We start from the raw sequence: 144,179 nt of genomic DNA, 5'->3' as shown, positions 1-144,179 counted from the left end.
GGACCCCGACACACGGGGTGGCATATCTGTATCGATGCCCCCATCTTGAACTTCTAGGGTCCTCTGAACCTTCCAAGGCCACAGAAGTGGACTGTTCCTGCCTATTGTGAGCTCCCACCGACCTCCCTGCTGGAAGGAAATGCAGAGGCCTCTTGCCTTGGAGACGCCTGTGTCCTCCACCGCCACCTTGTGCCCCACCTCCCCCACTGGCCACCAGCTATGTAACTAGATTTAAGTAGCATCATATCGCAGCCAAGCCCGTACTGGGACTTAGAAGCAAAGAAGAGGCTTAAAATTCCCCAAAGCTGAACAACCCAGCCGGCAATTACCAGCAGGTGCCAGGGGAGTAGGCATAGAAGTGGATTCTGAGGGTGCTTGATCAAGGGGGCCTGAAATAAATGTGGATAAGGGAGAGCTTACTGACTTGAGAACCCTGCTCTGAGATGCAGGATTTAACCCCCTGGGAAGGACCCCAGAAGATGGTATAACTTACGACTAGGATGGTGTAGTGGGTTAAATGGTGAACCCACCAAAACATATGTCCACACCTAATCCTCAGAACCTGTGAATATGACCTTATTTGAAAAAGAAGGGTTTTTGCAGAAGTAATTAAATTATACACCTCACAGATCATCCTGGATGACCCAGGTGGTCCATAAATCCAGTGACAAGTGTCCTTATAATTCATACATAGAGAATAACGGAAGGCCACATGAAGACCGAGGAAGACATTGAAGTGATGCGGCCACAAGCAGAGGGTCGCCTGGAGCCACGAGAAGCTAGAAGAGGCAAGGAACGGATTCTCCCCCAGAGCGCGTGGAGGGACGGTGGCCCCGCGGACACCTTGATTTCAGAACTCTGTCTCCAGCACTGTGAGAAAACGGTTTCTATTGTTTTAAAGCTGCCTGGTTTGTGACAGTTTGTTCCAGCAGGCTAAGAGCCTTCAACGGGGAGGGAAAACCAAGTGGAATTTTCTGAAACTGCCCCCGCATCCACCTAGCCAAGACAGTAAGTAATATATATACTACTGTATATATTTTACCCTGGGGGAGGCAGGGAATATGAAGACAGTGAGGAGAGGGGATTAAAGGATGCATAAAAGGAGATGGGGAAGGATGACTGAAGTCAGTGTTACCCTAAAGGATCCGAAAGGTGGCAGGTTCGGGCTCCCATTATATCTTCATTCAATTAACCGGTCTGGCTCCTGAAGAATCCAGGTGTGTCCTGGAGGGGAGCAGTAGACGACAGCAACTCAAGCAAGTAGCAGCCCAAATTGGGCCAGACGTACAGTACTTGCTAGAGCAGATTCACATAGCGTCAGGCACATGGGATGCAGACATTGGTTTGGCAAATGAGTCCTTTTCCAGTGACCCAGAACATCAATCGTCTTTCCTAAGGTTCACAAGAGTATCTGACTTACTGTCGTGAGATCCAGAGTAACAGTGTCCTGGATCAGGGGATCTACTCTATAAGGAATCAAGTGAGGACATAACCACAGGATCTGCTGGTCTATTTGCCATATCACCTGAAATCTGTTGACCTGATGGAAGGTTGGAACGGACTCCTGGGGTACTCTAGGACTCTAGCTTGGGGTGGCATCCTGTAGGGGCTTCAACACGTGAAATAGTCTTTGGCCTTTATACGGTTCCAAAGTGTTTCAGTTATATTAAAGCAGAAACAAGAGGCTAGGGCCTCCCTCTAATATTTCCAATTTATTACCTTTTGATGGTGATCTGAAAAGACCAGCAGAAGAATAAAAGTAGAGAACAATTTCCTTAAATTTAAAACAAATCAGTGTAATTCACAGGTTCACCTGCAGATGGTGCCATATCACTGCTTTCTTGCTTTCTCACTTTCCACTGTGCTTCTCTTCATTTTGTAACATTGCCCTGAGCACTATGGGTCAACGTCTATCTGGTCATTATAAACTCGATGAAGAAATGCCACAGTCACTGAGTTTCAGAAACTTTGGAATTGATTTTATACTAATACTGTCTGGTGTTCAACCTTCCTTTTTGTTTTTTGGTTTTTTTCCACGTACACTTTTTTTTTTTTTTTTTTTTAATTTTTGGCTACATTGGGTCTTCACGGCTGCGCACGGGCTTTCTCTAATGGCGGTGAGTGGGGTCTACTCTTCGTTGCAGTGCGTGGGCTTCTCACTGCGGTGGCTTCTCTTGTGGAGCACGGGCTCTAGGCACGCGGGCTTCAGTAGTTGCGGCACGCGGGCTCAGTAGTTGTGGCTCTTGGGCTCTAGAGCGCAGGATCAGTAGTTGTGGCCCACGGGCTTAGCTGCTCCGCGGCATGTGGGATCTTCCCAGACCAGGGCATGAACCTGTGTCCCCTGCATTGGCAGGGGGCTTCCTAACCAATGCGCCACCAGGGAAGTCCCCAACCTTCCTTAAAAAAACAAAAAAAGATGCTATCACTATTCTATCACCAATAAAATTAAAGCAGATCATAGAATGGTAGACTGTAATGGAATTCAGGGAGCCTAACTATCATTTGCAGATAAGAAAGTTATTTCCCCCCAAATAATATAAACAGTAATTGTCAGAGCCAAGACAGTGCTTCTAGCCTTCAGTCCCAAGCTAGTTAGTCCTATTACCCCATTATTGTCTTCTCATGAGATAGGATAAATATTATTTCAAGAACTTGAGAACATCCTTATTGGAAATACTTTTTAAACTCAGGCTGGCAGTAATTATTACTATTGGATGGGCAGTGGCTTGTATAAATGACACACGGAAATGTCACTGCTTGATTACAGCAAAGCTAAAAAGTCCCAAGTCTACAAATTCGGATTAAATATAGAATAATGAATTTAGGAAATTTAGAGAGTATTCAAGACTAAGAAGTAGGAAGGAGGATTCTGAGATGTGTAAGGGTAGTGGTGGTGGCATGATTAATGTATTTTTACTCCCTGCAGAATTGTATACTTTTCTGGGAAAACTACAGATACGATTAATCTCATCCATTGGCAGAGTAGACAGTGAAACATATAAAGTGGTACCAGGGGCACTGAGAAGTCTTCTGGAATCATTTAATCTTAAGTTGAATTTAAGTTTTTACACCCATCATGGTACCATTAAGGCTTACCAAGATGTAAGGTCCTGGGTACTAAGTGGGGACCAGTGAGTTGTGACTCTAAAGCAGAGATTCTCATACTTTTTGTTTATAATTTATAAGAACACTTTATGCTCTTAAAAATGACTAAGCACCAAAAAGAGCTTTTGTTTACATGGGCTATATCCACTGATATCTACCATGTGACATTAAAACTAAGAAGTCTTTGAAATACAAAAATATACTAGTATATATGACATTCGTCACTGAATCAATCACTGACTTTTGAAAAAGTCTACCACATACATGTGAGAGAATGAGAATATGAAAAATAAGAGTCTAAATGGCAAATAAAGTCATAGCATTATTATGAGAAAAGTTAGACCCCATGGATCTCCTTAAAGGATTTTGCAGACCCCCTTGGTGTCAGAAATCTATTTAATGTTGTTTCAGCTACATGGTTTGGGAACACACTATGACGGGCTAAAAGTGTTGGGTAGGGCTGAAAACTTTTCAATTTTAAGTGTTTAAAATGATCGTATTACGAATGGAAGAAAGCACATTTATAACGGATGGATCTGACAAGCACCGCCTTAACTTTGCCAAAAATGAAACAAACTGACTTTAGGTTTCTCACATTGAGATCCAATGGGAGATATGAAATATCACCTATGTAGCAGTCAGGTAAAAAATGTTTAAATTGTTTCTAACCATAAAGAAACAGTCAGACATGTCCTGCTGTTAGTATATTCTACAAGACAACTGGCCTGAACTCTTTTAAAGAGTCAATGTCACCTAAGACGAAGAAAAGGGGGCAGCGGATAAGATTGTTCTGGATTATAGGAGACTGAGAAAACTTGCAACCAAATGTACGTACGATCCTTGATTGGATCCTGGGACCCTGGATTGCAGTCTCCCCAACCTCCCCAAAGAGTCTATAAATGACATTTTGAGACAAGTGGAAAATTTTGAACATGTTCTGTATATTAGATAATATTATTTATCGACGTTCAGTTTCTTGTAGTAATAGTAGGACAATGTCTGCCCTCAGGAGATATATGCTGAAATATTTAGAGGTGATGTGTCATATCTGCAACTTACTTTCAAGTCATTTAGAGAAAAAAAAAACTGTAGATAGATATGGACATAGGGATACAGATACACATGTGTTATCTATAGCGAAGAGAGAGAGCAAACCGGTATGACAAACTGTGAACAAATGGTGAACTTTGCACCACTCTTTCAACTTTCCTCTCTAGTTTAAACTTTTTTCAAATCAAAGATTGAGGAAAAAGTATGCAAGTCAAATGTTAACCACAGATTGGGGAAAATACTCGCAATTCAGATTCCAGGGGAAACTGATGATTTTCCTAAAATATAAAGAGTTTCTAAAATTTATAAGAGAAAGATGAACTCAGTAGAAATATGGGAGAGGATGTGACCAGTTAGTTCAGATGAAAGGAATGTAAATGTCCCTTAAACATATGGAAAAGATTCTCAGTCTCTCTCATAATGAGAGAAATGCAAATTAAAGTACACTGAGATCTCATTTCTCATCTGCCAGATTGGCAAAAATCCAAGAGTCCGACAATTTCTGGAGACACTGTAATGTCTGTTGGGTGAATCTCTGGAGAAACAGGCAGTTTGAAACCTTGCTGGGGAAATATATGTTGACAGAACTCCCAAGGAGGGCCATAAGGCAGTATCTATCAAAATTACAAATATATGCACCCTCAAAATATGCCTGTACACATGTGAAATGATATGTGTGAAAGACTATTTCAGCATTATGTAAAATAGCTAAAGATTAGAAATAACCCAAATGTCCATCAATTGGACATAATTGATGTCCAATTACATCAATGGTAATTGTCCATTACCAATGTGTCCATAACACATTGGTAATACTTGTCTACTTCATCCAATGGTATATTCTTATGATGGAAAAGTGGATAAGGAGACTCTTTATACTGATATAAAATATTTCTAAGAGATACTGTTAGTGAAATGGGCAAGGTACAGACTTCTGCTGCGTGTAATATTCTACTTTTACGTAAAAGAGGGAATATAAAAACATACCCTAGGGGCTTCCCTGGTGGCGCAGTGGTTGAGAGTCCGCCTGCCGATGCAGGGGACGCGGGTTCGTGTCCCGGTCCGCGAAGATCCCACATGCCGCGGAGCGGCGGGGCCCGTGAGCCATGGCCGCTGAGCCTGCGCGTCCGGAGCCTGTGCTCCGCAACGGGAGAGGCCACAAAAGTGAGAGGCCCGCGTACCGGAAAAAAAAAAACAACAAAAAAACCCCCTAATATTTACTTATATCTAATTTAGGAAGGATAGCTGTGTTTATGGCGGGGGAAGTTGAATGATGAGAAGTAGTGCTGAAAGGAATTATTTTTCATTGTTTAACGTTTTTGTTTAGTTTTTTTTTTGAACATGTGACTATATTACCTACAAAAAGAATTAAAGTAGTTTTTAAAGTAATACATTCTTATCAAAAATCATTTAAAATATCAAAATATATAAAGTTATAAAGTAGAAACTACTATGAATAGTCTGGGCGGGAAGAATTCCAGATGAGCGATGTAGACACGGCATCTCCTCTTCCCCCCACCCCAGCCACAAACACATCCACACTCACCACAGCTGGAAAAAGAGAGTAAAAAGGTTTTCACACACACACAAACATACACGCGAAACACATGAAAACAGACATAGATATGTACATACAGATAATTTCTGGAAGTTGCTTTTCGTACTGGAAACGTACCTTGGAACCCCTTCTTTGTCAGTACGTAGAAATCTACCTCATTCTTTTTAGTTTGGCTGCTTGACATTCCACAGAATGGATATAACTTATCTAATCTTTGACCTATTAATGAACGTTTACTTTGGGGGAGTTTGATTTTTTACTTTTACAGATGATTGTCTGTGGCCGTGTTATAGTTAACCCTATGGTGTCTGGAGCCAGACTGCCTGGGTTTAAATCCCGACACCGTCATCCACTAGCTGTGTGACCTTGGCCAAATCACTCTCTGAGCCTCAGTCTCTTCATCTGTGTAGTGGGTAAAATAAAAAGGACCTTTGCTCATTGAGTTGTTGTGAAGATGTTGTGGGCAGTCAGCCCACCTCTATTCAAAATACTTTTGTATCTTCACCGATGTGCTGGTAAATGTTGTCCAATTATCTCTCCACAGGGGAAAATCCCTGATTTGTAGTGTACTCTGATTTCTGTGGCATAAATACTCCAACCAGGACTGATTTCAAGCTACCAATTGGAAGTCCCTGAATGCAGGATGGGAGAAGATGAACACAGTCAGTTAAGAGCTCCTGCGAGCATTTCAGGGTGTACTTGTAAAACTAGGAACTCTGAACTATTACCGTGACCCTCTCTCTTTTCAAATGTCTATCCAGGGACTTCCCTGGTAGCACAGTGGTTAAGAATCCGCCTGCCAAGGCAGGGGACACGGGTTCGATCCCTGGTCTGGGAAGATCCCACATGTTGCGGAGCAACTAAGCCCATGCGCCACAACTACTGAGCCTGGGTGCCACAACTACTGAAGCCTGCGTGCCTAGAGCCCGTGCTCCACAACAAGAGAAGACACTGCAATGAGAAGCCCGCACACGGCACAGAGTAGCCCCCGCTCGCTGCAACTAGAGAAAGCCCACTTGCAGCAACAAAGACCCAGCGCAGCCAAAAATAAATTAAAAACAAAATCTATCCAAATCTCCTTTCAGATCTGTATCTGACCATGTTTATCATTACTGCTCCCTCCCTTTACAAAATGTATTCTGTACATTTGTTTACTTATGAGTACAAGACCTCCTCTCTCTGTGGGTTCCAAAACAATTTCTGGAAGAGGGGGTGAGGGCCTAATCTTGGATTAATTCACATAAAAATAAGAGAATATAAAAAAAATGATGTGTTCAGAACTGAGATGTAGTGCTATGTACTTGCCTAATTTCTTCCTGTGGACAGACTTTTTAGTAAACAGCAAAAGCCAAATTTTTAAAAATTTCAAAGTCTGTGGTCTTATTTCCACAACAGGATTCAGAAAGTTAATAAATGTGCTACTCTTGGGAAAATGTTTTGATCAGAGTTAGGGCTTAATAAAATAAAGGTAGAATAAAAATTGTATCTTTGTGCTTTTGAAAATATTCTTATAGGAAAAATTCTTAGAAGTGGATTTACAGGACAAAAAATATAAGCATGTGATATTTTGATAGATATTGCCATACTGCTCCAAAAAGGTCATAATAATTTATATGCCCATCAACAGTATAGAAGTACACTTCCCTCCAATCTCAGCCAACCCAGGTATCACCAGACTTTCTAATCTTAATCTTATTTGCAAAATATTGACCTTACTATTATTTCATTTTGCATTTTCCGAGCTCTAGTGAACTTGAAGTTCTTTCCACATTTATACATGTATTAACATTTACATTTCTTCAATGAATCTTCTACTTATATGTATTTTTCTACTGAGTTGTCTTTTTCTTATAATTTTGTATGTGTTTTAACATTATGGAGATTAATCTTTTGTCTGCTTTACATGTGACAAATATTTTACCTTATCTGCCACTAGTCCCTTTAAAATGTTTATTGTGCATTTCATTGTACAGAATTTTATTTTATACGAATCAAGTCAATCTTAATCTCTTATGACTGTTGTGGGTCTTATGTTCCACTTAGGAAAATCTTATTCAAGCCTAGATTATAAAAGGATTCTTATACACATTTTCCACTATTTCAACAGTTTTTTTTATATATATAAATTTATTTTATTTATTTATTTTTGGCTGTGTTGGGTCTTTGTTGCTGTGCACGGGCTTCTTACTGTGGTGGCTTCTCTTGTTGCAGAGCACGGGCTCTAGGCACACGGATTTCAGTAGTTGCAGCACGTGGGCTCAGTAGTTGTGGCTCACGAGCTCTAGAGCGCAGGCTCAGTAGTTGTGGCACACGGGCTTAGTTGCTCCAAGGCGTGTGGGATCTTCCCAGACCAGGGCTCGAACCCATGTCCCCTGCGTGGGCAGGCGGATTCTCAACCACTGTGCCACCAGGGAAGCCCCACAGGTTTTTTAAAAAAGGTGTTTAGCTACCATAGGGGAGGAAAAGTTTTCCTCCACCCTCTTAAGGTCCTTAGCCAAGTCTGAAAATTAAACTGACAGAGACAGATTAACAGGAGAAAAGCAGACGAATGCATATAAGTTTATGTGACATGAGAGCCTTCATAAGGAAATGAAGATGCAAAAAAATGGTGAAACTTACTTGCTTTTATATTAAGTTGAACAAAGAGAAGCAATTGTGGCAAAGTGACTAAACTATGTGGGAAGGCAAAAGGAAACTAAGAATTATTTTAACAAGTTCTGTTAACAAGAACTCTCTTGGCCTCAACTTCTGGTCCTTGATTATAAGAATGTGACCTTCCTTCTAGCACAAGGAGGGCATATTTCATATAGGAATTTCATCTCCTTCTTTTAGAAAAAAAAGAAAAGTCAGAGTGTTTTTCTTGCATTTGCTGTTTTTCAAGTGCCTTTAACTCAAAATAGTCAATATGCATGCCAAAGCTGTGTATTTGGGGGTGAACTACCTGCTCACCCCCAAATGCTCTGAACTACCCAGAACTTTTTGTGGAAATTGAAGTATAGTTGATTTACAATGTTGTGTTAGTTTCTGGTGTACAGCAAAGTGATTCTGTTTTATATATATATATATATATATATATATATATATATATATATATATATTCTTTTTCAGATTCTTTTCCATTATAGTTTATTACAAGATATTGAATATAATTTCCTGTCCTATACAGTAGGACCTTGTTGTTTATCCATTCTATATATAATAGTTTGCATCTGCTAATGCCAAACTCCCAATCCATCCCTCCCCTATCTTCCTCACCCTTGGCAACCACAAGTCTGTTCTCTATGTCTGTGAGTCTGTTTCTGTTTTGTAGATATGTTCATTTGTGTCATATTTTTGATTCCACATATAAGTGATACCATATGATATTTGTCTTTCTCTTTCTGACTTAGTACTGACTTAGTACAATAATCTCTAGGTCCATCCACATTGCTGTAAATGGCATTATTTCATTCTTTTTTATGACTGAGTAGTACTCCACAAAACCACATCTTTTGAGTTGCTGTAGATTTATAGCATGTTTTGGCTTCTAGTAGGGAAAGTCTTTCCTCCTTATTCTTTTTTTAAAAAATATTATTTATTTATATTTGGTTGTGGCATGTGGGCTCCTTAGTTGTGGCATGTGAACTCTTAGTTGCAGCATGCATGTGGGATCTAGTTCCCTGACCAGGGATCAAACCCAGGTCCCCTGAATTGGAAATGTGGAGTCTTAACCACTGCACCACCTGGGAAATCCCCTTCCTTATTCTTTTTGCATTATTTCTTGTCCTTTTTATGTGTACTTACTTTGCAAGATATACTTCATAGTTAACTTACCATGTTCCTTAAAAATCTGGAGAGGGATTTTTTAAATTTGGGATTACATTGGACGCATAGTTTAATTCAGAAAGAGTGCTGAATCTTCTCACTACGGACCATGGTACGTGCCTTCGTGGAGTCAGACCTTTAAAAAAAAACACAGGCTTGAATAAATAGATTCTTGTTAAAGTGTGCACTGACTGAGGAGACAATATCTTAGGTTATTATCACTTATATGTGCCTAAATGTAGGTTTGTCAGATTTGGGCTGGGGTGGGGGGCTGTTGAGTAGACTGTCCGTAAAAGAATGACTAAAACCTGGGGTGATATAAAGAAATGAAAATTGGAGGGTAATGAGGAAAACTCATTCTGTACATTCCATACATTTCATAATTTCTCTAGTTCATAAGTGTGCAAAAAAATTGCCCTTCTTTAACTAATTTAACACTGGGTTGCTTGAATACAGTGGGATCCTCGCAGGAAGAATTTTTTGGATTTCTCTTGTCCTTCATATCCTTTCTCAAGGGCTTACTTAGTTAACTTTTCCAATTTGCATTTTGAAGTGTGACAGCAATACATTTCTTAACTTTTTGACAGGGGGTAGTTTTGCAACTTGGCATGAGGGACCTGCTGAAATAGGCTCCTACTTGGTCCTCCGCAGAAACAATAAAAAAAAAAGAAGAAGGGGGAGGAGGGGGAGGGGGGAGGAGGAGAAGAAGAAGGAGAAGAGGAAGAAGAAGAAGGAGGAGAAAGTGGGTCACGAGACCTATACCCCAGCACTTGTCTCAGCTTGGCTATGCCTCGCAGCTGAGTCAGCCACCACGTGACTACTGTCTTGGCGATCAGAGACCCCAGGCTCAAACTTTTCAATTAAGCCTCTGCTATTAATCTGAATTGAGGAAGAAGAACTGGGAAAAACGCATATAGGGCTGTGGTTCAACTCCCTAATCCTCTTAGTATCTTGACATTGAGAATATTCTCTTACTGAGCTCTGTGCAGAACTAGTGTATTAACCTGAGCCAGCTCTCAGGGTAACTGTCTTTCTCGTATCAGCAATCTATTTCTCCAAGAGCTTCCTTCTCTGTTTTGGCGGTCAGGAGCTTCTATGACACAGGCAGCTGTGTGTGTGTTGACGTGGAAGAGTGTTTTGGAGGAGGGTGTATCTTTTTGTGACCTAAGTACTGATAGAGGGTATCTGATGACACAGGGAAATTTTGGATGGGGATATCCTGTGACAGAGGCAGGCTGCAGACATGTCTGGCGGGGAGGGGAGGTTGTAAGGGAGCTGACAGTTGGATATTTTTCTAGAGTTCCAAATGAGATCGGGGCATGCCTGACTTTGACCCTAAGTATTACCCTTACTTACTGTATTAGTCATCTAATAGAGAGTTTAACCCTCCAGGCTCAAGGTCAGAGATGGGAAATCTGGGATACCTCCCTATGTGAGGCGAGCACCTCTTTTCTCTCTCTTCTATTTCCCATCATTTTGGAGCCAGAAGAGCAGGCTCCTGCCTGTGCAACAGCTTCCTTTTCTCTGACTTCAATGTCATAGCTACTTTCCCTACACGTTGAGAATTTGTTCTAGTAAGTGGGAACTAATAGGATTTGGAAAAATCACTCTCATATAAAACCTGGCTTTCAAATCTATTGCTTTGCTCCAAAATGCCAGGACGCGTGTCAGAAGCTGAAGAACACCTCATCATTTCTTTTTCCAATCCCTCAGTAACAAATGCTGGTCTGCTTCCAGGAAATGGGTACCTTGGATGGACAAGAGGAAAATCACCTACAAAGAAAGACACACACAAAAAAAAGCACATTTATATTTTTCTAAACATTATCCTTGTTACAAGGATACAATTGTTATTAAATCAACTGGGTTTTCAGTGAGTTGTTTTTAGAAGAATTAGCATGAAGCAAGTTGACCTAAGGCCCTTCTAATTTTCCTCCCCGCCTTTGATCTGGCATCTCTTTGCTCTGTGTGTTGTAACTTTTAGTGTCTCGCTTTTAAAATGATGAGTGGAGGAACTTCTCTGGTGGTCCAGCAGTTAGAACTCCGCATTCCCAATGCAGGAGGCCCAGGTTCTATCCCTGTTCGGGGAACTATATCCCACGTGTCGCAACTAAGAGCCTGCATGCCACAATGAAGATCCCGCATGCTGCAACTAAGACCTGGTACAGCCAAATAAATAAATATTTTAAAAACAAAAAGAGATGAGTGGTTAATCAAAAATCACCAGACATTTGAGAAACACCTCTAACATAAAGATTGGTATATAAAACAAACAAGCCAACATGGAAGAGGGAGAGGAAACAAAAAATATAGGGACCATAGTAATTAATATTCTCAGAGAATTGTGAAAAAATAAAGGACCTTTGAGACAAGAGTGAAAGGCTCTAAAATCAGAGCCTTCCGAGAACAGGAAAGAGCTCTTGGAAATTAAAACTAAGGAAGCAAAATGAAAAATTCAATAGACAGTGAGGAGGGTAAATTGAGAAAATAGCTCAGAAATTAGAAGAGCAAAAGAAGAATAACAATCAAAAAACCCACTAAAATGGAAAATAGGGAGAAAAGGAAAAAAATCTGAAGGTAAGTAAGAAATAATAAGTATTCCATAAAAGAAAATAATGAAAAGCAGAGGGAGAAAATTGTCGATGAAATGACAGAGAACATTTTCAGAACTAAATGGCATGAGTTTCTAGGACAAAACCTCTCCCCCACATCATATTCCAATATCCTGGAATAAAATAACCAATCCTGAGTTGCATCATTATGAAATTTCAGAATCTTATGGACGAAAAAGAATATATAGGGCTTCCCTGGTGACGCAGTGGTTGCGAGTCCACCTGCCGATGCAGGGGACACGGGTTCATGCCCCGGTCTGGGGAGATCCCACATGCCGCGGAGCAGCTGGGCCCGTGAGCCATGGCCGCTGAGCCTGCGCGTCCGGAGCCTGTGCTCCGCAACGGGAGAGGCCGCAGCAGTGAGAGGCCGGCGTACTGAAAAAAAAAAAAAAAATATATATATATATATATATATATGCCTTCTAAAGCCTTCTGAAGAGAACTATAGGTCACTTATAAATACAGCCTGACATGATCCATTCTCAGGCCCTAGGCTCATTAGATATTTCCTAATTTAACCCTCCTACACCTTCTAAGAGTGGAGCTCAAGTTCCCCTATTTGTAACCCTTCTGCATAGTCCCTGAATGCCCCCTACTGTGGACTGAATTGTGCCCTCACACACCATCCTGCCCCAAGTTCGTATATTGAAGTCCTAACTCCCTATGTGACTATTTGGATATAGGGCCTTTAGGAAGTTATTAAGATTAAATGAGGTCATAAACGTGGAGCCCTTATCAAATATAATCGGTGGCCTTAAAAGAAGAGAGCCCCAAGATGATTACAAATACCAAGAACTCCTTGTTTCAGCAGCTGAATTTGGGATGGCTCCTGGAGGACCCCCTCTTCCTACTTTTCCAAAGATTTGCAGGGCTACTGTTAATGCTTTTACTTGTTGGATGCACTCTCATTGGCACTATTTGTCATGACCGTGACTGAAATCTCACCAAGTCCCTTCTAGGAGGTGTGCTTTACCCACTTATTTAAACTACCTCTGCCTTCCCCAACTAGGGTTGCCAGATTTTTTTTAGTACAAGTGTGTCCCATGTAAACACTGCATGGGATGTACTCCTGCTAAATGTTTTAAGTGTTAAACACTAAAAATTAAAGACTAGTCTTTGTTAACCTAAAATTCAGATCTAACTTGGTGTCCTGTACCTTTACTTGCCACATCTGACAACCATACTTACTTTGCTTAACTGAGAAAAGTTGAGAGGGTGAGCTGACTATTCCTTCTAAAACTGGGAACAAGGGTTTTTACTAGAACAGCTCCAACCTAAACCTGATCAGTGTGAGTTTTGTGTACATTTCCATAATCAAATGTTTTTCCAGCCAAGGCTTTCTGCACCCATGTTTACAATTTCAGCACAGAAGCAAATTTCGTAGGTCCCAGTCTTCTTGTAAGTATTTAAGGAACCAACTAGCTTTGCCCTTGAGCTCTCTACTGGCCCAATAGCATGGGCTCTCTACCAAAAAACTAGCATGTCCAAGGACACTTAGAAGACTGCCCAGTCAAGGAAGTGTTGGAGCTTTGAGAGCGCTCAGACTTCAATGCCTTCCACGCAAGCAAGCAATAACTTGGCTGACCATGGGTCAAAAGCTACCTCACTGGGTGCTGGGTTTCTTGTACTGCATTTCTTGAGAGTAGTCTTAACTATTGACAAATTTCCCTCAGTAATAGGGAAAATCATTTCCTCAAAGAGTGCATCTTAGTGACAAGACTTAACTCTTCAAGATTTCTGACCCTGAGCATGGTTCCCAACTGGGTTGATCAGCTGTGATCAGGTCTTCTTCAAGAAGGAAAAAAGCCATGGCTTTTTCTTTTCTTTTTAATTTATTTTATTTTATTTATTTATTTTTTGCTGCATTGGGTCTTTGTTGCTGCCCACGGGCTTTTCTCTGATTGTGGTAAGAGAGGGCTACTCTTTGTTGCGGTGCGAGGGCTTCTCGTTGTGGTGGCTTCTCTTGTTGTGGAGCACAGTCTCTAGGCGCATGGGCTCAGTAGTTGTGACATGCGGGCTCAGTAGTTGTGGCTCATGGGCTCTAGAGTGCAGGCTCCGTAGTTGTGGCACACGGGCTTAGGTGCTCCGTGGCATGTGGGATCTTCCCAGACCAGGGCTTGAACCTGTGTCCCCTGCATTGGGAGGTGGATTTCCAACCACTGCGGCACCAGGGAAGCCCCAAGCCATGGCTTTTTAAAGTGCCTTTGCCACAGAGGAATATCTGTAGATCACCTTCCAGGATAAAACCTCTCCCTCTAGTTCTGTTATGCGGGAAATCACCTTCGAGGGAGTACTCTGCCAATATAAGCTATCCCAGAGGTTACGACAGAAAAACTCTCAGAGCAAATTAAATGCTCGAATCAGTAGTTCATTATTAAATGCCAAATGCATGTGGCATTCCCCCCTGATTCTGTATGCAACCATCTTGTCCTTCATGCCTTCATTCTCATACAAAGTGCTCAGGTCTTTCTCCCTCTGTTCAGGGGACCTATGGGGTCCCAACTGGCTGAATGTTGGCTTGTTCACCGGTGTGGAATCAGAGGACCAGCTGGTGCCGAGTCCACCCAACTCCACTTCTTGGTTCTGCCACAGAAAGTTTCTCCCCTTCCTCTACTTTAGGAACTTCCTGTTTCTCCCGTCCAGCTTTCTCCGTCAGGGTGAGGTGCTATATGGCTTACAAGCCTCCGTCCTTTCCTCTAAGCCCACTCAGTTCCTGGAAGAGGAAAAGACGGCTTTGCAACTACACATGTGAACATTTTTACCCAATACGTGGGCCTGTGTTTTCTTGGAATGTTGACTTCTGATTTGATAAGTCGTGGGAGAGAAGAACCTGCCGTCCCAGTGCCAATGAGAGGGAAGGGAGGGAGACTACACAGAAATAACCATCCTAATAGCTTGAGATATAACCCTCTCAGAGAGTTACATATTTGTCACAGATTTTGAGAAGGAAGCAGTGATAAGTATATAGAAACTTAAATAAAGGAAAGTTAAAAATGAAGCAATTATTAACTCCAGAGAAAAAAAATTGTACAAATGTAGGGCTTCCCTGGCGGTGCAGTGGTTGGGAATCCGCCTGCCAATGCAGGGGACACAGGTTTGACCCCTGGTCTGGGAAGATCCCACATGCCACAGAGCAACTAAGCCTGTGTGCCACAACTACTGAGCCTGCGCTCTAGAGCCTGTGCGCCACAACTACTGAGCTCACGTGCCACAACTACTGAAGCCCGCGCACCTAGAGCCTGTGCTCCGTAACAGGAGAAGCCACCGCAATGAGAAGCCTGTGCACCGAAACGAAGAGTAGCCCCCGCTCGCTGCAGCTAGAGAAAACCCACGCGCAGCTACCCAATACAGCCAACAATAAATTAAATAAATAAATAAATAAAAATAAGTTGTACAAATGTAATCATAGTATACACGTGGCTCAGCTATAAATTATATTTATATAATTATCCTGTCAATACTGCATAACCAATAAAACAAAAATTGTAATATAATTATAGTGAGAGGAAAGGAGGTGTGTGTGTGTGTGTGTGTGTGTCTATGAGTGAGAGTGGGATGGAAGAGACCTAAATTATCAACTTACATAACAGGCAGTCAATAGATAATACCTGTAACTGAAAAATCAAGAAGTTGTATAAGAATGTTACACAGAAACATTGATCTCGAGGAGACAGCAGTGCGTGGTGGCTTGAAGTGATATTTTAGTTCCCTGCCCAGGAATTAAACCTGGGTAGCCTGGATGAAAACCAGGAATCCTAGCCACTAGACCAACAAGGGTTATAGGGTAGAAGCAGTTTCCCTGGCTCTTGACCTTGTTTGAAAGCAAGAATGTTTCAAGGAGGCAAAAACTGTAAAAACAGGTACAAAATTTATTATTAGAGACACAGCACAACACATGGGAGAGCACACAGACAAACAGTTTAGTTAAGACAGAAGCAAGGCAGAGATACACACCCAGAGAGATGTGGGCATTGTGGGTGTCGTCTCTAACAAGGGGGAGCTCCTTAAAGAGGCGGTTAAATTATTTATATAGGGCAGTTCTTCTGAGCCTTTGTTTACCTTTGGCTAATTATCTTGTTATTGTTGTTTTTTCCCACACCTGGCCTGCCCTAGGACCCTCCCAACATGAATGGGCAACTTTTTTCCAAGATGGATTCCAGCCCAGAGGCCTATGGGAGGCTTGGCATCATCTATTATGGGGTGGCACCCTATACTTTTTGACCCCCAAGGAGGCTTTCTGCACATATGTAGTTGGGCAGGTCTCCTTGACCGCAAGAATGAGAAACGGTGCTCTCCTCAACTTTTATCTGGGCAGGACTCAGCTCAGATAAAGTGTCCACTGGAGACAAAGTCCAGCTGTTTACCCTGTTCCTGTTGTTGTTTCCATCTGAAAGTGTACACGGGAAGCTGGCTCTAAATGTCTAACCTGGAGCCCATCTATCTCCTCCCTCAACATGAGAATAAACGTTATAAGAAACAGCTAAAAGAACTGTCCTGGGAAGCAGGAATTTAAGGAAAAATAATACTGCTATTTTCACTATATAGCTTAAAGTATTTTCTAGTTTTAAAATTATGTGCCCATACTATAGTGATAAGATACATTTTAAAATAAAACAGCAAATGTTTGATTTGGGTTTTGGCTTTTTTCCAGAGGTTAGAGATTTTCAGGCGTAGTCTGATCTGGGGCCCATCTCCATTTTTCTTCTACTCAAAGTGACAACCATGTAAAGTATACAAGGCAAGAGCCTGAAAATATTTAGAACTGCCTATCCCACATGAACAAAAGCCTTGGGTGTGGCTTGCAGAGTTGTTTCAGAGAGCTCTGAAACAGGAAGTTATTTCATTTTGTCTCCAGCTACTGAAGTCTGATGTGAGTCTATTTCTTAGAAGTGAGCGAGTGCTGGAGCTGGGTGAGTACTGTGGTTGTCTTTGGTGTAAGGGGGTGTGGATTTAGAATGTGAAAAGAAATGCAGAAATAAGACTGCAGGAAGAAAGACTGGAGTAATTTTACTGCCTAAGGACCAAACTGGCTCCGGAGAAATCTGTTTACATTAAGGTGATATATACTGAATCAAGCCCTGATTTACACATTTGGTAAATTCTCTTTCCATAACCATTATATGATGCCTATCTCTGCCAGGGCTACACGCCCTCTAGACTCCTCTGGGCACTGGCTCTGTTCCTCTTTCTTCAAACAATCTTCTTTCATTTCCACATCTTCCTGGACATGCCTCCATGGACACCCGCCAGCTTCCTTCCACGTCAGAGCTGTTCCGTTTAAAGACTCACTACTAACTGGAAATGGCTTTCCTTGCTTGGTTGACATTTCCAAGAGAAATCTGACAGGACCCACTCATCTTTTTTTTTTTTTTTTTTCCTGATCTCCCTGTGCTATGCGGCTGCTTCCCACTAGCTATCTACCTTACGTTTGGTAGTGTATGTATGTCCATGCCTCTCTCTCGCTTTGTCACAGCTTATCCTTCCGCCTCCCCATATCCTCAAGTCCATTCTCTAGTAGGTCTGTGTCTTTATTCCTGTCTTACCCCTGGTTCTTCATGACATTTTTTTCCCTTAAATTCCATATATATGTGTTAGCATATGGTATTTGTCTCTCTCTTTCTGACATACTTCACTCTGTATGACAGACTCTAGGTCTATCCACCTCATTACAAATAGCCCAATTTCGTTTCTTTTTATGGCTGAGTAATATTCCATTGTACATATGTGCCACATCTTCTTTATCCATTCATCCGATGATGGGCACTTAGGTTGTTTCCATCTCCGGGCTATTGTAAATAGAGCTGCAATGAACATTTTGGTACATGACTCTTTTTGAATTATGGTGTTCTCAGGGTATATGCCCAGTAGTGGGATTGCTGGATCATATTGTAGTTCTATTTACAGTTTTTTAAGGAACCTCCATACTGTTCTCCACAGTGGCTGTATCAATTTACATTCCCACCAACAGTGCAAGAGGGTTCCCTTTTCTCCACACCCTCTCCAGCATTTATTGTTTCTAGATTTTTTTGATGATGGCCATTCTGACTGGTGTGAGATGATATCTCATTGTAGTTTTGATTTGCATTTCTCTAATGATTAATGATGTTGAGCATTCTTTCATGTGTTTGTTGGCAGTCTGTATATCTTCTTTGGATAAATGTCTATTTAGGTCTTCTGCCCATTTTTGGATTGGATTATTTGGTTTTTTGTTATTGAGCTGCATGAGCTACTTATAAATTTTGGAGATTAATCCTTTGTCAGTTGCTTCATTTGCAAATATTTTCTCCCATTCTGCGGGTTGTCTTTTGGTCTTGTTTATGGTTTCCTTTGCTGTGCAAAAGCTTTGAAGTTTCATTAGGTCCCATTTGTTTATTTTTGTTTTTATTTCAATTTCTCTAGGAGGTGGGTCAAAAAGGATCTTGCTGTGATTTATGTCATAGAGTGTCCTGCCTATGTTTTCCTCTAAGAGTTTGATAGTTTCTGGCCTTACATTTAGGTCTTCAATCCATTTTGAGCTTATTTTTGTGTATGGTGTTAGGGAGTGATCTAATCTCTTACTTTTACATGTACCTGTCCAGTTTTCCCAGCACCACTTATTGAAGAGGCTGTCCTTTCTCCACTGTACATTCCTGCCTCCTTTATCAAAGATAAGGTGACCATATGTGCGTGCGTTTACCTCTGGGCTTTCTATCCTGTTCCATTGATCTATATTTCTGTTTTTGTGCCAGTACCAGACTGTCTTGATTACTGTAGCTTTGTAGTATAGTCTGAAGTCAGGGAGCCTGATTCCTCCAGCTCCATTTTTCGTTCTCAAGATTGCTTTGGCTATTTGGGGTCTTTTGTGTTTCCATACAAACTGTGACATTTTTTGTTCTAGTTCTGTGAAAAATGCCAGTGGTAGTTTGATAGGAATTGCATTGAATCTGTAGATTGCTTTGGGTAGTAGAGTCATTTTCACAATGTTGATTCTTCCAATCCAAGAACATGGTATATCTCTCCATCTATTTGTATCATCTTTAATTTCTTTCATCAGTGTCTTATAATTTTCTGCATACAGGTCTTTTGTCTCCTTAGATAGGTTTATTCCTAGATATTTTATTCTTTTTGTTGCAATGGTAAATGGGAGTGTTTCCTTGATTTCACTTTCAGATTTTTCATCATTAGTGTATAGGAATGCCAGAGATTTCTGTGCATTAATTTTGTATCCTGCTACTTTACCAAATTCATTGATTAGCTCTAGTAGCTTTCTGGTAGCATCTTTAGGATTCTCTATGTAGAGTATCATATCATCTGCAAACAGTGACTGCTTTACTTCTTCTTTTCTGATTTGGATTCCTTTTATTTCCTTTTATTTTCTGATTGCTGTGGCTAAAACTTCCAAAACTATGTTGAATAAGAGTGGTGAGAGTGGGCAAACTTGTCTTGTTCCTGATCTTAGTGGAAATGCTTTCAGTTTTTCACCATTGAGGACGACGTTGGCTGTGGGTTTGTCATATATGGCCTTTATTATGTTGAGGAAAGTTCCCTCTGTGCCTACTTTCTGCAGGGTTTTTATCATAAATGGGTGTTGAATTTTTTCAAAAGCTTTCTCTGCATCTATTGAGATGATCATATGGTTTTTCTCCTTCAATTTGTTAATATGGTGTATCACGTTGATTGATTTGCGTATATTGAAGAATCCTTGCATTCCTGGAATAAACCCCACTTGATCATGGTGTATGATCCGTTTAATGTGCTGTTGGATTCTGTTTGCTAGTATTTTGTTGAGGATTTTTGCATCTATGTTCATCAGTGATATTGGCCTGTAGTTTTCTTTCTTTGTGACATCCTTGTCTGGTTTTGGTATCAGGGTGATGGTGGCCTCGTAGAATGAGTTGGGGAGTGTTCCTCCCTCTGCTATATTTTGGAAGAGTTTGAGAAGGATAGGTGTTAGCTCTTCTCGAAATGTTTAATAGAATTCGACTGTGAAGCCATCTGGTCCTGGGCTTTTGTTTGTTGGAAGATTTTTAATCACAGTTTCAATTTCAGTGCTTGTGATTGGTGTGTTCATATTTTCTATTTCTTCCTGATTCAGTCTTGTCAGGTTGTGCATTTCTAAGAATTTGTCCATTTCTTCCAGGTTGTCCATTTTATTGGCATAGAGTTGCTTGTAGTAATCTCTCATGATCTTTTGTATTTCTGCAGTGTCAGTTGTTACTTCTCCTTTTTCATTTCTAATTCTATTGATTTGAGTCTTCTCCCTTTTTTTCTTGATGAGTCTGGCTAATGGTTTATCAATTTTGTTTATCTTCTCAAAGAACCAGCTTTTAGTTTTATTGATCTTTGCTATCGTTTCCTTCATTTCTTTTTCATTTATTTCTGATCTAATTTTTATGATTTCTTTCCTTCTGCTAACTTTGGGGGGTTTTTTGTTCTTCTTTCTCTAATTGCTTTAGGTGCAAGGTTAGGTTGTTTATTCGAGATGTTTCCTGTTTCTTAAAGTAGGATTGTATTGCTATAAACTTCCCTCTTAGAACTGCTTTTGCTGCATCCCATAGATTTTGGGTCATTGTGTCTCCAGTGTCATTTGTTTCTAGGTATTTTTTATTTCCTCTTAGATTTCTTCAGTGATCACTTCGTTATTAAGTAGTGTATTGTTTAGCCTCCATGTGTTTGTATTTTTTACAGATCTTTTCCTGTAATTGACAACTAGTCTCATAGCATTGTGGTTGGAAAAGATAACTTGATACAATTTCAATTTTCTTAAATTTACCAAGGCTTGATTTGTGACCCAAGATATGATCTATCCTGGAGAACGTTCCATGAGCACTTGAGAAAAATGTGTATTCTGTTGGTTTTGGATGGAATGTCCTATAAATATCAATGAAGTCCATCTTGTTTAATGTATCATTTAAATCTTGTGTATTTCTCCTTGGATTTATCCTGTATGGGACTCTCTGTGCTTCCTGGACTTGATTAACTATTTCCTTTCCCATAATAGGGAAGGTTTCAACTCTAATCTCTTCAAATATTTTCTCAGTTCCTTCCTTTTTCTCTTCTTCATCTGCAACCCCTATAATTCGAATGTTGGTGCATTTAATGTTGTCCCAGAGGTCTCTGAGACTGTCCTTAGTTCTTTTCATTCTTTTTTATTCTGCTCTGCAGTAGTTATTTCCACTATTTTATCTTCCAGGTCACTTATCCGTTCTTCTGCCTCAGTTATTCTGCTATTGATCCCATCTAGAGTATTTTTCATTTCATTTATTGTGTTGTTCATCATTGTTTGTTTCATCTTTAATTCTTCTAGGTCCCTGTTAAATGTGTCTTGCATTTTGTCTACTCTATTTCCAAGATTTTGGATCATCTTTACTGTCATTATTCTGAATTCTTTTTCAGGTAGACTGCCTATTTCCTCTTCATTTGTTAGGTCTGGTGGGTTTTTATCTTGCTCCTTCATCTGCTGTGTGTTTTTCTGTCTTCTCATTTTGCTTATCTTACTGTTTTTGGGGTCTCCTTTTTGCAGGCTGCAGGTTTGTAGTTCCCGTTGTTTTTGGTGTCTGTCCCCAGTGGCTGAGGTTGGTTCAGTGGGTTGTGTAGGCTTCCTGGTGTAGGGGACTAGTGCCTGTGTTCTGGTGGATGAGGCTGGATCTTGTCTTTCTGGCGGGCAGGTCCACGTCTGGTGGTGTGTTTTGGGGTGTCTGTGGACTTATTATGATTTTAGGCAGCCTCTGTTAATGGGTGTGTATATTTTCCTGTCTTGCTAGTTGTTTGGCATAGGATGTCCAGCACTGTAGCTTGCTGGTCGTTGAGTGAAGCTGGGCGCTGGTGTTGAGATGGGGATCTCTGGGAGATTTTCGCCGTTTGATATTATGTGGAGCTGGGAGGTCTCTTGTGGACCAGTGTCCTGAAGTTGGCTCTCCCACCTCAGAGGCACAGCAGTGACTCCTGGGTGCAGCACCAAGAGCCTTTCATCCACACAGAAAAAGAGGAAATGGGGAAAAAATCATAAATCTTGCTCTCAAAGTCCACCTCCTTAATTTGGGATGATTCGTTCTCTATTCATGTATTCCACAGATGCAGGTACATCAAGTTGATTGTGGCGCTTTAATCCGCTGCTTCTGAGGCTGCTGGGAGAGGTTTCCCTTTCTCGTCTTTGTTCTCACAGCTCCCGGGTTTCAGCTTTGGATTTGGCCCCGCCTCTGCGCGTAGGTCGCCGGAGGGCGTCTGTTCTTCGCTCAGACAGGACGGGGTTAAAGGAGCCGCTGATTCGGTGGCTCTGGCTCACTCAGGCCGGGGGAGGGAGGGGCACTGCGTTCGGGGCGGGCCTGAGGCGGCAGAGGCCGGCGTGAAGTTGCACCAGGCGCGCCGTGCGTTCTCCCGGGGGAGTTGTCCCTGGATCCCGGGATCCTGGCAGTGGCGGGCTGCACAGACTCCCCGGAAGGGGGTGTGGAGAGTGACCTGTGCTCGCACACAGGCTTTCTGGTGGCGGCAGCAGCAGCCTTAGCGTCTCTTGTCCGTCTCTGGGGTCCGCGCTTTTAGCCGCGGCTCGCGCCCGTCTCTGGAGCTCCTTTAAGCGGTGCTCTGAAACCCCTCTCCTCGCCACCAGGAAACAAAGAGGTAAGAAAAAGTCTCTTGCCTCTTCAGCAGCTCCAGACTTTTCCCCGGACTCCCTCCCGGCTAGCCGTGGCGCACTAACCCCCTGCAGGCTGTGTTCACGCCGCCAACCCCAGTCCTCTCCCTGCCTCCGACCGAAGCCCGAGCCTCAGCTCGCAGCCCCGCCCGCCCCGGCGGGTGAGCCGACAAGCCTCTGGGGCTGGTGAGTGCCGGTCGGCCCTGATCCTCTGTGTGGGAATCTCCCCGCTTTGCCCTCCGCACCCCTGTGGCTACGCTCTCCTTCCTCCGCGGCCCCGAAGCTTTCCCCCTCCGCCACCCGCAGTCTCCGCCCGCGAAGGGGCTTCTAGTGTGTGGAAACATTTCCTCCTTCACAGCTCCCCCCCACTGGTGCAGGTCCCGTCCCTGTGCTTTTGTCTCTGTTTATTCTTTTTTCTTTTGCCCTACCCAGGTACGTGGGGAGTTTCTTGCCTTTTGGGAGGTCTGAGGTCTTCTGCCAGCGTTCAGTAGGTGTTCTGTAGGAGTTGTTCCACGTGTAGATGTATTTGTGGTGTATCTGTGGGGAGGAAGGTGATCTCCGCGTCTTACTCTTCCGCCATCTTCCCGGAAGCCCCACCCACTCATCTTTTTGAGGGAAGCCATAAAAGCCGTGGATCAGCTATGGGGTTTGGGGAGGGGATGCTGGCAAATGGTAGAATGTGGTGAAGACAAGGGCTGCGTGCTGGCCGAGCAGAGGCTGAACTTGCAGGGGACAGCACTCTGAAATCCTGCCAAGAATCACCCCTTGGTCTCTGTGGGCAATTTGCTTTTTCAAGGATCCTGTGGGCAGAGATTCTCTCTAGATATTTCCTCACAGGAGGAGATGAAGAGAAACTAGGTGGTGGAACTTGAAGCTTTTTTTTTTTTTTGCGGTACGCGGGCCTCTCACTGTTGTGGCCTCTCCCGTTGCGGAGCACAGGCTCCGGACGTGCAGGCTCAGCGGCCATGGCTCACGGGCCCAGCCACTCCACGGCATGTGGGGTCTTCCCGGACCAGGGCACGAACCCGTGTCCCCTGCATCGGCAGGCGGACTCGCAACCACTGCGCCACCAGGGAAGCCCAGAACTTGAAGCTTTTTAAGTAGAAAAAGAGGAAATTGTTTGCTTCTCTTTGGTAAAAATATATTTAATTTCTTTACGCATATATACTCAGATAATACATAGTGCTCCCTCAGTGTATCAAGTGAGCAGATATATGCCTCCCCCTGTTTTCACTTGGTTACTCCTTCTTTTCTTCCTCTTCCCACCGCCCGCATTAACTTTCCCTCCATCCTCAGCCCCCCAAGGTAGCTCATGTAACTGCCATGTTTTTCTTCTCATATGGTTAGTTTTCTTCTCAATGGTTAGTTTGATGTGTCGACCTGGGTAGGTTATAGTACCCAGTAATTTAATCAAACACTCGTCTAGGTGTTGCTGTGAAGGTGTTTTGTAGATAATGTTGACATCTACAATCAGTTGACTTTAGGTAAAGGAGATGACCCTCAATAATGTGGGTGTGCCTCATCCAATCTTGAAGGCCTTAAGAGCAAAAACTGAGGTCCCCTGAGGACAGAAACATCAAAATTCTGCCTGGGTTACCAGACTGGCACCCTGCCCTACAGGTTTCAAACTTGTCAGCCCCGCAGTTGCATGAGCCAATACCTTAAAATAAAAATCCGAAGAACCCTGGTTGATATAATACTTACTCATTTAATCATATAAATATTAACATATTGATAGAGACATACAGGTTTTTGCTGTCTTTCGATTTGCAAAAATGAGATGATATTGTAAATGTGTTTCTTCATCTTGCTTTTTCTCATCAACATTTAAAAGGCTGCCTAACACTCCTTGGTCCTTAGTGCACATGAGTGCATATGAAACATGAAATGGTTCATTAAGTCATTCTCCTACTAATTGAAAATCACTCTGTTCTCTTTTTTCCCCACTATGAGTGATGCTACAACAAATATCCTTGTATGTGCATATGTGTATAGACGGATGTATAAAGACTGACAGCCCCACCCCTAGCCAGGGACCCAAGGCCTGTGCCCATGTGTGGGTAAAATGAGGGGGAGGAGGTGAGAGGGGGAGATTTTCTGAGACTCCTTGACACAGGGGCCCAGTGCTCTGTGAATCTGAAACCTGTTGGTGAAGTCTTAATGTGAGCTAAGTTTAGATGGGGAGGATGGAGATGCAATGGCTGACAGGATTAAGGTGAAAGTCTGGGAACTTCCCTGACGGTCCACTGGTTAGGACTCCGCACTCTCACTGCTGAGGGCCTGGGTTCAATCCCTGGTTGGGGAACTAAGATCCTGCCAGCAGTGTGGCACTACCAAAAAAAAAAAAGAAAGTTTGAATGAAAATTGGGATTTTCAAACAGATTTTATGTGAAATGGTACTGGCTCCTATGCCTGAATGCATTATTGCGATGGATATTTTGTCCTACTAGGCATTGCTTCTCCTAATTAAGTTTGTAAAACACAAGGCATGTAAGTTTGCCCGCGGGCCGGTCTCGATTGGACATGATGGATGGGAACCTGAGGACTGCTGAGCGCACACAGTGGTTGATTTAAAACAATATAGAATACCTCGTTGGCGAAAGGAGATTACCACTTTAATTAATGACATGCTGGAAGCTGGCGGGCTGGTACCAATGAATGCTCTGCACAGTAGCCCTGAGTGGCACAGGGAAAAGGTGGATGGGGCCTGAAGATTCACGGCAGACCAGTGAGGCTTAACTAAGGTTGTGTTGCCCACGGCCCCAGCTTCACCCTCCAAAAATACAACAGGCTCAAGAAGACTGGGACTCTGATTAATCTCGAGAATGCTTCTCTGTTGCAAACTCAAGAAGAGCCAACTGTAGTCATGTGAGAAGAACTCCAATTGGTGATCACTGTCCTGTCGCAAGGTTACCTGAACTCACCAGTTTACCGTCATAATTTGATCAGAAGGGATTTGGCCTTGTTGCAGGTCCTGAGTGTAAGATTATAGCATACTGATGACATTACGAAAATATTGGAAACTGCAGAGCAAGCTAGGACTGACTTGAATGCCACGATGGATCACGTGACCAACTGAAGCTGGTTAATAAATCTAGCAAAGATCCGAGGGCCTGCCTAAAACGTGAAACTCTTAGGAATGTCATGGTCCAGAGCCATTCAAGATATTCCATAAGAGACTAAAAAATAAAGTGCTGTCACCACTCACCCTTAGAACCCAACCCAACCTCCAGCCTTTGGTTAGCTTATTTGGATTCTGGAGAATGCATATTCTACATCTGGAAATACACTAGGTCCTATCTGTAAGGATACCCAGAGGAAAGCCGTATCTAGTTGAGGATCTGAACAAAAGCAGGATGTGTCTGAATTACAAAACGCGATGGCTCTTTCACCACCTTTGGGCCGTTGGGATCCCCACTCAAATATGATTTGGGAAGTGTCTGCCTCTCCCACTCATGCAGACCAGAGCCAGTGGCATAAGCCCATGAGCACCTACCAGTGGCAACCATTGGGATTTTGGACCAGGAATTTTCCAAATTCTGCCCCCTGCCCCTTACACATTACTTGAGAAACAGTTACTAGTGAGCTATTGGGCATGGATTTGGACTGCCTCAATAACTGTAGGACATCCAAAATCATGAAATCTGAAGTATCCACAGTGTCCTGGTAATGTCAGAGAAACACTCTTACAAGGAAGGCAGTGCTCAGAGGAGTTCCATACAAAATGGAAATGGTTTACACAGGAGCATGCTACCAGGGGAACGCAGGGTGGTACTCACCATGCCCACAGCAGATAGCTGCTTTTCCCCATGACTGACTTTGGAACCACTTGAAGAACTGCTGGGACTTACTGCCTCATGGCCAGTGGCGCTATGAACATCTGTTAGTTGACCAGCAAAGAGCTGCCTGGTTTACAGATGACAGTTGCAAGATGAATAAACAGTATCCTGTCTGGAAAGACTGATTAAAGAAAGTAAGAATAAATTAGCTCAATGGGCTGAATTGCAGGCTATTTTCCTAGCAGCGATGGAAGAATTGAACGATGGGAAAAGCTCCTACATTTGGGTTTTCACTGACTCATGTGCAGTAGCTAATGGCCTGGTCATATGGTCAGGTGATTGGACAATGGAAAACTGGACTATTAAAAGGATGCTCATATGAGGTGTAGCCCTATGGGGAACATTCTGGGAATTTAAGAGATATGTTTGGGTTTTTTCTGGCTGTATTGAGATATAATTGACATATAACATTGTGTAAGTTTTCAGGGTGTATGGTTTTTTGACTTGATACATATTGCAAAATAATTATTATCATAGTATTAGCTAAAACCTCCATCACATAAGTACCTTTTTGTGTGTGTGTGTGGTGAGAACATTTAAGAGTTCCTCGTTTAGCAATTTTCAAGTATACAATACAGTATTATCAACTATAATCATCTATGTTAGACTGCCAGGACTGATTCAACTCAAAACTAGAAGTTGGTAACCCTTTGTCCAACATCACTCCACTTCCTCCACCCCATACCCCCAGCCCCTGGTAACCATCATTCTACCCTCTGTTTCTATGAGGTTGGTTTTTTTGGTTCCACATATAAGTGAGATCACACAGTATTTGTCTTTCTGAGTCTGGCTTATTTGAGCTGGAGTAATGCCCTGAAGATCCACCACACCCTCACCATCACTTATCATTGCTTTTTGTTGCTAACAGGTGTGAGATGATATCTCAGTGTGGTTTCAATTTACATTTCCCTGATGATTAGTGATATAGAGCACCTTTTCTTGTACCTATTGGCCATCTGTATGTCTTTTAAAAGGTTTGTAGTGACAGATAACTACATTGAATGACTTACGTCTTTTTCATTCCTTTTCCTTTTTGCTCCTCTGAATAATTTCAGTTGATCTGTCTTCAAGCTCACTTCTGATTGGTCATGTCTGCTGTTGGAGCTCTCTCTTGAATTCTTCATTTCAGTCATTGTATTCTACAGCTCCAGAATTTTTGTTTGGTTCTTTTTTATTTTCTAAACTATTTTATTTCTTCTTCCAAATTTTATTGAGATACAATTGATACACAGCACCGTGTAAGTTTAACATGGACAACATAATGATGTGATTTACATACATCTTGAAATGATTCTCACAGTAACTTTAGGGAACATCCACCATCTAATATAAAAACAAAATTAAAAGGGGGGCAGAGTCAGGATGGAGGACTAATCATTAGAGAAATGCAAATCAAAACTACAATGAGATATCATCTCACACCAGTCAGAATTACCATCATCAAAAAATCTACAAACAATAAATGCTGGAGAGGGTGTGGAGAAAAGGGAACCCTCTTGCACTGTTGGTGGGAATGTAAATTGATACAGCCACTATGGAGAACAGTATGGAGGTTCCTTAAAAAAGTAAAAATAGAATTACCATATGACCCAGCAATCCCACTACTGGTCATATACCCTGAGAAAACTGTGAATGAAAAAGAAACCTGTCCCACAATATTCACTGCAGCACTATTTACAATAGCTAGGACATGGAAGCAACCTAAGTGTCCATCAACAGATGAATGGATAAAGAAGATGTGGCACATATATACAATGGAATATTACTCAGCCATAAAAGGGAACGAAATTGAGTTTTTTGTAATGAGGTGGATGGACCTAGAATCTGTCATACAGAGTGAAGTAAGTCAGAAAGAGAAAAACAAACATAACAAACTGTATGTTAATGCATATATATGGAAACTAAAAAAGTGGTACTGGTGAACCTAGTGGCAGGGCAGGAATAAAGATGCAGACGTAGAGAAGAGACTTGAGGACACAGGATGAAGGGGAAGCTGGGACGAACTGAGAGAGTAGCATGGACATATATACACTACCAAATGTTAAATGGATGCCTAGTGGGAAGCAGCCGCATAGCACAGGGAGATCAGCTCAATGCTTTGTGACCACCTAGAGGGGTGGGATAGGGAGGGTGGGAGGGAGGCTCAAGAGGGAGGGGCTATGGGGATATATGTATACGTATGGCTGATTCAGTTTGTTGTACAGCAGAAACTAACACAACATTGTGAAGCAGTTATATTCCAATAAAGATGTGAAAAACAAACAAAAAAACCCCAACCAAAATTAAAGAAATGGAAAAAAATTTTTTCTTGTGATGAGAACTCTTAGGATTTACTCTCTTAACTTGCATATATAACACACAGCAGTGTTAATTATATTTGTAATGTTGTACATCATGTCCCTACTATTTATTTATATTTATTATAACTGCAAGTTTATACTTTTTTTTTTTTTTTTTTTTGCGGTACACGGGCCTCTCACTGCTGTGGCCTCTCCCATTGCAGAGCACAGGCTCCGGACACGCAGGCTCAGTGGCCATAGCTCACGGGCCCAGCCGCTCCGCGGCATGTGGGATCTTCCCAGACTGGGGAGTGAACCCGTGTCCCCTGCATCGGCAGGTGGACTCTCAACCACTGCGCCACCAGGGAAGCCCACAAGTTTGTACTTTTTGACAGCCTTCCTCCAGTTCTCCCTCCTGCCATCCTCCTGCACCCCCTCAGCAACCCCCCTCCCCGTAACCAGAAATTTGATATCTTTTTCTATGAGCTTTTGCTGCAAAATTTTTAATCTCTCCGTGAAATCTGAATGAAAGCCTTGCCAGGTAGAGTATTCTTGGTTGTAAGTTCACCTCCTGGTGGGTGTGGATGGTTGATAACATGGCCGGCTGTGGGTTCCATGGTCTCCCAAAGATGATGCTGGCCCACTGCTGAGCAGGGCTGGGTCCTCGTGCTACTGGCTGAGGGGTACAAGGGATCTCAGAGCTGGTCGGTCTGCTGGTGGGTGGAGCTGAGTCCCTGGGCATCCTGGGGCTGGTGTTGGCCTGTGAGTGGGCAGGACCAGGACCCAGAGTCTCTGGCTGCAGGGCCCTAGGGAACCCCAATACTGGTCTCAGCCACTGGTGGGTGGGGTAGATCCTGGGGCTGCTGGCTGAGGGGCCCAAGGTGTCCCAGAGCCGGTGCTGGCCTCCGGGTGTCTGGGCCATGTCCTGACATGGAAGGCTGTGGCGTTATGACAGTCCTGTGGCTGATGTCTGCCTGTATGTGGATGGGGCCAGACCCAGGGGCCCCGAGGGCTGACTCCCACCCACTGGCAGGCACAGCCAGATCCCAGGATCTCTGGCTGCGGTGCCCTGGAGGTCCATGAGTTTGTGTGTCAGCCACTGGTGGATGGGCCCAGGGCCTGGGGGTTCCTGGGGCTGCTGCCTGCTCCCTAGTGAGTGAGGCTGGGCCCAGGGCTAGTGCTGGCTCACTGGTGTCAGGGCGGGGTCCTGAGCCCTCTGGTGGACAGGGTCGCTGCCAGGGTGGCTTGGGGCTCAGGGGATCTTAAGATAGCAGGCCTGTTGGTGGGTAGAGCTGCGTCTCCACCTGGCTGCTTGCTTGGCCTGAGGCATCCTAGTACTAGTGGTGATAGGCCAACTGGCAGGGCCAGTCCTTGCGCTAAGAAGCTAGAGGGAGAATTCCAAAATGGTACTTCCTAGCCCCCGTGTCCTCGTGGTAGAATGAGCTCCCCCAAAAGGCTGCCTCAGTGTCTGTGACCCCAGTGTGACCTCAAACTGCCTCCTGCTTCTCCGGGAGGCCCTCCAGGATCAGCAGGTGGGTTGGACCGAGGTTCCTTTCAAATGATTGCTTCTGCCCTGGGTCCTGGAGTGTGTGAGATTCTAGGCGCACCCTGTTGAAACGAGTGGAGTTTCAATTTCCCACAGCCCTCTGAGACTCCTGAAGGTAAAGCCCATTGGCCTTAAAGCCAGTGTTCTGTAGGCTCATCTTCTCAGTGCAGACCCCTGAGCTGGGGTGCCTGACGTGGGGCTCAGACAGTTGCACTTGTGATTATCCTCCTATTTGCGGGTCATCCACCTGCACGTGTGGGTCTTGACTGTACCGTGTCTCTGCCCCTCCTACCCATCTCATTGTGGTTCCTTCTTTATACCTTTAGTGGTAGAAGATCTTTTTTTCTAGATTCCAGTCTCTCTCATCAGCAGTGGCTCTGTACACAGTTGTAATTTTGTTGTGCCCATGAGAGGAAGTGAGCTCAGCGTCTTCCTGCTCTGCCGTCTTGGCCACTCCAAATAAGGCAAATGTCCTATTGGGTTCTTTTTTATGTTTTCTCTTTGTTGAACTCCTCATTTTGTTCTTGGATGGTTTCCCTGATACTGTTGAATTGCTGTTGTTGTTGTTTTTTATTTAAGAAATGTTTATTTAGCATCTTCTATGTTCTATATTTAGCTACTGTATACTATATTTATTTGTAACAAAAATAACTGCATATGTTGAGAAGTCTCTATGTCCTATACTGTGTTTTTTTGACACCTTTATTAGAGTATAATTGCTTTACAGTGGTGTGTTAGTTTCTGCTTTATAACGAAGTGCATCAGCTATACTGTTAAGTTGTTCATCTGTGTTCTCTTGTAGTTCTCTGAGCATCTTTAGACAATTATTTTGAATTATTTGTAGGGCAATCTCCATTTCTTTGGGGCCAGTTACTGGAGGTTTACTTTGTCCCGTTGGTGGACTCTTGTTTCCCTGACTGCATGTAGCCTTGCACAGGTGTCTGCACATTTGAAGAATCAGTCACGTCTTTCAGACTTTATGGACTAACTTCAGTAAGGGAAGACTTTCACCTGCAGGTGGGGATGCCCTGGAGAGGGCTGTGACCCCAGGTCTTGTGGTGCAGAGATCCAAGCGTAGAAGCCAGGTGTCTGGGGGTTGAGGGTGTAACGTGTCTTCAGTTCAGGCTGCTGGGGTCCCCGGCGTTGACAACTGTGTGGTCCTTGGTCAGTGCTCTGGGGGAGTCAGCAGGAGCTGCAGTGGCTGCTGGGGTCTTCAGTGGTCCCTCCAGGCCCAGCGGCCAGGAATGAGGGCAGGCAGTGATGGTGACAAGAGCCAGCAGTGTGCATACACTCCGCCACTGAGGCCAGGTGCAGGTGTCTGAGAAGCGGCAGGGCCGGATGCAGACACACACGTGGTGCTGGAGGCCGGGGCAAGCAGCAAGGGCCAGGACCGGCTGGGGGTGACCGGCAGCGGTGGGGTCCCTGGCCGTCAGCCCACACTACTGTGGCTGCTGGTTCTTGCCGTGGATGCACAGCAGTGATGGGGGTAGGGCAGGGGCCATGCGGGTGCTTAGCTGTGGGGGCTAGTTCTTTTTGTTGGGTTTTGTTTTGTTTTGTTTAAATTTTTTTGGCTGTGCCTCGAGGCTTGCAGGATCTTAGTTCCCCGACCAGGGATTGAACCCGGGCCCCCTACAGTGGAAGTACCAGAGTCCTAACCACTGGACCACCAGGGAAGTCCCTGGAGGGGCTAGTTTTATATGAGTACAGGACAGAGGCAGAAGACGGGGCCTGATTTGGGTCCACAACCAGCTACAGGGGCCCTGGCTCTCAGGCATGCTCGCCCGTGGCTACACAGCCTCCCCTGAGGCAAACGCATGCTCTGGCCGCTGGCCGCGGGTGTCTGGCTGTCGGCATGTAAGCGCACAGCTGCAGGCGCTAGCCCCGAGTGCACCGTGATGATGGGGTCTAGGGTCAGCTGTGGGGTTCTAGGCTGGCATCCTCCACTCACAGGCTGCAGGGGGCGGGGCTTGCTGCTGGTGTGTTCCCTGGGCTCCAGTGGGGACGGGGGAGGCGGGGAGGGAGAGCCGAGGGGCTCAGGTGGCTGGCGTCAGCGAACTTGAATACGGAGGCAGTGGCCGGGAGCTGATACCATCGGCAGGGGGCCCACAGGCAGCTGTACTGGTCACTGGTTCCTTCTTCAGTGGCAAAAGCTGCTGGGTTTGCATGTGTGGCAGGTCACTGTGAACCACAATTGCTCCCACTGTCTTTGGTAGCCTTGCTTCTCTTCCTTATTCGTAGCCATCTGTGTCAGCTTTGCAACCTTAATGGAATGAGACTGAAGCAGGCCTTCGGATGGCACCCCGGAAGGCTGGGGCGGCCGGTGGCTCGCGCTGCTCTTCCTTTCCTGGCAAGGGGACCTCTTTCTACTGCTGGTGCTGAGCACTGCCAGCCCAGGGATGGGCTGATGAAAGCAAAATTAAGCTGTCTTCCTTCTCTCTGTGTGCACTTATTCTTGGGTTTGTTGTTCTGCTCTGTTGCTGAAGTTTCTTCAGTTGACTTAAGTGGGCTCCAGAGCCCTCTGTTTTTGTTCATGGATAGCCGTGTAATTGTGGCCCTTCGCAGGGGTGGGGCAGAGCCTGGGGTCTCCTATGCCGCCATCTTGGTGACATCATTCTAAGGGGCACATTAAGTAGGACATGTCAATGCCCATCAGAAAAACTCCCTTCTTGGGACTTCCCTGGTGGCACAGTGGTTAAGAATCTGCCTGACAATGCAGGGGACACGGGTTCGAGCCCTGGTCCGGGAAGATCCCACAGGCCGCAGAGCAACTAAGCCCATGCGCCACAACTACTGAGCCTGCGCTCTAGAGCCCGAGAGCCACAACTACTGAGCCCATGTGCCTCAACTACTGAGCCTGTGTTCTAGAGCCCACGAGCCACAACTACTGAGCCCGCGTGCCTCAACTACTGAGCCTGCGCTCTAGAGCCCGAGAGCCACAACTACTGAGCCCGCGCACCTACAGCCCGTGCTCCGCAGCAAGAGAAGCCACCACAATGAGAAGCCTGCGCATCGCAACGAAGAGTAGCCCCGGCTCGCCGCAACTAGAGAAAGCCCGCGCAGCAACAAAGACCCAACGCAGCCAGAAATAAGTAATAAGTAAACTTTAAAAAAAGAAAATGAGAAAAGAAAAACTCCCTTTTTGAGAAATCCCTGGCGGTCCAGTGGTGAGGACTCTGTGCTTCCACGGCAGCACTGCAGGGGGCACGGGTTCAATCCCTGGTCGGGGAACTAAGATCCTGCATGCCTCACGGCATGGCCAAAAGAAAAAGAAAAATTCCCTTCTAGGTTTGGAAGGTGATTGGATCCACCAAGTGGACTTTTTGGACACCTGGGTCCATGAAATGAGTGGATGGACGTGAGGCGTACTGCAGCAATGCAGAGAAGGACTAAAGTGAGACGCCTTCTGAGGCACAAAACAATAACCAGAACTGTTCTGTCTGTCAACAAGAGAGACAGAGAGTGCAGGTGACTATGGGGGAAATTCCCTGGGGGAAGGCCTTGCACATAGCTGGACTACACCCCAGGGGACTATGAATGGGTCGTAACAGTGATAGACGCTTACTCTGGAATGGGCTTCGCATAGGCAGTGGTAGACACAAATGCTCAAAATACTGTTAAAGGATTGGAACAGAAGATCCTTACCCATTTGAGCTGCCAAGTTACATTTCTTCAGACCAAGGGATGTCCTCCCCAGCCCATAATATCCAACAGTGTCCATTATCAAATGGACAAATTGCATTGCATATCCTCATTAGAGTAATGGTTTAATAGAGGAGCGGAACAGACAGTTGAAACGTTCGTTGTCTTAAACCGGGGGTGGCAGCGGGGAGAGAAAGGCATGCAGGGCAGGCTTCCATGCCTCCCCGAGTGTGTGCTCACACTGCACAAGAGGGGACCTCAGTAGATTCCTCTGCTGGGGTGGGGGGCCGGTGTGGAGGAGAGGGGGTGAGGGAGGATGCTGGTGCGACTCTGTAACTTTCTTTTTTCCTACTCGATGCAGTCACCCCAGGACTAGGGATGCAACTGCAGGTGCTGGAAGCAGGGATGATTCTTTTTTCTTTTCTCAATATTTATTTATTTGGCTGCACGGGTCTTAGTTGCAGCACGCGGATATTCAGTTGCCGGGTTCGGGATCTTTTAGTTGCGGCATGTGGGATCTAGTTCCCTGATAAGGATCGAACCCGGGCCCCCTGCGTTGGGAGCACAGAGTCTTAACCACTGGACCACCAGGGAAGTCCCAGCAGGGATGATTCTTGAGCAAGTAACTATCTCTTTCAACCTTTGTATCAGAATTCCTACAGTCCTGATAGGGTGGATTGTACCTTCACCCTGTCTAGAAAGGTTGGGGTGACAGTGAATGCACTGTTCTGCAGCTGTGTAACCCTACTCTATACGAATGGGAGGGGTCCAAGGGGGAGACACTGGCTAGAATAGTATTGCTGCCAGCAACCTGGACCAGCACACAGGCCGAAATGAATGTCCCTTCCAAAGGTGAAAAAGTCTTGGTAAAAACAAATGACAAATGGAGAGAAGGAGAGATCATAGCTGAGAGGAAAGGAATGAATAAGTGGGGTATGCAGTGAGGGAAATCCAACTTTATATTATTGATAATACCTCAAAAGAGGCTCAGAACGAGAGATTCATATTATCTTTCAGGACAATTGTGCCTGACACCTGGGAGGGTAAAGCTATGTTTGCCAAGACCAGCCCAGGCTTTGGAACCTGAAAAGGTCTAGCGGCAGCCTGTAAACTTGAGTGGCATCACTCTGGGAGTCGTGCTAGACAGATGGTTAATGACTAAATGGACTCTGGTTAATGACTAAATGGACTCTGGTTAATGACTAAGAGGACATTACTAGACTCCATTTAGTCATTAACAATAAGTCCAGTTTTGACTCTAGTTTTTTGACTCCTATTTGTTTTTTTTTTTTTCGGTATGCGGGCCTCTCCCGTTGCGGAGCACAGGCTCCGGACGTGCAGGCTCAGCGGCCATGGCTCACGGGCCCAGCCACTCCACGGCATGTGGGATCTTCCCAGACCGCGGCACGAACCCATGTCCCCTGCATCGGCAGGCGGACTCTCAACCACCGCGCCACCAGGGAAGCCCTTGACTCCTATTTTTCAGGCTATATTTACTACAAGGAATTTGGGAGGGAATTCTGGGAGCACCCCTTCCTTCTGGGACTTCCAGACATGAGGTGTATGGCTCCTAGTGGAATGATCTCTGTGTAACCATGAACCTTGATGACCGAATACTTGGAAAGGTCCCTGGTTATAGTGGACAAAATACAATGGCAGCATGTCCAACATGCCACTGCTATGCACGAATGCACATCACCCCTTTTTTGTGGATGGAAAATTATGAGGAAAACAATAGGTGTCAGATGAGATTATAACATAAGCACCATGTGGTGGATCCAGGCGCCGCTGCGGTATAGCCCCGCTCTGAGACAAGAAGGATGTGGGAGGCTTTGTGGCATACTCAAACTAAATTACGTCTCCTTGTGACTACCACTCATCTACCCCTATTACGGGGAACCCAACATTCTGGGGTGCAAAATATGCATCCCAACTGCACCCATGCTGCAGCACACAATGCAACAACGTGCGTGGTAGATTATACAACACTGGCCCACAAGACGGAAAAAGACCGTAGAGGAGAGAGGTGCTGGCCCGGGTAAGAGGGAAAAGACTGATTAACTAGACTAGGCGGATTAGAGGGAGTTCTCTTCCTGGAAGAAGGAAAGTGTTGAGTCAGCCTGGAAAGAAACTGAGGCTTTAGCAAAGTGAGGCAGACTCAGCAAAAAATGCTGGATGATGCTAGAACCCAGCTTTGGGAAAGGTTCTGTGCCACCACCCAACGGAGCCTCTTAAGTATTTTAAATACCGGTGGAGGCTGAAGCAGCCACGGGTCTTGTCCCTCAATCCTAGCTGCAGCCGGCCGCTCACGGGGCACACCTCTGGGAATCTCGTGGTTCTCCAAATTTATGGAAGTTTTCTGGGGGCACTTGTAACTTACACTGATGTACTGTGACTGTTCTCACCCCGGAGTAGGTCAAAATCATATCGGGACTTCCCTGATGGTCCAGTGGTTAAGACTCTGCGCTCCCAACGCAGGGGGCCCGGGTTCGATCCCTGGTCAGGGAACTAGATCCCGCATGCCGCAACTTAAGGTCCTGCACATGGCAATGAAGATCCCACATGCCGCAACAAAAGACCTGGCGCAGCTAAATAAATATTTTAAAATAAATAAATAAATAAAATCAAAATCATATCATGTCTGCTCAAGCCCTTCTTTGGCTTGCCTCATAGTAAAAGCCAAATTATCACAAGTGCCTGCTGATCTGTCCCTGCTGCCTCTCCTCCTGACTTTCCTCTTCTCATCCCTTCCTTTCTCTCCTCACTCCTTTGGTTCCATGTTGCCATGTGCTGTTATTTGCCTGTGCCAAACACAGTCCCACTTCAGGACCATTGCATGTGCTGCCATCTCTGCTGGATTGCTTTTTCTCCAGAAATCTTCAGGACTCACTTCTCCTCTCCATTCAACTCTTTGCTCAATGGTCACCTTGATTGAGAAACCCCTCTGACCGCTCAGTTTAAACGGCACGTACCCCCGCCCCATTGACCCTCACACTGTCTATCCCTCCACCCTGCTTTGATTTTCTCTGTAGCACCTGAAGTATTATACATGTGTTTGTTTATGTGTATATTAGCTCTGTGAGTACAGGGGCTCTGTCTTAATTTCTGAAGTATCCCCAGAGCAAAGAACAGGCAGTATCCCCAGCATCTTGGCACACACTGGGCGCTCAACCAATACTGGCTGAATGAATAATAAATAGCAGATAAAACTAAAGTTTTAGTGACTATACTGTACCACTGAACTGTTTGCATTTTACTTGAGGCTTAAAAAGAGACACTTTCATCTGAAGAAATGGATGGTGAATACTCGCAGAATCTTCCTTGTAAGTGAGGGAAATGTTTCTGGTGGAGAGGCCTTTCACATACCCTCCTATTACAGCATGTCAGAGAAATTCTGCTCTTGCTCCCTGCCAGCTGGGCTGTGTGTGTGGGTCAGGGATGGAACCCCGGATCTAACAGCCCTGTCTGATAGCACCTTCTACGCTGATGGAAATGTTTTATACTTGTACTTTCCAACAGGGCAGCACAAGCCACGAGAGTGTGGCAGTTGAGCCCTTGATATGCAGCTAGTATGACCGAGAAACTGAACTGTCAACCTATTCAATTTCAACAGCTCAGGAGGCTGAGTCCAGACGACCAGGGTCATCTGAAAAAGAGAGCCAGAGAGCTCCCTGCAGGCTTCGTGACAGACCCCGCCCCCAGCCCCACCCCAGTGGTATGGACCAGCCCCATTACTTTTCCCCTGTAGCTTCCACCAAGGTTTAAAAGGACCTGAGACAATGTGATTCCCTAGCTAACTAGTTCTCTAAGGCCCAGCCCAGATCTATTCCCCAAGAGTCCCATGACCCCATGAGGTAGCATCCTGTCTCTCTTGTCAGGAAGAGGAAACTGACTTACAGTATAACTGTCACGAGCTGAGGCCTCAGAACAATTTGCAGACTAGGTGAGGCTGGGCTTAGCTACATTGCAACCCTCACCCACTCAGCAGCTGGGTGGGTCTGTGACATAAATACAAACCTGTTAGAGCCTAGGCGTGATTATAATAGCTTTGATGGTATGCCAGATACTGTTCCAAGTGCTTTACAGGATGGAGTAGATGCTAGTATTATTCCATTTCACAAGAAACTCATGTACAGACAGGTCAGGTTTGCCAAGATGACGCACCTTGTGTGAAACGATCAATGTTTTAAGCTGCTACATGTTGGAGAGGTTTGTTATGCAGCAAGAGCTGACCGTTGTTGGAGCTTTCTGGGAGGGCTCTGGTATCACGGCTACAGCAGGCTGGCCCGTTGGCCAAAGATGGCACAGCAGGTAAACGGTAAAGTGAGGATTCAAACCTGGGAGTCTGATGGCAGAGCCACTAACCATGACTGTATCAGCTGAGGTTCTTGGTGGCCAGCAACAGAAAACAATGCTCGCTAACATGCCTTTCAAGTTTTTGTAGAAAAGGCGATAGCACGGCCTGTGCCGTTTCCCCATTCTCTTTGAGATCGTGACCTTCTGCAAAGCCTGGGCCTCTAAGGTGACTGCTCATCTTTATTGTCCTTTCCTACCTGCTCTTTTTTTTGTTCTTTTAATTAATTAATTAATTTTTAAAAACATCTTTATTGGATACTACAATGGTGTGTTAGTTTCTGCTTCATAAAAAAGTGTATCAGTTATACATATACATATGTTCCCATATCTCTTCCCTCTTACGTCTCCCTCCCACCCTCCCTATCCCACCCCTCTAGGTGGTCACAAAGCACCGAGCTGATCTCCCTGTGCTATGCGGCTGCTTCCCACTAGCTATCTATTTTACATTTGGTAGTGTAAATATGTCCATGCCACTCTCTCACTTTGTCACAACTTACCCTTCCCCCTCCCCATATCTTCAAGTCCATGCTCTAGTAGGTCTGTGTCTTTATTCCCATCTTACCCCTAGGTTCTTCATGACCTTTTTTTTTTTTTTCTTAGATTCCATATATATGTGTCAGCATACGGTATTTGTTTTTCTCTTTCTCACTTACTTCACTCTGTATGACAGACTCTAGGTCCATCCACCTCACTGCAAATAACTCAATTTTGTTTCTTTTTATGGCTGAGTAATATTCCATTGTATATATGTGCCACATCTTCTTTATCCATTCATCTGTTGATGGACACTTAGGTTGCTTCCATCTCGTGGCTGTTGTAAATAGAGCTGCAATGAACATTTTGGTACATGACTCTTTTTGAATTATGGTTTTCTCAGGGTATATGCCCAGTAGTGGGATTGCTGGGTCGTATGGTAGTTCTATTTGTAGTTTTTTAAGGAACCTCCATACTGTTCTCCATGGTGGCTGTATCAATTTACATTCCCACCAACACTGCAAGAGTGTTCCCTTTTCTCCACACCCTCTCCAGCATTTATTGTTTCTAGATTTTTTGATGATGGCCGTTCTGACTGGTATGAGGTGATACCTCATTGTAGCTTTGATTTGCATTTCTCTAATGATTAATGATGTTGAGCATTCTTTCATGTGTTTGTTGGCAGTCTGTATATCTTCTTTGGATAAATGTCTATTTAGGTCTTCTGCCCATTTTTGGATTGGGTTGTTTGTTTTTTTGTTATTGAGCTGCATGAGCTACTTATAAATTTTGGAGATTAATCCTTTGTCAGTTGCTTCATTTGCAAATATTTTCTCCCATTCTGAGGGTTGTCTTTTGGTCTTGTTTATGGTTTCCTTTGCTGTGCAAAAGCTTTGAAGTTTTATTAGGTCCCATTTGTTTATTTTTGTTTTTATTTCCATTTCTCTAGGAGGAGGGTCAGAAAGGATCTTGCTGTGAGTTATGTCATAGAGTGTTCTGCCTATGTTTTCCTCTAAGAGTTTGATAGTTTCTGGCCTTACATTTAGGTCTTTAATTCATTTTGAGCTTATTTTTGTGTATGATGTTAAGGAGTGTTCTAATCTCATACTTTTACATGTACCTGTCCAGTTTTCCCAGCACCACTTACTGAAGAGGCTGTCCTTTCTCCACTGTACATTCCTGCCTCCTTTATCAAAGATAAGGTGACCATATGTGCGTGCGTTTACCTCTGGGCTTTCTATCGTGTTCCATTGATCTATATTTCTGTTTTTGTGCCAGTACCAGACTGTCTTGATTACTGTAGCTTTGTAGTATGGGATTTATTCCAGGAATGCAAGGATTCTTCAATATATGCAAATTAATCAACGTGATACACCATATTAACAAATTGAAGGAGAAAAACCATATGATCATCTCAATAGATGCAGAGAAAGCTTTCGACAAAATTCAACACCCATTTATGATAAAAACTCTCCAGAAAGTAGTCATAGAGGGAACTTTCCTCAACATAATAAAGGCCATATATGACAAACCCACAGCCAACATCGTCCTCAATGGTGAAAAACTGAAACCATTTCCACTAAGAGCAGGAACAAGACAAGGTTGCCCACTCTCACCACTCTTATTCAACATAGTATTGGAAGTTTTAGCCACAGCAGTCAGAGAAGAAAAGGAAATAAAAGGAATCCAAATCGGAAAAGGAGAAGTAAATCTGTCACTGTTTGCAGATGGCATGATACTATACATAGGGAAACCTAAAGATGCTTCCTACCTGCTCTTGCTGCAAGTTCCTGGTAGAACTCCCAGCCAGAGTTCACACATCAGTTCCCTTTGTTGAGAAAACACCCTCAGTGTCTGGAGAGTATTTGTTCCCGGCAAGAGTTGGGCAACGCTTTTTTCCCACCACCTGCCTCACTCTTGTTGGCCCATGTCTCAAGATTACATGTTCAGATTTGGGGCAAAACGGGCTAAAGGGGACATTGTTTTCACATCCTACAATTTCTATACCCCTTTCTCTCAAGGAAGAGGGTCAGATGTTTATCTGTTTGCTTTTTTTTATTTTATAAAAAAAATAGATGTAGAACCTGAGCTATGGGCCTTCAAATCACTATTAAGCAGAGGTCATTTTTTTCAATTGAAATATCAATACATTTGGCACATAACGTTGTGTAAGTTTAAGGTGCACAATATGGTGATTTGATACATTTATGTATTGCAGTGTGATTGCCACTGGAGCTCTGGCTAGCACCTCTGTTCCATCACCTAATGATTCAACGCATGAATTTGGGTGGAACACAGTTTCATCCAAAACAGTCTTTCTCCAAGAGATGATGAAAGTAAGACTGAGAGAGGGCATACCCCTTGCCCAAGTTCACAGTGAAGACGTAAAAGAACAAGGATTTGAAGCCACATGTGTTTGTCCTCAAAACCTACACTCTTAGCCAGCACACCACACTGCCTCAGGTGTCAGGACAGAGAAGGCAGGACTGGCACACACTGCCTGCTGCCCTGGTCCCGCGGAAAAGTGGGGTGCTGGCCTACCTAGTAGCTTGTGCAGGGAGGATGCTCTCTCTGTATGTTCTTAATGACGCCGATGATAAGCGTGGATTACTGTTCGCCTGTGGACACGTGTCAGGAAGAGAAGGCAGCAGGGCCCTTGCAGGGCAAGCCTGGCCAAGGGGGGCACAGAGCCCAAGCTTTCCAGTATTTATTAATCCACCAGGCATTTATCAGCAAGTCTCTTGGTTTATCAGAAGGGCGGAACGTTTGTCTAAGTTAATATTTCTATCCAATCTTTCTAGACCCAAAGTTTCTTGTGGGGACATCCCCAGCTACTGGGGTTCCCACTGTAGCCGTCTGTCCAGGCCCACCCCTTTGGATGCTACTTACACAACCCCCTCTACTTTGTTTGTTCATCTGGTTGTATTGGAGACATTTCCTAAGGAGGGGCTCTGGACTCACACTGTACTCTTGTGAAAAGAGCAAATGAGTGAATGAATAAAGGAATGAATGATATTAGAAATCAGACAAACATGTCTCCCTTCAGCTTTTGAAGGACTCCAGAAAGTAATTCAAAGAGACCACAGGACATGAGCACTGATTTCCTAAGCTAATGATTTCCAATGTGATGCTTAGTACAGAAGAGCAGTAAGGAGAGTGGACACTGTCTTCGATCTGCCCGGGTTTGAATTGCATCCCCACTGCTGCCAGCACCATGTGACCTCAGCAAGTCACTTAAGATCTCTGTGAGTCAGTTTCCTCTTCTGCAAAGTAAGTAACAGGAGAGCATCTAATTCACAACGGTGTTGTAAAGATGAAGTGCGTTCACACCGATAAAGCACTCAGACTAGGGCCCAGCCCATGGCAAGATCTGTGTGTTACCTGCCACTGTACTGTTCTTATTTTTACAATGAATGCTTCAGATAGAGCTGCTTGTGAACCACACTCACCATGTGGCTCTCCTGAAATGCCTCACATGGGCTTTAGCACAGGAGTAGTAGGTGCCCAATAATGCCATGACAATAATATCAATAATCACAACCATAGTGACAGCTGTGTGGCAGGCACTGTGTACCATGCGTTCCACATGCATTCTCTGAAACCTCCAGCAGGCTTGCAGGATAGTCATTTAATCCCTGTTTCCCAGAAGAAAGGATTGAAGCTCAGAGGGGAAAGAATGTCTTGCCTAAGGCTACATCATCAGAAGGTAGAGTTGGAATTCTCACCAGAATTGTCTGAAAGATCATACAATTGTACTGCTTTAGGCTAACTTCTCATTTAAAATCATTTAAATTAGAGATGAAGATAATAATTGTATTCATCTCTTTCCCAGCATCCAGTATGTGCAGGACACGGTAGAGGCTTTCCATGCAATTATTCAATTCTTACAAGGACCCTCTGAAGGAGTAAAGATTATTATTCACACTTTACAGAGTGTGATGGTTAATTTCAGAGGTCAGCATGGCTAGGCTCTGGTGCCCAGTTACTTGATCAAACCCAGTTTAGATGTTGCTGTGAAAGGATTTATAGATGGGATTGATTACTGATATAATTAAATCAATTGACTTTGCTTAATGGAAATTATCCTTCGTGCTGTGGGTGGGCTGCATCCAGTCAGTTGAAGCACTGATTTTGATCCGAGGAGAGAGGGTGAGACAGGATCCATGGGGCCGCCTAGACCCAAGAGGTGGGAGCCAGTCTCTGAGCAATTTTAAGAGGGAGAAATGTAAGCGACCACATGTTTCTCAAAGCAAGGTTAAAACTGGGGCAAGATCAAACTTGCTCAAGCATTCTGCCCAGTAACTGTATTTGCACCGCAAAGAGACAATCATCAGTCCTAGAGAAAGGGCGCTGGGAGCTGGGGTAGGGGGACGGGCAGTGCATACCTTGGGAATGTACCCTCCTCTCCGCTCCCTCAGGGCTCGCAGGGGACCAGAGTCCGAATGCTCCTGGATCAACGTGAATGTCTGAATTATCGAGGCAGTCCGCCCCAAAATCCGTTTAGTTAGCTAGTTAGGGGACTTCCCTGGTGGTCCAGTGGGTAAGCCTCCACGCTCCCAATGCAGGGGGCCCGTGTTCAATCCCTGGTTGGAGAACTAGATCCCGCATGCCGCAAATAAGAGTTACCATGCCGCAACTAAGGGTTCGCACGCCGCAACGAAGTTCCCTCGTGCCGCAGCTAAGACCCAGCGCAGCCAAAATAAATCAAGCAATCAATCAATAAAAATAAATAAATAAATATTAAAAATAAGTTAGCTAATTAGAACTGCTCCTCGGGATGGCATTCCAGACTAAGACTGAGATCATGATGGCAGCTCCAGGGCTACCCAAGGCCAGCTCATCTCCATGTTGATGACTAATGGTTTTTTACTCCATAGCCAGTCTCAGTGTTGGGATTTTACTGCAAAGATGTGGGGTTCTGGAAAGTTCTGAGATTGTACCACTAATGCCTGGGGGGAGGGTTACCAAGGAAGGGAAGATGAAGGAGGGAGTTGGCCCAGAGATAAACCTATAAGGGGTGTGTGTGTGTCTGAATGTCTGTCTATCTTTCATCTAGGCTCCTCTGACTTCAGAATCTTGCTCAAATTTACACAGTAAGTGCAGGAACCAGAACTCTGCTCTTCTTACTAGAGCAAACCCAGTAATAGGATTGTGCGCGTGTGTGTGTTCACCTTATCCCAAACTCTTCTGGAATGTTATCAAATCGATTATCAATGGATGCCACAATTAATGAAAGAACACTTACCCTTATTCTCTTTCTGGACACAGAGGACCTGAGGTCAGTTTTTCACTTAGTGGCAGATTAAAGCTGTCGATGTTTAAGCTCCCCTAACAGTGTGGAACTTAAGCCAGTTGGCACTTGGGGCACTCAGGGCTCGTGCTGGCAACGTGGCGGCAGAACTGGATGCTCCAACAGCAATGCTGGGATGGTCTGAAAGCCAGGCTGCACCCCTAAGTGTTTCTTCCTGCACAGTAAGGGTCCAAGCTCAGCTTTTGCTTGAATAAAAGCTGCTGATTCGATTTTTAAGATACATTTTACTTTGGAATAATTCTAAATGTACAGAAAATTTGCAAAGATATTACAAAGGGTTCCTATATACCTCCCATCGGTTTTCGTTTCTCCTAATGGTATCATCTCTCGTTACCTTTGTGGTATGTTTGTCAAAGCTTAGATATCGACGTCAATACATTACTAATAACTAAACTCCAGGCTTTATTTGGATTTCACCAGTTTTTCCATTAATGTCCTTTTCTGTTCCAGGATCCAGCTCATGATACCTCATTCACTTAGTTGTCCTGTGTCCTTAGTACCTCTGGTCTATGACAGTTTCTATCTTGCATTTTTTGCCTTGACTGTTTTGAGGAAGACTGGACAGATGTTTTCTAGAATGGATCTCAGTTGGGGTGTATCTGATGTATTTTCTCAAGTTCATAATGCGATTATGAGTTTGGGGGGAAGAATACCACAGAGGTGAAATGCCCTTCTCATCACATCCTACCTGGGGGTCTCTGACGTCCACAAGATGCCATTGAGGTGTTGACTTTGATCACTTGGTCAAGGTCATGTTTGCCAGATTTCTCCGCATTAAAGTAACAGTTTTTGTCTTTCCGTTTGCTATTGTTTGGCAGTGAGTTACCAAATCCAGCCTACCCTCAGGGGTGGGGGACTTACCTGAGGTAATTCCTTTACCTCCTGAGGCAGGAGTAATTTGATTTGTTTTTTTGAAAACTGAGGCTCACTCTGCTATATCCGACCTCGTTTATAATTTGCCATTTCTTTATATTATGTGAGGGAGAATGTGTCTATCATCTTATAGCTGATTTAGGGATTAAATCAGGGACATGGGACATAGGGAAGAACAGGAAATACACCGATGAACAAAGTGGATGGTGAGGCAGGCGAAATGAGGTTTATGCTCACATATGAAATCACTGTGGAACATGCTCTGAATTGAAGCAGTTTCATCTAAAAAACTTGAAATGATATCATCTATCTTCTTGAGTAATTGTGAGAATTAAGTTGTACAAGGAACCTGGAAGTACTGAGCACAGTGTTTGGTATACAGTAGATACTCAATAAAGGTTAGTTGCCTTCCTTCAAGAAGAAAATGACATAATGTAGTTTTCAGGAGCATGGATCCTGGCTCCTGGCCCCAAACTGCCTGCTTTTGAGACTTGGTTCTCCTGCTTCAAGCTGTGTGACCTTGGGCCAGTTACTTAACCTCTCAGTGCCTCAGCTTTTTCTTGGGCAAAAGGGAGATAATAATAATATTCCTCTGTTGGTGGCAATGTTAATTGATGCAGCCACTATGGAGAACAGTATGGAGTTACCTTAAAAAACTAAAAATAGAGTTACCATATGATCCAGCAATTCCACTTCTGAGCATATATCCAGAAAAGATAAAAACTTTAATTTGAAAAGATCCGTGCACTCAAATGTTCATACCAGCACTATTTTTTTTGTGTGTGCGGTACATGGGCCTCTCACTGTTGTGGCCTCTCCCGTTGCGGAGCGCAGGCTCCGGACGCTCAGGCTCAGCGGCCATGGCTCACGGGCCCAGCCACTCCACGGCATGTGGGATCTTCCCGGACCGGGGCACGAACCCGTGTCCCCTGCATTGGCAGGCGGACTCTCAACCACCGCCACCAGGGAAGCCCCCGATACCAGCACTATTAATAATAGCCAAGACATGGAAGCAACCTAAATGTCCATCAACAGAGGAATGGATAAAGAAGATGTGGTACATATATACAATGGAATATTACTCAGCCATAAAAAAGAATAAAATATTCCCATTTGCAGCAACATGGATGGACCTAGAGATTATCATACTAAGTGAAGTAAGTCAGACAGAGAAAGACAAATATGTGATATTGCTTATATGTGGAATCTAAAATATGACACAAATGAACTTATTTACAAAACAGAAATAGACTCACAGACATAAACAAACTTACGGTTACCAAAGGGCAAGGAGGGGAGGGATAAATTAGGAATTTGGGATTAGCAGATATACACTACTATATGTAAAATAGATAAACAACAAGAGCCTACTGCATAGCACAGGGAACTGTATTAAGTATCTTGGAATAACCTATAGTAGAAAAGAATCTGAAAAAGAATATATATATACACACATATATATATATAACTGAATCACACCTGAGACTAACACATTGTAAATCAACTATGCTTCAGTAAAAAAAAAATTAGTATCCCTCTCATGAAGAATAGTCGATATGAGTTTTAAATGATTTATTGTATGTAAAGGGCATAGAACAGTGCCTGGCACATTTGCAAATATTCCATATCATTCAATACATTCATAGCTTGGGCATCAGGAGAAAAATACAATATGCATTATTTTAATATTTAACCATTCTCTGGATTACTATATCCCACTTTTTTTCTGTCAGATTTGTCCTCAGCATTATTGGGGTATCACTAAGATACAATAAACTGTCCATACATGTACAAGTGAAAATTTTTGACACATTAATATATCTGTAAAGCCATCAGTACAATCAAAATACTGAACACGTCCATTAGGCCCCCAAAGTTTTCTTATGTCTCTTTATAATTCCTCTCTTTTTTGCTTCCTGTTCCCGGGAAACTACTGATTAGCTCTCTGTTACCATAGATTTATTTGTGTTTTCTAGATATTTCTATGAATGGAATCATATAGTAAGTACTTTCTTTTTGGGAGGTGTGGCTTCTTTCAGCCTGACTATTCTGAGGTTCGTCCATGTTGTTGCTTGTATAGATAGTTCATTCCCTTTTATCCTGAGAAGTATTCCATTATGTGGCTATATGATAATTTTTTTTTTTTTTTTTTTTTGGTACACGGGCCTCTCACTGTTGTGGCCTCTCCCATTGCGGAGCACGGGCTCCGGACGCGCAGGCTCAGCGGCCATGGCTCACGGGCCTAGCCGCTCCGCTGCATGTGGGACCTTCCCGGACCAGGGCATGAACCCATGTCCCCTGCATCGGCAGATGGACTCTCAACCACTGTGCCACCAGGGAAGCCCTATATGATAATTTTTTAATCCATTCCTCTGTTTATGAACATTTGTATTATTTTATTATTTATTATTTTACTATTATTATGGTTTGCTGTTGCAGATAAAGATGCCCTGAACAGCCATGCCCAGGACTATATATGAACACATGCTTTGATTTCTCTTGAGTAAACACCGTTGATCCTCATTATTCACCGATTCTATATTTGCAAATTTGTCTACTTTCTACAATGTGTAACCCCCAAAGCAATACTTGAGGTCATAGGCCCACTTGTGCAGAGCAGCAAAACACCTGAGTCGTCAGACTTGTACGTTCCCAGCTGAGGTCGAACAAGACGATGCTCTGCCTTCTTGATTCTGCTCTAAGACGGCTGAACTGAGAATGGAGATGGGGGCGGCAGGGTGCCTCCGTGCCATCAAACGACCCCAGCTCTGGGGCCAGTCAATGGGGCTTGAATCCCCACTCAGGCTCCTATCAGTGGGGCGGCCTCAGACAAGTCACCTCACATGACAGAACTTCTGTCTGGGTGGGTTTCTGTCCCTGGCAACCACGTGATTCCTAAGCCCCTCACCAACTGGGCTGCGACTCTGACTCCAGAAGTCCTTCCTTCCTGTTGTCTCGGACCTCTGGTGTTATACTGGCCTTGCTCTTGCTGATTAAGTATTGGTGGTAGTGGTTACCAGGGGCTGGGTGGGGAGGGGATATGGGAGTTGTCGTTCAATGGGTAGAGAATTTTCCTTATGCAAGATGAGAAAGTTCTGGAGTTCTGCTGACAATATGCATATAGTTAACACTACTGTGCTGCACACTTCAAGGTGGTTATGACGGCAACGTTTATGTTATATGCTTGTATGCCACAATAAAATTTAAAAAAATGCTTTAACAAGTCTTCAGTGCCAGTGATTAGGGGTAAAATATGAATTTTCCAGGTTTCAGATCTCGGTATCAGAGACCGGAAGGGGATTCTGTGTTAAATTTTCCTGGGTCAGCATGTGCCCCTGATTCAAAACTACTCTTCTATTCAGCTAATTTGACAGAAATGCAAGAACGTGTCAAATACGGAAGGACAGAAGTAGGGGACTTGGGGGGGGGAAGAGGGGTGAAAATATCAGCAATGGCCTTCACAGTGGGGACAATGGGTAAGTGCTTGGAAATACGCTGATGGATTGGGTTAACTCTTGTTTTTATGAGAAATAATCTACTTACAGAAGATAACTAAGGATTTAGAGGACAGTCATAAATACAAATGTTATTAGAATTAGATGCCCTTAACAAGAGTTTTGAATAAACCTGTCAGTTTTGGTCGCAAAGTTTCCAAAATTGTCTTTATTTGGCTTTGGATGTATTTACCTACTCCTGCTAAGACTAGCCCGAATACTGTATGAAAAAATAAATAAAATAAAATTCAAAACTTAAAAAAAAAAAAAAGCACTAGCCAGAATAAGTGTTATCACATTGGACTTCAAAGTGCAAATATGTTATCAGCCTCTTTTAAAAGCACAAATATTATCTTTAGCTTAGGTTTCTAAGGGTAGAAACTGAACTGAAGACCAATCTCGTGAAGTTAAGATAATCTTGTGTAATCTGTCCTTCAGTTGAATAGGTGTATAGAAGCACTTGTAAAATGCTGTTTCCTGAAATCCTTATCGAAAGGAAGGAAACATTTTTGGAAGCAGCACATTGCCTGGATCAGCCCTGACCAGCTGCCCCTCCTGGCTGTGGTGCTCACGGCTGTTTCCTTCTCTGAATGGCATCCTGCTTTCCTCTGTAAAATGACAGCAGGTGATGAGATGACCTCTAAGCTTCTTCCCAGTTCTGTCACTGGACAGTTCTCTTATGTGACCGTTTAACTTTCCTGGAAAAAAGAAAAAGAATTAAAAATTTGATACTCAAATTACATGAGAAGAATTAAAATTAAATGATTTGATTTTGATTTGAGTGTGCCTAGGACATTGGGGAAATTTTTATTTTTAGGACTGATATCTAATTCTGCAAATGAATAATAGAAGTGATGGCACACAACCATGGTGCATCCTACTGCCTTCATATGCTCTACAGGCTGCTCAGCTGTCCCTGCCGGAACATAGCAAAGAATCCCCAAGAGTACTCCGTGCTCCAGACCTTGCTTGCTTTGCTTCCATCTAATCTAACCTGTCTCTTGTCCCCTTTTTTCAGAACCTTCGTTAAATGTCATTGTTTCCAATGACTTTTCTTTTCTGTCTGCGCCACGCAGCATGCGGGATCTTGGTTCTCCCGACCAGGGATCGAACCATCCGTGTCCCCGGCATTGGGAGCGTGGAGTCATAACCACTGGCCTGCTAGGGAAGTCCCCCAATGACTTAATGAGATGTATAGAAGTTATTGCTATGGCGTTTTTCTGGAATAACTCACCAAAACAATTTGCTTGCTTAAGAGACATCTTAAATGTCCTTATGGAAACCGCGGCTGGCTGGTTGGGTTGGGAACTTGAGGTCTGGGAAGTTCTTCGGGGTCGCTCACATGCCACATTGAGCCCTCCTCCTGTGTCTTCAAAGACGTGTTCTTCCCTCCGAGTTGCTCCCAGTCTATTGGGAGAATAAAATGCTGTACTGGCACAAAAATTCTCCCTTCCTTCCATGCACAAGATTTTCCACCTTGTCCAGCTATGCTGTACAGGGCCAGTGTGTGGCAGCACCACGTTTTGCCAGAGTTTGAGAAACAGTGGAGTCAGGCAAAGCAGCGTGCTCTGAATTTCCGGTTCTCTGGAGGTGCAGGTGAGCCTCTAAAAATGACCGTCTGCAACTCAGCAGTTAGCAGTTTTAGTAGTCAGTAGTTTTCTGTGTGCCGAGGTCTGAGCAAATTGCATTCCACTTATTAACCCATATTCATCCGCCAAACAAACTTACTGGTATTTTCTTTATTTGACAGATGACAAAACTGAAACAGAAAAGCAAAGCCCCTTGCCCAAGCTCATACCACTAGGAACAGCAAAACCAAGATCCCAACCCACCCAAGTCTCTCTCTCTTTTTCTTTTTGTAATAACTTTTTTTAAGCGAGCATTATACATTTTTATTATTTTTTTAAATTTTAACTTTATTTTTTATACAGCAGGTTCTTATTAGTCATCCATTTTATACACATCAGTGTATACATGTCAATCCCAATCGCCCGATTCATCCCACCACCATCCCCACCCCCTGCCACTTTACCCCCTTGGTGTCCATATGTTTGTTCTCTACATCTGTGTCTCTATTTCTGCCCTGCAAACCAGTCTATCTGTACCATTTTTCTAGGTTCCACATATATGCATTAATATACAATATTTGTTTTTCTCTTTCTGACGTACTTCACTCTGTATGACAGTCTCTAGATCCATCCACGTCTCTACAAATGACCCAATTTCATTCCATTTTATGGCTAATATTCCATTGTATGTATGCACCACATCTTCTTTATCCATTCATCTGTTGATGGGCATTTAGGTTGCTTCCATGACCTGCCTATTGTAAATAGTGCTGCAATGAACATTGGGGTGCAGGTGTCTTTTTGAATTATGGTTTTCTCTGGGTATATGCCTAGTAGTGGGATTGCTGGGTCATATGGTAATTCTATTTTTAGTTTTTTGAGGAACCTCCAAACTGTTCTCCATAGTGGCTGTATCAACTTACTTTCCCACCAACAGTGCAAGAGGGTTCCCTTTTCTCTACACCCTCTCCTGCATTTGTTGTTTGTAGATTTCTCTCTTTAAAGCACATGCTTTGCTACTAAATAGGATGTCATTCTAGCATTCGTGAGGAAATCTAGAAAATACAGGAAAAAGTGGTAAAGTTGTACAAAGTCCACAGTAGAAAATATACTGGTTTGCAGAGACATCAGTAGTTATAGGGGAGGGATCAAGAAATCTTTTCTGTCAAGAGCCAAAGAGTAAATATTCTAGTCTTGGGTGGCCAGATGGTTTCTGTTACAACTGGTTAGCTCTGCTGTTGCCATGGGAAAGCAGCTATGGACAATCTGTAAACCAATGGCTATGTTCCAATGGCATTGTATTTATGGACACTGAAATGTGAATTTCATGTATCATGAAATATTCTTTTTCTTCAAATTTCCTTTCAGCCATTCAAAAATGTACAACAGTTCTTAGCTCACAGGCTGTACAAAAACATGTGGCAGGTGGATTGGCCCACACCCATGATGCCCATTGTAGTTTTGTCCACCCCTGGTATAGAGGGAAGAAAAATGACTAGACTTAATTTAATGATGACCGCCTAACATCAGCGAGGTGCCAAAACCCCAGTGATCAGTAGACAGAAATCGCTCTCCATAGGCTAGTGGTGGGGCAAACAGACAAGCAAAGAGAGGGGCACCAGGTCCTAGTAGAACAGGTGGAAGGGCTCCTAACCCAGACTTGGGAGGGCAGGGAAGGGGTGCCACATGGGGGGCCTGATGGATGGGACGAACTCATCAAGAAAAGGCGGGGAGCGCATATTCCAAGTACAATATTCTCGACCCTATTAGGGTTGAGACCTCATGCTACCATGAACTCATTATTGACCCTCAGGCAAGTCAGTGCATGTGTGGGCTTCAATCTCCTCTTGTGCAAAGTGGGTGTAAGGTCAATGCTCACCTCCTAGGTTGTCAGTGAGAAAATGGAGCCAAGAGGGTGATAGAACATCAGTGACAGTTCGTTTTCAAGATGCTCCATTTGTGACTTGAGCGAGCTGGTCTGAAAAAGCTGCAAGATTCCTTCCAATCCCACGTCTCTGAATTCTTGATTTTTATCTTTAGGTAAAGAGAAACCCTGCTTTCAGCAATTCTGGGAGCTGTCAACATTAATATCAGTCACTGCTGGTGGTGACCTGCCTCACAACAACAACATTTGTGACCTGCCTCACAACAACAACATTTTGGGGATGTGGCCCCAAATTGAAGAAATATACCGTCCCTTGTGGTCAAACATGATGTCGGTGATGGTGAGGGTGTCCCTCTCCGGGGTAAAAGGGCTGTAAGACGGACACACGTTCTACCCCCACCCCCCGGGGGAACACCTTGAGTCGGCAGCCGTGACAGATTTGTTAGGGTCTTAACTTGAGATTGACCTGGACCAAGGTGCCTAACACTGCTCAGCTGTTGCTCCGTTGGCCCCAGTGGCTCATGTTCTCAGATCCACTCAATCCCTTCATCGTTAGAGAAGAACTTCAGCTTGTGGTTGATCCACTGTCCCTTAAGTGAGTGGCAGTATTTCTCCTCTTGCTCAAAATAAGAAGTGGGAGTAGATTCCCCAGCAGTCGGGGGATGGACCTGAAGACTGACTTCAGCAATGATATGAAGTGACAAACACAGAAGAGATGGCAGGAAACATGAAGCTGAAGGTGTTTGAGTTCGTTGTAGGGCTTATGGCCGTTTCTCTAATTCTTTTGTTCCTCTATACCAACAATTTAGTCCTGCCAAAATACCTTCCAGCGGGGAAAATCTCAAACTCTTCAGTGCTTGCAGAAGTCTGTGACATGATCATAGCAGGAAAGAAAATCTTGTATGGAAATATACCAATGACACCACTGAGAAACATAACTTGCCAACAATACTTGACCCAGAATCACTACATAATGAAACCTCTGTCCAAAGACGAAGCTGAGTTCCCTTTGGCATATGTCATGGTCATCCACAAAGACTTTGATACATTTGAGAGGCTTTTCAGGGCTATTTACATGCCTCAAAATGTCTACTGCGTTCATGTGGATGAGAAAGCCACCTCTGCTTTCAAGGATTCGGTAGGAAGGCTGCTGAGCTGCTTCGCAAATGCCTTTCTGGCTTCCAAGAGGGAGTCTGTGGTCTATGCAGGAATTTCCAGGCTCCAGGCTGACCTGAATTGCCTGCAAGACCTCATAGACTCAGAGGTTCCCTGGAAGTACGCCATCAACACCTGCGGGCAAGATTTCCCCCTGAAAACCAACAGGGAGATCGTTCAGTATATAAAAGGATTTAAAGGGAAAAACATCACCCCAGGGGTGCTGCCTCCAGCTCATATTATCAGAAGGACCAGATATGTGCACTTGGAGCAGAAATACCAATTGTTTTCCTTCATGCTGTGGACTTGGATAAGAAAAATGTCTCCTCCCCATAATCTCACCATTTACTTTGGCTCCACCTATGTAGCCCTTACAAGAGAATTTGCTAATTTTGTTCTCCAAGACCAGAGGGCCATTGATTTACTTGGGTGGTCGAAGGACACCTACTCTCCTGATGAACATTTCTGGGTGACACTTAACAGGATTCCAGGTATGTGGAACTTGATTTCCATTCTACATAAAGTCTGGAAGTATTTGTGTGTGTGTGTGTGTGTGTGTGTGTGTGTGAGTGTGTGTGTGTGTTTTACACTTTGAAAATATCTTAAATTGCATTATATATATTCACCTATGTTTCCAGTTTTATGGACACCCTGTAGACTGTTTTGTGTGTCTGTTTCAATGGAATTCATATAACCTAAGTTACAGTTCTTACATATCAGTTCTAAGGCTCTGTCTTTGTGACTCTGAAGGACAGGCCTTTGGGGGTGAGATTCAAGGTAAACAGAACTTTGCACTTCCACATTCCGGCTTTTGCTATTCTGCTTTTATTTTTTTTTAATGTTATTTTTTCATATTTATTTAATTATTTATTTGGTTGCCTCAGGTCTTAGCTGCCGCAGGCAGGCTCCTTAGTTGCGGCTCCAGGTCTCCTTAGTTGCGGCATGCGAACTCTTAGTTGCGGCATGCGAACTCTTAGTTGCGGCATGCATGTGGGATCTAGTTTCCTGACCAGGGATTGAACCCGGGCCCCCTGCATTGGGAGCGTGGAGTCTTATCAACTGCGCCACCAGGGAAGTCCCCTCTTATTCTGCTTTTAAACAACAGAGGTAACTCCATTAACTGCCTCTACCTTAAAGAGAAGGAGAGGATTCGCATTAGTATGCTTCCAGGCAACTTTATCCTCCTGGGAATGGAGAGAGTGGTAGGAAGGGGCTGATTTGCTGGAAAACTACTGGAGGGAGGAGGTTGGAAGGAGATGGTTTTCTGGAAACATTACCTCATCTTTTTAATTGAAGTATAGTTGATTTACAACGTTGTGTTAGTTTCTGGTGTATGGCAAAGTGATTCAATTATATATATTCTTTTTCAGATTCTTTTCCATAGTTCCATAGTTTATTACAAGATGTTAAATATAGTTCCCTGTGCTATGCAGTAGGAGCTTGTTGTTTATCTATTTTATCTATAGTAGTTTGTATCTGTTAATCTCAGACTCCTAATTTATCTGTCCCCTCCCTTTCCCCTTGGTAACCGTAAGTTTTTATGTCTGTGAGTCTATTTCTGTTTTGTAAATAACCTCACTTGTATCACATTTTAGATTCCACATACGTGACATCATATGATATTCGTCTTTCTCTGTATGACTTACTTCACTTAGTATGATAATCTCTAGATCCATCCTTTTTGCTGCAAGTGGCATTATTTCATTCTTTTCTATGGCTGAGTAGTATTCCATTGTATATATGTAATCACATGTTCTTTACCCATTTATCATTTTTTAAAATAAATTTATTTATTTATTTATTTATTTTTGGCTGCACCAGGTCTTCATTGCTGCTAGCGGCTTCCTCTAGTTGTGGCGAGCAGGGGCTACTCTTTGTTGTGGTGCGTGGGCTTCTCATTGTGGTGGCTTCTGTTGTTGCAGGACTCGGGCTCTAGGCATGTGGGCCTCAGTAGTTGTGACTCACGGGCTCTAGAGCACAGGCTCAGTAGTTGTGGTGCACAGGCTTAGTTGCTCCGCGGCATGTGACATCTTACCGGATCAGGGCTCGAACCCATGTCCCCTGCACTGGCAGGCAGATTCCCAACCACTGCGCCACCAGGGAAGCCCTCCATTTATGTGTTGATGGACATTTAGGTTGCTTCCATGTCTTGGCTATTGTAAATAGTGCTTCTATGAACACTGGGGTGCATGTATCTTTTCAAATCAGAGTTTTTGTCTTTTCTGGATATATGCCCAGGAGTGGGATTGTAGGATCATATGGTAACTCTATTTTTAGTTTTTTAAGAAACCTCCATAATGTTTTCCACAATGACTGTACCGATTTACGTTCCCACCAACAGTGTAGGAGGGATCCCTTTTCTCCACACCCTCTCTAACATTTATTATTTGTAGACTTTTTTTAATGATGACCATTCTGACTGGTGAGAGGTGATACCTCATTGTAGTTTTGATTTGCATTCTCTAATAATTAGAAATGTTGAGCATCTTTCCATGTGCCTACTGGCCATCTGTATATCTTCTCTGGAGAAATGCCTATTTAGGTCTTCTGTCCATTTCTTGATTGGGTTGTTTGTTTTTTTGTTACTGAGTTGTATGAGCTGTTTGTATATTTTGGAACTTAAGCCCTTGGGACTTCCCTGGTGGTCCAGTGGTTAAGACTCCACGCTCCCAGTGCAGGGGACCTGGGTTCGATCCCTGGTCAGGGAACTAGATGCCGCATACTGCAACTAAAGATCTAGTGCAGCCAAATAAATTAATTAATTTTTTTTAAAAAAGGAAATTAAGCCCTTGTTGGTCACATCATTTGCAAATATTTTCTCCCAGTTCGTAGGTTGTCTTTTTGTTTTGTTTATGGTTTCCTTTGCTGTATAAAAGCTTATAAATTTGATTAAGAAATATTACCTCTATTTAATCCCCAATAGCATTTTAAGATCTAGTAGCCGTGTACTCATGTGGGCTACACTTATGTTTTTTGTTTTTTGTTTTTGCTGTACGCGGGCCTCTCACTGCTGTGGCCTCTCCCGTTGCGGAGCACGGGCTCCGGACGCGCAGACTCAGCGGCCATGGCTCACGGGCCCAGCCGCTCCGCGGCACGTGGGATCCTCCCAGACCGGGGCACAAACCCGCGTCCCCTGCATTGGCAGGCGGACTCTCAACCACTGCGCCACCAGGGAAGCCCTACACTTATGTTTTATATTTCCAGAATCTAGCACAGTGCCTGCATAAACTAAATACACAAAAAATGTTTGTGAATGAATGAATCATTTGATTGGGGTACATGAGATTTCTGTTTCTAAAGGTTTTTCAAAGCAGAGCACTTATTAGTATGTTGTTTCATTATGTGATATACTTACCGGTGATCATGAATTTTCATGTCTTGTTAAGTCATTAGTATCCATGTATATCTTAGTTACAACTTTTAATTTCTTATTGAAGGACAATGTTTCTAATTAATGGTTTGCACTATTTTCCTCAGTTCCCTTCAGTCAAAGGGAAAATGTTTCCAGAATTTAATAAAGTACTTGGCACCCTCTGGCATTTAAAATGTGCTTTATTTGATTAGTCACTCCACACAACATTCCTGTGAGGAATGAACTTCATTCGATAATATGCAAAACTGATAATGAAGCCCTGGACCAGTTAGAAAAGTGATGAGGGGGGCTTCCCTGGTGGTCCAGTGGTTAAGACTCTGTGCTTCCACTGCAGGGGGCGCAGGTTGGATCCCTGGTCGGGGAACTAAGATCCCACGTGCCTCGAGCCATGGCCAAAAAAAAGAGAAAAATTTTGAAAAGTGATGAGGTCATTCTGCAAGTAGTTTCTATGAAAATCCATCTTCCAGAATTAAAGACTGATCTACATGGGCTTCCCTGGTGGCGCAGTGGTTGGGAGTCCGCCTGCCGATGCAGGGGACACGGGTTTGTGCCCCGGTCTGGGAGGATCCCACATGCCGTGGAGCAGCTGGGCCCGTGAGCCATGGCCGCTGAGCCTGTGCGTCCGGAGCCTGTGCTCCGCAGCGGGAGAGGCCACAACGGTGAGAGGACTGCGTACCGCAAAACAAAAAACAAAAAAACAAAGACTGATCTACTAAGTAAATTCAGGTTTTGCCAAACACAAAGCTATTTTTCTGTCTTCCATACTTTTTCAGTCTGGGCTGTTGATGGTCATCTGTTGTAAAGAAGATCTTTCCCCATCCAGCTGGCCAAATAGAGAGTAGGCATCAGGTTCCTCGTAGACTGTGAGCTTTGAGAAGAAATGGGGATACTGCGATCCAGCACCCAGGGACCCAAAAGAGCAGGAGATCCGTTTCTTTGCACTCTGTTCTGATTGAACAGCATATTGCAATCGGAAGGAGGGGGCTAGTGTCTTGCAGCACGTAATTCTCAGTGATCAGAAGCTCAAGGTCTCCCCAGGCTGGGAACACTCGCTGTAGCAGAGACCGTGAGTTCCTGTAACTTCAAACTCAAATCAAGGACTCTGTGGGGAGCAGAGTGGAGGAAGGAAAGAGCAGAAGTCTAGACAGGTGAAGAGCCCAGTTGGCTCTGGGATTGGATCCTTGTTTTACCTTCTCCTTGTGACACCCAACCTCTCAAATCCAGCCAAAACTCAAACCTGAGGCCTTTATGAGCAGAGACATGTTAGACTGTGAAAACCTCTGAGGTTCTTGGGCTCAGCTGCCTCCTGTTAGCCTTTGGCTTTGAAAGCCGAGGGTTGTCAGGTACCCTTTCAAGGGCAAGTGCAGCTGGAAGGGGCTTTGGGGGCACAGACTGTACTTAACGCTGAAGTGCTCTTCATCTGTCAGCTCTTTGCGTCAGCTTTGTGTGCCCCAATGATATCTAATTGACTGTTTTTTCTTGCACCTTCCTACCATTCTATTTGCGGTGATTTTATGTTAAATAATTGCTACCCTCCTCATTTCCTCTCTTCACTCTTTTCTTCCCAGTGGCTTTCCCTCAAGGTATGAAATGAGCTCTGATGTCTCTGGCCAGCCCCCAGCTGGGTGCTTTCTGTGTGTTACTTCTGGAATCCTCCAGCTGCACCAGGAGGTCGTTGTTGGAAAAAACTCAGGCTCAGAGGTGTAGGTGACGTGGTCGGCAGGAAGCCACCACTGGGGACCCCGAGGAAGAACAGGGGTTGTTTTCTCAAATTCACCCCAGAGGAAGCTGTGAGGTGTGAGATCAAATCACTGGTTCAAGGGCTCCCGGCTGTCAAGAGTGGCTTTGGCCCAACTGGAGACCTTCTGACACACAATCCAGGCTCTCTCTCACCACCCTCCTGGGCTATTTTAAGTCCTGTTGCTTCCAGCTATTTCCTGTGGCTAAAAACAAAAACAAACAAACAAACAAAAGCAGTGATGATGAGAAAACAGTGTACAGAATTTAACATAGTAAATACATAAACAAACAGAGAAAGAAGATGGAGGGAGGAGAGAGCCTGGGCAGAGAGAAAGAGCTGCAGGAGTCCAAAAAGACAAAACGTCACGTGCGCTTAAAACCAGTTTAACCCAAGCTGCTCTTTCTCTGTGACCTCTGTGGACGCTGAGAAAGTTTCCATTTGGTTTCCCTGGTTTCTTACTTGGGCACAGAGGTGATGTCATGATGAAACGAATACTTGAAAAGTGGTTTGGGTACCACGTGGCCCCAGGAATAAGACCAGCATGAGGCACAGTGCATCCACATCTGTAGAAATGGAGCCCTTTTCTTCTGCTCCCTTTCTACAGTCAGTTGTTGAGATTAAACTCTAAGCGCAATTTTCTTAATGGAATAAAAATTAGTTTATGTCCTGGAGTGAGAATTTATAAGAGTGTACGTTACATAGAAATAAGCAAGTGTAGGTTGAATTCTGGGACATCAGTGAACACCTCACCACTTACAGAGCGGCCAAGCCACAAGTCTGTGTTGGTTGCCAACTTCTTCAGAATTCTATCCTACCCAATCACTGCCTCCAACTTAGAATTTGGGGTATTAATTTTGATGTAATGTTCAGGCTGGGATAAAGGAGAATGTCTTTTTTTTTTTTTTGGTCACTTATTACCATCCCCTTCTACTATCTTGCACAAATGGCAAGAGCGTTGTACCCAGAATTTAGAAGAATGATGAGTGGTATATTGCAAAAGGTCCTCAGGAAAGTCAGGAGGGTCCGGAGAACCAGCGTTTCCCACATGACCACCGGGAGAGTAGACATCAGATAGCACTGGGGTGATGCACAAAAAAAGATTGATTCCTGTAAAAAATGGCTAGTATTGCCCAAATCAAAAGACCCTTGAAGCATTTCAGGTGAGATGCAATTAAGGACTCCACTGCAGCAAAGTGCCAACTTGCAAACGTTCTTTACCCTGTAACTTTAAACTCAGGGAGCTGTAAATTCAGAGCAGAACAGGCAAATTATTAGAGATGCTTTTATGCATGAAATCTCTGGAGGGATGGAATTGTGTCAAGAATGAGGAGATAGCCGAAATCAACAAAGGAAGAGTTGATGTAATCATCTGAATACATTAGGAGAAAAAGTTGTAAAAATTATTCAACTAGTTTAGAAAGCATAATTAGGCATTGATGCCACCATTTATTTATTATATAATTTATTTTTTTAAGTATTTATTTATTTGTTTGCACCAGGTCTTAGTTGCAGCAGGCGGGCTCCTTAGTTGCAGCATGCGAACTCTTAGTTGTGGCATGCATATGGGATCTTGTTCCGTGACTGGGGATTGAACCCGGAGCCCCTTGCATTGGGAGTGTGGAGTCTTAAACACTGCACCACCAGGGAAGTCCCGAGGCCTCCATTTATTCATCCCTATAGTCGATTTCATTTGATGTGGGCAGTGGCTGCCTAGAGAGATATTACAAATAAAACAAAAATTAACAAAATTTTAGTCATCATTTTTGAAAAGATTGCTCTCGTATGACTACTGTATTGAAGAAATGATTTGTTCCAAAGAATTCTAGGTAGACACATGAAAGATAGTTAAGTAAATAGATATTTGAGTTGTTTGAATTCATTTTGGGTCCTACAGACCAGTCGGTATTCACTTGAATCATATTGTATGTAGAATCTGATTCCTAAAACAAGTAAAGTCTGACCCCTTGGTTCTGGAAAACTTCCCTAAGTCCTTTCTTATCATCATTTCCTATGCTCCTGAAGATTATGAAACAGAGTTGGCAACCTTCTTGTTAATGCATTAGTTTTCAGCTGGGGTGGGAACAAAACAACAACAAATAATAACTCCAGTCTTGGGTTCTAAGGTAATGGTGTGAAGATGATGTCCAGTGAAAACTGAGTAGCACGATGGAAAATGTTATGCTCGGGCTTCCCTGGTGGCACAGTGGTTGGGGGTCTGCCTGCCGATGCAGGGGACGCGGGTTCGTGCCCCGGTCCGGGAAGATCCCACATGCTGCGGAGCGGCTGGGCCCGTGAGCCATGGCCGCTGAGCCTGCACGTCCGGAGCCTGTGCTCCGCAATGGGAGAGGCCACAACAGTGAGAGGCCCGCGTACAGCAAAAAAAAAAAAAGAAAGAAAAAAAGAAAATGTTATGCTCTGACAGGAAGTGCAAAACGCAGGATGCAAACTTGCATCTCCCATGTTCTTGGTAAAATCAGAATGTGTGTATCTATGGACAAGAGGGAAATGGGAGCACAGGACATGAAAAGACTGTGTTCACAAACTATCTGTAATGTTATGTTGTCTTTGTAATTAAGATGTTTTGGAAAAACTAGGTACTTTGAACGTCCCCACATCCACAGATACAAATAGAGATCACAGATGACAAAATATAAATCACAAATGTAGGAATCTCACACTAAGGTGATCAGGGAAACAGGGAATGCAAAATAGAGCACTTGATCGATAAGTGTCTGATTGCCTAGTATGTGCAGACAGTGATGGGAGCCAGAAACAGATGAGCCACCTGGGAGCCCAGCGCTGATAGCCCCTCCACGTGTGCGCACAGTGTGCTTTCACCCCTGTGCAGCTGACTACCAAATAAAACAAAACTGATCAGAGTTATCCTAGATGTATACTACTTGGCATGGGCTCACAGAGGGAGGAGTAGGGAAGACTAAGAAGATTTCAAAGGAGAGATGGTAACTGTGTCATCTCCTTGATGTGAGTGTTGGGGGGAGGGGCTTTTGTTTATTCTTCTCTCCCAGCCCTGATCTCACGGGCCACAGGGTGAGGTGGCTTGAAGAGAGTGCGGAAACCTAACCACTAGATCACCAGGGTCAGCAGGCTTGAAACAGGACCTCAGTCCTTGTCTTCTCTGAAGAAAGAATTCAGCACAGAGACAAAAGCGTTTATTAGAAGAAAAGTACGTGCAGAAAGACATGCAGGCAGGCTCAGAGGGAGAGTCACGCTTTGGGAGTGGCAGGAATTACTTATATGGGGGAAGTTTTATGGGTTCCTTCTGGCCAATCATCTTGCTTTGTCTTGCTTCGTGCCCAAACTGGGTCTGACTCAGGGCCCTCCCAACGTGCCTGCACATCTTTTAGCCAAGATATGTTCTAGTGCGAGGGTCTCTGGGAGGCTGGCAGGACATATTACGGGCTAGCGCCCCCTCCCTTTTTGTTTTTTGTTTTTTTGGCTGCATCACACAGCATGTGGGATCTTAGTTCCCCAACCAGGGATCGAACCCGTGCCCCCCTGCAGTGGAAGCGTGGAGCCCTAACCACTGGACTGCCAGGGAATTCCCACCCCCTTCCTTTTTTGACGCTAAGGAAACTTTCTGCACATGTGTAGTCACGGAGGTCTCCTTGACCTCAAGAGTGAAGAATGTGGTTGTCTTATCTTTTTACTCAAGCAGAGCTCAGCTCCTCTCTGCTACTGCCTTTTTTTTTTTTTTTTTTTTGTCTGTATTGGGTCTTTGTTGCTGCATGCGGGCTTTCTCTAGTTGTGGCGAGCAGAGGCTACTCTTCTTCATTGTGGTGTATGGGCTTCTCACTGCGGTGGCTTCTCTTGTTGTGGAGCACGGGCTCTAGGCACGCGGGCTTCAGTAGTTGTGGCACGCGGGCTCAGGAGTTGTGTCTCACAGGCTCTAGAGCACAGGCTCAGTAGTTGTGGTGCACGGGTTTAGTTGCTCTGCAGCAGGTGGGATCTTCCTGGATCAGGGCTCGAACCCGTGTCCCCTGCATTGGCAGGCGGATTCTCAACCACTGTGCCACCAGGGAAGCCCCTCTGCTCCTGCCTTTATTTTACCTTGAAGCACCAGCATCTCAGCCTGGGGCCCAGCTATCTTCTATCTCCGCCTCATTCATTGCTGGGCAGGCCATGAACCCTTGGTGCGCTTTCTCATTGTATTCTCACGACTGACCTATGAAGGTGATAAAATTATTCTCATGTTTTACAGGTAGGGAAATGGAATGGTTTATATATATGAATCTAATAGTTTGGAATGGTTTATATATATGAATCTGAGAGCCTGTCTCCTTCAGTTCTAAAACATCCCAAACTGAGATGATTCTTCTCTCCTGCCTCTCCCTGCATCCTCCCTGGGCTTGGGTGAAATAAACTTGACATTCACTAACTTCAGCTCTAGCAATTTGGGGGTTACAATGGGCTGTCAGTTTTTTGGGGGGTTGGGTTTTTTTTTTTCATTAGCCTTTATTCATCATACTGTGACGAGTTAGGTGGGGAGGTTCACTTGCTAATGTGCCTTTTTAAGGACCTTACCTCCTAGCAGAGAAAATTAAGTGCTGGAAAGAATGGCTCAACAGTTAGTCATATGCCGTGCTTTAATAGCATAGCCAGCCAATATGGAGAGGGGGGCGTGTGTGGAAAAAGGCAAGGTTAAGTGATTAATTTTTAAGCACTAAATATTTATTGACAGAATATCTCCCCAGGCAGTGTTCACATGCTTAGAACCCAGGCTTTTAACTTGGCAGTGCTGTTTAAGCAAACAAACTCAGTCAGTTGAACACAATGATTAACAGGAAGTTGGAGCTGACAGAGTTGCCAACCTTTTGGCCAGGAGAAGAGGCTGGGGTTAAAGTCTTAGTGCAATGGCTTTCAGAATAGTCAGTTCACCCCTTGGTGATTTTCCTGTAGGGAAACGTGGACACATTGGAGTCAAAACCTCCCTGAGGCAACTTGTTTTTATGTAGAAACAGGTTGCAGGAAGGGGGTGTGGGGACTGAGCAAAGCAAATCCCAAAGAGTTACTTCAGAAACGTGAGGCAGAAAGGTGGAAATGCAATGCAGTGGCAAACGAGGAGAAAAGGAAGACAGAAAGAAAGGACAGGCATGCTCAACTGGAAGGTTCCGGAAGGTTCCGGAACAGCCGGCCAGAACTGCACCTACCAAAAGGATGGTTATGGATTCTGGAGAAAATGTAAGTTAAATCTACCCACGCTCTGATCAGATCCCAAGAGACATTTTACTCATTTCCTGGTTTTGAATGATGGGCTCTTGGAAGCAGTGTCTTTTTTTTGTGTCTCTGGTCACTGGTCTGATTTTTGTGTTTGTTTACAATCATGAGTTATGGGAGAATAAAAACTTCCTGGGAGCATCTCTGTCCAATGCTTCGCTATTAGCAGAAGCCTGTCGTCAGATTTTTAAGGGGAAGGTTTTTTACCCAACAGAGAATGCATTGAAAACTGCTCTCAGTGAATCTACCTGTTATGAGTACATAGCTCAAAGTCAGTACATAACAGAAGCACTCTCTGAAGAAGAGGCTGGCTTCCCTTTGGCTTACATGATGACCGTCCACAAAGATTTTGGCACTTTTGAGAGACTCTTCAGGGCAATTTACATGCCCCAAAATGTCTACTGTGTTCATGTGGATGAAAAGGCAACAGATCCATTTAAAGATGCAGTGAAGCAATTACTGAGCTGCTTCCCAAATGCTTTTCTGGCTTCCAAGATGGAGCCCGTGGTCTACGGTGGGATTTCCAGGCTCCAGGCTGACCTGAACTGCATCAAAGATCTTGCAGGCTCTGAGGTTCCGTGGAAATATGCCATCAACACCTGTGGGCAAGATTTCCCCCTGAAAACCAACAGGGAGATAGTTCAGTATCTGAAAGGATTTAAAGGGAAAAACATCACCCCAGGGGTGCTGCCTCCCGATCATGCTATTGGACGGACTAAATATGTCCACCAGGAACTATTGAGCAAAAGAAATTCCTACATGATTAAAACCGCGAAATTGAAAACTCCACCTCCTCACAACATGACTATTTACTTTGGCACTGCCTACGTGGCCCTCACGAGGGAATTCGCTAATTTTGTCCTCCAAGACCAGCGGGCACTTGACTTACTGTCCTGGTCCAAGGACACCTACAGTCCTGATGAACATTTCTGGGTCACACTCAATAGGATTCCTGGTATGTATGTCTCTTAACTTTTGTTTTTATGAATAAACATTGCGTGGCCAATACGGAACGAACCACTGAAAAATAGTAAAAAAAAATTAACATTTTTAAAGATCTTTACAGTTTCAACTATTCATTAAAAAAATCTGTACAGCAGCTCTGCTCACAGAGTGGGTGATATAACTCATCTCCATTTTACAGATGAAGAAACTGAGGCATAGTGATTAGGGCAGAGGTAGAGACTGACTGTTTGACTTGATTTTGCTGACATACCAAGCTACCTTTCTGAGCCCATAGACCCACTGCGAATATGTGCTGTAGTCTTGAGACATGGCAAGGAACTGAGGAACACTGACTGGTGAATGAAAGATTAAACACAATTCTCCTTTAAATGTGATGGTATTTAAAATCAGGCATAAATATGATAAATTTGAGCAGCAATTTGAACACGTAAATAATACCTTTGCCCCTATTGAAGCTCCAATAGCTAAATTCAGATCATTTCAAAATGAGAGCAAGATACAACTTTAACAGTTTTCATTTGCACGTTCTTTCCTGGAACTGAGTCCAAAATTTAGAGCGTCTTAAAGCTTCCTAGACCAGCGCCTTTATTTTATAGACAATGAAACCAGTGTGGTTATATGATGTGCCCAAATTACCCTGCTAGTAAGCAAACATGCCAATTATAAACCAGGTTGCCTAAGCCTGATGTTCTTTTAAGGTGATTTTCAATTCGGTCTCAGTTGTTCCTAAACTAACTCCACATTTCCTTGGTCCAAGTTCCAAATGACTTGAATAATCTCCAGTTGTTTACAGTGAACTAATTCAGTTCTGCTAGTTCAATTTGAAATAAAAATTCAGATTCACATTTCAATTCACATTTCAGATTCAGTTTTCAAAGGAAAACTAACTTGAATCAACATGAGCATCAAGGTCATGGTTTCTTGAGATTAGTGGTTCAACCCTGGATACATATTACAGTCGCCTGGAGCTTTTAAAAATGCATTTCCTGATTTCCTGGGTAGATGTGGACTTCAGTATTTGTTCAGCCTCCGGGAAATTCTCAGGAACAGCCAGGGCTGTGAACCATCGTGGATGCTTGTTTTTGATGTTTGTATACAAAGCTTCCTAGACTTAGAATGCTTTTTTTTAAAAAATTTTTTCCTTGGTAATACTTGGCAAAATTGTGAAAACAGAAAAATCCACTGGGGAAAAAGTAGTTGCAAAAGAAACAACATACAGCCAGGTTAATATCTTTAACACATAAATACATCTCACAAATAGGAAAAAGGAACACATCAGATTAACCATGACATGTAGAAATACATATGCTAAACAATCATATACCAATGCTTACCACCAATACAAATTAAAATAAATGATTACAATTCTTTACTTCTCAAATTGGTGTTAAAAAAAAAAACCTAACTCCAGGATGGGCAATGAGTGTTCCAATACAGACCACTAGAAAAAGTATAAACCTGCACAGTCTTTCTGAAGGACAATTAGGCACCTATATACCAAACGGCTTTGAAAATGTTCATATCCTTTTACTTAATTTTACTCCTAGGGATTTATTCTTAAAAAATAAACAGAGATAGGGAAAAGATTAATTTAAAAGTATTTTCATCATAGTGTCACTTATAATAGCAAAAAAAGAATAATATTCTAAAATCCTAGTAATAGAGGACTGGTGTAGGCATAAAAGCAAAGGAAATACAGCTACTTAGAAGGCAGCTATGATAGAATGCTTTTTAAATCTGTGGTTTTCCCAAAGCGGGAAGGGGTAATGTCCTAGTGATGAAAGAAATCAGGACAGGACTCCCCTGGTGGTTCAGTGGTTAAGAATCCGCCTGCCAATGTAGGGGACGCGAGTTCGAGCCCTGGTCTGGGAGGATCCCACATGCTGCGGAGCAACTATACCTGTGTACCCACCACAACTACTAAGCCTGCGCCCTAGAGCCCTCGAGTCACAACTACTGAAGCCCACGCCACCACAATGAGAAGTCCGCGCGCCGCAAGGAAGAGTAGACCCCGCTCGCTGCAACTAGAGAAAGCCCGCGCGCAGCAACGAAGACCCAACGCAGCCAAAAATAAATAAATTTAAAATAAATAAATAAACAATTGTTAAAAAAGAAATCAGGACAAGGACCTACCGTATAGCACAGGGAACTATACTCAATATCTTGTGATAACCTATAATGGAAAAGAATCTGAAAAAAGATATATATATGTGTGTATATATATATGAATCACTTTGCTGTACACTTGAAACTAACACAACATTGTAAATCAACTATGCTTCAACAAAAATTTTTATTTTTTATTACTTTTTTAATTAAAAAAAATAAAAGGACTTCTTTTGGCAGAGATCACGGTCAAAAAAGAAATCAGGGCTCAAGAAATTGAAGTGGGGAGTCATGACCATTAAGCTGTTTATATGGGATTGTAGTACCCAGAATAAGGGAGGTAAAAAGGCCCTCTTCTCACTTTTGTGTTGCTTGGACCAAATATGTATTGACCATTGAGGTCTGGGCACCAACCTGTAAGGGGAGACATTCACAAAGCAGATTCCAAAGAGAGTAGCCAAGAAGGTTAAAAGGCCAGACCCCATTTTTCAAAGAAGGGACCAAGACAAACAAAAAGGATATTCAGTCTGCAAAAGACTTGAAAAGGGATCACTGCCTTCACATAATTAAAACGTTTGCCCAGGAGACAGAAATTGAACCAATGCTGTAGTTTTGGAAGAAGAATCCAGGGTCAGTGGTGGGAGATAAAAGAACCCACGGATCTGGGATTAGAATGGGTAGCTTCCTCAGTGGTGAACAAACCCAAGGGATATTCGGAAGCAGAGGCTGAAGAAACCCTGTCAAGGAACTCAATTATCAAGTGTCGGACAAGATGGCCTGTGAGTCTCTTCCGCTCTGAAGTTCGTGATACTAACTAATGATTCTAATCAATGTATTGAACAGAAGTGTTGAGTTCTCAACATGATTCCTCTATTGCAACTAGATTTTTACACCTCTGGTAAATACCAGCAATTACAGATCAGCAAAACAATGGAAAACAAATGGACTGCTCCACGCATTTCAAAAACTTAAAAGAGTGAGCCCTTAAAATTGTTTCTGCGTTATGGGTATGGGATCCTCGTTAGAGGCCTGTGGCCCTTCACTGGTCCAGCCAACTCTTGCAGGACCTGAGGTAGGCCTGAGTGTAGGGCTTAGTCATGAGGAGGTAAGGGAATCAGAAACTTAGGTGGCTGTCTTGTTTAACTGTTCCTCCTGCTATGTGAAAATCTGGGTCATTTCTGTTTTGAGGGTCACTCTTTGCTGATGCATGCGTATGTTCGTTGTTTGTTCTGGACATTTTAAGATTGTTCTAGTTGATTGCAGTGATTGGGGCTTATTAGGTTTCTCTAAGGAGTAATAGGACAGAAGAAAAAAGATCTTGCGGTTGAAACGGCCTCATGGGGAGCTAGAACACCACCTGATAGAAATACAGTGTGAGCCACATGTGTAATTTCAGGTCTTTTGTGGCTACATTAAAGAAACAAAAATTAACAGGTCACATGAATTTAAATCATGTATTTTATTTAACCCAATATACCCCAAATATCAGTTGTGCCCGTGGCTACTGTAGTGGACAGAGCAGGCAGCCAGGTGTCCTCCCTGCTCTGGGGAGAATGGTCAGCCAGCAGTGGTGCCGTCCGAGAGCCACGCGGAGAAGTCGGCCGTGCTCGTGTGTCAGCATCTTCATTCTGCTTCTTTTTACTTATATGAAAGTCTTACCTCTGCTTCAGAGTTTTCACTTGCTTGTGGGCCCCGCGGCTTGTACTTTCAATGCCTTCCCCTTGTGTCTCCAGCCAGATTCTGGGCTGTTCCCGTTGATGGTAATTCCTCTGTCTCCTGCAGATATTTATTGCCAGAGAGGCTTGCTGTGGGTCGAGTTGTCACTGTACAACGAGCATCCCTTTTCTCATTCCAGGCCACTTCCTGGGCTGCGGCTGACCTCTGTGTAGACGCGCTGCCCTCCATCGAGGCCCCAGACCATTCGGGTCAGGTGTCGCCAGGGTGGCAGTGTCAAAACGCAAAACAAAAGGTGGTCTCCTCATACATAGTAAGGCTCTTTGGCCATGACAGGTCCTCTGGAAGCCTCTTGGAAGATGAGAATTCCTGGGTGGTCCACTCAAGCGGACCATGAGGACAGAAGTGTTATACAAAGAGAGTTCACAGGGGCCTTGAAAGATACTGCCCACCAGACTTCACCAGCTGTTGTGAAATGAGGGTTCCTGCCTTCCCCACTTCTCCTCCCTCCATCTTTCCCCCACTTTCCCCCCACCTCTCTCCTCCCCAGTTCCATTTGTTAATCCGTCTACAACAAGATGGCCACATTTTAGTTTCTCATCTGACTCAGCTGTGGCTGACTTCCAACTGGAGAAAAGATCCTTTTACCAGCCAGGCATTCAAGTTCACTGCCTCCTACTTCCCTTATGAGTTATGCGTCATGTGCTGCATGGCTCTGCCTGTGACAGGGGCTTTCAGTGGGCATGCTTCGTTCATCATGTGGTCCGTGGATTTAAAGATTTCAAAACTGACCAGTGGTTTCTGCCCCACTTGCTACAAAGGAATATTTCTGATATGATTCAGTGGGAGCTTATTTCAAATTCATATTAATGAATGAATGAGAAAAGAGCCTTTCCCCCTTTCTCATTCTGAAAAAATCTCAGAAAAAAAAATCTGAGAGCAGGTTTTGTTGGAGAAGGGAGAAAAAAGGAATGCCAAGATATCTGATGGGGAAGGAATAGAGAAAAGAAGAAAATTGGAGATCGTGGGCTTGGAAGACAGATTCTACTTGCTTCTTATTCCCCCCCCCCCCCCCCCAGGAACCAGACTATGGACCAGCCCTTCTGGAATTCTCTGTCTTGTATGTACCCATGTGCCCTTGAAAGGGGAGGCTTGTTGAGTCTCTGCTATAGAGTCCATACTGGCCGGACTCTCTGTCATTATTGGAGGCTGGCTACTTGCTTTAGTCCCTTTATACGTACAGATGCAGTGCTGAGGTGCCAAATGCTGGAACCTTGAGAGGAGGGAGGAAGAACAGATCTAAATAAAGCTGCTTCTGGGAACTCGTAGTCGTGGCCCCAAGGATTTGGCTGGGATCTTGCTATGTCCAGAGGGAATTTATGTTTCTCAAACACATCACTGCGTGTATGGGCAGACTTGCAGGGGAAGGAAATTTGGGGGATAAGTTTTACTATTAGCTTGAACAATCTCTGTTTTTGTATCTGCTGGAAATACTGACTTTTGTCAACTGCATAGGAAAGGAAATCAGTGAGTTGGGATATCTGTGAGTTCTTTTTCAAGGAAATACCATCTCTCCTCAAAACAATTAAAAATAGAACTACCATACGATCCAGCAATCCCACTGCTGGGTATTTATCCAAAGAAAACAAAAATGCTAATTCAAAAACATGTATCAGTATATACCCCTAAGTTCATTTCTGCATTATTTAGTATAGCCAAGATATGGAAACAACCTAAGTGCCCATCAACAGATGAATGGATAAAGAAGATGTGGTATACACACACGTGCACACACACACACACACGTGCGCGCGCACACACACACACACAGGAATATTACTCAACCATAAAGAAGAATGAAATCTTGCCATTTGTGACAACATGGGTAGACCTAGAGAGTATTATGCTAAGTGAAATAAGTCAAATAAAGAAAGAAAAATACCATATGATTTCACTTATATGTGGAATCTAAAAAACAAAACAAATGAAAAAACAACAAAACAGAGTTGTAGATACAGAGAACAAACAGGTGGTTGCCAGAGGGGAGGAGGTTTGGGGATGGAGAGAAATATGTGAGGGAGATTAAGAGTTACAAACTTCCAGTTGCAAGATAAATGAGTCACGGGTATGAAACGTACAGCATGGGGAACAGAGTCAATAACACTGTAATATCTTTGGGTGGTGACAGATGGTAACCAGACTTATCGTGGAGATTATTTTGAAATGTGTAGAAATAGCAAATTACTGTGCTGTGTAACAGGAGCTAACGTAGGTCAATTATACTTCAAAAACAAACAAACTCATAGTAAAAGAGATCAGATCTGTGGTTACATGGGGGTGGAAATTGGATGAAGGCAGTCAAAAGATACAAACTTCCATTTATAAGATAAATATGGGATGTAACGTACGTCATAATTAATATAATGAACACCGCTGTATGTTCTCTATGAAAGTTCTTCAAGTAAATCCTAAGCGTTCTCATCACAAGGAAAAAGTATTTTTTCTTTTTCTTTTGTGTCTATGTGATGGATATTCACTAAACTTATGTGGTCATCATTTCGTGACGTATATAAGTCGAATTATTATGCCATATGCCTTACACTTATACAGTGCCGTGTGTCAATTCTATCTCAATAAAGACTTTTAAAATATCAAATTAATATTAAAATTTCATTAATTTAATGAAAATATTATTAATACTTCATATTCAGAAATAACATTTCTTCCTATGGTGACCTATCTTAATTTCATACTAAGGAAGCTAAAAGGAGATTGAAGACAAAAAAAAAATAGGAATTAGGCTCAACTGAACTAAAATCAGTGGTCACCAGTTGAATGCATTTCAGGTTTAAGCAACTGTAGAGTGTTTTTGACAAATGATCTAAATAAAGATCTGTTTACTCTGCAGCATCAGACGGTGGCTCCCAATTTGCTGGTGGGATTTAAAAGCAGTCCTGGCTCTGCCACCTGCAGTCTGCATAACATTGGGCAAGATGCTTAATTTCTCTGAGTCTGATTCTCATCAAAATATCTCCTTGTCAGGGGACTTCCCTGGTGGCACAGTGGATAAGACTCTCTGCTCCCATCGCAAGGGGCCCAGGTTCGATCCTTGGTCAGGGAACTAGATCCCATATGCATGCCGCAACTAAGAGTTTGAATGCCACAACTAAGGAGCCCGCCTGCTGAAACTAAGACTCAGTGCAACCAAATAAATAAATAAATATTTTTTAAAAAAATCTCCTTGTCAGACTGTGGGAAGGATTAGACAGTACACAAATTGTACCCGGTCCGTTGAAGAAACTCATTAAATGTTCAAAGAGAGGGGGAACAGATGAATTTTTTTTTTGGCGGTACGCAGGCCTCTCACTGTTGTGGCCTCTCCAGCTGCGGAGCACAGGCTCCGGATGCGCAGGCTCAGCGGCCATGGCTCACGGGCCCAGCCGCTCCGCGGCATGTGGGATCTTCCCGGACCGGGGCACAAACCCGTGTCCCCTGCATCGGCAGGCGGACTCTCAACCACTGCGCCACCAGGGAAGCCCAGATGAACTTCTTTGATGTGGATTGTTGAACTTTTAGTGTTACAATTTTAAAACTTCTGTGTGTGATCAAAGAAAAAAGAAAAGAGAGAGAAGAAGAACCTTTGGTTTTGAAGGTACAGGGATAATTTTTTGCTAGAAACTCGGTATGTGGCCCACAGAGGTTACCCCTCAGCTGTTGCTTTTCTTAGCAACATCACATGTGTAGAGCCTTAAGTGGCTGGTTTCTCTTTCCTCTTATTAGGAAGCAGCATTCTGTGATCAGTTGAGAGCCTCTTAACTCTGCCAGGCTTCTGTCATCCTAACAACCTAGAAGACAAACGGTCTGCAGGCCCTTGCTCATGCCGTTCCCTTGTTCTGAAATGCTCTTTGCTTCTGCTGCTCATCCTGGCTTGTTCTCCAGATCTAGCTGAGATGTCACGTGCTTCCTCAGAGAAGCTTCTCTGCTCCTTTCCCTCCTACCAGAAGCAGCCACCCTGCCCACCCACTTTACTCCTACTTCGGTCATAGAGCCACTTCCATCGCATCTTAACTGGGTGTGTGGGTCCTGGTCGCCCTCAGCCCCACTTCCCTACCTCACCCCCATCTCCTGTACCCCAAAAGTGAGAACGTGAACTGGATGATTGGCACCAGGACCTAGACTTCTGGCTTGGCCAGAAGTTGAGTGGCCAAAGCAGAATGTTGAATGAGGAGCCAATGAATGGGAGAGAAAAGAGTACAATTCTGCTTCCCTCCTTTTTAAAATTTTTTTTTTAATTAATTAATTTATTTTTGGCTGCGTTGGGTCTTGGTTGCTGCGTGTAGGCTTTCCCTAGTTGCGGTGAGCAGGGGCTACTCTTCGTTGCAGTGCGCGGGCTTCTCACTGCGGTGGCTTCTCTTGTTGCAGAGCATGGACTCTAGGCACGTGGGCTTCAGTAGTTGTGGCACGTGGGCTCAGTAGTTGTGGCACACGGGCTTAGTTGCTCCGCAGCATGTGGGATCTTCCCGGACCAGGGCTCGAACCTGTGTCCCCTGAATTGGCAGGCGGATTCTTAACCACTGCGCCACCAGGGAAGCCCTCTGCTTCTCTTAAACACGGTATTTTCTCCAAATGAAGGAAATTCTCCTGCAGTTTTGCAGAAAGTTTGTTATTTTCAATTCTATTTCAGCCTCTAAGCAGGCCCTGGGGCAGGAATCCTGCCCCCTACTTCCTTTTCCAAAGGGCAGGCATCCTTACCACCTATGCTAAATCCATCAGAAAACTTTGGGAGTGTGGGTGGGTCTGCAGGAGTTAGGGGGCATCTGATTGCTGAGGTCAGCATACATCACCGTCTTCATGCATTTAGGGGATTGAAACTGTCTTAGTTCAGGGCTAGAAAAGTAAAATCAACAATTAAGGGAATCTGCCAGTCACTTTGACCCTGAGAAGCTCTGATTTTTTTTTTTTTTTTTTTTTTTTTGCGGTACGCGGGCCTCTCACTGCTGTGGCCTCTCCCGTTGCGGATCGGCACAGGCTCCGGACGCGCAGGCTCAGTGGCCATGGCTCACGGGCCCAGCCGCTCCGCGGCATGTGGGATCCTCCCGGACCGGGGCAGGAACCCACGTCCCCTGCATCGGCAGGCGGACTCTCAACCACCTCTCTCTGCGCCACCAGGGAAGACCAGAAGCTCTGATTTTAAATATTCAGAAAATGTAAAGTGCTTTATTTTGCTACCACTTGAATTCCATGTGTAATTGCTAAGCAGACCGCCTGGCCTTTCAGCCAGTTTTTCCCCTGGGCCCCTCTTTGCCTAGAGAAATCCTGATTATCTTTGAGGGCCCAGCTGTGAACTGTACTGAGCTCTGTGAAATCTCTGACCTCGCACCACCCTCAGGGCAGAGTTTGTCCTCTGTGCTCTTTTTTCCTCCCTGGTAGCCCTTATCTTCTTCTGAGGGTTTATTGATGTTTCAGTATCTGTGGAGACCTGACAGAGTGCAGAGTCACGGAGAGACAGAGTGAGATTTCTATTTTTGCGAGCCTCGGCTCACACACAGTACTGGGCGTCAGACTGAATTTGATTCCCCTATGTTGCTACTATAAAATAAGCGTGGTGGGCTTCCCTGGTGGCGCAGTGGTTGAGAGTCCGCCTGCCGATGCAGGGGACACGGGTTCGTGCCCCGGTCCGGGAAGATCCCACACGCCGCGAAGCGGCTGGGCCCGTGAGCCATGGCCGCTGAGCCTGCGTGTCCGGACCCTGTGCTCCGCGATGGGAGAGGCCACAACACTGAGAGGCCCGCGTACCGCAAAAAAAAAAAAAAAAAAAAAAAAGCGTGGTGTTGAGACAGGTTAAAAGAATGACAGAGCCCTTGAGGACACGACGTAAACTGGTTAGAACCAACTAAGCCCAAGATGGTGGAAGATTCGACTTCCAGTGGACCTTGAGCCTCATTGTAATGCATCAGCTAAATGACACACCCACAGGCGCCATGACAGTTCCCAAACCAACCGTAAAAGGCCAAAAAGTGGGCGGTGGCCCAATGCCTGGAAGTCTCCGCCCCTTCCCCAAAATGGCTGGCATAATCCTCCCACTCATTAGCCTATGAAATTACCCAGCCCATAAAAACTAACAACCCCTCACCCTGGGGCTTCTCTCCTATGGAGTGTGTATCTGTTTGAAAAAATCTGCTTTCACTGTACTTCGGCTCGCTCTTGAATTCCTTCCTGCACGAAGCCAAGGTCCCTCACTTGGCAGCCCGTCCCAGGGACTCGCCTGAGACCCCGGGATGTGACCATCCTCTCGCGCCCCATTTTCTTTTTCCTGCAACAGTGTTGCTTTCATGCAAACCCAAAAGTCTTTTACTGCCCAAATCACTGACAGGTGACAACCAATCCCGGTCTAGTCACTACAAAAGGAGGCAGGTACATCACCATCACATGAGTTCTTCTCAATCTGAGGCACTGGACAAACTTCCTTTTTCCTCTAAGTTTACAGCTTTATTGAGGTGTAATTTACACACCGCAGAATTGAGGTATGTAATTCAGGTGTATAAATCACATACCGTAAAACACCTGTTTCAAGTACACAATTCAGTGATTTTTAGTATATTTACAGGTGCACTGCCATTACCCCAAGTTAATTTAGAATACTTTTATCACCTGCAAAAGAAACCTCACGCCCATTTACAACCCTTTGTTTTCTGTTTTTGTAGATTTGCCTTTTCTGGACATTTCATATAAATCAAGCCATATATGTTTTTTCATGTCTAGCTCCTTCCACTTAATGTAATGATTTTGAGGTTTATCCAGGTTGTAGCATGAATCAGTACTTCACTCCTTTATACAGATGACTACTATTCTGTTTTGTGGGTAGATCACATTTTGTTTATCCATTCATCTGTTGTCAAACTTTTGTTGTTTCTACTCCTCGGCCATTATGAATAATGCTGCTGTCAACATTCCTGTGCAAGTCCTTGTATAGACACATGTTTTCATTTCTCCTGGGTAGATTCTAAAAGTAAAATTGCTGGTCCAGGGACTTCCCTGTTGGTCCAGTGGTTAAGACTCTGCGCTTCCACTGCAGGGGGCACGGGTTTGATCCCTGGTTGAGGGATCAAAGCCCCACAAGGGGTTTTTAAATTCACTTTTGACCTCCTGTTCTGTTTCCTCTTGACTCCCTTTCTGCTGGGCATTGCCCACTGGTAGGAAGGAGAGGTCGTCAGGTCATGGCTGAGGGTGGCTGGTGTCAGGAGCCAGAGTGGAAACAGCCTTGGTCTGCTTAGGGAAGAAGTGATGTGGGCTCTGGTATGTGGTCCTGCAGAGTATTTAATTAGAAGTGATAACTAGGGCTTCCCTGGTGGCGCAGTGGTTGAGAGTCCGCCTGCCGATGCAGGGGACACGGGTTTGTGCCCCAGTCCGGGAAGATCCCACATGCCGTGGAGTGGCTGGGCCCGTGAGCCATGGCCGCTGAGCCTGCGTGTCCGGACCCTGTGCTCCGCGATGGGAGAGGCCACAACAGTGAGAGGCCCGCGTACCGCAAAAAAAAAAAAAAAAAAAAGTGATAACCATAAATACTAGTTATTCCCAGAAAGACACCTGATCCCCATTCACCTGGGAGACTCCGCTGGAAGAATATTTCTGGGAGAAGGACTCTGACTCATTATTTATTCATTCATTCATTCATTTCTGGTGAGATTATATAACATAGAAAGTGCACATATCATTAGGGTTCAGAATGATGCAGTTTCACAAACTAGACACACCCATGCAACCAGCATCAAGACACAGAAATAACCAGCATCCTAGTCACCACCCTGATGTCTGACAGCATAGATACTTTTACCTGTTTTTGTCCTTTATAGAAATGGAAATATACAGCATGTCCTTTTTCTCTCTGCCTTTTTTTGCTCAGTGTTATGTTTGTGAGATTCCTTTTTTGGTTGTTGCAGGCAGTTCTACTGATTCATTCTCGTTGCTGTGCAGAGAGAAGGAGGTGTGTGTGGTTGGGGATGGGGGATGATTTTGCCCCCCAGGGAACAAATGGCGATATCTGGAGACATTACTGGTTGTCACAACTTGGGGAGAGGGGGCAAGGGGTGCTACTGCATCTAGTAAGTAGAGGCCAGGGATGCTTCTAAACATCCTACGGTGCACAGGACGGCCCCCCCAAACAAGGCGTATTCAGCTCAAAATGCCAGTAGTGCTAAGGTAGAGAAACCCTGCTGTATAACAACCATTGGTGGGCATTTGGGTCTGTTATGAACACGGCTGCAGTGAATGTTGAGCTATGCGTCCTTTGATAAACATGTACGCAAATGCAAATACCTGGGGATGGAATTACTGGGGGAGAGGATATGTCTGTGCACAGCCTGAGTAGATACTGCCAGTTTTCCAGAGTGGTCCCAATTCACGCTTCCACCAGGAGCGCATGCATGTGTGTGTCTGCACCGATATATGGTATTTTCTGACTTTTTCTCTTTCTTTCTCTTTTTAAAAAAGTTTGTATCCTTCTCCTGCACTCTCCTCCATTTCAGCTTATGGCACACTAGATACTTAAAACATCACTGTTTGTCGGTAAATAGTCCTAATCTATATTTTGTGAAAGACTGGGGTTATGCACAGGTGTGCACAGTGTATACAGTAAATTAGAAAATGCATTTGGGGCAGGATGACCTGCAACTAGGGTTTCTCTCATTTAAATAACAGCAACTAGCACCTTTCTGTATATCCATTTTCTGCCATTCTTCCTAAAAGTACCAATTAACTTTCCAAAGGAAATCTTTTTTTTTTTTTTTTTTTTTTTTTTTTGCGGTACGCGGGCCTCTCACTGTTGTGGCCTCTCCTGCTGCGGAGCACAGGCTCCGGACACGCAGACTCAGCGGTCATGGCTCACGGGCCCAGCCGCTCCGTGGCATGTGGGATCCTCCCGGACCGGGGCACGAACTCGTGTCCCCTGCATCGGCAGGCAGACTCTCAACCACTGCGCCACCAGGGAAGCCCTATCCACCATTTGAATTCATGTTTATTAAGTATTTCCAAATTATACAGTATTGTTTATCCTGAAATATTGGTTGTTTTGTTTTGTTTACAATATATTGTTTAGTCCTAGGGAAACAGATCAGGTGGGGTCATTGAGGAAAAAAAAATCATAGAGTTTTGGCATCTGAGCCGTTGGTTCTCAAACTTTTCGTCTCAAGACTGTTAGAAATGGAAATAATTAAATTCCACCTAAAACTAACTGATGTCTTGCGGCAGGGGCCCTGCAACCTGTATGTTAACAACCCCTCCATGTAATGAGATGTCAAACAGAAGTTTGCAAACTTTTGACCTAGACTATCCTTAACCTCAAGTCACAGGCACACCAGTTTGGCTTTTGGAAACAAGTGTTTTGCTGAAACAATGAGTCAGTTCTTCCAAGGTTAAGTAATTAATTTCCACAGGTAAATTCAGTGGTAAGTTTCATCCTGAAATGTTAATTGGCTGTGACTTTTGTGGGATGATTGATTGTTCATTTTCTAAGCCCCCCAGTTTCAGGCTGTTCATAGTACTAATGGCTACATTTCTGCTACTAAAAGGTTGCCTCCTACTTGCACCGGCTTTGACATTTGCCTCTGGGGATTTGTGTAGACTGTCTTTTGCAAATATTTGCTTAGCATCCTTTAGCATGCAGGAACTGTTTCCATGACACCTTTGCTCCATCAAAATCAGATGTAGATCACTTCAGCTCATACTACCATGATATGATCTAGTACCACCGCCTCCTGGACCTGCCACCTAGGCCTTGAAAATTCTGTGTGTTAAACTTCTTACCCGCTCTGAGATGAGAATTTGAAATCATGCTTTGCATCCGTAATCTAGACAGCAACTTCTCCTGTTGCTAATTAGATGAACGGGATAGAAAATAAAATGATTGGGTCCCAGGAGAAGGTGGATTTTCCCCAGTGAACCCCCTTGGAGGACTCCTCAATTATGGGAGAATTGTTGTTTTAGTGAAAGATGTGCTTCGGAAATATCTTCTTCTCTTTAGCGTCATAATCATCACTGATAGGTAGATAGATAGATAGATAGATAGATATAGACAAATAAATAAAAGGCTTCATTTAAAAACCATCTAGCCACCCAGAACAGAATAACTTAACCGGTTGTCCAAAGTGGATTAGATTATCACCCTTCTTTACTTTCTTGTGAAATACTCTTAGTTCCAGGGGAAAAAAAGAAATCCCTATAGGGACTTCTTCGGTGGCGAAGTGGATAAGACTCCGCGCTCCCAATGCAGGGCACCCAGGTTCGATCCCACATGCGTGCCACAACTAAGACCCAGTGCAACCTAATAAATATAAAAAATAATAATAAAAAAATAAATCCTATATTTTATAATTAAGGAAGGAATCCCTGAGTCATCTGACCTGCTTCAGTAACAATGCAAACCACACAGAAATGACCTTCCAAAGAGCAGCCGGCAGTGAGACCAAGAAATGATACCATCTCACCTCAGTTACTAACCTCTTCTGCCGATACAACTTTGCCTCTCCATGCCACGCCAACAAAAACTTCATCAGACCCAGTCCTTTTGGTGCCCTTTTCACTATTTTAACATGATAAATCTAGCTTTTGCTCAAGCCTGTGTTTCCTCAGTTTCTTTCTCAACTCCAGGATAGCAATTAATTGAGAATGGAAAAACAAGTCCCAGAACAATTATGAAGGTATAATGAAGTTTGCATTAGTACATGCAATTAAACCAAGGAAAGATGCGTGAGGAATTATGAATAGAATTCAGTGCTGATGTGGTACATGTATAGTTAGGTCTTTGTACAGGCGTGTGCTAGGGGGAAGAGAGAAAAAAGCACTATTTGTACCGTAAAATCACACCTCCAGATAGCTAGAAATCGGCTTGAAAGAAAAAAATCATGGGGACTTCCCCGGCGGTCCAGTGGTTAGGACTCTGCGCTTCCACTGCAGGGGCACGGGTTCAGTCTCTGGTCAGGGAACTAAGATCCCCACATGCTGCATGGTGTGGCCAAAAAGAAAAAAGAAAAAAATCATGGATGGCTCTCCTAGCCTATGCTGTTCTAACATATAAATTAAAAGTGGGCAAACACGGGTTTCAACATTCCTTCTTCCACAGCTGAAAATTGCACTTTCAAATGCCCAGATGATTCTGGACCCATTCCCGAGCGTTGAACGCACCGTGTGCCAGGCCCTGGCTCAGCTGGTGAGCTGTGGGAGGGACAGGGGGCAGAAGTCCTTTTACTCTCACCCTCTAAACATGCCTGGTACTTTGAGGCTGTAGTTCACCGATTGGAAGGTTTTTATCTGCTGCCACGTCAGAGAAGTTCTAGATTTACAGCCTCCCTGGGAAGTTTCTCCACATTGGGCTTTCTTGTTTTTGTGTTCTTACACACTCGTAATTTCTCCAACTGGAATGCCTTCTCGGTGTCTGTGTCTCACCACCGTAAGCCCTTTCTAACCACCCTGCCTCCAAGGGAACTGTTTCTCCTCTCCGAGTTCCTGTCACATTTGGTGGACATCCTCTTGTTTGGAACTGAGCCATAGTCTTTCCTGTTTTGTTGGTTATCTTTTCAGCTGTATGTATTTTGAATCCTAGTGAAGGTATACGCTCCTACAGGATAGGGGCCATACCTCATACTGCCTGGATTCCATCACTGCTGCTTAGCGATTCACCTTACAACAGACTGAATTGTAGCTCATTTTAAAAAGCTGCAAGGGACCAGGGAGAACATCCTTTATAAAGAGGAAGCGAGTAGGGGCCTAAGAGCACATAATCGGCTAAAGGTAGAAAAGTGACCAGAGCCCAGGCTTCCTGGTTTTTGCACCATATGCCCTGTTAGTTAATCGTGGGCGTTAATGACACACGAGACAAAGCACGTCTTGCATGGTTTCCTCCAGAAATTTGCTGAAAAGTTGTGTTTTTTTTAATGTCATTTAATCAGTCTGGTCAGAGTTTTTGTTTGTCAGAAAAAAAGATACCCGTTGCTCTGTTCCCAATTCCAGTTAAATGAACATTTATCCATGAGCACCTGGAACCATGGGGGATGTGGACTCCATTCATTCATTCATTCAACACATTTAAAAATAAATAAATGACATAAATAAGGCAACATACGTATTTCTCACTACTAGTTTGAAGGAGTGGAAAAATAATAATACAAAGTAGGCTTTCTACTAATTCCCAGTCCATTAATTCCTTAGTGACCTTGGGACTTTAAATCTTTCCCCTATCTTTATTTCTTTATTTAAGAAAAAACTCAATGCAGTATCTGAAGTCCTGTGAATATCTACAGGACTAAAGCCTCGACTGTAAGAGCCTTCGAACTGTTTCTAGGACATGTAGTTAACTGAGGCATAACTAGCACATTTACCACCTAGTTTAAGAGGCTTTACTTACTCGTTTTTGCACCATGCCCTGTTAGTAATCGTGGGCGTTAATGACACACAAGACAAAGCACATCTTGCATGGTTTCCTCCAGAAATTTGATTAAAAGTTGTTTTTTTTAATGTCATTTAATCTATCTGGTCAATCAATCTGGTCAGTAGTAATACTGCTACTGTTCTTATCGTTGACATGTGCCTTATGCGTTTACTGGCTGATGTGTACTTTCCACCATGATTTATTTTGGTCTTGTTCCTCCTCCAGTTGGCACTTGTTGCCCGGGAACTCCTCGACCTAACATCTTAGGTGGTGCTCCTTTGGCAACAAGGTGAAGTCCAAGGTTTTCAGCACAACATGCAAGGTCTTTTATGACATTTTCCTTACGACCAGCTGCCGCCTTCCTCAAGGGTGTGACTTAGCCTGGCAGGCAGCGGACTTCACGTGCCTCTCCCTCAACTCATCCTTCTGTAGGCCTTCCAGAGTCAGGCGAGTGTACCTTGCCCCTTGCCACAGAAAGCCTAGGGGTGCTGAGGCTTGCCTTTCCCCCTTTGATTATTTCTTTATTTCACTGAGATTCTGAGTCTTCCAGTATTTCACAAAAAGAATACGCTCTTCATTTTGGAGCTGTGCCCTAGATAGCATCATAATTGGAAAAATTCTTTTTTTTTAAGTTGCAGTATAGTTGATTTACAATGTTTCATGTGTACAGCAAAGTGATTCAGTTATACATAAACATATATTTATCTATTCTTTTTCAGACTCTTTTCCATTATAGATTATTACAAGATATTGAATATAGTTCCCTGTGCTGTACAGTAGGTCCTTGTTGATTATCTGTATATTAGTGTGTATATGTTAATTCCCAAACTCCTAATTTATCCCTCCCCCCTCCTTTTGCCTTTGGTAACCATAAGTTTGTTTTCTTTGTCTGTGAGTCTATTTCTGTTTTGTAAATAAGTTCATTTGTATCCTTTTTTCTTTAGCTTTCACATATAAGTGATATCATATGATATATGTCTTTGACTTACTTCACTTAGTACGATAATCTCTAGGTCCATCCACATTGCTGCAAATGGTATTATTTCATTTTTTGTGGCATAGTAATATTCCTGTGTGTGTGTGTGTGTGTGTGTGTGTGTGTGTGTGTTACCACATCTTCTTTATCCATTCATCTGTCAATGGACACTTAGGTTGCTTCCATGTATGTCTTGGCTGTTGTAAATAGTGCTGCTATGAACACTGGGGTACATGTACCTTTTCAAATGAGACGTTTTGTCTTTTCCAGATATCTGCCCAAGAGTGGGGTTACAGATCATATGGTAACTCTATTTTTAGTTTTTTAAGAAACTTGCATACTGTTCTCCACAGTGGCTGTACCAATTAACATTCCCACCATCAGTGTAGGAGGTTTCCCGGAAAAATTATTAAATGATGTAAAAAACAATAAAGACTTCTGAATGGAAGAAAGAGCAAGCTTTTAAGGCGGCCCGGAGAGGGTAAACATGTCTAGCCTGATTAATCGTCTAGTTCGGGAATAACTGCTTCCAAAGTGAGCCAAAGGTGCGTCAGTCTTGTGCTGGCCTGCAGTCACGAGCAGGTAGGGAAGGCTGAGCTGTTCAGTCTCAGCAGCAAAAACATGCCTCGTGTCTGTGCTGGAAAAGCAGGTCACGTGGCCTATTAGGAAGGAACTGGAACAGGTAACGGCCTTCCCCTCTTACAAGTGGTTTTTAAAAAAGTTCTCCTGTAGGCATTTTTCAATACCCAAGGACAGCCAAAAGGGCAGACAGGAAAAAGAGCCACATTTTCAACACTCGAACAGTGCTGTTTTAAATAACGGATTGAATACCAAACAAATAGGATGAAAGTTCCTAATCTGGCTAATGTCTGTATTTCTCAATATAGTAACATTATTAATGTCAGTGCCTAAGCCTGTATAAATCTGAACCCCTTGTTGTTGGCCAGTTGGAAATAATAATGTAAACAGACTCTGTTGGCCTCATTGTCATGTATCTGAACACTTTGTCAAACTGCAAATATTTAAAATATTTTAATATTCACTCTAAGCCAAAAAATCTTTGCCAAACTAGATACTGAAATTACTCTCTGTTGTGTTGAAATAGGATAGACTATAACCTGATATTTAAAGGTATTATTTGGGAAAAAAAGGAAGGTTGGGATTGAATTTTCCATTATCATTCATTTTCGTATCATTTACCATCATCATTCATTATCATATTTTCAGAGTCATTCTCTTTGCTGTGCTCCATGGGAACACTAAGAATTAGATTGATCTGCTCTGTCCAGATAAGGGCTCCGTTTACTTTTTTCCACTTTGCATAAAAAGCCAAAGGTGGGTTCTGTGTAGAGTTTATTTGTGATGGGTCTTAGAGACTGAGGAGAATTTAGTAAGGGAGAGAGAAAAATAATGTACTAGCTGGAATAATGAAAAATAGGAGTAATAAAAGCTAGAATGAAAACCTACCGTGGTTCAGGAGGTGATGAGTCATTCAGCAGAAGTGCAGCGAGCCTTGAATCAAGGGGGCTTAGCGCTGGTTTTCCTACCTCTGCTGAAAACAAGGAATAAGCATATTGTTCTATTAATTTCATGAATAGCAGGGTAGAGACTTTTCCAAAAGGAGGAGAGAAAGGGCATTAAAGGACGTTTTTTCTTCATGCGGGGGGTGAGGGGTGGGGGGGGTGTTCAGTCTCCGACAGTGAGTTACTGCTACAGGATGGAGGCTCGGAGGGGTTACGTTCACCTCAAAGGGAAGGTGAAATGGGAAAGCATGAAGTAGTTGTATGGGTATGTTAGAAGCCATCATAAGTAAAATATGTTGATCTGTATTAAAAAAAAGCTGGTTGGAAAAATAAAAGGTTGAAGATGAGAACCTTGTAAGTTAAAGAGCTTCATGTTCTTCAGCCAAAACTCTGCTATTTACAAATAGGGGCAAACAACATTCGTTTCCTAGGTGATCTGACAGGCTTAACCTGGCAGGTATAAAGCACTTCTCTGAGTATTAGATGATGTTCTCTGGGTAGTGAAAACCTGAATGCGCTCTAGGTGCCCTTATCCGAACATCATTTGTGCCAGGATTCGAGTGCTTTCCGGTGAAGTTTTAAGGTCTCATCTAAATCAGGGGATGTAGCTTGGCATTTGTTCATTGGACCCCAACATCCTGTTACCAAATCAGACTCAGGGCCCGCTCGCTGGCGGGCAGTAAGGCCAATCTAATGACACCGGGTTGTGGTGAAAGAAAGTGCAGCATTTATTGTAAAGATGCCAATACAAAGAGGATGGGTGGCTCGTTTTCTAAAACCCCGACGGTTTTGGGGGGAGTATTTAATGGGCAAAATTTGGGGTGAGGGCTACAGGGCTTGTGACTTTGTTCTGATTGGCTGGTGGCGAGGTAGCAGGGCGGTGCTCCAGGGATCTTGCCCTCAGCCTGAAGTTACCATCCTCCACCTGGGTGGAGGCCTTAGTTCCTGCAGAAGAACTCAAAGATATTGTTGTGTGTATCCCTTGAGGAAGAACCAGGACCCTGCCCCAAGCCTGCAGTATTGTTTCTAGGCGGTTCCTCCCTTGTTTCTGCATCCCCTCCCTTCCCTGATTAGCAACTGTTTGAACCTGCCCTTTGGAGCTCAGGGAACGTCCAGGAGCCTGAAAGAAACCTATTTCCTACAAACAAGAAAAGGGGGGGGGGCACGGAAAGAATTTGTACCAGGGAGGACCCCACGGGGTCCTGCTCCGTTTCAGCCCTTATGATAAGCACCACGGTGGGAGGAGAGGGGCTGTCACGACGTAATCGCAAAGTCACAGGTCCCAGAGCCTTGCACTTTCAGATCCCCTAGGACTGGAACCCCGGTAAGCTCTTGTTTTAGAAAAGAGAGTGCCGGGGACTTCCCTGGCGGTCCAGTGCTTAAGACTCCGCGCTTCCACTGCAGGGGCTTCGGGTTCAATCCTCGGTCCGGGAACTAGGATCCCGCATGCCTCGCGGTAGGGCCAAAAAAAGAAAAAGAAAAAGAAGAAGAGTAGGGCGGGGCTAGAAAGCATTACAAAAGAGCCCGGTGGATGAGGTTTTTTTTAAAATTTTCATTCTCGTCACTTCAGTCATGTTTTCACTAAAGCGGCATATTTGAGAACGGAGGCAAAATTATACCCCGTGGAGTGTGCTCGAAGAGTCGAGGGACCAGGCTGTGGCTCATCGCCATGAGCAACAAGGGGGTGGGGGGTGGGGGTGGGAGTGCCGGGGGCGGGGAGTGCCGCAGCTTGTCGGATGAGTAGCAGGAAACGGCACGCCTGCCAGAACGCATCGTTTCAACTTTCGTTCTTACTGTATTAATTCTCTGAATGACAGTAACAAGGGGGGGTGGGAACCTTCTGAAATGAAGCAAAAGAGATCTGAGAAACTAAATCTGCAGGGGAAAAGGAGACTAAAACCACAGTTTTAGTGAAACAGCCAGACTTTGGGAGCTGGGAGGCAGAGGGAGGAAAAAAGGCTGGGCTTAAGCAACCTGCTACCGGGATGTAGACAAAGGCGGTTTGAAAGGCAGAGAACGAGGCGGGATCAGTAGCTCTATCAGCATGGGGAGTGCGCCAGCCGCTGGATTCCCGGGATGAAACCGGATGAATTCACAGTGTCTCCTTCAGGGCACGAATTACTGGAGTATGCACCAAAATAAGAACTCAGAGAAAAAAGTAAGTTTGGGAGAGGACTTAGATTTTGACGGTCTTTGAAATCTCCTCTTGGAGGCATGCCTTCATTGATGCGTTACCTCTTTATAGTTTCTGTCTCTTGTGTAATCATTTTTATCGTGTTCTATGTGTTCAATTTTGGGGGCGAGCAAGGCTTCCAGAGGCTAAATAACTCGGACACTTTGATGCTGAGTCAAGTTTGCATATCCTTTATCAGTGGCAAAACACCTTTCCTCTGGAGAAACAAACTCATGATCTATGAGACGTCTTCTTGCAAGGAATACCTGGCTCAAAGCCACTACATCACGGCGCCGTTATCTAAAGAAGAAGCTGAATTTCCTTTGGCATATATCATGGTCATCCATCACAATTTCGACACCTTTGCAAGGCTCTTCAGAGCTATTTACATGCCTCAGAATATCTACTGTGTTCACGTGGATGAGAAAGCGACAGTTGAATTTAAAGATGCAGTGGAGCAGTTACTGAGCTGCTTCCCGAATGCTTTTCTGGCTTCCAAGATGGAACCCGTGGTCTATGGTGGGATCTCCAGGCTCCAGGCTGACCTGCACTGCATCAAGGATCTTGCAGCCTTGGAGGTTCCGTGGAAGTACGCCATCAACACCTGTGGGCAAGATTTCCCCCTGAAAACCAACAGGGAGATAGTTCAGTATCTGAAAGGATTTAAAGGGAAAAACATCACCCCAGGGGTGCTGCCTCCAGCTCACGCAATTGGACGGACTAAATATGTCCACCGAGAGCACCTGGGCAAAGAGCTTTCCTATGTGATAAGAACTACAGCACTGAAACCGCCTCCTCCCCACAATCTCACCATTTACTTCGGTTCTGCCTACGTTGCCCTGTCAAGAGAGTTTACCAACTTTGTTCTCCATGACCCACGGGCTCTTGACTTGCTCCAGTGGTCCAAAGACACCTTCAGCCCGGATGAACATTTCTGGGTGACGCTTAATAGGATTCCAGGTATGTGGGATTTCCTATTTCACGTGAAGGCAACGTGCCATACTTGAAAGGGCTTTTTGAGAGCCAGCTCCTTTTTATTATAAGTAGAAGATGAAAACTGAAATATATAGTTTTCACCTGCATCCTTTATAAACTCTAAACATCTAAAGAATGATGTTCTTTAGAATACAGTATTCTAACCAAGCCAGATAATACCTTTTAGTGGTATTGCTTTGCAGTTCAGCGTGTTCTTTTGCATTCATCATCTTATTAAATCTTTAGCCACAATCGGTATTATGGTTCTCCATCCCCACTGGTGTTCTTTCTTTCCCCCAAATTTGTCAGACTTGCTGTAACCCCAGGGCCATTGCCTTGGCCACTCCCCTGCCTACCCCCAGACCTTCACAGGCTCCCTCTTATCAGCCAGAGGTCATCAGCTCAGAGAAGCTGAGCTGACCACCCCACCTTTTTCCTTCAAAGAGTTTATTATCATCTGGAATATCCTATCTACTTACTTGCGAGGATTTGTTCTTGGCCTCCTCTGTATTAGCTCCGTGAAGTTGGGTCATTTTCTATCTTGTTAACTGCTGTATCCTCCATGCGTAGAACACATAGCACATGCTCCATAAAAATGAATGAATGGCAAAGCATGAGACTTTACTATGGCATCACAGCTGTCTCCCTAAGACCCCGTGAGCGGAGAAATACTTAGACTCATGCATGTACTGTACCACAGGTGTAAAGTTTTAAAAATATATATATTTTAACTTCAGATAAATAATGAGATTCCAGGAGAAGCTCCTTCCTTTCTCATCAAAACAGTTCTATCTGTACTAACGGGCCAGATCAATTATTTTTAAAACTATATAAAACATGATAGGGTTTCGTCTGAAGGAAACAGCGTGCTTTGGATTCAATGAAAAGTACACAATGGATCTCTGATGAACTCGACAGCATTATTATAGCAGGAGAAAAGCAATCATTGTTCTGGTTTTTGGGGGGTTGCCAAGTTGGAAACACTGGTAGGTGCTCTCAGGCTGCAGGGTGGGGCCTGCTGGGCGATAAACATGGCAGCGTTCTCTGGAAAATACCGTGTTTGGTCTCTGAATCCCAGGGTGACTGGCCTGGTGAACAGGGCTTGCTCTCGCACTGTGCAAGCTCTCTTTTCTTGACCTCCCTCTTCCTATGGCCATCTTTTCACCTTTTATCTGTTGTTTCCATCATTGGCATCTAATTGGTGAGCACTAGGTAATTAGAGGCAGATTTTCATATTTAAATATTTATTCCCTTTCTATTTTCACTATTCCCTTAGGATTTATGAAGATTTGACACTAGCCTCGTGGTTCCATAGATGTCGTACTAAAATGAAGGCAGTTCGTAACTTCACAAAAGCCTGAATTGTCGTTTCTTAAAAAGAGAAAAACATGGGTTTGTGTTAGTGTTAAATGTCTGTTTGGTTTGCAGAAGGATGGTCAGTCTTATCAATGTCAAATCAATTTAACAAAATCGAGGAAAAATAATCTCTTACCCCCCATTTTTTTTTCCTTACCCCCTTCTCCTTTCCAGCCCTGGTGAAGTAGTGAGGCAGGAGACAAGACCATTTTTGCTGTAGGTTTGTGGGGTGACTCGCTGGCTTCTACCCTCTCTTAGCGACAGTATGACCCCATATAAATAGCCTCTTGGAATCTCCAATCTCCCCAGCTACAAACTAAGGGCCCCAGGAGCCAAGATCCTCTTCGTTCCTACATATGCCTTTCTTTGCAGAGGACACAGTACCCAGAACCACATAAACACCTAGCAGGCAGCTGTTGAGAATTTGTAGAAAGGCCAAAATGCCTTTATTTATAAATAAGTAAAGTGAGACTCAATAGAAAGTATACTCATAGAGGTGAGTCTAGACTCCATCAATCTTGTTGCCCCTTAGCCTTGGCAAATGCCTTTCATTACCCCTGTAGGAAATCGGGGATGAGAGCTCCGCTGAGAGAACCTCAGTGGTCTGATTCTTCAAGGGATGTTTTTCAGGATAACGTGACATTTCCTAGGGTCTTGCCTCCTTCCTCTGTTACAGTCCAGATGGCATCCTGGTTCAGGGAGCAAGCAGGAAGATATCCTGCTTGTAGGTGGGCCCTTCCTGAATTACAAGTGATTTAAAGAAAACAAGCCATCACATGCTCTAGCCCCAGGGATGGACCTCCCCATCTTCAAAGGCGATACAGAATTCAGTCACATGCTCCAGTCCCTCCAGTGGTTTTCCACTTGAGCGCTCTTTGTGATTTAGGATTTGGTGCGTGAATCTGGTTCTTTATTACCAGACAACCTTTTACCATATCACATCTTCTGTTTTCAGTGTCATGTGTTAAGGGGAAAAGTCCTTCGGTAAATACAGCGTAAACATTTTTGCAAATGTGCGAGTTCAGATGGTGCAGTTCCTTGCCTCCCTCAAAGTTCCTTTCTGTTTTTATCCTAAACATCCTAAATTAAAGTGTTTGTGTTAGAAAGACCCTGCACAGTCATATCAGGCTCCCGGAAACACCCACAAGAGGACCAAGACCAAGAACCTGATTGGTACCCTGTTACTAGGTGATATCAGACAACAAAATGAGAATAGTTTAAAATCAGTGAGACTTGGGAATTCCTTGGCGGTCCAGTGGATCGGACTCCGTGCCTCCACTGCAGGAGGTGTGGGTTTGATCCCTGATTGGGGAAGTGAGATCCCACATGCCTTGCTGCACAGCAAATAAATAAATAAATAGAGACTCAATAGAAAATATACTCATAGAGGTAAGACTAAATCACATATCTTCACACTTTTTTTTTTTTTTATGTTGTCTTTCTATTGAGAAAATGACTTCTCTCTTGGTTTTCAACACTTAAGTTTTTTCCAAACTGCATTAGATATAGAAATGGTGCCGGGCCATGTCCCTTGGGGGCCCCAGTCTCACATCCTTCTTCAGGGGAGGCCAGAAAGAGTGGTTATCATTCAATCCTGTGTGGCTGTGTACAGATGGGTTGTCTAGATTTCTCCCTTCTGGCCATATTCTCAAAGGAAACCCTTCTGGAGCGCAAATTTCTCTCACTCATCCTATAGCGCTTGAGGGTTAGGGTTAGGGTTAGCATGCGGCTCTGTCATATGCACGCTGTACGGATTCTGGTGCACGCTGAGGTTTTCCAACTTCTCCAGTCTTTGTAATCACTGCTGTATGTCACCTTAAGAAAAGCTCCCATATTATTATTCCCATAGCATTTGCTTTGGCCTACCTGCCCCAGGGCGGAGTGCCAGAGACCATTGAGATGTTTTGCTTTAAGTCTTGTGGAATTGTTGAGGATCTGCAGAAGCCTCTGCTGGTCCAGTTTTTTTACAGTCCACTTCCGTGGCTCACTTGTCTTCTTGTCCCACTTTACGGTGGGTCTGTCTCTAAAGAAAAGGCAAAACTGCTCCATGCTTTGACTTCAGCTACGTTTTTCCCCTCTCTGCCTAAGCTTGTTCTTTTGGATTTTTGCTCATGTGTTTCTCTGACCTTTCTCATGCCATGAGGTTTTTGTTCCATAAGAATGTTTTCATTTGCCTCTTCTTTTTTCCATTTTGTATACTTCTCTTTTTTTTTTTTTCCGGAGCCCCTTTGTCAAATAAATTACCTCAACTTCAGAAAGGACCACATGATCACATTTCTTCATGTTTCAATGCTAAAAATAGCTTGTTTCCTACTTTGATTTCTTTTGCTTTTTTAACTTTGTGCCTTACATGTGGACATTCTTTGGGCATGTGTTATGACTCTTTGAGTTGCATGTGACAGAAACACAACTCAAAGTTGCTTAAACAGACCCCAGAACTTACTGAGTCATAGAATTGAGGTGCCCGAGGAGGGCCTCCGAGTAAAGCTAGATCAAGGCTTGGAACGGTATATGCGGGACTCTTTGTCTCTGTGAAGTGACCAACCGTCCCTGTGTGCCCAGGTCTGAGGGGCGTCTTGGGCATGGGACCTTCCATGCTGAAGCCAGGGAAGTCCCAGTTTGGTCTGAACTGGTCACTCTATCTGTGTGTCTGCCTGCCTGTCACTGGGTTGACTTTATTCAGTTTGCTCCTCCCCACATGGTGTCAGAGAGGCTCAGAAGCAGCTCCAGCTGCTTGCTTCTCACAGCCGGCACTCCCGAGAGAAAAGAAAGCTTTTCTTTCCTCATAGTTTCAGCAACAGCTCAGGGAAGTCGTCAGATTGGTCCTGCTCGGTCCAAATCCCTATCCCTAAACAAACCAGGGGCAGGAAGAATGCTGACCAGCTTCTCTTGGGTCACTTTTTCACCCTCGAGCTAAAAGTTCAGGGCAGGCTATGGTGAAGGATGGTTCTTCGCCCGTGATGCCTGCCAGACAAAAGCACACGCCCACTGCAAGGTGGTTCCGGGTCCTGCAGGCAGGGGGGTTTCAGTGAGCATCTCCACCTCGATTAGAAGGACAAGATGTAATGAGGTATACAGTTTTCAGCACTTGGGCAATTATAACTTGGAGAAGACTAATTAAATTACCATTGTGGAAAAGGCATGATCTCAATAAGCATACTTCTCTTCCCTCATAAAAACATTTTATTTTTTTTTTAAAAATTTATTTATTCTTTAAAATAAATTTATTTATTTTTGGCTGTGTTGGGTCTTCGTTGCTGCACGCGGGCTTTCTCTAGTTGCGGCGAGCGGGGGCTACTCTTTGTTGTGGTGCACAGGCCTCTCATTGCAGTGGCTTCTCTTGTAGCAGAGCATGGGCTCTAGGTGCGCGGGCTTCAGTAGTTGTAGTGCACGGCTCAGTAGTTGTGGCACACGGGCTTAGTTGCTCCGCGGCATGTGGGATCTTCCTGGACCAGGGATCAAACCCGTGTCCCCTGCATTAGCAGGCGGACTCTTAACCACTGCACCACCGGGGAAGTCTGTCATAAAAACATTTTAAATAAAATTATATTTTATTTATATATATAAATAATAAGTATATCAATAAATAATTATTAATATAAATGTGATAATTTTATACAAATGTACCTTTATATTTCTTTTTAATAATAATTATTATATTTGGATAGTACTTAGTTTGCAAAGGAATTTCTAACACATTATCTCCTTTAATTCTTACAAGAATTCTATTAAGGGGAGGACTGTTGTTCCCATTTTGCAGATGAGAAATTTAAGATTAAAATAAGTGGCTTGTCCAAAGACAAATATTGCATATACCTAGCAAGAAATAAGAATGAAAAGAGGGAATTCCCTGGCCATCCAGTGGTTAGGACTCAGCACTTTCACTGCCGGGGCCCAGGTTCGATCCCTGTTCAGAGAACTGAGATCCCACAAGCTGTGCAGCACAGCCAAAAAAGAAAGAAAGAAAAAAAAAAGAATGAAAATAAACATCTAGGGGGAAATAGGGGGAAGCAGAGGTGAGATTTATGTGGTAAGCTTAGATTAAATTGAACCTAGTTTTATGAATTCTTCATTTGATTATTGCAATAACAGCAAGTGTTCAGAAGATGAAACTTAGCTAATTCTAAGTCTCATTAAGCTTGGGGAATGATTATATAATTGGACCCACCCAGGAATTTTCTCTCTTGTTCCTTATGTCATCTGGATACTTAGCCCATTTTCCTGAAAACATTGGCTTTTCCGTGCGAGCCGAAGGTACAGGAAAGATCAGGAGAGTAATGTTTACGAACATCTGCCCATGGGTCTGCGTTATCTCAGTTTAATCGTTGCAAGAATCCTGTTGGGTCGGTATCTAAATTCACATTTTACAAGTGTGAGGATGGGATCAGAGGGGCTGAGTGACGTGTCCTGCTCCCAAAGCCGGAAGCACAGTAAAGGAGAGAGTGCAGCGGGCACCTGGGATTCTACACGCTCAGAACTCAACCCAGGCTCGCCTTTGTGTGCCCCTCAATCAACACCGCCCTCTGTTAGCTTAGACCTGCCGGCCGGCTTCTCTCTCCTCAGTTCTCACCACCCCCATCCCTCCAGCCCTGGAGCTTGGTTTCCAGAGTCGAGAGGACCAGGTTGGAATCCTAGCTCCTCCATCGCCAGCCTTGTGACCCGACGACTGGAAAGCCCAGTCTTAGAGTAGCAGTGTAGCGTAGATGTTGAAAGCTCGAACCTGGAGCCAGACTGTCTGAATTTGAATCTCTGCTCTGCCATTTGTAAGCTTTGTGACTGTGGACAAGTTACCTAAATGTGGGAGCCTCCGTTTCTTCATCTATAAAACGGGAGAAATAATGATATTTACATCAAATCTGTGAGGTTTAGATGAGTTTGACCCGTGCCCAGCCCATATTTTGAGTGTTAGTTTTTATTGTTCTTACTGTTATTATTTTCTTCATCTGTAAAATGGATATTCATTCAATAAATTTATTTTATTTTATTTTTTATTGAAATATAGTTGATTTACAATGATTCATATATATATACATATATATGTATATATATATATGAATATATATCTCTATATTCTTTTTCAGATTATTTTCCCTTATATGTTATTACAAAATATTGAGTATAGTTCCCTGGGCTATACAGTAGGTCCTTGTTGGTTATCTATTTTATATATAGTCGTGTGTCTATGTTAATCTCAAACTCCTAATTTATCCCTCCCCCTCCCCCAGTAAATATTTATTGAGCCCTTAGATACTGTGCTGGGTACTGAGAAATAATAGTGAATAAGTACATAATAGTGAATAAGACAAATAAGGCCCCTACTCTCATGGAGTATTCTAGAAGGAGGAGACAGGCAGTAAAAAGTAGACAGATAAGATAATTAGAGATTCTAAGTGCTATGAAGGAGACCAGCAGGCTGACGCAGGAAGGGACCTACTTCTTAGTGGAAGTAGCACATGAACCGCACCTCCAAAATGAGAACAAGCCATCGGAACAAGAAGGAGGTCCCAGGCAGAGGGATGAGAGGTTGCAAAGGCCCTGAGGTGAGCAAGGGCTCCATGTGTTCAGGAGCCAGAAAAGCAGCCAAGGGGGCGGGGGTGAGGGCTGGACCTGGCGTGACGTGGGTGAGGCCCTCGTGTGACGGTCGCGGGGATGCCTTGACCTGGCGGCACCCGGTTCATAGGGTTGTGGGCCGAAGACGCAAGGGGATGTGTGCAAGGGCTCAGCTCCTGCCAGGTACCGGGTAAACGGTTAGTGAATGGGATCTGGCTTTTGGCCTCCTTTCCATGGCTGGTGCCGCCATCCCTCTCTCTCTTCCTCTCTCTCCTACAGTAGCCTGATTTCTTTCTAACCACTTTCCCTGACTCCATTCTCAGCCTGCTTTAGTCCATCCTCCCCAGTGACAGAATGAGCTCGATAAAAATGCGCGTCGGTCTCATGATCACGTCTCTTTCCTTCTTAGAAACCTCCTGCGCATCCCCGTCACGTACAGCCTCACGTCCTAGCCCCTTTGCTGGAAGGGAGCTCACTGCAGTGTGGCCCCTTGACCTCTGCAGCACCTTCTCGCCCTGTGCTCCGCCCCCCATCCCATACCGCACACCAGCTGTACCGGACAACTCGTGGGTCTCAAATGTGCCACTTTCAGCCTCGACTCATGCCAGCTCCCCTCCAGAATGCTCTAGAACGCTCTTCCTCCCTCTCCCTCCTCTGACTGGCACGTGCATTTCTTTGAAGATTCGGCTTAGAGTCATATTCTCTAAAGAGCCTTTCCTCATTCTTGCTCCTGTGGACTCCATCCCCCTGTATCACACTGTACTCCAGTTAGTCTGCAATGCTGTGTTTGTGCTCCTAGTGACCTTCTAGACTGACCTGCAGGGATGGCAGCAGCACCTGCTAATTTCTTCTTCCTCATTCCTAGCACAACGCCTGGCACACGAGCAATGGAGCCCTGGCTCCTTGGTGTCATTCCACTTGCACAAACGCAACTGTTTTCTCTCTCTCTCTCTCTCTCTCTCTCTCTGTCTCTCTCTCTCACATACACACACACGTACACACATGCACACTCACAGTGCATGTAAGTCTAAACGGCCATCCCTCCACCACCCTCCGTTCCACCCAATGAGTCTGGGGTCCACAGTAAGCATGAGGCGGATTCTGCATTCCCATGATGGGTCTTGGTTCCCATGCTCACGAATCTTAAAGATACAGTGTGCATCTCATGACATGGTCCCTCAGCTCAAATTCACTTCTTTATCTGGTGCTCGTAAGAAGAAACCACTATCTGGGCCAAGATTAAAAGGAAAATTGTCAGCATTGGAATTAGGGAGAGACTCTGTGTCATCTTAACACGACATATTCCCAAAGGATTTCTCCAGAGGAATTTTGACTGTATGCTGTCTTCCCTGTACATACTGGCTTTGTAACCTAATCTCCCAGTAGGATATATACCTTCTCTAAATGTTTATTGGGTTTATTGATTGGCTAGTAATTGGCAAAGTATGGGCACAAATTCAGATCATCCTATTTCTAATCTAGTGTTCTGCCCCCATCCTCAATTCAGTGTATAGAATCGCTCTTTTTTTAAAAAAATAAATTTATTTATTTATTTTTGGCTGTGTTGGGCCTTCGTTGCTTAACATGGGCTTTCTCTAGTTGAGGTGAATGGGGGCTACTCTTCGTTGCAGTGCACAGGCTTCTCATTGCGGTGGCTTCTCTTGTTGTGGAGCACGGGCTCTAGAGCGCAGGCTCAGTAGTTGTGGTGCACGGGCTTAGTTGCTCCGCAGCATGTAGGATCTTCCTGAACAAGGGCTCGAACCCATGTCCCCTGCATTGGCAGGCAGATTCTTAACCTGTGCCAACAGGGGAGTCCCTAGAATCACTCTTTTCTAAAAGTTGTTTGTACTCAGAAAAGGCAGATAGGGTAAAAGTGCCACGACGAGACGATTATCTGAAGCCAGCAGCCTTTGGACAATACTTTTGTATGTGACTCAAAGTCACAGAACTTTGAGCAATAACTTCAACATTAAGAAAAAGCTATCATGTGTTGCCAAAAGTGTTAAAGGGCAATGCTTTTATAATCCCTCTTTGGAAACTTATATTGAAATGGATTCTGTTCTTCTTATTTCTTGGTTACCAACTACTGAATTGAGACTTGGGTAACAGCTGATTTTAGAGCCACTATTCTCAGTGAAATGCAGAACTAGGGAGAGTGAAGTTTTCAGTAAACAACCCCTGTGAGTCTTTTCCCCAGTTTGCTTTTTGGCCCTTGCTGTTCTCTCTCCCTTGGTGATCTCACTGGCCTCCAGGCTCATCACCATTCCTGTCCTGATGAATCGTGACCCTGCATCGTGCTCCCAGGCCTTCTCTGCGTTCCTCCCAGGCCTCTGGGCATCTCTTCCTGAGGGCCCCACTGGCACCTGCTCAGGTGCCCCCACTTCCATTGCCCTACTCACCAGAAACCCCCTTCTCCAGAACCTCTGGGACAGGCACTGCTGTCCTCCATGTCAGCCGACGTCTCCTCTTCCAACCCCCAACACCTGATCAGCACATTCTGTACACTGTGTGTGTGATAGGTTTCCAGGGAGTATCACCGATCGGTTCCGGTCATTACTGCTCTAACTCCAGCCCATCCTGCCCATCTCTCAAGTAAATTGTTAGACCCATCCATGCGGTCTCTCTGGCCCAAATTGCCCTCTTCAAAACATCCTAACCCTCGACATATTTTTCTTCTAAGAATAACTTCTCAATTCCAAAAGCTTCAGTGACATTTTTCAATAGCTTATTGAATTATTCAATACAAACATCTCAATGTGGCACGTTGGATGGTTGCATATCCCTGTTGAAAATCACATCAATATCACTGATTAATCAATTCCCATGGCTGCCTTCCCTGAAAGGAACACTCCAGAAAAACCACGCCTTGTATTCCTGCCTTTGGTACATTTTTCTTCTCAGTCTCCTTCCTTGGGTCATTCTCTTCTATTTCTCCTATTTAAATAATGGCCTGAATAGGTCTCCATTCAATGCCTTGTCATTTAGGGAGTGTTTCGTGATTTTTTTTTTTCCCTCTATTGTACATTTCAATGCCTTGTCATTTAGGGAGTGTTTCGTGATTTTTTTTTTTCCCTCTATTGTACATTTCAATGCCTTGTCATTTAGGGAGTGTTCCCTGATTTTTTTTTTTTCCCTCTGTTGTACATTTCAATGCCTTGTCATTTAGGGAGTGTTCCCTGATTTTTCTTTTTTCCTCTATTGTACATTTTGTAAACCTTTGTTGTAACTCCTTTTTTTTTTTGGCTGGACCTCCAGGGAAGTCCCAGTTGTAACTCTTTTATGCCATTCTATAATCTTCTTTGAACTGTAATTATGAATGTGGATATCATATTACCCTGACAACTATTATCTCTTCAGCGTCTTTTACATTTTTGGCAGCTCAACATAGGGCACATCCAGTGGGATAAGAATAAATATTTATTGAACTGGAAATAACTGAAATAACATTTAATATGCCCCTCAGCACGGCTGCCAAGTCAGCTGCAAATCACCCCCTCCACTGCCCCCTTCACCACCACACACACACACACACACACACACACACACACACACAGAGCCTAGATTCCTTTGCCAAATCTTAGTAGGTCAGCTTCAGACAGCATCTTCCAGCATGTTCAGTTTTTCTGGGAATTTTCCTGAAGTCCTTTCTGCCCCTAGTCAACAGCGGTGGCACTGTTCTCTCTCTTCTGTTTTTCCAAAGCATCTTGCTCATCTTGGGAATGCTTCTCAATGCCAAGTTCATCCTGGGGGCAGCACCAGCTCAAGCCAAGGCCCAGCGTCTGTGAGCTTAACCAGTGGGCACCTAACTCTGCACCAAAGAAGTAAAAATAACAGCCTAACATCAGAGGACCCTATTTTAAAGACCAGATCTGGGTTTTTACAGGGCTGCTGCTCTGATGGCAGTAACCCATCATTTGATGAAGCAAATGACCCTGCTAAGAGTTTTAGTGATTTTTTTTCCTGGGTCTTGGAGTGGGCAATTTGCAGTCTTAGAAAGCTACATCCAAAGCAACCATTATAGGGAATTTCCTGCGCTGTGCGGCCAAAAAAAAAAAAAAAAGAAAAAAAGGGAACCCACTAAGTAGCAGTTATATCAGTTACTTTTCTCTTTTTTTCATATTCATTACTTGTATTTTCATCATTACATCATTACTGATTGCTTGACTTTATTTAGATCAAGAATGGTATGAAAGCAATGTGGCATGAACTTAAGGTAAAGAAAGCAAACATTCTGAGAGCCATTTTTTTACATGAACATGGATTATACCATTTAATGCAGACCAAAGGCCATGCAGTTTTTGCAGGTAGGTTTTACTTCTATTCAGATTCTTTTCATGTAGATCATAAAAATACAATACAGTGTGATGAGCCCAATTCAGAAATTACATGCTGCAGCCCATATTAACACTGACAGTTCCTAATAGAGGAAAAGAAAATTAAATTTTCTTTTTTTTATTTTTTGGCTGCGTTGGGTCATCATTGCTGCGTGTGGGCTTTCTCTAGTTGCCACGAGCAGGGGCTGCTCTTCATTGCAGTGCGAGGGCTTCTCATTGCGGTGGCTTCTCTTGTTGCGGAGCACGGGCTCTAGGCGCATGGGCTTCAGTAGTTGTGGCACACGGGCTCAGTAGTTGTGGCTTGCAGGATCAGTAGATTTGGCTCGCGGGCTCAGTAGTTGTGGCTTGCAGGATCAGTAGCTTTGGCTCGCGGGCTCAGTAGTTGTGGCTCACAGGCTCTAGAGAGCAGGTGCAGTAGTTGCAGTGCACGGGCTTAGTTGCTCCGCGGCATGTGGGATCTTCCCGGCCAGGGCTCGAACCCACGTCCCCTGCATTGGCAGGAGGATTCTTAACCACTGCGCCACCAAGGAAGTCCCGACAATTTTCTTGACCTAACTAACCAGTTCTTAATGTGGTTTCTCAACGCCTGTCTTTCATTCTCTGATCTGAATAGTACGTGACATTCTTTCTTGACATGCTTTTGGACAAAGCCATGAGTAGAAAAAGTTTTTTCCCAAGTATGTTTACCTTTTTTGAAAATTGAGATATAATTAAGACAAAATAGTATATCAGTTTCAGGTGTACAACACAATGAGTTAATGTTTGTATATCCTAAGAAATGGTTACCACAGTAGGTCTAGCTGGCATCCATTGCCACGCACGGTTGCAATTTTCTTTTCCTTGTGATGAGACCTGTTAAGATCTACTCTCTTAGCAACTTTAAAAGATACAATAATGTATTATTAACTGCAGTCACCATGCTGCACGTTGCATCCCTATGACTTAGTTATTTCATAACTGGAGGTCTGTACCTTTTGACCCCCTTCCTCCATTTTGCCTAACCCACCTCCACCTCTGGCAACCACCAATCTGTTCTCTGCATCTATGGGGTTTTTTTGTTGTTTTAGATTCACATGTGAGTGAGATCATACCATATTTATCTTTCTCTGTCTGACTTATTTCACTTAATGCCCTTGAGGTCATAAATGGCAAGATTTCCCTCTTTTTTATGGCTGAATGTATATGTGTGTGTGTGTTTGTGTGTGTGTTTTCAATTCCTTCAGATAAATTCCCAGAAGTGGAATTGATGGATCATATGGTAGTTCTGCTTTTAATTTTTTGAGGAACCTCCACGGTGGCTTCACCAATTTACATTCCCAATAACAGTACACAAGGGTTCCCTTTTCTCCACACCCTCACTGACACTTGTTATTTCTTGTCTTTTTTTTTTTTTTTTTTTTTTGCGGTACGCGGGCCTCTCACTGCTGTGGCCTCTCCCATTGCGGAGCACAGGCTCCGGACGCGCAGGCTCAGCCGCCATGGCTCACGGGCCCAGCCGCTTCGCGGCATGTGGGATCTTCCCAGACCGGGGCACGAACCCGTGTCCCCTGCATTGGCAGGCGGACACTCAACCCCTGCGCCACCAGGGAAGCCCTGTGCAGAAGGTTTTTAGTTCAATGTAGTCCCACTTGGTTTTGCTTTTTTGTTTTTTAATTTTTAAAATTTATTTATTTATTGGCTGCGTTGGGTCTTCATTGCTGCGCACGGGCTTTCTCTAGTTGCGGCGAGCGGGGGTTACTCTTGGTTGCTGTGCACGGCCTTCTCATTGCAGTGGCTTCTCTTGTTGCAGAGCACAGGGTCTAGGCGTGTGGCCTCCAGTAGTTGTGGCTTGCGGGCACTAGAGCGCAGGCTTGATAGTTGTGGCGCATAGGCTTAGTTGCTCCGCGGCATGTGGGCTCTTCCTGGACCAGGGCTTGAACCCATTTTCTCTGCATTGGCAGGTGGATTCTCAACCACTGCACCACCAGGGAAACCCTATTTTTGTTTTTGTTGCTTGTGCTTTTGGTGTCAGATCCAAAAAGTCATCACCAAGACCAATGTCAAGGAGCTTATCCCCCTACGTTTCTTTCTAGGAGTTCTGTGGTTTCACGTCTCACGTTCGGGAATTCCCTGGCCGTCCAGTGGTTAGGACTCCACGCTTTCACTGCCGAGGGCCCGGGTTCAGTCCCTGGTCAGGGAACTAAGATCCCACAAACCACACGGCACAGCCAGGAAAAAAAAAAAAGGTCTCACATTCAAGTCTTTAATCCTTTTTAAGTTATTTTTTGTATATGGTGTAAGATAGGGGTCCAGTTTCATTCTTTTGCATGCAGCTGTCCAGTTTTCCCAGCACCATTTATTGAAGAGACTGTCCTTTCTTTCCAAATATATTTACTTTGTATCCACTTCAATGCCATGTTTTCAGAGAATGGATGATTGGAGGTTGTTCTTTCAAAGCCTTTACTCTCGAGCTCTGTACTTATTTCCATGATATTCATTCCCCCATAATCTTTCTCTTCAACCAGATTTAAAAGATCAGAACTTAACTGTGAAAATATCAGAGGATAAAACTGCAGTCTTGCCTAAGCAGGCTGAAGATGCTAAGCTCATCCTAAAGGAGTTAGCTTCCTGCCGTGATCAGCCCCCTCTTCCAGGTATTTCCTCATTAGGCACCCCCTTCCCTAGCCCCAGTCCTCACATAATTCCTCCTTCATCGAAAATCTGTAATTCTGCCCTCAGTTCAAGTTGGAGCTACTTCTTTGAGCTCCTTGGGGTTCTACAGAAAAAAAGGCCCTCCTGCCTAGGACTCCAAATGCCCTCCCATGTCCCTTATGAAAACTGCCCACCCCAGACCCTGAAGTCCCGGCTAGGTGTCGGGGGGTCTCCTGGAGAGGCTGAACACTTCCCCATAGGGTTTCTCCTCCCTCTGGACTTTGGTCTGTCTAGACTAACTTCTCGCCACCCCACTTCCAAGAAAGCCTTCTTGGTTTCTCTCTGGTCAGATGTGCTATCACATTTTCAACTTTCTCCTGCACTTAATCTAAGCAAAACTCCCTAAAGCAGTTTTCCTGTAAAAATAGCCTCCTCTTTATTCTGTGCAGAATCTAGAAATATCACAACATTTAGAGCTGAAAGGAGCCTTAGGGAACATCTTTAGTTCCTAAAGTTGTACAAATATGGAAATTGAGAGTCAGAGAGATCAAATGGCTAGCTGACTACACTGTTCCGTAAGATGAGTTAACATTTGCTGGCTTCATTGCCCATTTATTATAAATTTTAATAAAAGCATTTCCGTTAATAAGACCACATATTTTTCTATTAATTCCTTCTTTACAGAAAGATGTGCCAAGTCATATGTGGGGTGGAGGGAGGAGGGGATTTTAGATATAGTTAACACTATAATAACAGTTATTTTCCTTTTAGGTTCTCCCTTCATTGTATAGGTTGCTACTAACACATTCTTATAACCACTGGGGAACATCTGTGTAGTTAGAATGGTTTAAGTGTATTCTTTTAGGTTCACTATAAAGTTACCCCACAAACGTACATCATTTCGTCCTCATGCCTCAGTGGTTCAGGGATATGTTTGGAAGGGTCATGTAGAGTTTTTTTGCACTACAATTTGCAGAATTTTTATGACCTGCGTGCACCTTTCACCCAGATCAATGGTTTCAGCATTTCCTCTCCTTCGATACTGATCAGTTATTGAACATCCTCTAGTTGGTATATCTTTCAGCAGTGACAGCTTAGGACCGATGGTATCTAGGATAACCAACCCATCCTGGTTTGCCCAGGACTTTTTCAGTTTTAGCACTAAAATAATCCCATGTCCCGGGAAATCCCTCAGTCCCGGGTGAACTGGACAGTTGGTCACCCTAAGTACTGCCCTTACACATTCCTGCTCATCTTTCCAACGCCCAAGGCCTCTCAGGACTGAGAATTAGTGCCCTAGGTATTTATGTTCCACAGAACAGCACTGATCATTTACTGGAAGAAGAAAAAAAAAAAAGAGATAACTGAAACTACTCCGTTCTGTAGGTTACAACACATTAAGACACACTGAGGGGTAGTAATCAAAACTACACTATCAGACCCGAGAGCCCTAACCAAAGCAGACCGGGCCTGAGCCTACCCTATTTATAACAATTTTCCCATTGTTTTTGAAGGGAAAGGATCAAGTTTAAGGATGTCATTTAAAGGGATGGATTGGTAAATATAAAATTTGAATCTAAAACCACTTGAACCAGTGGGAGAATCAAATGCAAAGATTTTCTTCAATTCAGTACAAATACAGAACATATCTTGGAGGCAAATTTTTTCCAGGTTTAATTTATGGGAAAGCAGAAGACACATCTGCTTTTGGGGATTTATCTAAGCACTCTGCCCTAACAAACTGTCTAAACTCAAGTAAATGACAGGTCCTATGGGGAAAGAAGCTAGTATGATAGTGGATTGAATAAACTGAAAACGAGTCAAGAATTTAATAGGGCTATTAAAATTATTTGTTGGAGGAAGCCACTGCCTATCTCTATTTTAAGACTTTTGTTTTCTTTGAGTATCTTCAAAATACAGATCTCTGGTAGCAGCTGAATGATAAAATATTGTCTCTTAGAAGAAATATCTCCTTGCAACTTCAACTTTCAAAACTATGGGGGTGGAGGAGTTTGGCAGTACTTTGTATGAGAAGGGTACCAGAAGAATATCCCAGATTTGGAAATATGTGGGACATGCAAGGTCTTCTCCTTAAGAATTTGCCATTTTTTTTTCTCAGAGCACACATTTGGAAACGGAAAAGTTGTATAGAAAGACAAAGAGTCACCAATTCTGTCCCTTGAGATTTAACAAAATATAGCCAAAGGTAAAATTAGTGTGTGTTTGTTTTTTTGCTTTTGTTTTTGCTTTTGCTTGGAAAACTGGAATTAAATCTGGGCCATTAACCACAAGAGGGAAAGAAATTTGCTACCCAAAGGAGGCTGCTAGGGACGTAGGAAAAAGCAGTGTGATCTTGGAAGAATGAGGCTAAGCTGGGGTGACGGTATGCGGAATAGTATATAGTAAAATACAGAAGGCTTCTTAGCCAGATTTACTTTCATAGACTTTCTATGATGCTTTTTAAAAAATTGGGACACTAAGGCACAGTGATCCCAAGAAACTTTCTTAAGGTCACATAGTAAACAGCAGAGCCCAATTTAAACCCGTTCCAAAGCCTTGGTCTTCGCCAGCATGCTCTATCACAACCTTTTTGCAGGGTGCACCAGCTCGCTGGGTCTCTGGAGAACAGGTTCAAGAGACTGCAGCTGGGAATGCAGGGCAGTTCCCTTACTCTGGGGTGTAGGGAGAGGGCTGAAGGGGCTGGAGCTGCCTTGATGGCTCCCATCTGTACTTTGGGGTCTTTTAGGTAAAGAATGACCCATCAAGCACTACTGTTCTGCTTCACTAAAGGTACCTAGGAAGGTGGGTGGGTGCTTCAGTTTCTATATGAACCAAGTCTGGCAACAGAGAGAGATTCTGTAAGTTTTGTTGAGTACGCCTTCTGTGCAAGGCATTGCTCTAAGCTCTTTTTATGTACTAATCTATTTAAATCTCTTTGGAACGCTATGAAATCAGTGTTCCTAATATATTTGTTTTACAGAAGAAGGGAAGCCGAGGCATATAGCCCAGTGCTCTGCACTGTAACCCCAACAGGGTATGCAACGGGATTCATGCAGCAGGTACAAGGGTGACCAACATTACCATTTTCCCTCATTTCACATTTCTTCCTCTGGAAAGTGATTGCAAAGACTCTGATATTACAAAATTTAGGCCTGGAGAAACTTGATTATTATCTAGAAAAGAAATCAGCCAGTGACATACAGCCTGGGGGCTAAATCTGGCCTATTTTTGTATTGGCCACAAGCTAAGAATGATTTTACATTTTTAAATGGTTGTAAAAGAAAAAAAAATTATTTTATGACATGAAAATAAGAAATTGAGTTATCAGTGTCCATGAATAAAGTTTTAGCAGGACACAACCTCATACGGTTATGGCGACTTTCAGAATTTTCAGAACACAGTCATAGAGTTGAGTGGTTGCCTCAGAAACCAAAGGGCTCTCAAGCCTAAAATATTTACTACCTGGCCCTTTACAGAAAAAGCACTGACGTCTGATATAGAAGCATGTGGTAGACATATTTGCCTAACATTTTTTTCAGAAAAAGTTTTGTCAGAATTGTGAGTTTCCTAGATAATTTAAAGGCTGCCCTTTTGTGCACAAAATGGTTAATTAAAAAAAAAACTATTTGAATAAACATATTTCAGAAATTCCTTTTTAAATAAACTATGCAAAATATATGTACAAGAATATATTAATAAATTTATATTTCACTGAGTGTTCCTACTCTGCTTGTTTTCAACCCCAAAGCACTGGGTTGGCCTTCACAGTTTTCAAGCCCTTTCATTAACTTATTTGATAATTTTAAATACTAGAGGTATTGATCTATAGTAATAAAATGGTCATGGGGCTGTACAAATGCCAGTCATTCTTTAATTGAATGATCTTGCACTGTTTTTGGAGTTTTTCTTTTCTTTTTTTTTTTTTTAATTGAAGTATAGTTGATTTCCAGTATTATGTTAGTTTTAGGTATACAGCAAAGTGACTCAGTTAAGTGTGTGTGTGTGTGTGTGTGTGTAATTTTATTTTTAGATTATTTTTCATTATAGGTTATTACAAGGTATTGAATATAGTTCCCTGTGCTATACAGTAAATCCTTGTTATTTATTTTATATATAGTAGTCTGTATCTGTTAATCCCATACTCCTAATTTATCTCCCCCCTTTCCCCTTTGGTAACCATAAGTTTGTTTTCTATGTCTATGAGTCTGTTTCTGTTTTGTATATAGATTCATTTGTAGTAATTTTTAGATTCCACATATAAGTGATATCATATTTGTCTTTGTCTGACTTACTTCACTTAGTATGCTATTCTCTAAGTCCATTCATGTTGCTGCAAATGGCAATGTTCCATCCTTTTTTATGGCTAAGCAATATTCTATTGTGTGTGTGTGTGTGTATATATATATATATATATATATATATATATATATACACCACATCTTCTTAAGCCAATCGTCTGTTGATTGGTACTTGGGTTGTTTCCATGTCTTGGCTATTGTAAATAGTGCTGCTATGAACCTTGGGGTGCACATGTCTTTTCAAATTCAGGTTTTCATCTTTTCTGGATATATGCCTGGGAGTGGGATTGCTGGATCATTTGGTAGCTCTATTTTTAGTTTTTAATGGAAACTTTTGGAGTTTATCTCAAACCTACTTCACTCTGAGTATATCACTTATTGCTGACAAAAGGGCGCCCAATCTACCAGTTCTATATGCCTCTTCTAATTTGTGATTTCTTATCTGCTTAGATCTGAGAAAGTTTGTTATGATTGTGTCTAAACTAAAAGTGAATAAGCTAAGTCTCAAGAGAGCTTCATACAGAGGAGCTTTGATGCTTAAACCAAAGACGATAAAGTGCATCCTGGGGGCCAGTGCAGTCTCCAGGGTGCATATGTGTGCATGCACTCGTGTCTTAAAAATTTGTTCATTACTTGATAACATGTAAAGAGTTTGGAAATTTTTTCAAATAAAATTCAGATTTCTCCTTCCTCTCCAAATATCTGAGGAGCTGGCAGCACTGGCCCCATGACCCCACGTTATTCAGGGCTGACTTTGAGAAGGAGGGGCGTGCTTTAGGTGGGGCAAGCACCTGAAGGCTCTTTACCCCCATCTGCACCCTCCCTCAATGTCCACAACACCGCGGCCAAGTGTTTGCTGCCGCTCGTGAACTCACTAGCCCTGTTTTTGTTGCCCTCCACCAGCTTCACCAGCTTTTTTCACTTACTTTCTCGCTTACCTGCCTGTACACATTTGAGTGTGTGAATCCAGCCTACCAAGTGTGATCATTATTTTGGTTGCTGGGAGATGTTTTCTTGTTTACTGTCTGGGTCTCGCTTGTGGCCAGTGTTTGAGGTTGTCAGAATGACATCACCAAAGCCTTCGATGAGAAGCAGGATGGTGTAACCTTGGGAGAGATGAGACGGCCTGGCAAAAAACATTGCCTTGATTCAATAGCCAGTAACTGTGCCGAAAGAAGCAATCAGAGGTAAAGGAGAACTCTAAGGACTTGGGAACAGGTCAGGCCCAGACTGTAGCCCTGCCCCTGCAAGAAGTCATTCACGTTTGCCTCTGAGACACCAGCGGGGGTAGGTGCACAGCTCAAATGAGGTTAATGAGAGCTAAAGTGACTGTAAAGGAAAAAATATCCCACCGCGTTCTCCAGAACCCCCCCCCATAGCCTAGCCTTTTGTTTTAAGGTTTGAGCCAAGCGAATTTTGTGTTGTTAGTGGCTGTCCTTGTGCTGTCTCCTTGATTGTGACAGTAAAGGTTATCCTGGGGGCAGAGAGAGGCAGGGAGTGATACAAAATGTCCACTTGACGACCGTTTTCAATATGGTAAGCCAGCTAGAGTGAAGAGAGCAGAAATCCTGTCCTGGTTGGAAGTTAATAGCTTAGCCTGCCCAATTATTTGCTGGAAGAAAATTCCTGTTCAGTTGCCACAGATACCAGGCCAAACAAACCTACAGCTGGGCCAGCCGCTAAAAAAGGCATCGCATTCTAATCTCTGGCTGTTCATCTAAATCATTGTAAATAAGGCAGAACAGACCAGAGAAGGGGTTTGGGATCCTGCTATTTTGAGCTGTTAATCACATTGTACCCCCTTCTCATTTGCAACCTGCTTTGACTAAATCATGTTGAAAGATTTGTTGAGTTTGCTTTGCATTGGCATTGGATCAGAGCTCCCCCTTGTAGGATCAAGGGTCGAGACAAAAGGAGGGGGAAAACCAACAGAACCTGCAATGAGAGCCCTTTGTGCCCACTTCTCTCTGCCTCTCCTCCCAAGTTCTGCTGATTCCTGCCATTCACTTCGCAGAAAAGGGTGTGGGTCTAGTAAGAACAAAGGGAACGGAAGGTATCAAAGCAGACTATTCAGTACTTCCCTTCATGAACCCACATTTCTAGGATTCCCCCACCCCCCAGGGGGGTGAAAGAAGATAATGATGGGGAAGGAAAAGAGTGAAATTTAACCTTCATTCTTTTAGAGTGGCAATAAATCAACCCATCTGAAAGCCTTAAGAATGTAAATGTTTTTCTTTTCCGTTACTAAGAACAGAAATCAAAATATCAGTTCCTTAACAGGGTCAGAAATGCTGGATGTTTTTCGAAAGGGAAACAACAGCAACAATAATCGCTAATGCTTATTGAACATACACGACCAGATACATAAACCCTGAACAAGAGTTACTCGCTTAATGTTCTTAACAACCACGTGATATAGGAACCACTGTTATTTCCCATCTTGCAGACAAAGAACCTGATGCTTAGAGAGGTTAAGTAACTCCACCCTGCTCGTATAGCTGGTCAGTGACCAGCTGCGATTTGAAGCTAATTAGACTGGCTCCACCTGGACCAGGGAGCTGCAGAACTAAGGCTCTGGCTTCTATCTGCCTGAGTGACTTTGAAAAAATCATTTGTATTGGTCTTAGTTTGCTCATCTGTGATATACAGAGTTGTGTTAGGTGATCTTTAAGAAGCCTGCCAACTCTTTGGGCCTATCTCCAAATCAGTATCTGTCATGTTGACCGAAAAAAAAATCGCACAACCTAAAAATTGAGAATTATGTTTTATTCTGTGGACATTCTGAGGACTTCAAGCCTGGGACAGCTCCGAAGAGGTCAGGGAGGAACCAGGATACACAGGAGTTTTTGCAACAAAGACCAGGTAGTTGGACGATCAAAACATTACTGTTAATTAAAGAAAACCAGGCATCTCAAGTAACTGAATATAGCACTTTCCTATGTATGAGAAGATGCAGAAGTTTGGGCTCATCGAAATCATTCCTTTGATAGGTACCTCAGCTCTCTGGGGCCAGTATCCTGTGCTTTCTCATCTCATCTCCCCAGGGTGCACCCCTGGGGGTGGCTGCAGTGGCAGGCATCATGATGTCTTCATGGCAGGCATCCTGTTTCCATCTTGAGCTCCCTCAGGGTTCCCCATCAGGGGCGGCTGTCATGTGATGGCTTGATGGCTACAACATCCTTTGTTTACTGATGCGGCAGGCAACGTTTTTCATTCTCAGTCACATCCATGCTACTGTTGTCATTCATTAGTCCAGAGCTGTAGGACATGAAGGGGTGGTGTGGGACGGGAAGGGACACAGGGAGATTGCTGCGTTACACACCAGTGTCTTCCTAACAGAAGCAGCTGCTTCAGTTGCCACGTCAGGCCCAGACAGGTAGGAGAGTTGGGTTGACTGCGGGAGTGGGATGGGAGCAGGGCCACTTTTAGCTCCTGTGGCTGCCAGAGTTGATCCGTTAGTTGGGCCAGTAACTTTCCTCCAGAAGCGTCCTTACCACGGGCATTAGTCTGCAACGCACTCCATGTTTGCTGAGCACTGGAGGCACCTGGCACAGGTGACCTAAGAGAAAGCATCTGCAGTGTGACCAGAACTGCTGGGCCTCTCTTCCTGGCTCCCCTGAATTACCCTGACGATACTTCCAGGAATTTTGCAGCAGCCCTGGAAGCCTTTGTTCTTTCTTCAGAGTAAGGAAGTGGGAGAGGGGGTTGGGTAGAAAGGAGAATCTTTTGAGTTCTATGAAACGACCTCTAATCTGAAGATGTCTGGCTTTTAAAGAGACCCAGTGGCTAGTCACTCCACATATGGTAGATAATACTGTGTCAACAGCTCAAGTTATCTGAAGCTCTGTGTGAAATGGGAACCAACTCTTGCTCTCTAGGAACAGTGAGTATCACCTTTCTCCCAGGGAGACGAACTAAGGTGTGTTTATTTCATTTATGCCTCCACACCCACCCTTTAATGTCAAAAGTCACTAGCTTCCTTCTACCCTCATCTCATGCCCCCAAGAGTGTAATTCTTATTTCCCTCTACTCACAGCCTGCACAGACATATATGTACTATGTAACATCATCAGAAATTGTCTGATTTAATTCAGGGAACACCTACCTCTCTATTAGACTTTTTTTTTTTCCCCCTCGCCTCTGACAATCTTCTACTTAGGCATGTTGCAAGGGCATTTTTCCTTATCTGTGTCTGTATACGCCCGGAGGTAGAGGTATCACTGAGAGGAAAAGAAGTGGCAGAGAAACAGGAAGAGAAATAAACCCGCGGAGCAGAAGTCCAAAGGCTGTAGTTTCCAAGGACTGCTAGCGGGTTGCGGGGCTAACCAGAAAAATGAGAACCACTTAATTCGAAAAGGAAGGGGAAAGCCTAAGACTAGAAGGGAGATCAGATCGGAATAGATTGGATGGAGGGGGTGGGATAAAGCCAGAGAAACAGCCTGCGTGAAACGAGCCGTCCGTCATTCCAGACCAGAACGCAACTTGCTAAGATCCACTGGCGTCTTGTATGCAAATGAGAAGGGCTTCCCGGAGGCTGGGCTGAGCCAGACGCATTCTACTAGCAGCCGGGATTCAGCACCGAGGCTTGAAGACCAGTGCGCGTTAAGAAGCATCTCTGGCCATCACCAAGAGAGGATGGATGCCACCCAGAAGCAGAGAATAAATGAGGATTAAAGGACCCGGGAAAAGGAAGCCCTCTTGAGAAACTGTTGAAATTCAAGATTGGCAAAGGAGGTTCAATTCCACTTCTTCACACTTGTGGTTTCAAGAACCGATGGTTTCTCAATCCCTGGAGAGAGACTCCTTCCCCAGGGAAGTGAAAATAATGAGCTTTTGGAGGTATTGCTTTTTTGCTTTCACGGTGGTCAGTGTGGTTATTTTTGTGATACTTTACAATAGCCAGTTAAGCCAGCCAAAAAGTTACGGGAGGCTGAATAGTTCCAATGAAAGGGATTTTAGGATGCATGCCTGTAATTATGCCTTAGAAGATAAGTCATCCTTTTTGTGGGAAAAGACACTGACATCACCTGTGGGAAGTGTCCCTTGCAAGGACTACCTGATCCAGAATCACTACATCACGAGCCCCCTGTCGAAAGAAGAAGCTGTGTTCCCTTTGGCATATGTCATGGTCATCCATAAGGACTTCGATACTTTCGAAAGACTCTTCAGAGCTGTCTATATGCCCCAAAACGTCTACTGCATTCATGTGGATGAGAAAGCCACAACTCAGTTTAAGAAATCTGTGTGGCAGCTACTGAGCTGCTTCCAGAATGCTTTTCTTGCTTCAAAGGTAGAGCCTGTGGTCTATGCAGGAATTTCCAGGCTCCAGGCTGACCTGAACTGCCTGGAAGACCTTTTAGCTTCTGAAGTTCCGTGGAAGTACGCCATCAACACCTGTGGGCAAGATTTTCCCCTGAAAACCAACAGGGAGATCATTCAGTATCTGAAAAGATTTAAAGGGAAAAACATTACCCCGGGGGTCCTGCCTCCCAATCATGCAATAAAGCGGACTAAATATGTCCACCGAGAGCACTTAGGCAGAGGTGGCTCTTTTGTGAAAAATACTAATATTTTGAAAACCTCCCCTCCACACCAGCTGACCATCTACTTTGGCACTGCCTATGTGGCCCTTACCAGAGAGTTTGTCAAGTTTGTCTTCCAAGACCAAAGGGCCATTGATCTGCTACACTGGTCCAAAGATACCTTTTCCCCTGATGAACATTTCTGGGTGACACTTAATAGGATCCCAGGTAGGTACGAATTTCCATTCCCATTTTTTCTTATCCATACTCAGTTGAGTTTGCTAACATTCAGCTCCTCTTTGAAATGATCTGGAAAAAAAAATAAATGCTTAGAAAGCTATTAGTCTGCTTGCTTTTTAGTGACCGTTTGGTGACAGCTCTACTGTCTTATGACTGTGCTATATAGAGATAGAATAAATATGCCGGGTTCCCGGAGTTCCGGCAAAACTACCTTTGAAGGTGTATCACATGGTTCCCGACCTTTGGCTCAGTCTTTTTTCTTTAAATTGAGATATAATCGACATACAGTAGCTCAGTCTTTGGAATGAATGTCTTTCGTAGTCCTTGATAAGCACAGCTATAACATAATGAGACATTTTGAATAAGCATTGTAGAATTTAGGAGTTGAAATAGGTAGTGTTTCTTTCAGAGGCTGTTACACAGTATTACACTGATGCTTAAAGTTCACGGGTCGGGGGGCGCGGGAGGTGGGGGGGGTGTCTGTTTTCAGAATCTTCGACTCCTCTTTAGATGTTTCCAAATTATCACTGTGGCTTAAACGTTTCCAGTCTTAGGCCTGAACAGGTGTCCAGGTCTCAACCGACTGGGTTCAGTAAATCTACTCTGATACTTTATTGCCTGGAAGAATGGGTAACAGTGAGTTGAAACATACGAGAGAGATTCTAGCTGGAGTTGACCCAAAGTCAGCTCTCAATTTTTAAGCCCATTTTCTTATTAGAAGTTTGCATTTGCAGCCTCTTGTTTTTATATACTGTGAAGTCTTTCCCGTTGTTCATGATAATTTGGGGCCAAAGTATCAGAGGCGTGCAGGCAGAAAACAGCACCAAACTCCCTCTGTGATTTAGGACTGGGTTTCTTTTCAAAAGTCTGTTTTCCATATGTTGTCTAGGAAGACGTATGTGACCCGTAGGGCCTCTTCCTGGTGATGTCCCAATGCACCGGTTTCTACTATTGTACCAGCGTGGGTGTGGGCGTCAGCTCTGTGGGGAGGTGACCCCATGCCTGCCATGCTTGAAATACCCCCCTGCTCTTGCCTGTATCATCGTTATTGTTGACACGTGTGGGTGCTACCTTCATATCTGCAAGTAGACTTATAGCAATTATTAGGTGCTCGATGACTCAACGTCCCTAAGTGCTAATCTAGAATGGTGGTTATAGAAACCTACTTAGAGAGGGGCAGAAAAAGGACCTGCAAGGTGGCTGGGGACAGAGGCCTGCAGTTAATTTCAGACGATACTAGGTTAACAGTTCACAAAGACTTGCAGGAGGGGGAGTGAATCAACATGTATCACAGTGAAGTGAGCGTCCTACTTATTCACACAAAAGCATTTCACACACGTGTAAACCTACTGTACGTGGCATCTGACGCCGTTCTTGTTAATACAGTTTGTGCCAGATGGGTTACGCTCTACATCATCTCTTTGAATTATGAGAAATTCTCATTGTTATCCTCGCGTACAGATGAGGAAAATGAGGCTTAGAGAGAGTGAAGTATGTGCTCGTATCACACAGCTTGTCCAAGGCAAAGCTGGGATCTGACTCTGGATTCGTGTGGCCTAAAGTCTGAAGTGTTCTCTTGCACCAGGAAAAGGAATAGTCGTTTTTTCTTTCCTGTATAGCTAAAGCGAATTCCATGCAGAACTCCAGAAAGGTAAAAAAGGTGAGGTTGAGGGGCCTCCCTGGTGGCGCAGGGGTTGAGAGTCCGCCTGCCGATGCAGGGGACACGGGTTTGTGCCCTGGTCCGGGAAGATCCCACATGCCTTGGAGTGGCTGGGCCCGTGAGCCATGGCCAATGGGCCTGCGCGTCCGGAGCCTGTGCTCCGCAACGGGAGAGGCCACAACAGTGAGAGGCCCGCGTACCGCAAAAAAAAAAAAAAAAAAAAGTGAGGTTGGGGAAAAAGTGCAGAGGGCAATGGAAGTAGGCCCTACCTGACCACGCTAAGCTGGAAATAAGGTTAGCAGGGATATGGGTGCGTGTGTGCGTGCGTGTGTTTTGGAATCATAGGAAGTTGTCCTGCTGGAACCAGTTGCCACACCCCACCCAGGCTTCTGTGCCTGCTCCCACAGGCCCCATCCAAAACAGGCTTTGGTCTGGCTCTCCCTTCTCTGAGCCAGTGGAAGTGGAAAGCGTTCCTCAGGTCGTGTGCTCACAGAGGCTGGTGGGCGAGGCGCAGCCAGGGTGAATTTGAACCTGATCACTATTATGATAACAAAAGAAAATGAAGTATCTTGAGGACGTTATCTTCCTACAGAATAGAAAAGAAGTCTTCAGAAAAATAATAGAACATTCTGACACGTCTATTTTCAGCACTCAACAAATATTTATTTAGCCCTGCTAAATAAATTTAGCGTGGTACCCGGCACTATTCTGTACACTGAGGGTGGCTCTGGAAGCAGATGACTATGACCTTATGGAATTTAAGTTTGGAGATTTGAGTGGTTGAGTATTAAGTGTAGTGACTCTTTAGTATATGGGGCTAATTTTAGTATGTTGAGCTAATTTTCCCCCTGCTCGGACCCCTAAAAATGTTGTGGGTTTTTTGTTTTTTTTCCTGAATATCTGTCCCTATTTTAAAAACGTTTTTTAAAAGCTTTTTTTAAAAAAACAGTAAATCTATTCATGAGTTTTAACATTTTAAAATTTTATACTCCATCAGCTGCTGGTTTTAATGCTTCCTTATATTCTTCCAGAGATATTTTATTAAGTTTATAGACAAAACTAATTAAGCATCATGTGTGGAAAACAGCATATGTACTTTTTTTTTAAGTTCACCACAAAAATACACAAAAAGAAAAATGGTCCTTATTTTAGGCACCCTATTGTCTGTAAGTGAGAAACAAAAAACTACAAGATGTATTCTTTGTTTAAATAGATCATATGCAGACATTCAGGAAGCTAATTTTCATTTAAAAGCTCAACTATTTTTTTTTAAATTTTGAAGCATTTTTAAATCTAGGTGCAAGGAATTTTGCAGGGCAAAGGCGCCAAGGAGCTTTGCTTCCAGAGTCAAGGGATGGTGGCTGTACAGAACTCTCAGATAGGCTGGTAGAATACCTGTCATTCCCTTCCTTAAAGCTTTTCAGTGACTTCCTTATCTTGAGGCTCAAGTTGAAGGTCTTTTTTTTGGGGGGGGCCGCACCCCGCGGCCTGCGGGATCTTAGTTCCCCGACCAGGGATCGAACCCCCGCCGCCACCCCTACCCCGCTTTCGGCAGTGAAAGCGCAGAATCCTCACCAACCACTAGATGGCCAGGGAACTCCCAAAGGCAGCATAACCTCTGTGACCCGACTTCCCCTCCTGCCCCGCCCCATCTCTCTACCCTCAGTTCTTCTTTCCTGACACCTCACACTTCATGTTCCAGCAACTGCTTGGTCCTGCACACTTCTGCGATTTTCACTTAAATTTTTTCTGGTGGCTTTTTATGATGTCTTCTCTGGGCCACTTCCTATCATCTCTCTCTGACTAATCCCATTCATCCTTTGTAACCCTCCTTGGATGTCACCTCCTTCAGAAGCCATGCCTGATAACCCACCTCCCAGATGGTTGGTACGCCAGCTCTGGGTTCTCCTGTACTCCCTGACACTGCTGCCAGCATTGAATTATAATTACCTGCTAAGTGAAAATTTCTTCTGCCCTTCCTCCGCAGGGTTTGGGTTCCTTAAGGGTGAGAAATATGACATCCATTTTTATCTTCCCCATCACTACCCTGACACTGCGACCTATCACTGTGCCTGACCTGAAGATACGGGTACAGTGCTAGATGCTCGTGGGTTGGGTCTGGGGAGGGGCTGGATGGTTATGAGAAGATCAGAGGGTGGTGCCCCCTACCTGGGGTGGGTAGGGTGAAGGTCATTTTCGACAGAATTAGAGAAACAATGGGTAAGTTACTGCTTGAATGTCCAGTTTCATAATAGCCAGGCCAACAAATGATACCAGTAAAGATAAAGATATCCAATACCTTGTAGAATTAGCAAGAGTTCCAGTTGAAATATTAAGAGGGCAGAATCCTTCCTTAGAACATCTGGTTCCCAGGTAGCCAGCCTGGGAACAGGTTGGCCCATCATGCCCTTCATTCTGATGACCAGAGAAAGCACTGGTACCCTATGTGAACTCCTCCAGTTAGTTTCTGTTTTACCTGCACCTGGTTTGAGATTCTCCCACTACTTGGCACTTACCCAACCCTGCTGTTTGTCCCATTCCTGGCCTACTCTTGGTTCCTGCGGTGGGCTTCTTCTGTTTGAATTTGACCTCAGCTACTGGCTTGGGGCAAAAAAAGTGAGCCTAAGGAAATGAAAGGTTAAGGAAAGACAACAATAGAAAGAAACTTGAGAAACATTTCTCCAGGTGTAGCTCTCAGCAAATGTAAACACTGAGTTATTTGGAAGGTATGTGTTGACGGAAAGGTTACCAGGGGCTTAAATCTGGGTGGGGCTGGCTCAGCCCCAGGCTTTTTCGAAGTATGTGTTGTGTTTTCTGTACATCAGCCTAAATTTACAGTTCAGTTGCTAGCACCACAAAGGATGCGTTCAGTTACACTGATTTTACCAGAGACCAAGAATTATAACCATTGATGGACTGGTAGAATCATGTTTTAATGAACATCATTAGAACATTCAGGTTTATAATAAAGTTATCTTGGGGGGGCGGATGATAATCTACACTGGTACTTATTGTGTCGATATGGAGATAAATTCAGATTGAAGGAGAAATTACACAAAACAGACACTTCCTTGGCTTCTTGTCTATTGAACAGAGTTTTCGAATGACCTGACTTTTGTATGGCCAGATAATATTAAATACACATAATAAATTTGGACATGATTTTCAAAATGTTGTATTAGCTATGTGGGCTTGTTTGGGTTCTTTTGCCTCCTTGGTAAGTGCTCTAGGCAATTTGGGGCAGTCATTTGGGTGAGGTCATAGGGCAAGGCTTATAATCTACAAGGTATCCTGGCTCTTGGGAACCCAGATGCCATGCTCCTTGTAGAGAAACCATAGGCAGGTTACAGAGTATTTGCTTAATTAAACTATACTGAAGCTGGAGCTATTTGAAAGCTCATTTATAATGCCTCTGGACATTGACTGTGCTGTATAATACTTGGATCATCTTCATTGGGGAATCTGTGCCCGAATATTTTTTGCCCCTGCTACCCTGTGAAGGAAATAATCTGGAAATACTGCCCTTAATTAGCTTTTAACCCCTAATCCCTAGAACAACATTATGCAAGACAAGAAAATTTGGATTTTAGTATATGTGCACATTTAATTAAGTACAAATACCGTTGCAATTGGTAAATAAGCTGAACTTAGCATGAATTTAATTCTTGCAGAAAGGATTAATGTATTGATAGGTACTGCTTTAGAACTGGCAAGGCCATTTTTCCAGCTTTCCTTCCACCTCTAGTTATTTTCTACCAACTGTCTGAAACTAATCTTTTCTAGAAACATCAAGGTTTTAGTTTTTTTTTTTTTTTTAACAAAGCATAGTATTGCATTTCAATTACTCTTTTTTTTGGCCACACCATGCAGCATGCGGGATCTTAGTTCCCCAACCAGGGCTTGAACCTGTGCCCCCTGCAGTGGAAGCATGGAGTCCTAACCACTGGACTGCCAGGGAATTCCCTCAATGATTCTTTAAAACAGTAACATATTAGTTGCATATCAAAATCATAATAGATATATAATCAGTGTCTCCATGATTTCGTTATCATCTGTATCTCTGCTTTCTCTGAACCACGGCAACAGAATCTCCTGATATCCCCCCTGGAGTCCACATGATACTATGAAAAGGCTTTGCAACCTGATAAGTGTAGTTTACGTCTTGGCTCCCATTACCTGCTAACTATGTGATACTGGTCTTAGTCTACGCTGAGTCTCAGTTTACCCATCTGTGATGATGGAAATAATAAATAGTATTTAGTTTCAGGATAAGTTATCAATATTAAATAAGATAATGTATGTAGTGCAGTGGTTACCAAACAGAGCAGGCTTTAGAATCCACTGTAGGGCCTGTTAAAACACAGATTGCTGGGTCCCAGCCCCAGGGTTTCTGATTCAGCAGGACAGGAGCAGGCCCCAGAATTTGTAGTTCTAACAAGTTACCAGGGGATAACCTTGCTAGAAGCCCACCTTGAGAACCGCTGGCACAGACCATCTTTTACAGATTGGCACGTTCCCAGGTTTGCAGCAAATGCTGGTTCTGTTTATTTCCATCTCCTTAACTGAGAAAAAAGGCAGCCACCAGTAAAAACGAAAGTGAATTTGTATAAGGCAAAGCTTTACAGTGTTGGTTGCTTATGGAGGATACTGTTAAAGTGCTGTGCAGATGACTGATGCTTGGGAAGGACTCGTGTCGAAGAAATATCCGGGGCTTTGGAGTGAGACAAACCTGATGATGAATTTCAGCTCCGCCCTTATTAGCTTTGTGGCCTTGTGTACCAGAACCTTAAGCTCCTCAACTGCACAGTCACAATAAGGTGGCTACTTAGTAAACTTGTTTTGAGAATTGAATGAAAATATTGGGAGTAAAGTGAGAGGTGAAGTGTTTTTCTATTTATTAATATGGTCTAGAATTCCTAAACTAATGAGATTCTCAAGGAAGGTGTTAAATAAAATCCATTTAAATGTCTTTTCATACAAAAGGACGTCTGCACCATGGCTCCACAACCATGTAAAACTAGATGTAAATACACCCAAAGAGGAATAGGAGGAAGTAGAAGAAAATTTAAGCAGTTTAACATGTTGGGATGAGTACTTATTTTTTATAATTTTGATTTCCCTTAACACTATTGGTGTAAATTCTGAATACTGAAAAACCTCGCTTAGGTTTTACAATAATACTGTGAAGTATGTTCTCACATCCATGAGAAGAGTGTTTCCTTAAAAATGCAAAGGACGAGTGTCTTCAGTACTCTATTTTTGAGATCACACCACATGAAAGGAACAGGAGTTGGGATTAATAGGATTGTTTTATTTTCTTAAACCTTACCATGTACAGATGTCTGTTTAGAATAGATGTAATTTCTTGGAAAAGGAAATCAACATAGCCAAGACTTGAAAGAAGTTAGAGAGTCTTTTCACAATCATTCTGTACAGGTTTCTGCTGACTGAACCACATCCTTCCCATTTCAGTGTTCAAACAAACGTTGCCCCTCCTAGCTACTTACACAGGGATCATTTTAAAACTCTGTTATGAAATTTACAAACAGAATGGAGAATGATACAGTAAATCCTGACGTGCCCATCAGCCATTTTCAACAACCATCAACATACTACACATACTAAAAGCAAGAAAACTTAAAATTTATGACATCACTGAGTTGACTCAAATTTTCAGAAATGAGTAACTTCCTTTTTTTCAAAAGAAATGGAAAATGCCAATATTCCAGGCTAAGGCTTTCTATATATCCCATAACAACGATTTGCTGAAAAGTGAAAACCTTTTTAACCCAACTTTTCGGACATATTATATCAACCATATTGAGTTTTCTTCTTCCTTTTTTATTTTTATTTATTTATTTTGGCCACACCGCACAGCTCGCAGGATCTTAATTCCCTGACCAGGGATTGAACCCAGGCCCTGGCTGTGAAAGCTCCAAGCCCTAACCACTGGACTGCCAGGGAACTCCCTCTTCTTCCTTTTTTAAATGGACAAAACTGAATCTATAAGCACAAGTTCTTCAAGCATTAGAGGCAATAATGCTTGTTAAGATGTTCATTTTCTTGGCCTTCCTCTTCCTGCAGGGAATGTGGGAGGAGTGTGTTACTAAGAGTAAGACTTGATTAGTGTGCAGTGTTTAGAGATACTTTTTCCATCTCTTCTAGCGTCTGAATATTCTGCTTCGTCTATATAGGAAAAAAAAAAGACGAATTGATAGTCTTATTATTTTATGAGTCCCCTGTATGTTTGAATTTGGAATTGACTTGAAGATATTTTGCAAATTTCAGCCAAATCTTAATGTATTTCCTGTTACCAGATGTTCTCATGGGCCTCTGTTGGGTTCAATCGTCTTGTTAATTTTTTATGTATATAATGTAATCTGAGATTGAAGGTTTCTCTGGTCTTACAGGGCAGCGTGGAGGGAAGAAAATGGACTCTGGCCTTCTGGCCTTGTCAGCTAACAGCTTGTCTGACACAAACTGTTAACCAACCTTGGCCTCAATTAATTTGGGTTTTAGGACTTAAAGTTTAGAAGGAATTTCTAGCTCCAGCCACTGGACCCTGTAAGAGGGGCCAGTGACCTAGATATTAGATATGCACATGACAAAATTATTTTCTAGGTTCTAGGCTCTGTCCTTAATTAGCTGTTTGACCTTGGGCATGTCATTTAACCTCTCTGGGCCTCAGCTTCCCCCTCTGTAAAATGAGGAATTTGAGCCAGGTAGTGAGAAGGTGCCCACTGAATGTCGTTTTGGTGATAGGTTTTTTTTTTCTTCTTTTTTTTTTTTAAGTGGATGATTCTGGAAGGAGTAGAAACTCGGAATGCCTACTTCAAAAATAACAAAATGATTTTGTGAAGTGGATGGGTAATTTCATACTAGAGTTGGAAAGGATAATCTCCTCATTTAAGATTAGAGAAACCAAAGCCCAGGAAGGTGAAGTGATTTCTTTGGGTCACATGCTTTAGCAGCTGATCTGGGTCACGAAGGTGGGACTTGTAAGTCATAATACAATAGACTTTATATATTTAGTGCTTCTCATAATTTCTCTCTGAAATACCCTAGGTACTGGAGGAAAAGGGCAGTAACTACATTTTGGTATGTATGTTGTCTAATACTGAACGATGGGTTTTAATGACAGGATTCCATAAAAAGTGTTCAGAATTCATTTTTTAAAAGATAGTGAATATTACTATTTCTCAAATGAAAAATTCCCTGGGTATACTACAAAATAGAATTTTAAAATTTATCCATTTACCATGAAGGAGATCCATTCTGTTATACATTGTTGCTAAATCTGAAACAGCCCCCCTTTTTATTTTTAAATTTATAGGCAGTAAAATTCATTCTTTTTGGTGTCCAGTCCCTTGCGTTTCGGCGTTTGCATAGAGTCGTGCATTCACTACCATGATCAAGAACAATTCCATCACCTCCAAAAATTCCCTGATGGTGCTCCTTGTAATCAACCCCTGCCCCCAATCCAAACCCTTGGCAAATCCTGACCTGTTCTCCATCCCTATGGTTTTGCCTTTTCCAGAATGTGGTAAAAATGGCATCATAGAACATGATGCCTTTGGGGTCTGGAAAAGCAGCTTCTTCTTCTTCCTTTCTTTTACTGTAATGACTTCATTTTGCATGTTCCAAGGTGAATATAATGGATCCTCTGGCAGGTATCTGTTGAGTGTTGGTTCCATTTGGCAAACTTTTCTTCTCCCATGTTATATATTTATTTATTATTTTCTGTAAATAATAGAAATAAATAATAAATAAATAATAGTTTGACCTCTTACTATTAAAAAAAAAAGTAGGGTCGTTTTTAGTAATATTATTCATTTGGGGTGATAAAGTAAATACAGAGAATTCCCTGGTGGTCCAGTGGTTAGGACCCTGTGATCTCACTGCTGAGGGCCTGGGTTCAGTCCCTGGCTGGGGAACTAAGATCCCACAAGCTGTACCGCGCAGCCAAAAAAAAAAAAAAAAAAAAGTAAATACTAGTTATATCATTATGAAGCTTGAATTTGGTATGCTTTTGTTACCTTTGATTTGACAGTATCTGTGATTCAGAATAAATAATGGGAACCTCCTGAAGTTAATTGGAGAAGGGGCAAGGAACTGAAGGGGCCAACATTTCTTTGAAGTCTCATGTTTTGTTTTACAAATTTATGTAAATATCACATTCCCACCTACTCTATAACTTTCTTAAACGTTTCACTGAAATACAATATCATACATACAGAAAACCGCACATATCAGAATCGAAATCACTGAATTTTCAAACGGATCCTCCCCTGAGTAACCAGAACAAAACCCCACGTTACTACAAGTACTCCAGGAACCCCCCTCTGCTCCCTTCCAGAAGTAACAATCATCTTGACCCTCTCAACCAGGTCTGCTGCTTTTGTGTCATCCTAGGGCTTCTAACTGTAGCCTAGTGCTTTTCATCCCAATGTTCAGGTTAAATAGATGCTTCGAGAAGAAATGCTTGGGCTATAGTGTGACTTCCTGTGTTTCTAAAAACTGCTGGAAACTCCATGGGGTCGGGGGTGAGGGGTAGGGGTGGGGTAGGAGACCCACATACATCAGGCACATCCTAGGACACTTGCTCCCATGTTTCTTCTCTTTTTAAAGTTTTTTTTTCTAAAAGATGTTTCTCACATTTGCAGAAGAGTATAAACAGAAGTGCTTCTGCTGCTCTGTATAAAAGATTAGGCTTGTTATAGATAGGCACTTAGTTCCCAGAATTAGCAACCTATATATATATACCCCAGTGCATGCAGCAGCAAGTGGAATTTACCACTGACCTTCAGATCCTTTGGACCTGTCTTGGGTTGTCAACAGGGGTTAAAATTAGACAAGAGTCCTAAGCAATGGTGATTTTTATTTGGCTGCTTTAACATGGAATTGGAAGGAATGTTTTATAACTTGGGAGTGAATTCTTGATTTACATCCAACTGGGTGTAACCTGGCACCTTGTTTTGAAGGTGAGGAAGGGAAGGCACTGCATGCAGGGCAAGATGAAAATTTGTCTAATGGATTCATTAAGGACCTTTTGCCCACGCGGGAAACACAGCAGTACAGGGCATGCTGTGTTCTATTGATTCCTATAAGGAACGAACTGGCCATGAAATTGCTTTGCGTAATGTAGTGAGAAAGACAATCAATACCGTAGATACTTTTATTTGAAACAGTCACATAAAATCTAGGAAATGCCGCTTGAAATGCATATACCTAATTCAAGCTATGAACAAACACATCTGAACAAATAGATCACAGAGAAAACTTATTACTTGATGTTCACATGATGCAGATAACAAAAGCTTAGGTCCTAAGGAAACAGGTTTTTGGACTGATAAACCTATAAAAGTGGTAAACATGTACATAAGGTGTGCCCAAACTCATTTAAGGAAACTCAACCCATACATCTTAATGGTAAAGGCCAGTTGTAAAAGGTTATTTGCAATCTATATTTGGTATAGTTTAGTCAACTAGTTAACAGCTATGTCATAGTCTTAAGGTGACATGGAAGTTATCTGTACAAAAAATGCTTTATGAAATGATGTTTTCTTAATGATGGTTACTTGTAAACGTAAGATTTTGTAGTGTTTTGGGTTTTTTTTTTAAACTTTCATTTTTGTTCTTTGTACTTTTATGAGTCATTTGAATCCATTCGAATAAAGTGTTCGATTTTTCACAAATTATAGAATAATATTTTTAAGGAAAAAAAGGTAAAGATTCATAAGGTGAATGCACTGGGATGCTTAACACTATCTAATTTGGGGGAATGGGAAAAAAAAAATTGGTCTCTTCTCTGAACTTTTCTGTATTTTTGAAATCTTCAAAACTTACAAATAAAGTTGCTTTATTGGGTGAAAAATAAAATCTCTCCTTACCAAGGCATAATGTTTGGTGTTTTAGAAGCTGAAAAGTATTATCCCTATAAAGGGATGCTCAATGAAATAGTCTTTGAAAAGCAGGGATTCTCAACCATGGTATATTACACACTTCGCGACAACTTCATGAGGTATAGGGACTGTTTTGATCCTTGTTTACAGTTAGGGAAACCCAGGAACAGAGAAGTTAGGTAACCTGTCAGTGGTCCCACAGTTACTAATTGGCCAAGCAGGCACTTGAACCCAGGCGATATAGTTTCAGAGTCTCTCCTTTTAATTACTATATTACATTGCTTCACAAATAAGAATTTACAAAGAACTTCCTTAAGACAAATTTCAGTACCTTCAATTGTCAAAGGGTATGCACGTTTTTTAAGCATTTTGGTACAAAGTGTCATACTGCTTTTCCAAAAATTGGTCCAGTTTGTACTCCCCCTGGCAGTTCTGAAACCCCTATTTCCCTACACCCTCTCCACCACTGGGTATTAACATTTTCTAAATCTTTGCCAGTGTGCTACATATAAAATGAGGAGAGGGTCGGGGAATATATAGGAAATCTATGTACCTTCCACTCAGTTTTGCTGTGAACGTAAAGCTCCTCTAAAAAAAAAAAAGTCTATTAAAAAATTATTTTTTTAGGAGAAGAGGCTATTTTAGGATTTACACTTTACTAACTTTAGTTTCTAACAAGTATGAGCTTGTTTTCTTTTTTCTTTGTTTTAAAAACTGAGACATAATTGACATACAACGTTAGTTTCAGGTGTACAACACAATAAGATATTTGTACATACTGTGAAATGATCACAATAAGACTAGTTAATATCTGTCACCACCACCATAGTTACACATTTTTCTTTCCTTATGATGAGAACTTTTAAGATTCTCTCCTAGCAACTTCCAGATATGCAGTACAGTAGTAATAACTACAGTCACCATGCGGTGCATTACAGCCCCATGACTTACTTTGAGTTTGTTTTCTTAGATATTTGCGTAAGTCAGGGTATAAAGAACTACGTGAAAATGGAAGACCGATTCGGGAATTCGCAAAAGGATGGCAGGACAGCTGGGTGTGTGGATAGTGATGAAGGATGACGTGGGCAGTATTGAGAGGTGAGGTGTGGAAACCCAGTGTTTCAGACTACACGTTGACAGGGCCAGGCAGACAGTGTGAGCCAGTGAAACACGGTGGGCAGCAGGGCAGCACGAGAGCTCCAGGCTGGATAAAGTTGTAGTGAATTGTGGGCAAGGGACTCTGACAGTCCAGACTTTCATGGGAAATCTTTTTCTTTTTTTTCCACTCTTCTACCCCCCTTCTAGGGGGGTCAAACCAAACAGGCCTACCAATCAGATGTGGTTTCTGCCCATCTGCCATGTGTAGTCTGGGGACATATTTGCAAAAATCCTTTTGTGCCATGGTCAGCATTTTGGTATCTCCCTGGCGTGAATGTGACCTAGAGCAGTGAACTGCTGGACCCAGCCAGGTTCATGGTTCTGAGGGGCTAGCTGGGGAATTGGTTAGTGACAGTCTGAAGCAAAAGAAGAAAGTGACAGTTTATACACAAGTTTTTGAGGGAAGAGATAACTTTAAACTGGGTCCCGGGAAGCAGAAGCAGCAATGTAAAATGAGAAGTGGAGTTGGGGAGTCAGAATTCTAGGAAGAGGTGGAATGGACACCAGCAGAAGGGGTTTGGGATGGTAAGTCTGAATTTGCTTTCGTTTGAAGGAGGGTGAGTGAGTGGTGGATAGGCATCTCAAAGTGGCTTGAAGAAGCAGACACAGGGCAAACGGTTCAAAGTGATCCCGCATCCCCCAAATAGGAAGGCAATAGGGTCAACGCTAATTATAGAAAAAGCCATTTGCTGGTATTGCCAACAAATCGGGCAGACTGGAGGCAGAGAGGCTGGTTTGTAGGCAATTGAAATAGTCTTGGTGAGCGACGATGTCAAGCAGCTGAACTAGGGCAGCGCCCGCAAAGGAAAATGTTACCATGAAAAGCCAGGTGAGGCTTGAAGAACGGCCGGTAGATTGGAAAACAGTTGGGACTCAACTGAAAACGAGTTTGTTGCTAACTGGACTTACGGTGGTGATCATTTTGCAATACATCCAAGTATCAAATCATTGTATTGTACACCTGAAACTAATATAATGTTATATGGCGATTGTACCTCAATTTAGAAACAAAGAGAAAAGAAACTCTGAGACTAGAACCCAACAGTTTTTATTTTAAGCACTCCAGAAAGCTTTGATATATTCTGAAGTTTGAAAACATGACTTCAAATTCTTTCTTCCTCTTCTTCCTCCTTTCCTTCCCCTTTTGCTCAACCATGTCCAGAGTATTTGCTAGTTATCTGGCTGCTTGTCTGAGGATAGATCTATCAAAGACATTATGGTATTTCTGGAATGTCTGATAAAAGTCTAACAGGAGAGTACTTCCCTCCTGTTCATGCCAGAAGTCAGCCCTGCCTGACGCAGCTCCCCCATCAGATACTCTTACCACCTCGGAGTGAATGGTTTGCCAACCAACAGTGGGCAGACGCTACCATGTGAGTTTTTTCTTCCAGGTGCTTTCATGAACCTTGAAATAAAAGGCCCACTCCTTTAAATGTGGCCACTCAATCTCAAACTTTCATGAGACATCATCATCATGAATTTGCTATTGTCTCATACTTGACTCACAAAACTTCACAGTCTCAAGAAAACAGAATAACTTGAGGAAGGTTACAAAGAAAAAAAGAATGATCAGGGCTCCTTGAACAGTACTAGAGAAATAATGACACAGAATAGTGCATATAAATGAACCCAGTTGCTCTTCATTTCAGTATTTCTTTCTTTTCTACATTGAATTCGCATAATTTTGCACTAAAGACAAGCAAATCAGATGAAAGGAGACTTATTTCGCTTTGGCATATTAAAAAGTACAACGTGTACCCACACAGACCAAACTCTTCAAAACAAAGTACAGAGAGAAGATGCTGAAAGACAAATCATTTATCCAAGTTTATTCTCAGAGAGCTAGAGTTCAGGAACTTGCTCTGCGCCCCTGGAAGCAATACTTTGTAGAAGAGAAATTGTTCTTAAAGTTTGATTTTTTAAAAATACTTTTCATTCTCTGTTAATATGATTGTAGGCCAGCCACGGGAGGGGTGGAGTTCTGTGCTCTTCTCAGATCCTCAAGCCATTTTTACCTCCAAACAATGACTGTGGGGTTGCTTCCTAGGCAATACTTTGAGCTCATCACACTCTCCCCGTCATTCAAGATCCGTCTCAAATTCTACCCATCTACTTTTTTTTTTTTTTAATATTTATTTATTTGGCTGCGCCGGGTCTTAGTTGCAGCATGCAGGATCTAGTTCCCTGACCAGGGATCAAACCCGGGCCCCCTGCATTGGGAGCACGGAGTCTTAACCACTGGACCACTGGAGAAGTCCCTACCCATCCACTTTTTTATCTACTTTTTTGGTTTTCTTTCTTTTAAATTTTATTTTTATTTTTGGCTGCGTTGGGTCTTCATTGCTGTGCACCGACTTTCTCTGGTTGCAGCAAGCAGGGGCTACTCTTCGTTGTGGTGTGCAGGCTTCTCATTGTGGTGGCTTCTCTTGCTGTGGAGCATAGGCTCTAGGCCCATGGGCTTCAGTAGTTGTGGCACGTGAGCTCAGTAGTTGTGGCTCACGGGCTCTAGAGTGCAGGCTCAGTAGTTGTGGTGCACCGGTTTAGTTGCTCCCCGGCATGTGGGATCTTCCTGGACCAGGGCTCGAACCCTGGTGTCCCCTGCATTGGCAGGCAGATTCTTAACCACTGTGCCACCAGGGAAGTCCCTACCCATCTACCTTTTGATGGAGGCTTTTCTAAAGCCTTGTTAAAATGAAGGTCTTCTAGAAATAAAATCTGCTGTGTCCTATCCCCAGAGTTTCTGATTCATTCTGGATGGGGGCACAAGAATTGGATTTCTGTGCTTCACCACTATTGATCGAAGTTAAAAAAAAAAATTTTTTTTTTTTTGCGGTACGCGGGGCTCTCACTGTTGTGGCCTCTCCCGTTGCGGAGCACAGGCTCCGGACACGCAGGCTCAGCGGCCATGGCTCACGGGCCCAGCCGCTCTGCGGCATGTGGGATCTTCCCCAACTGGGACACGAACCCGCGTCCCCTGCGTCGGCAGGCGGACTCACAACCACTGCGCCACCAGGGAAGCCCCAAAATTCCTTTTAAATAGCTTTATAATTGTTTTTTTGTTTTTTAATGCCAGGTAAGACTTGCAGAGCTGCCGATATAGATTGGAATAGGCTGGGGGCTCCCGTACTGCACAAAATTTCAACAGTTCTAGCTGGAAGGGATGAACGTGAGTCTTGGGATTCATCACAAAGGTGGAGGATATAACTGAATCACTGTGCTATGCACCTGAAACTAATATAGCACTGTAAATCAACTATACATCAATAAAAGTAAAAAAATTAAAATATCAATACATATAAACCTTTCTGGATATGCTAGCCCAAAATATCAGTATCAGTAAATCAATACCAATAAATATAAACCCTTCTGGGTACTCTGGGCCGAAAGTTCCCAGAGCATCTAATTTGTGGCTTTACCCCCAGCATCTCCTGTGGAACACAGGAGGCCCTCAAGGAAACTGTTTGAATGAGTGAATAAATTATCTTGAAACAAAATCGACGAGTAATTTAGCATGTTCACACTCCCGGGCAATTCACTTAAATGTTCTAGGCTCTGGTTTGCACAACTTGGCAATGAAGGGACCATATTAAAATATTAAAACATGAAAATTTCTAAAATCCCTTCCAGTGTAAAATGCTACCTTTCTCTTCCTCATTTCATTTTTTCCTTTTACAACCATAGTTAATTTGTTGGCAATTATCAGAGGTGAACACTGAGAGGTCATGATCTCAGGGACTACAGAATTCTAAAAAAACATCCACAGGAAACGAAAGAGGATCACTTTTTGTAAGTTTCATGTGTTAAAAATCCTAAGTGGTTAATGAACCATTGGTAAGCGGAAACAAATGTACATTTTTATTTCTAAAAATCACCTCAAACCAGGGGCAGTTTTGCTCCCCAGAGGATATTTGGCAATATCTGGAAACATTTTTGGTTGTCACAGCTGGGGGTTCAGGGTGGGGGGCAGCTGTAGATGCCACTGGCCTCTCGTGGGTAAAGGCCAGGGATGCTGCTTAAACATCCTGTTGGGTTGGGTAAAGATGTTACGGAAAAACCCGAACGAACTTTTTGGACAACCCAATACGGTGCACAGGACAGTCTCCACGGCAAACAATTATCCAGTCTAAATGCCAGTAGTACCGAGGCTGAGAAACTTGCTTTAGGTTATAGTAAAAAAGTAGTCTCTTCCACAGCTACTCCATCCCCCCCCCCCGTGATTTTAATAGAATGATTATACTTGCAACCATTTATTTAGTTAAGCCTGCCAGGCACTATGCTAAACACAGCACATACATTATCTTATTTAACACTAACAAAACCCTGTGAGGTTTCTTTTAACATCTTTATTAGAGTGTAATTGCTTTACAATGGTGTGTGAGTTTCTGCTGTATAACAAAGTGAATCAGCTATATGCATACATATATCCCCATATCCCCTCCCTCTTGCGTCTCCCTCCCACCCTCCCTATCCCATCCCTCTAGGTGGTCACAAAGCACGGAGCTGATCTCCCTGTGCTGTGCGGCTGCTTCCCACTAGCTACCTATTTTATAGTTGGTAGTGTATATATGTCCATGCCACTCTCTCACTTCGTCCCAGCTTACCCTTCCCACCCTGTGAGGTTTTGAAGATTAGAATTGATACATGATGTCTTAAAGAGATTACCGTAACTGTTAGGTCACACACTGGGATTTGTTGAGTGTTCCCGTCTTGTTGAGTGTTTTATCTCCTCCCTATGCCAGCTGTACCAGACAGGACAGATGTGGAGAACAGATGACTGTTGGCTACCCAGGCAATTGCTGTAGGGCAAACTGAAAAGGGTTGGCCCTTGCTAAGAGTGTAGAAGAAATGCTTTTCCATACATGTCAACCATCTGACTTCAGAGCCTCTGCTGGTAGTCTTTATGCATAAATAATACCATAATGAACACCTTCATGTACAGATTTTCACATTGAAAAAGTTATTTCCTTAGCTTACTGTGAAACTAGTGGCTTAAAAGGCCAGAGGGAATTGGTGATTATAGTGGCTTCTCCTCCTTTTCTAAATTGATTTTCCAGAGTTTTGCCCATTTCCTGCACCACCATGAAGTTGTGAGAAAACCTCTTTCAATACACTGACACCAGCGTTGACTTTTGACATTTAAAACCAAAATTCTTGCTTATTTAACAAGCTAAGAAGTATGCATCTGAGCTTAAATAATAAGCAGGTGCTGGGATTTGTTACCACATATATGTATCCCCAAATGGGGACCACGCTGTCTAAGAACAATAAGGAGAAACTCAAGTCAGTACAAATAAAACTTGCGTTTCAAAGAAACACATTCGTTTATTCAACAAATGCAGTTATTTGTCCAATAAAGGCGAAGCCCTAAGAAAACATTCCTGCTTACTCTGTAAACACTATCTCAAATCTTTTGTTTAAATAAGTCTCTGAAGAGCAAATGATAGAATTGGATTTTATAGTTTAAAATGTTTTCTCTGATACGATTAGTGTCCTTTTTGCCCCGTCCTAAAAATAAGGCAAAATAGATGCTTCCTAGGATACTTGTGGTTTGAGGTAGACGTCTACCCACATACCCCATAACTACCCTTCTGACAAACAATCATAATTATAAGAGCAACAATACTAACACAATCACCTAGTCCAGTATTTTAAAAATATATAGTATATATATAATATGTATCGTGGGATATAGTAGTATATCCCATTAGTGGATCATTTCAGTAGGGTTTTGTGTTTTTTTTTTTGGCTGCATTGGGTCTTTGGTGCTGCGCGCCAGCTTTCTCTAGTTGCGGCGAGCGGGGGCTACTCTTCGTTGCAGTGCTCGGGCTTCTCATTGCGGTGGCTTCTCTTGTTGTGGAGCACGGGGTCTAGAGAGCAGGCTCAGTAGTTGTGGCACGCAGGCTCAGTAGTTGTGGCGCACGTGCTTAGTTGCTCCGCGGCATGTGGGATCTTCCCAGACCAGGGCTCGAACCCGTGTCCCCTGCGTTGACAGGTGGATTCTTAACCACTGTGCCACCAGGGAAGCCCCATAGTAGATGTTTTTACGGGAGTAAAAGGAGCAACTGGACGTTGGCACAAGTAATGGGATCAGTAGCTTTGGGGTTTCCATGTATGTTTTAACCTAAGACAGATTGAACTGCTTACTGAATAGTGGTCACACTGTATATTCAGGCTGTTCAATCTTTCGCTTGCCATTATCTGCTCAAAATAATAAGCAAGGGATACCTACGAAGTATTCGAATAGAGCTGTCACCAGAGTCTTGCTGAGTGTTTGATCTCTCCCTAAACTAGTTGTGCAAGGCAGGACAGATGTGGAGAATCAATGATTGGTGGCCACCTAGGCAGTTGCTGTAGGGCAAACTGAAATGGGTTGGCCCTTGCTAAGAGGGTAAAAGAAATATTTTTCAATACTGAGAAGTAGGACGTTATTATACCTTCAAGTATGGTGGCCTACTGGGAAGCCAAGGTGGTAACCAGGCCTGTCTGGTCCACACACAGCTAAGCGGTCCTCACCATCAGCACCAAAGCCTAAGGCGGTGGCACATCCCTTGCGCGCCACACTCACCATTCCTTTAAGGTTGATCAGTGTCTCCGAATGCTGGGCCAAATGCTGTGGAGTCAAAGGCACCATGACAACTGGCCCTCCACTCAGCTCAGCTTTTCCCAGCAACAGGTGGGCTGATTGTCTTCAAGGAGGTGATCTCGAGGTTCAAATGCATAAACAGTTGACCCTTGGACAACGCAGAGGTTGGGGGGCAGACTCCCGAAAATCCGAGTATGACTTATAGCTGGCCCTCTGTACCCAAGTTTCCTGTGTGTCTGAGTGTCCTCTGTATCTGAGGTTCCCCTGTATCCAAGGTTACTCTGAATCCAAGGCTCTGCATCCATGGATTCAACCAACCTCCTATTGCAAAAGACTGTAGTACTTATACTACTGAAAAGAATCCGCACGTGAATGGACCCTCGCAGTTCAAACCCGTGTTGTTCAGGGTCAGCTGTATTCTCAGCAGAGGGCACTAGGATGTAAGTACCAGCTTCCTTCATAAGAGCAGAATTTGAGTGAGAATAGGAGGATGAGAAGCTACCTGGAAGCTTGATGAAGGCTGAGGGGAGGACTTCCAGGAAAGGAGGAAATGAAGCTGGGTCCTTGGCAGTGTCGACTGTAGCCCAGGCTTGACTGTGCACAGGAATCTTCTGGGGACCTTGTGAAGATGCTGATTCTGGTGCAGGAGGTCTGGGCGGGGCCCGAGATGCTACATTTCTAACAAACTTCCAGGTGATATTGAAGCTCTCAGTCCAAGAACCACATTTCAGAAGCAAGGGTCTATTCCCATTCCTGCCGGATATGGCTGTGCCTCATGGGCTCTTTGCAAAAAAAACAAAAAGCAACAACACAAAAAACCAAAGTAGAATTCAACATTGTCTGTGTTTGTCCCTCTCCCTACTTCTGCTCCTACAAATGTTATTTTTAAAGCACAACATGAATAGTATTTAAACAAACATGTTTGAGATTTATCATCAAATAGAAAGTATGGAAGTTGAGGTTTGTAATTTTATTAGCAGAAGGTTAATAGGTGTTATGCGTGGGGGGTTTTTTGTTTGTTTTTTTTCTTGGCCACGCCATGCAGCTTGTGGGATCTTAGTTCCCGGACCAGGGATTGAACCTGGGCCCTCAGCAGCAGAAGCACAAGAGTCCTAACCACTGGACCACTGGGGAACTCCCTATGTGTTTATTTTAAAGACAACAGTCATTAATTATAAATGTCATGGTCTTATCTCTAGAATAATGGAATGTGTTTCAGAATAAGAGTTTGTGATGATCAATATTAATGAGAATGAAAAGGAAGAAAAATATTTTGTCCTCTTAAAAATGCAATCCTTTAGAAGAGGTTAAGGGACCTTTTGTCATGGCAATGTTTTATTCATACTTTTCTGCTATAGTTATTTAATCAAAATAGACACAAAAATCACATCAGCTAATCTTGCTGACATGAGTCAATATACCAGATTATCTCTTTGCTTTCCAAACTGCCCTCTCCCCACCCCCTAACCTAACCAAGGCGAGTTTTATTCTAAATTCTTTAAAAATGTGTCCTAAGAACAAAATAAAGAAGCTTCTTTTTGGATAGGCAAGCAGTAAAGTAACTTTTAAAGTATTAAATGCAAACTAAAACAATAGGAAGAAATATTGCTTAATAAAGAGTGTTTTTCTTGAGTACTCCACATTTATAAACAAACTTTACAAGTTTGGCAGCAAGAAAAGAATCCTGCCTGATAGAGAGCCCTTAGGGGTGATGACTCATACCATTTTCAGAAAAGGCTGTGCAAAATTTAATTTTAGCTGGGCTGGGAGACCTTAGTACGATACTTGATTTAAATCCTCGTATATTATTATGTGACATGAGGGCAAAAGAACAGGGCTTTTTTTCTGTCTGAAAATGCACATTTTCATGAGTGTTTTTAAAGAGGAAAAAAACATTTGTAACTAAGTTTTATTGGAGTATGGTTGCTTTACCATGTTGTGTCAGCCTCCACTGCACAACAGAATGTATCAGCCATACGCATACAGATATCCCCTCCCTTCTGGACTTCCCTTCCATTTAGGTTACCACAGTGCACTAGGTGAGTTCCCTGTGCTATACAGCATGTTCCCATCAGTTGTCCATTTTATACATAATAACAACAATGTATGTGTGTCAATCCCAGTCTCCCAATTCCTCCCAAGCCACCCCTTTCCCCCTTGGTATCCATACCTTTGTTCTTAACAAATTTTTTTTTTTTTTTGGCTGCGTTCAGTCTTCATTGCTGTGCCTGGGCTTTTCTCTAGTTGCAGCGAGCTGGGGCTTCTCTTCGTTGCAGTGTGCGGGCTTCTCACTGCGGTGGCTTCTCTTGTTGCAGAGCATGAGCTCTAGGTGCACGGGCTACAGTTCAGTAGTTGTGGCTCGTGGGCTCCAGAGCGCAGGCTCAGTAGTTGTGGCACACGGGCTTAGTTGCTCTGTGGCATGTGGCATCTTCCTGGACCAGGGCTTGAACCTGTGTCCCCTGCACTGGCAGGCGGATCCTTAACCACTGCGCCACCAGGGAAGTCCTACTGTATGTGATTAAATGGACCCTTCAATCTCTGTGACCCATCCAAAATTTATTGAGATGGAGGTTATTGGAGATAGCACAGTGTTCCTCAAATAGGGAAATTTTGCATCACCAGGGGACATTCGGCAATATCTGAAGATATTTTTGATTGTCACAACTGGGGGGATATGTATTACTGGCATCAGGTGGGTGGAGTCCAGAGATGCTGCTAAACATCACACAATGCAAAATTCTACAACAAGGAGTTGTCCAGCTTACGTTGTTAATAGTGCCAACATGGAAAAGCTCTGGTTTAGCAGAATGGCAGCCTAATGCCCTCCTCTCCCTTTTAAAGGCTTTTTACAGTTCAAAGGTGAGTTAAATATTAATTGGTAATGCATCAGCAAGTATTGGTCAGCAACTTTTGGTCAAAAGAACAACTGAAAGAAATAGAGAAGATGGGTAGATCAGTGTACACCAGTCTAGGAAAAACTCAAAGCTCAAAACCCATTGCTTGGGCTTCCCTGGTGGCGCAGTGGTTGAGAATCCACCTGGCAATGCAGGGGACACGGGTTCGCGCCCTGGTCCGGGAAGATCCCACATGCCGCACAGCAACTAAGCCTGTGCGCCACAACTACTGAGCCTGTGCTCTAGAGCCCGCGAGCCACAGCTACTGAGCCCACGTGCTGCAGCTGCTGAGCCCGCGTGCCTAGAGCCTGTGTTCCGCAACAAGAGAAGGCACTGCAATGAGAAGCCTGCACACTGCAGTGAAGAGTAGCCCCTGCTCGCTGCAACTAGAGAAAGCCCGTGCACAGCAACGAAGGCCCAACACAGCCAAAAAAAAAAAACCATTGCTTGGGGGCTCATCATCTTTACTGGATGATCAGGAATTGTGTCTTGTCACTTACACTATCCCTTACTGCCCAGCACAGTGGTTGGCAACACCAAATGCTCAACAAGAACTTCAGCATATAAAAAAGATATTGTGTTAAAAGATTGCTTGAGTTCCATATGTCTAATATTGCAAACTTCATATAGGAGCGACCCTGGAATCTCTCTCACTTATTAGCACTAAAGACATCGAGTGACCTGTTTTCTGAGCTTTCACTTTAAGATAAATGTTATCTGGGAAGTCCTAAAATTTTTTGATAATAGCACTATTTACAATAGCTGAGACATGGAAGCAACCTAAATGTTCATTGACAGAGGAATGGAGAAAGAAGACTTGCTTGGTACATATATACAATGGAATATTACTTAGCCATAAAAAAGAATGAAATAATGCCATTTCCAGCAACATGAGTGGAGTTAGAGATTATCATACTAAGTGAAGTAAGTCAGACAGAGAAATACAAATATCATATGATATCACTTATATGTGGAATCTAATTTTAAAAATGATACAAATGAACTTATTTACAAAACAGAAACAGACTCACAGATCTCAAAATTAAACTTATGGTTACCAAAGGGGAAACATGGGGGGAAGTGATAAATTAGGAGACTGGGATTAACATACACACACTACTATATATTAAATAGATAACTAATAAGGAGCTACTGTATATCACAGGGAATTCTACTCAATATTTTGTAATAACCTATATGGGAAAAGAATCTGAAAAAGAATGGAAATACATATCTGATTCACTTTGCTGTACACTTGAAACTAACACAACATTGTAAATCAACCCTATTCCAATAAAAATTTTTAAAGTAAATTTATTTTTTTTAAAGTAAATTTATTTTTTTTAAATAATATTATTATTATTTATTTTTTGGCTGCATTGGGTCTTCTTTGCTGCACGCGGGCTTTCTCTAGTTGTGGCAAGCAGGGGCTACTTTTCGTTGCTGTGCGCGGGCTTCTCATTGTGGTGGCTTCTCCTGTGGAGCACGGGTTCTAGGTGCACAGGCTTCAGTAGTTGTGGCATGGGGGCTCAGTAGTTGTGGCGCACGAGCTTAGTTGCTCTGTGGAATGTGGGATCTTCCCAGGCCAGGTCTCAAACCCATGTCTCCTGCATTGGCAGGTGGATTCTTAACCACTGAACCACCAGGGAAGTCCCTTAAAAAGTAAATTTAATTAAAAGGCATTGAGACCAAAAATCTCCAGCTTCTTCATCTGTATTATGTTTTCATGCAATGGCATTTCTTGCAGGCTTGGGCACAAATTATGAAAAAAACCAATGGATTGTTTTTACTGGTGGCAAGTCTAGATCCATAACTACCAACTATTCGCACCATAAGCCTGTGGGGTTTTGTACCAATGATGAAAAATCTGAAATGAAAGATAATATACTGGGAGAAAATAAACATGACTTGGAAGCTTAACTGATGAAATTGACACCTCTCTTTCTTGGTTCTCATTTCTGCTTTTCTTCTTTATCAACATTGCAGGTGTTCCTGGCTCCATGCCAAACGCATCGTGGGCCGGGAACCTCAGAGCTGTAAAGTGGTTTGACATGGAAGATAAACACGGAGGCTGCCACGGTGAGGCATTAATTTGAAACTGTGAGGCCACACTGCTTGTTGGTATTGGCATGAAGGTTGTGGAATACAGGGGTTCTCACAGAGAGCCCTGCTGGTTCATTTAGACCAATCTGTGAATTATTAAACAGAGTAGCAAGAGGCTTCAAGACACAGTCCTTGAAAAGTAAATCTAAGTGTCGTAAAGACATTCTCCAGCTTATAATTTCCTAGGGAGATGTAGAGGTGGGTTCAAATTGTAACGGTGCTTTCTTCTTGCAAGTTTCTGCCTTTTCCTTATTATTCATTCCTCTTTCTGCTCCTTTGGGCATGCAGCGGTTACGAGGAGACAGTGGTCAGGATGAGAAGTGACGTCATGTTCTTACCACTGACTCCCATCCCTCATGTCCGCCTCTGCTCCCCCTACGGACAGGTTTCCAGGTGGCTTGGAGGTGTTTGCTGCAGCTCTGGCATGATGGCAGGTGACAGCAACAAGAGAGGTTTCCCCTCCAAGTGGATAAGAACTAGAAAACAAGGAGTTTTCATTGCTACAGAACCTTGTAAAGAAGGCTTTTCATCAGTCCTGGTGTATATTCGAACTCTTGCCTGGTACATGGTGGGCATGTGTATTTGTTGACTAGGACTAACATAACAAAGTACCATAGACTTGACTTTCTGTTTTAAACCACAGAAATTTGTTTCCTCACGGTCCTGGAGGCTGGAAGTCCGAGATCAATGTGTCAGCAGGTTTGGTTTCTTCTGAGGCCTCTCTCTTTGACTTGTAGATGGCCGTCTTCTCCCTGTGTGCTCACATGACCTACCCTCTGTGTGTGTCTGTGTCCTAATCTCTTCTTATAAGGACACCAGTCATATTGGATTAGGGCTCATTCACATGACCTCATTTTAACTTAATTACTTCTTTAAAGGCCCTACATCTAACACAGTTACAGTCTGAGGTGCTGGAAGGTTAGGACTTCAACATATGAATCTGGGGGAAATACAATTCAGCCCATAAGAACAGGCAATAAATATATATACAGTGAATAAGTGATTGAGCGAACGGATAAGTGAGTGAATAGGAAGGTTTGCCCCGTTCTCCCTGTGGTAACGAAGTTTGGCCTCCTCTCCTCTTCCACTCAGTCTACGGCTCTATCCTCAGCCCATCTTATCTACACCTAACATTTCAGATGAGAACATCCAAAGTGCTGCTTCTCTACATCTCTCCATTACACTCACCCTCTTTCCGGTGTCTGTCTCTCGGGGGTCCCCTTGCATTATGGATGACAGCATCCTCGTGTCACTGCACACTCTATTCTTAAGCATAGTCACATCTTTACCTCAATCAGCCCACATGTTCCCCAGAGGACAGCTCATTGCCACCTGCCTGCATTCTCATCGTGGCCTGCCCTCCTAGTGGGGGGAGGGGGATGGAGAGGAGGGTACTTTGCTCTTTGATCTCCTTAGAAAGTGGACCATATCCATCAGGCAGGGTCCCAATATTTGGGATAGGTTGCCTTCTCCACTTCCTTCTATAACCCCTATCACCTTCCCTTTAGAACCATCCTCTGATCTGGTCATCCTCTGATCTGCTTCTCCACCTCTTCTCCAGCTGTGACACTTGAGGACTCCAACATCCACGGCAAGGACCCATGTGATGTGATTACATTACAGCTCTAGCCCCCCCCCCAAAGCTCCTGTCCACTGTGTTTCAGCCACACACACAACCCCCTCAAGCAGAGCTTTACCTTCAGTCTCCTTGTCAGCACCTGTATCCAGGACCTACCTCAGTAGAGAAGGTATAGACAAGTCAGGTTTGCATTTTTATAGGGACCTTTACTGATCACATGACAGGTAGGGGCCATGAAGATAGCCCCTAGCCAGGAACCTACACAGGGTACGATGTTTGGGTAGCCCACGCCCCTCTCAAACAAATGTCTCGTTTTTTTCTTCTCTTAGTATCTGTTATGCCATCTGAAAGCCTTACAGCGTTCATAGCATAAAAAATGTTTGTCCCCAGACCACTATACAGGGAAAAGAAAAAGACATAGTCCAGAGGAAGTAGAACATTTTGCTAAACCAGCAAGTCAGTAATACAATCTGGACCTTTTCCGCTTGGCTGTGAGTAATAGGATTTGTTCCAAACCTGTGAGTGTACCCACTTTACAAACTCTCTTAGCATTTCAAATCACAGAGTACCATTCTAGACCTATGGTCTTTAACCTGGAGCTCCCATCTCTGATTACTATCTGTTTGTCACCCTACTAGTTTCCTTCACCAACTTACATAGTATATATTTTACTGCCTTTCTCCCCAGAACAGAACAGAAGCTCCAACGGGGCTGGGATTTTTGACCGATTTGTTCATTGCTGTATCCCCACATCTGAAATATGTTGTTGTTGTTGTTGTTTTAAATGTGTTTGCTTTTTTAAAATTGGAATTTCCAGAGGTTCGACTTTGCTCCTCCTCCCAGTTTCTTTCTGAGAACCCCTCGTCCAGCCTGTGTACTGTGTCAGCTGTTGTGTGCTGTTCTTGCTAACATTTTAGGTTCCCTTGCTGTTTGATCCTACAAGGCTGATTCCTGCACGTAATCATTCCTGTCATCTGCTTTTTGCCATTTGTGGTTCCTGAAGCAGAACATTGTTGAAGAACGTCACAGAACTGCCCTAAATTCACCCACTGTCTACCTTCAGCTAGACCCTCTGGCTGCCTACTTACTCTTTTATTTACGTCATTATTGTCCTGGTACTCTTCCCGGGGTACACCTTTTGAGCTTTTCTGCCCACCTTTAAGCTCCCAATCTTATGTTAAAACAGCCTTTCTGGGCTCCCCTGGTGGCGCAGTGGTTGAGAGTCCGCCTGCCGATGCAGGGGACACGGGTTCGTGCCCTGGTCCGGGAGGATCCCACATGCCACGGAGCGGCTAGGCCCGTGAGCCATGGCTGCTGAGCCTGCATGTCCGGACCCTGTGCTCCGCGATGGGAGAGGCCACAGCAGTGAGAGGCCCGCGTACCGCAAAAAAAAAAACAAAAAACAAAAACAAAAACAACAGCCTTTCTATTCTCAAAAGGTGATCAATTCAACTTTAGGAAGAACTTTGAAGATATTTGATTAAAATCTCCTTATCAATTCCTTTGTCATGTCATCCCTTTCCGCCATCTTAGAACATTTTGGACCCATTCTCTCATTGTTGCTTCCTGTTTCAAGAGGAAAAGTTACCTGTCCTCACAACCAAGGTCAGCATCTGGTCTCAGTTGTGTGTGGATCCCCCTAAATTATCCCATTGCTCTCTTGCATTCTCAGTGTCTCCCTCTCTGCTGTTTCTTTTCCTAAGCAAAGGTGTACTTACTGCCTCTATCCTGAAGAGCAAGCTGTCTAGGCACCCTCTACTTCATCCAGCCTGGAATCTTCTCTCCTGTTCACTGCCATTTCTTAAGCATGGGCGTGCTGCCCATGTACCGAGTTCTTCCCACCCACTACCCGGTTATTCTTTAACTTCCTTAAACTCCGGCTTTTTTCTCCAGTGATTTTCTCTGTCTACTGAACTTCCTTCCAGCCACATTGAGTTAATCACCAAGTCCTGTCAGTCCTTCTGTGCTCTGCCTCTAATAGCCTTCTTTTCCCACTCATGGCAAGCATTAACTTTGAACAGATTTGCTCTCTGGTTTACACAATTACTGTAGTCTCTTGACTGGTTCCTAATGTACCCTGCAAAGCTCTGCAAAATTAATCTTGCTAAAATCTATTTCATCATTTGATTCTTCCATTCAAAAAAGTTCTTCAGGGACTTCCCCGGTGGCGCAGTGGTTAAGAATCCACCTGCCAGTGCAGGGGACACAGGTTCAAGCCCTGGTCCAGGAAGATCCCACATGCTGCGGAGCACCTAGGCCCGTGCACCTCAACTACTGAACCTGAACTCTAGAGCCCGCGAGCCACAACTACTGAAGCCCACGTGCAACAACTACTGAAGCCTGTGCTCCTAGAACCCGTGCTCCACAAGAGAAGCCACCGCAATGAGAAGCCCGCGCACCACAATGAAGAGTAGCCCCTGCTCGCCACAACTAGAGAAAGCCCGTGTGCAGCAATGAAGGCCCAACGCAGCCAAAAATAAATTTAAAAAAAACACAACTTCTCCAGCCCTTTCATAAGAAAGGGATAAAAAGGCCCAACCCCTTTATGGGATAAAAGAGGCCCAACTTTCATCGATTTTAAGTCAGTCAACCATAATAGTTCTACCATATGCAAAGAAATGCTGGAAAGAGTACCAACTTCCTTGTTTTTAACCTGTTCCCCAACAAACTCTATTCTAGCAGAAAATTCTCATCTCTACATTTTCCAGAGGCATTTTCCCACCTGATGCTTTCCCATCCATCCGCCTGATGCTTCCCAATTCTACCCACCTGTGAACTCTCCACTCATCCTTCTCTATCCTCTTATTCAACAACTATTCATTTAACACCTAATATTTACCAGGCACTGTTCCATATGCTGGAGACACAGAAGTGAACACAATGGTCTCAAATTCTAGCTCTTCAGGAGCTTATATTCTAGTCTGGGGAGAAGGACAATAAACAAACACACACGTTTGGTAATAAGTGTCAAAAGGAAAATGAATCAGGAAAGAAGGGAAGGAGGTCAGAGACAGCCTCATATGAGAAGATGACCTTGACCTTGAAGCCGAGCCCTGGCTGGCGCCAGAGGGAGCCTTGAGGCTGTCTGGTAGCAGGACGTGGTACAGGGGAGAAAGCGCAAACACGGATGGATGCCCGGGGTGCTTGGGACCAGCAAGGGGGCCAGTGTGGCTGATGTGAATGTGGAAGGGTTTTTGTGTTTTTTTTTTAAACATCTTTATTGGAGTATAATTGCTTTACAATGGTGTGTTAGTTTCTGCTGTATAACAAAGTGAATCAGTTATACATATACATAGGTTCCCATGTCTCTTCCCTCTTGCATCTCCCTCCCTCCCACCCTCCCTATCCCACCCCTCTGGGTGGTCACAGAGCACAGAGCTGGGAAGGGTTATTAAAGGTTATAACTGAATGAGTAAGTGGTGGGAGGTGAGTCCAGGAGAGTCTGAGGAGTCTTGAATGCCATTGGTAGGAATTTGGCTTTTACTGCAAGTGAGATGAAAAGCCATTAGAGGGTTTTGAGCAGCAGAGACATCTTCTGCTTACATTTAAAACAATCACTCTGGCTGTTGTGCTGGGAATGTACTAACAGGCAAGAATGGAGGCGCTGGAAACCAGTTATTGTAACAATTCAGACAGGAAGATGGAGGCGGCTTGGACTAGGATGCAGGTAGTGGAGGTGGTGAAAAGTAGTCCAGTTCTATTGGTATTTTGAAGGTTGAGCTGACAGGATTGCTACCAGATTGGATGTGGGGTGTGAAAAAAAGGGGGAGAAGTGCCCAGGGCACTGAAGAATAGACTTGCTGTGGATTGTGATGGGGAAGACTTGGAGAGGATTAAGGACTTGAGACCTGACCTATGGGTGAGGTTTATTACTCACCTAAGAGGAGAGATAAAGTAGGCACTTGGCTAGACCAGGCTGGAGCTCAGAGAAGAGACCTGACCAATACAGCCCATCAGGACTTCTCCCATCTCTACACTTGCAGAGCTTCTCATCCATGAAATCCAAAGTTCATGATACGGTCCACGAACGGCCTTGTGATGCCTGGTGTGTTACTTCTTTGTATTATTTAACTCTCATTTTCTTCAAATGCACGTTTGTACCTCTTTCTCCCCGTAGAAAGTTTAACGTCCTCGTGGGCTGGGCCAGCACAACGCTGTTTCATCACAATCCTGTAGCCCTTGACACAGTGCTAGCCACGCAGCAGTTAGGCAGTAACCCTACCATTTTGCAAGCTCACTACCCCTGACTCAAAAACAAGCCTGTTTTCACTGTTTCTTGTTCTCTTCTTTTACAGGCCACTACGTCCATGGCATTTGTATCTATGGAAACGGAGACTTAAAGTGGTTGATTAATTCGTCAAGCCTCTTTGCTAACAAGTTTGAGCTCACTACGTACCCCCTTACTGTGGAATGCCTAGAGCTGAGGCTTAGAGAAAGAACCCTAAATCAGAGTGAAATTGCAATACAGCCCAGCTGGTATTTTTGATCTACTGCCACTCACGACTGAAGGAAAATCGCAGCTGGAAAGGAGAGCTTTTCTTTGTGAGAAAAACTTAGCGTGGGTTACATGAACAGTCTCAGGGCCAAGGTTATGGCTTCAGGACCTGACTACATTATTACATGTTAAAATATTCTCTGGACACCGTGAAATATGCTGTCAGGGTGGTTGTGCAGAGTGATGCTGGCGCTTTGGCCACTCTGCCAGTTTCTTGAGGCTCATCTCTGCATCAGGCTAATGTTCTGATCAGTGATAAATAACTGTCCTCAGATTTGCATCTGATCTTCATCGTATATAAATGTTCTAATGAAAAGGAGAATTGTGGATAATACTATTTAGGAGAAAAAGAACTGGGTTTCTTTGAAGAAGGAATCTTTTATAACAGATCTCTAGCCACACATTGGTGGATATCCCCTGCTCTTTGCTTACCTGCATGTAGGCATAGAAATCGCTTTTTGGGTAACTGACCAATCTCCTTTACAACTTGAGCTCCTAGAACTGAGAACTAGATCTTGTTCCTGAGTTTCAACAGTAGCATTTTCAAGTTTCCTGTGTCTAAAGTTCTGGATAGAATTTAAAGCCATTCACAGGAAACAGAATTGGAGACAGCAGTCGCTGCCTGCCTCTTCAGTAAAAGGCCCCCGGGGGGAATCCGTTTCTTGAATATTTGTCGGAATGTGCTCTGATCCGTCTTTCTTGTTTTCCATTGAGAACATGGAAAAGTTCTTGAAGCATGAAGAATTTCTAGAAGAGAGGTGCTATTGCATGGGTTTAGCCTCAAGCCTTGAATATCTCAGAGTAAATCACTTTCCTTTATTGCCACTACTCTCCACCCCGACCAAAGTGATCTTATCTGCAAAGTGGAGACCAAATTCTGTCCCGTGAGCCTTTAAGGAGTCCATAGTGTGCTCTGGGTAGCTTTGCAATGCCTGGGGGTCATAGGAGTGCCTGGATTTTTAAAAGCTTTCAAATGTGTGTGAGCCTTTTGGTCACTTCGTCCCATTCATGTATCCAATTCATTCATTCAGCATCTGGTCAATAAGTATTTCTTGAGTGTTTATTATACACCAGACACATGCAGAGACAAGGAGGAGAAGTAAGTCAGAAGCTTTTCCACTCTAAAAGTCCTGGCAATAACGTCCACGTTGGAAAGGCTGCTCTAGAGAATCTCACAGGGTGGTTGTATTTTAACACCTTCATGTGCGGGGTTGTAGACTGTGATACCAGGCCCAGGATATCAGAAATTACAAAGTGAGGTCTAAATCAGAGATTATTCCCAAGAGAGAAGGGAAGGAGGAGACGGAAGCCACAGCCGATTGTGTTCTGTAGGTGTTCTGCTTGCTCCTTTATGTCTCATGGCCTTCAAATCTCACAACGCTCTCGGGAAGCTCTCATGATCTGTCTGAGAATCGGGATTCTCTTATTGGTCTCCTCTGTTCATTTCCTGAGGTGGAACATTTAGAGAAGGTGAAGTAAAGCCATATTTAGCATCCCAGAATGGTCTCAGTGTTAATATTGAGAAAACGTCCTGTCACATCAGAAAAATGTGAAGTCTACTCTTATATTCCATCCAGTTCCTTGATATTTATTTATTCTAATGAACAACAGTAACTACAATTAATGATACATTTAATCCACGCAACGGTATTTTTTTCTGTAATTGTGCCTGTTGAATGTTAATCACATTTAATGACTTTGAATTTAATGACTTCTAGTGACTTTGAAGTAAAGCCGCCTTTTTTCCTGCTACCGAAAAAAAAAAAGATGGAACTGTATTGGTTGATGAAGAGTCCAGGGGTAGGGAACACACCCAGAGCTAAAGGCAGAATCTGAAGATACCTTTTTTTTCAACTAATTTACATGACACCACTTGAGAAGAAGGGTTGCTTTACACTGGATCTTTCTCTTGTAGAACAAGAAATCTTTTGGAATAGAAGATGTTTACATGTCCGTTGTTGGTCATTTCTTCTATGTCTAAAGTACTTTAATATTGGAAGAGTGTAGTGTTTGGACTAGTGGATTTCTGCTAGCCCTTGCAGGTGCCCTGAAAACTTTGTTTTCGATGATGTTCCGTGTTGTTTTCTTGGAAATAAATTAATATATTGTTTTCCACCTTTGGGGCTATTGTGCATTTTTATTTGATTGGCATTTGAAGATAATTCTCCTAACATTTTCTAAAAAATACAAATAAATACATTCATACATACGCACATACTTGTCTAAAAATGCCCATCCACTGAAAAATAATTAAGCTTTTCCTCTGTGGAGTGTTGGGGAGAATAATTGGGAATGATAGAGAAGAGAATATAATGGAAGATCAGTTTCATTTAAATTGGGTACAACCATTTTAAAATCTGAGGAAGGAAGAAGTTAGCCTTCTACTCTTGCCTCCTTTATTTACTTTTTAAAAATCAAGGTACAATTTAGGAAAAAGACGTTAATATTATCATAATTATTCGATTGTCAAATGCCAACGTTTTTGAGCAGCCTTTCAGTGCTAAATTTGGCTAAACAAATTTTGCCTCTAACAGACACATGGAAAATGACAGAAATACTGAGGAAAATAACTCATTTAAACAACATCTGATGCACCATTTTTTTAATGCAAAATGTTTAAAAACTGAAGCGAAAAACATTTCAAACTACAAAAACAATAAAAATATATGTTCATAAGAATAGAAAGAATACATAAATCCAACTATGCTTCAATAAAAAAATTTTAAAATATGATAAAATCAAGTTCATAGGTTAAAAAAATAGAAAGAATACAGAAGAATATAGAATAAAAAGTGAATTCCTTTCTCCAGGAGTAATCACTTGATTGGTGTATATTCTGAAGTGTCTTTTCAGTGCGGTGATATCCTGTGGCAGTGCTGTCCAAAAGAATTTCTGCAATGATGAAAATGTTCTGTATCTACACTGTCCAAGATAGTAACCACTCAATTTAGCCACTGGGCACTTGAAATGTGGCCAGTGTGACTGAGGAAATGTTACTTATTTTTAGCCACATGTGACTAGTGGTTATTGGACTACACAGTTCTATAGTTCTACATCGGTTATATACACGTGCTTGTGTATACGATGGAAATATACACAAAGACACATGTACTGGCTTTTTTTAAATGAGTTGATTATAGAGATGTATAATAGAAATTATATCTTTTTGCAACTTGCTTTTGTGGGCCCTTCAAAAATAAACTTTTACTTTTAGAATAGTCTTAATTTTACAGAAAAATTACAGATAATACCGAGTTCCCATATAACATAATCAATATATAACATTAGTATAATACATTTGTCACAATTAATGAGCCAATATTGATACATTATCACTATTACCTAATATTCATACTTTACGTAGATTTCCTTAACTTTTACCTAATATCCTTTTTTTGTTCATAATATTCATACTTTATGTAGATTTCCTTAATTTTTACCTAATATCCTTCTTTTGTTCATAATATTCATACTTTATGTAGATTTCCTTAATTTTTACCTAATATCCTTTTTTCGTTCCAGGATCTTATCCAAGTGCCACATTGGGTTTAGGT

General features: G+C 43.4%; 1 protein-coding gene and 1 non-coding gene across 5 annotated transcripts; both read left to right on the top strand.

The window, feature by feature from the left end:
* Window positions 1-36,476: 36,476 nt before the first annotated feature.
* On the top strand, window positions 36,477-36,549 carry TRNAG-CCC (transfer RNA glycine (anticodon CCC)). Its single transcript has one exon. It is a non-coding gene; the product is annotated as a tRNA-Gly (tRNA).
* A 16,092-nt stretch (window positions 36,550-52,641) lies between these two features.
* GCNT2 (glucosaminyl (N-acetyl) transferase 2 (I blood group)) lies at window positions 52,642-142,734 on the top strand. 4 transcript variants are annotated; one of them, XM_030881448.3, is made up of 3 exons: window positions 52,642-53,648; window positions 134,435-134,527; window positions 140,426-142,734. In XM_030881448.3, exons 1-3 carry the CDS (start codon window positions 52,718-52,720, stop codon window positions 140,614-140,616), a joined length of 1,215 nt encoding a protein of 404 aa, XP_030737308.1. In that variant the 5' UTR covers window positions 52,642-52,717; the 3' UTR covers window positions 140,617-142,734. The 4 variants fall into 4 exon arrangements, with proteins under 4 accessions (XP_030737308.1, XP_030737309.1, XP_030737310.1 ...); XM_030881449.2 differs by lacking the exon at window positions 52,642-53,648 and adding an exon at window positions 63,537-64,461; XM_030881450.2 differs by lacking the exon at window positions 52,642-53,648 and adding an exon at window positions 84,925-86,305.
* Window positions 142,735-144,179: the final 1,445 nt, after the last annotated feature.

The sequence above is a fragment of the Globicephala melas genome, chromosome 11, assembly GCF_963455315.2.
Source record: "Globicephala melas chromosome 11, mGloMel1.2, whole genome shotgun sequence".
Classification (NCBI taxonomy): Eukaryota; Metazoa; Chordata; class Mammalia; order Artiodactyla; family Delphinidae; genus Globicephala; species Globicephala melas.
Note: the sequence above shows the minus strand (reverse complement) of the source record. Positions and strands in the feature narration are given on the sequence as shown.

What these genes read in the sequence shown, in the direction of transcription:
- GCNT2 (XM_030881448.3), top strand. Translation starts at nt 52,718, where the DNA reads ATGGCAGGAAACATGAAGCTGAAGGTGTTTGAGTTCGTTGTAGGGCTT. An exon ending in GACACTTAACAGGATTCCAG is followed by an intron (nt 53,649 to 134,434) that starts GTATGTGGAACT and finishes TCAACATTGCAG; the next exon opens with GTGTTCCTGGCTCCATGCCA. An exon ending in TAAACACGGAGGCTGCCACG is followed by an intron (nt 134,528 to 140,425) that starts GTGAGGCATTAA and finishes CTTCTTTTACAG; the next exon opens with GCCACTACGTCCATGGCATT.